The sequence below is a fragment of the Psammomys obesus genome, unplaced genomic scaffold (assembly GCF_907164565.1).
Source record: "Psammomys obesus unplaced genomic scaffold, mPsaObe1.curated_primary_1811, whole genome shotgun sequence".
NCBI lineage: Eukaryota > Metazoa > Chordata > Mammalia > Rodentia > Muridae > Psammomys > Psammomys obesus.
Window position 1 is genome coordinate 9,481,212 of NW_026586816.1, and position 107,859 is coordinate 9,589,070.

The window sequence follows — 107,859 nt, forward strand, 5'->3', positions numbered from 1 at the left end:
AAAGGTCAGCAGTCCTGAAAGTTACTTTGATTCCCCACACAAAGGATATGGCGAGAGCCTGGGTGCGTTCCGCAACTTTCTCCATGAAGTCCCACTTTCTTCCCTACCCTGGCATCTGGAATATGACCTGGTCGGTCTGTCACTCTGCCGAAAGGGAACGCATGGCCAGCAACTTTCAACTCAGCTTCTTGAAAAGCCTTGTAAACCCAATCCGGACTTTCTTTCGCATTAACGGAGCTTAGGCAGCTGAGGGGCAGCTCATGAGGTAAACCTGTAGCTCACCTCTTGGGAGTTGCGGACCACGGTTGGTTGGCTCTGGTGTTTGGGGCTCTATGGTGAGGCAGGTTCTGCCAAAAGCACCTTCCAGGATCATTAACTTGCTTTGGGAAATACAGGCTCAGCACAATGGTGTCAGGTGTAGAGGCAAGTTACATGATTTAAAGCATTCTGGGACATTCAGTCTCCAGCTACAGACTTGATCTGTCTCTCAAGACAGCACCATAGCTAAGACCTGGGTCTTGAGCAAATGATTTGACCTCAGTTTCCTCGTGTACAATCAGGACGGTGACAGTGTTCTCCCAAGAGGATTTGTGAAGATCAAATGAGTGAGCTTGTCTGGTTAGAAGGTGCCTGACCAGTAGTAAGCATGATGGAAAGTTCTAACGATACTTTCAGAAATAAGTTACTGGACTGCTGTTACAATGCCGTTTGCCCTCCATGAAACTGCCTCCTGCTTATGCTATATGCCTGGTTAATAAGCAGGTAATACGTGAACCACTGTCTTACTTATTTTTGAGACATTGTGTCATGTAGCCCAAGCTAGCCACCATCTCTTTGTAGTTAAGGATGGCCTTAAACTCCTGATCCTTCTGCCTCCACTGCTGGGACTGTACCACTATACCTAGATTCACTTTTATATAAAAGTGTGTGCTGGTGTAAACGCTATAGCTCAGCTGTGGAGGTCAGAGGACGACTTGGGGAGGGGGCTTTGTCCAGCCTTATGGATCCAGGAATCAGACACAAGCTGTTGGCCAAGGCCACAAGGCCACCATTGTGCTGAGCCTGTATTTCCCAAAGCAAGTTCATGATCCTAGAAGGTGCTTTTAGTAGACCCTGGAAGAGGCCAGAAGGAAAAAGGCTTCCTCGGGAAACTTACAGAGTTTCACAGGTGATATAGCCACTGAATTTTGCTTAACTCAGCTGTGCTAACCATACTTACCTCTGAGAATTCCTACCCTTTGTCAACCCACGCCTTCTTTTATAATGCCTATTAATATTCTATGTCAAGGCCAGCAGGACATTTAATGAGCTTGGGCATTGCTTTCTAGTCTAGAAACAGTAAGCATGATGTTACTCTCAGCTAAGTTGTACACTGACATTTCTAAAGCTTTTTTTCCGTGTTGTGTAATTTACTAAAGTCAACTAGGTAATGACAGAAAAGAATTCAGTGAGAAGGCTTGATTTCTTAACCTCTAGTCTGCAAGGCCATCTCGGTATATAATGACAACCAGCTTCCGGGACTTGAGATATACGGTATTTCATAGTGTGACGCTCTGTTTGGCTACAAATTCTGTTGTGACCTCACAATTCTACTTGTTCTCTAGAGTGAGTCCCCCTACCTCTAGCATGTCCCCTCCTGTTCCAGAAACTGTGCTGTAGTTGTCCACATTCAACTACTGTCTTCATTGGTACTCAGACTTCTGAGGTCACAGTCTATCCTTATTCCATCTGCTCTTAGAGTCTGCAGTTAAACGTCTGACACTGTCAGGCTCATTTGAATTCCAGCATCTGTATTTGTGCTTTCTCTGTGACACTAGAACTACGCTTTCTCTGTGACACTAGAACTACAGTTAGAGCATTGTCAGAGCAGACAGCAAATATTTAGCTGAGGGCCTGAACTTACTTTATGTACAGGAAACAATGTATAAAGGGCAAAGTAAGACAAGTTCAAGGCAGGCTAGGACAAGTGAAAACTTGGGCTGGATTAAAAAAAAAGGTTGAGCTGAGAGCACTGGGAACCCAGAATGTGGCAGGTAGGCAAATAGGCAGGAACCAAGATTCTGAAAGAGGATGACTGGGCATGTGCTAAGGACATAATCCTTTCCTTAGTTCTCAGCTCACAGCTGGTTAGGGTGCACAGAGTATGCTAGTATGCTAGTTTTTGCCACTAAGAACAAAAGCAAATGAAACCCAGGAAAAAAGAACTTATAAGGACAGGCTTATTTTGCCCTTGGCTTCCAAAGCTTCAGTTCCATGGCTGAATGGTCCCACTGCTTTAGGCAGCCTCACAGAGAAAGGACAAGCAAAAGAGGAAGTTGCTCACCTTGTGCTGTTAGAAACCAAGCCCCAGTGTGCCTTTCAAGAGCACACCTCTAATGACTTTCCGCTCTTTCCGCAAGACCCCACCACCTGCCAACAGAACCATGAACAGTCAAGCCTTCAACATATTTGCCTGTGGGGGTCATTCAAGATCCAAAGTCCAGAAAGTGGGGAGGAAGGTGGGAAGAAACTGGGGCTTTGTGGTCTCTTCCTCCAAAAGGCACAGGTGTGACTTATTTTGTCACCTTGACTGGATTCAGAATCACCTAGGAGACACACTTCTTGGCATGGGTTTCCAAAGAAGTGTAAGACAAGGCCCACCCTTGACACAGGCTGGGTGCAGAGACTGCACATTTAAAAGAAAACAATGGGGTAGAAAGCAGTGTGCAACAGCACTGACCCTGCTTCTCTCTCTCCAGCGCAATGGAAAAAGTAAACCCTTCCTAAGGTTATTTTTGTCAAGTATTTTGTTAGAGCAATGAGAAAAGTAACCAATACAATGAGGTGATTAACACCCCCTCGCCCACTGAATTCAACTCAGGAAACCTCACTCATCCCTAGTGAGTAAATGTTCTACCACTGAGCTATGACCTGAGCACTAAAACTGCTTTGTTCTGCCAAAGAGGTTAAATACTACTGCCTCTGCCACTTATGTGACCTTGCAAAACTCACAACCTTGACACCTGTCTCCTTACCTGAAAAGTGGGCAATGATACTACCATTTCCCCACTAAGGAATTATACAGATATTTAGGTTGTTTATCAATGGATTAACTTACTGCCTGGCAAGAGCGCAATATTCAGAGCTTCATGGCTTCATCAACTGTCTCTGACTCCCTATTCACACAGGGTAGTGAAGCTGCTTTGAGAACCATGTGTTTAGCTGGCGTCTTGAGAAGCCACACAACCCGACTTGGTTATAGACTGCTTTGGTTGGTCCTCCACAGGACGGCCTCTGGCTCGAGAGGCCCATGTGCAATTCGTAGCTATGCCCTATTCATATGGGTAAGGAACTTGGAACTTCTGTAAAACCCAGGACACATTTTTTAGGACTAGAGAAAATGTTATCTTTTTAAGCATGGCCTTATATATAAGACCATCCATCCTGAGAATAAAACTCTACTTTATGGCGGGGGTCTGGAGACTGTTCTGTGAGTGGAGATGTAGGTCAGTTTTTGGAGAGCTTGCACAAAGCCCTGGGTTCAATCTGCAGTATCACAGAAAACCAGGCAGGGTAGTTCTGTCTGTAATCCCAGCATCTGAGAAGTTGAGGCAGGAGATTCAGAAGTTCAAGGGCATTCTCAACTACATAAAAGTTCTGAGGTTAAGGTCAGACTGGAGTACATGGGACACCAACTTCCCCTCAAAATGAGATAAAAAAGAAGGAAAGGTAAAGCAGAAGCACCTAAGGTAAATCACAGTGTATTTCTTTACTTCTTTCCCAAACTTTGTTATCAGATAAAAATCAAACTTAATTGTAAAGGGGAAAGGACTACCCACGTTAGAGAGAAAGATGAGTAAGATGGGGGTGGAGGGTGAGCCAAGTGAGTTATCCCTATCTACAAAAATACCAGAATGCAAACCATTACATGGTACACCACCAACAAACAGTCAAGTAAATAAAGGTTCAAGAAACCAGAAGGGCAGGAAGGCACCCCTGGCCAACATGAGTCTTCTTGGGTCTGGGGTGAGACTGAATGTTCCTCTCATTTCTTCTTTTTCGTTTTTTGAGACCAGGTTTCTTTGTGTAGCCTTGGCTGTTCCTCTCATTTCAACCTGTCCAGTAGCTAATGACCACTTCCCTGCCTCAGTGTCTGGAAAGATCGCTCTGTTGTGGACAACGGCCACCACTATCTTTATCATGGCTGCTGTGCCCAATTGAAAGCTGGAATTCTAGTCACTCCTCCTTCCTCCCAGCTGTAACTCTGCACCAGCCTGGTTCTCCGGGCTGGTCTTAGGAGCTGGAGTACAGTATGGGAGCTGGTACTTTCAGCAGTGTAGCTCATCTGGGTCACCCACTATCCTTTAACCCTGATAAACTCCCTGCTCACCAAGCTGGACTTTGGGGGTGGTCTGTTACTGGTGTTTTATCCAGCTGAGATGTTTTGCATGTCTCCTCAGTAAATGTTCACTCACCACTCAGAAACTCAGAAGGTAAGCTGGGAGCCTCCCCTGAGACTGAGAACCAAACGCGTAGTCTTCTATGAAAATCCTCAGGCCACAGATAGACTTGAGTGTTAGAATGCAGGGCAAGGGCTAACCCCAGGCCACCTGACTCCCTGGCTCCTTTCTCGTATTTCTAGCCTTTAGTTAACAAAGGCCGCCAAGTTCTCCTATGGAATTTCCCTCTTCCCATTCTCCCAGTCACAGGTAGACTAGGTAACTGTCCTTGATTCTTTGCCAGGCTGCTCCTGACAGAGTAATAACAAGCATCCTGAAAGCAATTTCCTTACAACAACAGAAACAGGTGGCTTACACCTGCTGCTCTGAGCGGCACTTAAGGGCCTAAAGAAATGACTTGCTGAGAACCCGCTGTTCCCAGCACCTGTCCGGTAGGGTCACACCTCCTGTGAGTCCGCTCCAGGGAAGCCAGTGGCCTCTCCTGGGCTCCATGGGTACTGCACTCCTGCGCATACACGTACACACTAACACACGACTACAGTGGGTACTTGCAAAGCATGATCAAATCTGGCCTTAAAAGCCCACAGGGCTTTTATTATACTTTATTTTGTTAATTAAAAAAAAAAAAAAAGCCCACACTATTTCCATCCAGTCTGCTTGTGTACCGGCCTGACATGTATACCATCTCGTCACCTTGAGAATGAGCTGTCAGCAACGGAACAGCCAGCCAGAAAGGAAGCAGTTAAGGAATCCATGAATGTGTGTGTAGCTCACTGGATTTTCAGGGTAACTTTTCACAAAAGCTCTGGTTTCACTTTGGAAACAGCCCCAATAACACTTCCAGAAAACTAACCTGAACACTCCTAGGAAATGAAACCTGAATGTCAGTAAGTGTACCCTGGGAGGCTTGTTTCCTGAGATACCATGGAATCAAATCTCCAGGCAAAATTATATCAGGTGGTGTCATCTCTGAGAATAAATGCATTAAGAGTAATTCATATGACCTTAACCTAATTTTAAATAAACCCCATGTTTTACATGTAAAATTACCCTGGGTACCCAACTTTTCCCAAACGAGTGCATTAGTTGCTGGCTTTCTAAGAACTGCTATAAAGCACAGTGCTTAGACGACAAACACTCATCATCCCAGTCCCTGTGGCTCTGCTGGGTGTATCGAACTCAAGAGTCTCATGAGGCTGCAGCCAATGTCAGCCAGGACTGCAGTCTTCTAAGATGTCCCTAGCACCGGAGACTTGCTTACAGCATACTTCCCTAATATAGCAGTTGGCAAGCACCCCTTGCTTATGACCCCTAAATCCTCTCCATGGAACTGCCTGGGTAGCCTCAAAATTCAACAGCTGGCTCACCTCAAATGAGTTGAGGAGACAGAATGAAGCAATGCATCTTAATACCCCCTTATGTCTATATTCTATTTGTTTGATGTCTCTCAGATTTTGGGTACTTAGGAAGAAAACTGAAGCTCCATGTCTTCAAGAGAAACATAACAAAGACCATGTGTAGAAAGTCAGAATCGCTGGAGAGCAAGAGCGCTGGCCTTTCCCTGTTGTGATGCACCAGGGCCCACTGCACACTATCTGCTTCTCCTCCTTCCTTCCCTCTGTCTCTCTCCCACACCAGAGGTGTGATCACACTTCCTTCACTCCCAGACAGAAGCCAACCCAAGGGAAAATAGTACTTAGTATGGTACCCATTCTAAGAACTTCACGGTCAGAAGGCAACTGCCACACATGTCTGCAGGAGTCAGTCCTTATTACCACTGTTCCCACCTAGTGCATAAAAATGCTATGAAAATGTTGACTTCAAAGCAGCAAGACGGCTCAGCAGGAAAAAGTGTCTGCCATGAAGTTGGATACAGGTAGTTGCAATTAATGATCCTAATGAAATTCTTCCTATAAAGCAACTGTCTTTATGTTTTACATCATTCAATTTGCATACATATATACACATACAGCTATTGTATCTGCCTCTGGAATTCTCCAAACCAACAACCCAGAATACTAGTAAGACCCAGGAGATAATCCAATAATCCAGATGTTATAATTTCACACACGGAAGCACTATTAAGCCGGAAACTGAAAGAACAGGGCGTCTCAGCTGTTAAACTTTCTGAGTGAGGTGACCCGAGCCCATGGTATGTCCTCGCTTAGAAGTAGGTGCTAGCTGCAAAGTAAAGGATAATCATGCTACAACCCACAGACACAGAGGTTAAACAAGGAGGGCTGAAGGGAGCCTAAGGCTCTCCCTTGGAAGGGAAAATGGAATAGACTTCATGGATGGACTGGGGGCAGGTGGAGACGGGAACAGAGAGATCAGGGTTGGGGAGTAGGTGGAAGAGACAACTGGAACTGGGGGGCATCGCAGGGGTGAGGTGGAAACTTAGTGTCATAGACACTCCAAGGAATCTCAAGGACAACACCAGCAAAGACTCCTAGAATGGGGACACGGACCATCCTCTGTAACAAGGCAAGGCCTCAAGTGCAGAGATTGGGACACCAACCCAGCCACAAAACTTCCAACCTACAGTTTGTCATGCCTGCAGGATGTGCTGGGACAGGAGCCTAGCATAATCAGAGAGAGCAGAGAGACTTCACCTAGCAACTGAGGGGAACAGATACAGAGTCACAGCCAAATATTCTACAGAGCTGGGGAGGAAGGACTGGAGGAGCCACAGGGGTCAAGGATACCACAGGAATATGACCAACAGAATCAAATGACAGAGACTCAAGCGGGCTCACGGAGATCAGGGGGCCTGTATGGCTCTGACCTAGGTCCTCTGCACATGTTATGGTGTAGCTTGGTGTTCTTGTGGGAGTCCTAACATGGAAGCTGAAGCTGTCCCTTACTGCCTGCCTTTGGGACCCTTTTCCTCCTACTGAGTTGCCTTGTCCAGCCTTGATGTGATGTGATGTGATGTGTAGCTTGTTATGCTGTGTTTCACTGATGTCCCGAGGCAGCCTGAGTTTTTCTGAGGAGAGGTGGAGGGAAAACTGAAGTCAGGATGTAATATATGAGAGAATAAACAACAACAGAACATGGAGTCTGGTGCTTGCACACGAGACTCAATGTGGAGCTGTTAAAATAAAGCTGAATTTTACTCCTGGGTGCTCCCAGGATCTAGTTTCCTCTCCTACCATGAACACAAGTCCTGGAAATCTTCCAATCTTAGTTCCAAGCTTACAGCAGGAGAGCAGAAATGGCAAGAACTGACAATGCGGGGTGTTGCGGCACCCGGCTTTCCTGGCACCTGGGAAGCAGAGGCAGGGTGCGCTAGCTCTTTGAGTTCTCTACCTGACAGGACCACACAATACTGAGCTAAATCAATGTAAAAATAAAGTTGTGATTTTTTTTTAAGAAATTGTTTTCCATATGCCATTTAAGAATTTTAAAAATTTGGAAAAACTTTGGACAGGACAATGTAGTTAGTGCTATTCCCACATTAGCTACATTTCCTGGCACTGTGATAAAACACCTGAGAGGGAAACGAGGGAAGACTGGGGACAGCATCGAGGCAGGGCAAGCTTGGCAGTGAAAGCAGCTGGGAGCTTCTGCAGAGTAGACCTTTCAGATTGGAGCGGGCCAGGAGCAAAGGGACCAGGGTCAGGGTAGGGTCAGGGTAGGGCCAGAAGCATCACAGCTTGCCCCCAGTGGCCGCCTTCCTACAGCCAGGCTCTGTCTCCTAAGATCCTGAAAACTCCCCAGACAGGAGCAGTAGTTCCAACCCAAGCCCGAGTGCAGACATTTCACTGCTTCTGATCCTGAGATGACAAGACAGTGACTTGGATTAGGATAACAGTGCAACAGACCTAAAGTTAACCACTGTACAAAGATTTTTACTTCTGTACAATGTTTTCTTCTCTTAAGATAAAGTAATGCAGGAAACCTACACCCTAGAAGTAAAAACATAAATGGGGTAGAATTCAGACGCTGTTAAAATGAGGCAGGAGGAGCTGGAGAGCCACTCACTGGTCAGAGCACTGGCTGCTCTTGCAGAGGATCCAGACTTGGCTTCCAGCACCGAGACTTCATTATCATCCTTAACATCACTCTGGGGATCCAATGCCCTCTGCTGGTCTCTGCAGATGCCACACATTCACATGGTGCCAACATGCAGGCAAAACACCCATGCACATAAAATAAACCTTAAAATCAAAACAACAAACCCAAGAAAAGGAAGATGGACCTGGTAAAGACAGATGCTCAAGTCTAAAGCTACACAGTAGCTTTGGAGAGTGTACATAAGCTCTGGTCGTCTAGACAAGTCAAAAATAGACAAGCAGCTAGGTATGGTAGTGCATAGGCATGCTTATAACCCCAGCACTAAGGATCTATATGAGTTTGAGTCTAGCCTAGTCTACGTAGTGAGTTCCAGGCTACTCATGCCTCCTGAGACCTGTCTCCAAAACCAAACAAAAAAAGTACACCAAGTAAGTTTGGTTTCCATGTCGACAGCAGTCACTGTCAAAAGTGTTTCCACTGAACTGCACAAGAACTCTTGAGAACCTAGCAAATTGTCCTCCTCTCATCTTCAGGGCTGTGATCCTCCCACAGAGACAGCAGCAGGCCAGAGGAAGAAAGGTACAGAATGCTGGTATGAGCAATGTTTCCTCATCAAATCATGTATTCACAGATGTACACATATTTCTAGGTTCCCCCTCCCCGAAAGAAAACGTTTTCTTTGCTTCCAGGCTGAATCTGCAAAGATACACAAATCACTCTGTAACAGCATCCTTACATGAACAGAAACAATGAGAACTTGGAATACTTACTAAGCATGGATTATTATTATCAGGTTGCCAGTAAACAGTTTAATGGGCTGCTTCAAACTGTGATAATTTAGATGTGAAAGTTACTCATTTCTGATGAAAATTCTGGAACACATTACAATTGGATAAAATATTTATTACTTTTTCCCCTGTGATATGACATCATTTAGTTTTGCTAGCTCTCCAAAAGACACAGTTGCAGAACCTCTTTCAGCCGGCCTTGCCTGAAAACAACAATGAAAGATATTAGATGTAGATGAGGCCAGCCCAAGGTAACGCCAATCATATATATATTATATGATATATACTATTATATATTATACATATATATTCTGCATAATAAAATATACAAGCAACATGGAAAGTTGATCAAAAAGTCAATCAGCAATAGAAAACAAACAGCAACACAACCCTCTAAAGTAAGTGATACCTTAGTACCATTACCTGAGAGTCATGGTATTTCCATCCGATCATGTTGTAGATCTGGTACGTGGCAGGTATGGAGCCGTCCTCATTTCCGTACATTTCTAAAAAGACACATGTGGCTAAACTCTGCAAACAATCAGCTGAGGAAAAGTATTAATCTGCTCAAAATTAAAACCCACCTCAAAGAGAAACGGGTACTAGGATGGCTGCAGGATGGGGAGTGCCTGACACTATGGAAACAAGCTTTTTGGAAACAGATACTATAGAATCTGTGTTTTGAGAGGAAAAACACACACACATACACAAAACCAAAACCCATGAAGTCTGACAGTACCTTATAAGAAGGAACTAGCACTGCAGAATGAATACCACAGCACAAAGGCCTCTGTGACTGCAAGGAGAAAGAGGAGGCGACTCACCTCTGTAAACAGCTGCAGCTGCCAGCATCGTGTCTCGGTGCAGCAGGGCTTTTCTGTTCCAAGAACAGTTGCTCTCACCCATACCTAAAAACAGACACAGGTAGTTTGAGAAAATACTGCAAACCCCTCAGGCAGCTCAGTATCAAGACATGATACATCTTATCCAACACTCATATGCACACACAACATACCTCTCTCTCTCTCTCCCTTTCTCTCCCTCTTTCTCTCTCTTCCACTCTCTCTCGCTCTCTCTCACACACACCCCCACACACACCCCTAGGCCTGGGTTCAATTCCCAGTACTGTAAAAACAAAACCAAATTAATGTAATATCAAATTAATGTTATATATCTCCTTACATATACATTTTAAACTATTTGAAATGGCCATGTTCAAGATCATTCGACAAACTAAAAGAATTTTTAAAATGTTGTAATTATCCTAAATATTAAAATTTACTACATGAGCAAGTGTCTCCTACTTACTTTCACTAATCAAGAAATGATCATCTTCTTCAATAGTTTAAAAATAGTAATCATTTTAAAATTTATTTAGGTAAAATTTTTAAATTTGTTCCATTGGTTTTATTAAAAGCAGTCAACACGAGGCTGGAGAGATGCCTCAGCTAAGTACATCTGCTGCTTTTCTAAGGACCTGAGTTTGGGTCCCAAAACACACCAGGCAGTGCCCAGCACCCTGTAACTCCAGCTCCGTGGCTCTGACACCCTCTTCTGGCTTCTAGGGCACTGCTTCAGGAAATAATGACATTCATTCTACTAATAAACGGTGTATTCTGTGAGTTTGACGGTCCCGATTCATAAAAATTATTAATAGCTATACTCTAGTAAGTTAAAAAAAATGTGAGGAGCTGGAGAGATAGTTCAGTGGTTAACAGCACTGGCTCTTCTTCCAGAGGACCCAGGTTCATTCTCAGCACCCACATGTCAGTTCACAACTGTCTGTAAACCCTGTACGAAAGGATCTGACACCCTCACAGAGATGTACATGCAGGCGAAACACCAATGCAAGAAAATAAGTAAATAGATGAATGAATGAATGAATGAATGAATGAATGAATGAATGAACGAACGAACGAACGTGGCTGGGTACGGTGATGCACGTGTACAATCCCAGCACTCTGGAATGGAGGCAGAAGGACGTGATTTCAGGGTCATCCTTGGCAGCGTGAGACCCCTTTTCAAGTACATGAACGAACAAACAAACCAACCAAAAACCTCCAACCAAACAAACAAAAATATTGGGGCCAGTGAGACGGCTCAGTGCTAAGAGCTCACACTGCCCTTGCAGAGGCCCGGAGTTCAGTTCCCAGCATCCACAGCAGAGGCTCTGCAGTTTTGAGGCTCCACCGCCCTCTTCTGGCCGCTATGCGTATGCACACATGTGCAGCATGTACACTCAGAGACAAACACTGGCACAAAATAAAAGATTAAAAACAAATCTTAAAAACATTGATCCTCCCAAACAGTGACTATCAATCACACAGTGACCAGAAGTAGAGCAGTGTCACACTGCAACACTGTATAGCAATGATAAACACAGCACTTCATCTTCTGCCCAGCTTTCCCCTGCCCTGTCCTTACATGGCTCATGTGGTAAATACACACGCAGCACACCGTGCGCCAGATGGTCTAAAATGTCTTCCAATCGTTACTCGCATATTTGAAGTAAGAGTGTGAGGCATGTGTCATCACTGTGGGTCCGACCCAGTTCGGTTACAGGAAATTCTAGAATTGCGGCACCACCAACAGGAACTCTGCGGCCACAGCAGCCCACTCTTCCTCAGGAACATGCGCTGCTGTACCGAGCTCCCCTTTCCTGTGAAGTGCTGAGGAGAACCGACTCAGACCACAGCTGTGTAACCCAGCGAACGCACGGTTCGACCTTTATTAACCCCAGTTTTTCATCTTGAAAATGGACTACCTTGTACTGCACTGCTGGGGAAGCTTTACTGATAACCATCAAGTAAAGATGTCTGCCATAGCAGACTCCACCTGAGCTTGGGAAAACAGAAAGAGCAGCTTGCTGGTAACTTTAAGATTCTCAGTGTTTTCACATTTAATCTTGGCCAAAAGGCTGAGAAGAGATTTCTCACCCTCGTTTTTGTTTTGTTTTGTTTTTGTTTTACAAGAAAGTGTTTATCTGTAGCCTTGGCTGTCTTGGAACTGCTCTGTAAACCAGGCTGGCCTTGAACTCACAGAGATCCACCCACCTATCTTTGCCTCCCGAGTGCTGGGATTAAAGGCACGAGCCACAACTGCCCGGCTTTCTCACAGTGTTTTTAAGGTTAATTTCAACTGCTCATTAAAAACAAACTTTAATATGGGTTACTGAAACAATGCTGAGTATTGCCGTAAAAAACTGAACTTACCTTAAAACCACTGTGAGAATGTTGAGAATTCCTCATGTATTCATCAGCTGATACAAAATTTGTTTGTAAAATTAGGTCAATATTCTGGACTTTTTTTCTGTGAATTTATAATGATGGCAGCTAAAATGAGCCACACCTCAACCACTCTACAAACAAACACAACAGAGATAGAGAAAAAAGCCCCACAGGGAGGCTCCACCTTCAGGTTGGCACAGCAGCACCCACAAGCACCCAAGGTCCTCCTCCTCCTTCACTCTCAGACTTTCCCACTGGACAAACAGTGGAGACTTTAGTATACAACTTAAGCTCCTTGCCTCCACTACCTACAACTTGGACAAGTCCCTCACCTCTGTGCCTCAGTTTCCTCTATAGCATGACAGACTGAGCATGCTGGTTACTGTCTTACCTTTCTGTAAAGCATGCCTTACAAGAATGCAAACAATGGGCACGCATGCACGCAAACCTCGTCATCTCTGGAGAACTCTTCCAAGACAAAGTACACAGCTCCACCGAGGAAACCTCGATGCTTCCAATGTCAACCACCCTCATCTGCTTTTGTACACACTGAAGCAGCACTACTGCACGGCTCCCTCAACACAGTAGGATCTACACAACCTCCCACATCTTCGCGCCCCACGATCTTAGATACAGCCTTCTCTGCGCCGCAACTCAAAACACTCCCTACCCTTCATCCTCCTCGGCAACTCCCTTTAGCTTAGGTTCAGGCTTTTCTATAGAAGACCCCGACATCCTAAGCAGATTTAAGGCCAAATCCCCTGTGTCTCTCTCACTTTACAGCTGAGGTTTGTCTGTCTATCTTTGGAGTTCTTTCATCTAGAATATTAGCAACTTGAGATCAGACACTGTGTCTACCACTAGCTAATGAGCTGGCACACAGTAGATACTCTATAAATAGTAAGTGAATGAATATAAAGTCCAGCAGTTAATGTTTTTGTCTAGTTTACGGAATAGAAATTTTATAAATTATCTTTACGTAATTCTTCTTAATCCACCTACAGATAAAAGACATTAAAGACTTGATTTCTGTAATAGGCCTCACAGTACAGATAAGAGATCCGTCCAGAGGGTAAGCATTAGAACTATTCCTCAAACTCTAAGACCTATTTACAACTCCAGGGGACAGGCATTACCTACAATTGGAAAGCGGCCTGAGGCACCCTTCTGGCCGCTTTAGAACAAAGGTTCTAAAACTTGGGCTAGAAGATGGTTAAGAACATAGGCAGGGACCTGCCTGAAGACCGCGCGTGGCAGTTTGAAGAAAATGACCCCCAGAGCCACATCTGAATGCCCTGTGCCCTGCAGCAGAACTGTTAGGAAGGACTAGGAGGTGTGACTTTGCTGGAGGAGGTGTGCCACTTGGGCTCACCTGTCAATCAAGGTATGAGAAAACCCGAGCAGATTCAATGGTCTATACCTGCAAGCCCAGCACTCAGGAGGGGAGGAAAGAAGACCTCACTGAGGTTCAGCCTGCAACCAAAGCAAGAACAAGGCTAACCTGAGGTACACAGTCAGACCCTGTCTTGAAAAGTCAGTGGTCAGAGATATAGCTCGGTGATAGAACGCTTGTCTTACATGTGCAAGGCTAAGGGGTTTTATGATCCCTAGAAAACAAACACTTGACACACACACACACACACACACACACACACACACACACGGCGAGCGTTCTAGGGGTGAGGGAAGCACCCACACATGGAAAGAAAAAACAAAAGCCTCAGAGAACTGCACAGAGTAATTACTGTATTTTTAGATGAGTGGGCAGTAACCTTTCCACCTGATAGGTCTAATTGCCTGTCTCTTTCTATTTTCATTCTTGAAATGAATCACGAGTAGAGCATTTAATATAGATGAGAACAAAATAAACACTGTATTCAAAGATTTATCACTGGAGCCTAAATGAGAAAATGAGTTCATCACCATGTCTCAAGGTTTTGGATAAAAGAAATCCATGATTCTATCAGTGTGTTCAGTACTTGGGGAAGTGTTCAAAAAAAAAAAAAAAACGGATGCTGTGGTTTATTATCTTCATCATCTTGTGCATATACCTATAACCTACCAATCCTATTTTTCATGATGAAAAGGGAGCACAGTGAAAAGTTTTGGGCTCTGTATATTTTCCTGTGCTAACATGACGGTGTAAGGCCACACTATGAAGAGTGCTAAGCATGTGACTGTGCCTTGTGAGAAACAGGCAAATAAGAGACGCAAACGGGCCAGACCCAAATCAAGACCACACAACAACAAGCAACAAGGCCAGTTAAGAAGCCAGGCCAGGAGACAAAAGTTTGACACCTAATTCTGCCACTAAGATTCAAGCCTTCTCTTTAGAACCAATATTTCTTCTCAGTTAAAAAAAAAAAAAAAAAAAAAGCAGTTATTAAGAGAGGTACTAAAAAAAGCAAGTATAACAATGTTTGTAAACCATGTATCTATGAATAAAAGAACAGGCAAGAAATTTTATAAATTTCATTATTTCAAAGCCAGATGAAGGCTTCCCTAGCTAAGCATAATTCTGTTTCACAGACCCCAACTTTAACTCCTCCAGCAATCAAAATTGTCTATGCTATTAGAGGGTGTGTGTGTGTGTGTGTGTGTTGGAAGTCTCAATGGCAGGTATTCATTCTTGTATAAATCGTATTATTCACAGTCGAGAGGCAGGATCTGCGCCCCTCTGCTCCCTGGTGTCTTCCTGGCCACTATTCCTCTGCCTGCTGGACACCCTCACTCTGCAGAGGCTTGCTCCGCTTAGCCATAACCTGCTGCTCCTGCTTGCTGGCAGATACCAGCCTAGTCAGTGCCCCTTGGCAAGGTCTGGTTCCTGGCTCAGGTTTCCTGAGCACCTCTGGTCCTGCCACCATTCCTGGAAGAAGGGCTTTCGATGTTCCCTTCTCTCTACCTCATATCCTTGAGTCCCATCACTCCACCTCTGCCTCTGCATGTGAGACAGGCCCCAGGAAGTTATCACCTTAACTGCTGTACTTTGAAATGGGTCACCAAGCACCTGGTTCAGACTGCGTAAGCCCCCACTTTCAGTGTGATTAATCAGAACTGTTTTTTGACTGTTCTGAGAATGCTTACCTACAGCAGCTTTCACCCAACTTCCAAGATCACTACTTCCTGTTTCTTCCAGGTCACTATTTCAATTATATTTGTGGAGTTATCTTTCACTTTTGTATTTGTCATATAAATAACAAAATCCCAACCCAAACTGACCCAACTTCCTCTGTTTGCTGCCAACTACCTTTGCAAGGTCCGACTGACTTTAATGAACCCTTCAAACTTAACTTTTCCCTAGTTATTCACCTTCTTCTCCAGTGAGTATTTCAGTGTTTCTACACAATTCTCAAACTTCATACTTTTACATAGTGTTACTTCCTCTGTAACAAGAAAAATAGACCCTTGAGCTGGGAACTTCCTGCTATCAAACAAAAACACCTAGGGCTACTGGGACTATTCTCCTCCCTTCCATCAATATATCTGCCTCTGCGTTCCCTAGTCATCTCTACTGCAGTGATGTGGGACACTCAAATTACTACAAGGGAGTAAGAGGCTCATCAGCAAACACATACAGGTGATCAAAATCTCTAAGCCTGTGCTCAGCAAATGCTTATTTCACAAAGGCCACTGTATCAGGTTGGGGATACAAAGGAAGAAAGAAATAGCGCATCCTTGAAGACCTTTGTCTGATGCAGATTTTGACCTCAAGCGGGGATGACCATGAGCAGAGACTAATCAAGAGCTCTCTACTGACACCAGGATGACTTTGCAGGTATGGCAAGTTCCAGGGATGCTAAGAATGAACCCTGAAAACAAGAGCAATTGTAGAGACTTTTGAAGGTCTCAGTGACAAACCTGGTACACCTACATGATGCAACTCACAAAGACAAGTTAAAGCTCTGGATCTGAACTAATGATGAAGGCCTGCCCGAATTTTGAGCAGGAGACAGCAAACACATATATTGGAAAAAATGTATTACAACACATTAATTTGGGTAGCTCACGCCTTTAACACAGGCTAAGGCAATTTAGCCTGAGTCCAAGGCCAGCCTGGGCCACTGTAAGAACACAATTTCACAAAAACCAAACCCATCCCAGATTCATCTTATGAATTTGGGAGGTAAAATTATCAATATATTTTTGGTAATGGAGATCAAATAGGGAAGGAAGAACAATGTTAAGAGGGTCTGTTACGATTTAAACATGAAAGCCCACCACCACTACCAAAAAGCCCCCATGTTTGAAATCTCGGTCTCCATCTAGTGGAGCCATTTCAGAAGACTGTGAAAGAGGTAAGGTGTAACTGAGTAACTGGGGTGCTCTATGTCACCTCTGGCTTCCTGCTGTGCTATCTCCAACTGCCTCTTTCTCCTGCCACAGTGCCTTCCATAGTATGACAGACTACACACCTTAAACCCCAAGCCAACAAAAATGTCTCCCTTAAGTTGCTTCTGTTGGGTATTTTGGTCATAAAGACAAAAGTAAGTAATCCAGAGACTTTAGGTTTTGTGCAGAATCCGACTCTCACTTGCCACCAATCCCATCACTCAACTCTACCTCACCATCCTCTGCCAAACTGCCTTCTTCCAGTTCTGGTCATGTTTTTTTGCAAAAGGCTTTTGTGTGTGCTATTCTCTTTGCCTGAGACATGCTTCCTCACCTTTTCATCTGGTTAACTCATCTTCATTTCTTTCGAGCATGGCTCAGATGCCATGTTCTCAAACCAGGCTTCTTTAATCCCCCAGACCAACATCTATTCTCAACTAAACCCTCAATCCTAAAACTCAAGCTGCCTAAGGTTTGTAATTTGTTAGAAATATGTGTGAGTGTGTATGTGTAGACGCGTGTTCGTGCATCATTAGGTCGGATATGACTGTTGCTGCTGGAAGTCATTGAAACGTTTTACCACAATGTACCCTTCAACGAATTCCTCCTATGTTATTCCAGAAGCAGCCACAGTGCTACAGGCTTCAATTCCATAGCACTCAACACAATTCTGATTTAACTCCTCTTTGTGGAATCTGCCAAGTGTCCGCCTCCTCCATTTTATACCATCAGCTCGAAGACATGAGCTGCTCTACCGCCCCTGAGATAGAGTGCACTGTCAAATGCCTCTCGAGTGGAGCCTACAAATTATTTAAAGTGCCTTACCTTTTAAATCTTCCATCAACTCAAACAGTCCAGGGTAGTTAACTTGAATTTCATCAGTGTCCTATTTTTAAAAGAAAAAGGTAATCGTCATATGACAATCACGAACAAGTAAAAATCAAGTTTGGAAGGGAGGGGCTGGAGAGATGGCTCAGTGGTTAACAGCACTGTCTGTTCTTCCAAAGGACCCAGGTTCAGTTCCTAGCACCCATATGGCAGCTCACAACTGTCTATACCTCAATTCTAAGGGCTCTGATACCTTCACACTAATGCACATAAAATAAAATTAAATAAATTATTAAAAAAAATAACAAGTTTGGAAGGGAGCTATAACTATTTTCCAGAACACTCTGTCATGGATAGGGAGGAAATTTCCTCTATCAGAGCCTTACTAGTCATAGGCATGTGCTCACCCCAAGAACTGTCTTGTTTTTTATATTCTTCACAAACGTTATCTTCTAGAAGTCTAACAACAGTTACTACGTACCAAAATGTAGTAAAATAGAATAAAACTGCTGTGATGGCTAATTTTGTCTGTCTGTCTGTCCATCTATCCATCCATCCATTTATTTATTTGAGACAGGGTCTTACTATGTAGCCTAGACTACTCTTGAATTCACTATGTAGATCAAGCTGGCCTCAAACTCGATGATCTGCCTACCTTTGCTAAGATTAAGGCCTTTGCCTGCATTCGTGGCTTCTTCTTGTTTTTGTAAAATATTTCCCCAAAGGAGTGTACCATTCTTGGTATTACAAGACCAAGTAAGGCATGGAGTGGGCAGAGCAAGCTGCTATTCCATCTCCCAACTCTGAATATCCACTTAACACACTGAACTCAGATATAGAACACAGCAGATACTAGCCTGGAAAGAAAAGACACTGTTTCTAACTGTCACGCCAACAGCATGGAGAACTACCTGGAAAGAGTCTCAGTGAGGGGCTGTCTGCATCAGGTGTGCCTGTGGGGGCTGTCTTGTGGGAAGACCTGGACCACTGGACAGCACTACTCCCTGGGAGTCGGGTCTTGGATTGAAGAAGAGGGGGAAAAGTGAACTGAGTAATAAGCATACATGCATTTACTCTCACTCTGCATGACTTTGTTGCTTCAAGTTCCTACCTGGGTAGAGGGATGAAGTATCAGGTGTCAGGAGGAGACTTCTTTCTACTTCATACCCATCACTCTCCCTATATATCCATTTCATTATTCCTTTCTGTTATTTTAAGTATGCATGGGTCAGGTCTGTGTGTACGTGTATGTGAGAGAGAGACAGACAGACAGACAGAAACAGAGAGAGAGGTCATATTTGTTACTGGACTGGGAATTGAACTCAAGAGCCTCACATAGGCTAAGCAAGGGTTCTACCTCGAAGCTGTATTTCCAGTCTGTGTGTCTTCTTAATAAAACTGTTTTTGTGAGTAATGGATATTAAAATAGTGATGATGGCCATTTAATCTTTGCACTTTTTTACATTAACAAACTATTAAAGTGATCCTTACTCAGACACAGTAGTTCAGGTTTAGAATCCATAAATCTGTGAGCAATAGCAAGTTTACAATTTCGAGGTATATTTGAACTACAGCAAGAGTTCAGCCCAGCTTACAGTGAAGGAGACCCTCCCTCGAAATGAAAAGAAAATAATGAAGGGCAGAGTAGCTCGCTACTAATGCCAGAACTCAAGAGAAAGGCAGGTGGATCTCTGAGTTCAAGGACTGGTCTACACAGTGAGCTCCAGAACAGCCGGAATCACAGACTAGAGACCCTCTCTCTCTCTCTCTCTCTCTCTCTCTCACACACACACACACACACACACTCACACACACGGTGAGGAGGGTAGGGGTGTCATCATATGTAGCCCTGATTGAGCTAAAATCCACAGAGATGCACTTGTCCATGCCTTCTTAGTTCTGGAGTAAAGGCGTGTACTGCCACACACTGCCAAATTTGGGCTTTAAGGACCCGACATACCACAGACATCTAAACCACACAGCCTACCTTACAGCTACGGAAACCCATGCGTGCTTCATACGATCCAACTCTCCCTTGGTAAGTGAGGCTAAAATAACAACTTTCTCCTAGTGGTCACCTCTGCAGTTCCCCAAGTTATGACTGAGCTATGTGAACCCTCCAGTTACTCTTCGCTATCAGCACGAGAACACATCACCCTCTCCATGTCACCCTTCCCAGACCCCATCTACAAACTCTGCAGGCTGCACGTTCCCATAACTCTCTTTTCACCCCAGTTACAGGCTTGTAACAACAATGTGGCAGGTAATTCTGGAAATGAGTGGACTTACAATGGTTATCATTACCATACTGTACATAAAGGAATATTAAAATTAAAGCTTTAAACTAGTGGTTTCTTGTCAGTCACATGGATCTCAAGATCTGATGAAAATCACGGACACTTTTCTCTACAAAGCAACAACAACAAAAACAAATAGTCTTGTACACGGGTTCCAGTGTCACTGGACACTCTAAATTCTGTGAGGACTACAGAACTGAAGAACACTATACAGGAATTCACTCTGTTGACTGCTCTACCCAAAGTACCTAGAACAGTGCCACAGCACAGAACTCATCAATAAATGTTTGTTGCAAGACTGAATAAATGACATAGAACAGAAAGATATTTATTGTAGCACTGTTTCTAGTAGCAAAACAAACAAACAAACAAACAAAAAAACTGGAACATAAATGTTCAGAGAGTACACATTAAATGAAACCAGGACATATTCATATTAGTGAATACAACATAGACACTATGATGGAAGGCAATTATCTGCTTTCTTTATCAAGGAATTCCAGTCACTTCTAATTATGTTCAGGTATGTTTTATATCTGAAGTGTTTTGAAATCAAAGTAAGTTTATTCAACTCATCTGAGGAGGGTAATGAGTCCTGTAGCGGAATTGTGGTTGCAGAGAGGAAGAAGAGAGAGGGTTCTTGTAGAAATTTATCCTTGGAAAAGGAGCAGGACGGGGAAAGAGAAAAAGCAGGTATTTCCAACAACAGTCAAGCCACCCGAGATAAAACGCATTTATATATTTTTTTAAGAGTTGCCGAGAGAACTTAATCACCTCTCCTAAATTCCCTTAAGTAACAGAGACAAGGTAAGGGTTCAAGCCATCATTGAAGCCAGGTGTGTATGCCATAATCAAAGCACACTGCAGGGGAAGGCAGAGGAACAGATGAAAGCCACAGTCACTTCCCTAGCAGCCTAAGGTAGGTGAGGCCCAGACCTGAAAACACATTCCCAAAAAAGGGACTTGTAACCAGTGCTGTACCATATCAGTCTACACAAAATCTATGTTTTCTACACTTACTGCTTACAGATCCTCTGTATAAAACTCTCTATCCCGACTGAAATACATGTTCTACCTTGACTAAGCCTAGACGTAGAGAATGTTGTCATTTGTGTCTGCCTGAACTGAGAGGGCCAGTAACACAGATGCCATTATATAGGTACACCTCTTTTCACATCTGTAGTGGTTTATCCCAAATTACGCCTATCTTGGATTTGGAGATTCTGATGGTATAGGATTTTTAAAAAGTCTTCCTCAAATGGGCTGGCAAGATGGCTCAGCAGGTAAAGGCACTGAGTTCAGTCCCTGAAGCCCACACAGAAGGAGAGAACTGACTCCTCAATGCTGTCCTCGGACCGCTACACACAGACCATGGCACACCTTCCTCCCTCATAAATTACAGAATTCAAAGAGATGTCTCTTCATAAACTTTGGAACATTTTCTTGGAGTGACTTATCCTGGAATCTAAAAAGTTTATATTCCTGACCTGTCAGTCAGTTGTGTTAATGCACACTAAAGATAATAAGGCCCCTCCCCCAAGAAAAAGAAGGGAAAAAAAGAGAGGAAAATCACACCAAATATTCCAGAATACCATCAACATATGCTGTTTCATACCTGTAAATTTTTAGAAGTTGTTTTGTTTTTTTTTTTTTTAAACAATGCAATTAGTAGGTTCCTTGATTCTCCTGATACTCACCACAGTCAGCGTATTGAAGCCAGCTCTTCCAAGCAGATGTCCTAGGTCACTGACAGCAGTGAAAGGAGAGACATGTGGGGAAAATCCTCCCTCCCTTTCTGTTTCTGCTAACTGTAATGAACACCGGAGTTCATAGAGCGTGTCGCCTCCAAACATTGCGCCAACAAACACCCCATCTGGTTTTAAGACATAATGAATCTGCAATAAATATAACAAAACTATTCAAATTTTACAAACAGAAACATCGAAAGATAAATGTTTCCAAGTCAATGTTTTAGACTACCAATCTCACTTTGCCAAATTAACCAGAAAGTAAACAGTGTTAAGACAAGACATCCTACAATCACTGCTGCATGCTGTCCAACACATGAGTTTATTCCTACTCCCAGAATCTGCTGGACTTGTGACTTCTTTTGGCTAAAGAAATGCAGTATAAGTGGCAGCTCACGAAGTTTCAGCCTGGGTCAGGCCAGTTCTCACACAGTCCTACCTGCTTCCTTCCAGTTGCTCCAGGAGCTCCATCCCCACTCCTTGGCCACACCATCATCTCCCTACCATTCACTGACAAAGACCAACCTACAAGAACTTATCTCAGGCTTGATGAGAGGAACACAGAGGGCAAACACAAACACACACAAGTTCCTTCCCAGGACAGGCTCACAAGCAACAGAGAAGGAATTGATAGAGAGTGTGCTTTGTGATGTCAATTTGTTTACCCAGTAATGAAATCTTTCAAAAACATATTAGAAGCATCTCTGTGATCACTATTAAAGTTCTCAAGGACTGTCATTCAATGTAATGTCAAAGAATACCAATGCTATAAATACTCAGTTTCACTCCATTCTCTATCAGCTATGAACAATGAAAAGAGAAAGATTTGCTGATCTGAGGTAATAAACTATCAAAGAACAGAAGCGACATAAGTTTTCTCACCTGCTCAAGTGCTCTCGGAAGGTCATTCACCCAGTGCAAACTAAAATAGAAACACATATTTGCTCAACCTTACTTAGTATAATTATCACTATAACAAACCACAAAAAAGTATGAAACTTTGAAGTCTGAAATTATATTGCTTTCTATACTTCCATATCTCTGATCTTTTTTATTGTCTCCATACTTTTGCCTTTTTTAGAATGACAGAGCTGGAACCAGCAAACACTATTTTTTTTAACAATCTTTTATTTGCTAATGTGTCTTAAGTTTCCTATATTCTTTTCATGTTTTGATGGCTCATTTCTTTTCTGTGTATGTAATTCCATTGTCAAGATGTACCACAATTCATCCATTTAGTACAGAAAGACATCTGTGCTGGATAGTTTTATGTCAACTTGACACAAGCTAAAATCATCAGAGAGGAGGAAAGCAATTAAGAAAATGGCTTTGTAAGATCGAGCTGTAGGCAAGCTTGTAGGGCATTTTTAAATTAATGATCAATGCGGGAGGCCCCAGGCCACAGTGGATGGTGCCATCCTTCAGTTCTGTAAGAAAGCAGGGCTGAGTGGCACCCCTCCATGACTTGCCCATCCACTCCTGGCTCTGGATCCTGCCTGACTTCCTGCCCTCACAGCTTCTGAGTGAAAGAACAACCCCCCCACACACACACACCAAGTTGCTTTGGTCATAGTTTTTCATCACAGCTACAGTAACCCTAAGACAATATCCTAGTTGCTTTGAAGTTTTAGCAATTATGAACACAGCTGCATGGTTATGTGCACTTGCTGTTCTTGCCGAAAACTGAGTTCAGTGTTCAGCATCCAAATGGCGGCTCACTACCACCTGTAACTCCAGTTCTAGGGCTCCTACATCAAATTCTGGCCTCCTCGGCCATCAGACATGCAAATAACATACACACAAGCAAAATACTCACATACATAAAAAAAAAAAAAAGTCTAAAATATTCTTTGAAAGAGTAACTTATTATTCATGTGCATGTTTTCGCATGGTTTTTAAGTTTGCCTGTACCATTTTGCATTCCCACCAGCAATGAGCAAGAGTGCCTGCTGCTCTACACCTGGCCAGAATCGGTGCTGTCAGTGTTTGGATTCTGTCTGTTCTAATAGGCAGACAGGACATCCAACATCTCTTAAAGTGGTGGAAAACAAAACAACAAAGCTTTCTAAACTTATGCATAATAAACCTATTAGATCTTGTGTTTTCTGCTGATCCTGTTTATTCTTTCATGTAAGAGCTTTAGCAAACTGTAGAAACTTGGAAATAAAAAGACACGACACTACATCTTATTTCTAGTAGGGTGTTCTGAATTTATAATCATTAAACAGAAGAATCTTACAATTTATAAACTAAGATAACCAGTTTGTAACTAAAAAGAATATACACTATCACACTGAAGAACATAGCTCAGTGACAGAGTGCTTGTCTTTAACAGCCAAGACCTTGGTGTCTTTCCAGGACAGGCTGGGAAGGTATCACTCCACTACCCACTGCTGTGTGCATAAGTTAGCTTTGCTGAAAACCTCTACTCACACAGACGTTTGCACTAGTGCATGCTGCCTGTGTGCGTGCTGTGAAGACCAGAGGTTAGCCTCATGCATTGTTTCTCAGGTTCTGACCATGTTGTTTTTAAGTAGGGTCTCTTCTCTCACTGGTTGGAAGTAAACTTGAGCTTGTTGCTGACCGGGGAGCCCTAGGAATCTACCTGTCACTGCCTCTCTAGAGCTGGAATTACAAGCATGTGCACCAGGCCTGCCTTTGATGTGGGCTTTGTGAATCAAGCTTATGTCTTCACACTTCTGCAGCAAGCCCTTACCCACCAGAGAATCTCCCCAGCCACTGTAACATACTTTTTAAAAGTACAAATAGGTTACTGACCTTAAGCTGCTAACCACCAGGTCAAACGTGTTTTCTTGGAAGGGAAGGAATTCTTCATCAGCTAATACATTCACAATAGGAATATCTGTTTCCAAGGAATTTCTCTAATGATAAAATAAAAGTTCAACATATTTAAATAATGTTTCAATTACCAGCACAGTCATCTTAAACATTGCTAATGTCATATTTACTTAGCAATTTTAATAAAAACACAAAACACAAAATGTGGCACACAAAAAGCATTCAAGAATCTTTGTTAACTTACACTTAGCTGCTTCAAAAATATATATCCACTCACACTAAAACAAATGTCAGGCAACTGAACATTATAATGCAACAAATGAAGCCACAAAGTACTGGATGTAAATATGGGTGAACACTTTCACACTCTTAAGATTTTTTAAAATTTATATAACATGACTAAAAAGTTAAAAACTATAAATGAAAAACTAATTTTAAAATTTCTAAAAAGCAATAAACAATGTAAATGCAAAGTGGGAAAATATTTATTATAATTTTTGAAGGGTTAATGTCTCTAAAATATAAACTTTTAACAATGACCTAGAAAAAATACACGCAAAAGTGCAAATCAATGAAGGTGACAGGATAGGCATGTCATATATTATTTTAAAAATTCAAAGTTGGGAAATAGCAGTGAGCGTCTGGAGAAGCGTCTCAGTAGTTGGGAGCGCTTGCTGCTCTTTGCAGAGCTGCTGGAAGGGCCCAAGAGCATCTGCAACTCCAGGGTCTAGGGATCGACGCCCTCTTCTCCCTCTTCTGATTTCCATAGGCACCGGACCTGCACATGGTGCGCACACAACCCGGCAAAACACTCACTCACGCAGAAAGACACTGATACAATCCAATAGTCAAGTTATCTACCCACAGCTATTTCACTGAACTAGCAATCAAAGAAAAAAAATTAAGGGGCATTATTGGATGTCGCTTATTGGATTAACAAAAACAAAGGCTGGGCCAGGGTTGCCCAAAGAAAAAAAGAAAAGAAAAAAGCACTTTAATGTAAAAGCTTCACTCATCTTTCCAGGGACAATCTGGAGATGCATTCTGAACATGAAACATTAATCAATTCTACCAAGTATTTACTCCCAGGAAAAAACAAATAAATCAAGCACACTTGGCTGCTTTTCATGATGCTAACAGCATGGGTGGCTACCGAGAAAGAAGAAGTGCAGCAGTCCTCTAGAAGCTGCTCAGGTAGATCAACCGTATGATGCTCACATACTGAAAGGCTGAGCGCTCATTTAAAACAAGGCGCACGCGCATAAGAAGTACTCAAACAGAACAGAATGACACTCCATAAAAACATGTTAATGTACTACTGTTCACATGAACCTGGCAATGGAGGCTGCCACATGTTTATAAAGGCAGGAGACTAAATGTCACCAACAGCTAACTGTCTCTGGGTAGTCAGATTAGGAATCTCTTTTCTTACTATATTCCCAGCACTACTTAAGTCTTCTTCATGTACATCTATTTATAATTACGCTTATATTACATTGTGAAAGAATAAAGAACTAAAAATTAAATCAGGAAGTCAGAAATAAACAGAATTAAAAAGACACCTACCAAAGCATGTTCTGCAATGTCTGTTTGGAAGATCTTTCCCACTGTCTCCTGCAATGGGATTATTACAGCATATCAGATAATGCAAAAACATTTATCGCTGCAGTAACAAAGCCCAACAATTACTGAAATTTCCAAAGAAAGAAAGCATACAGTAATTTTTCAGTTTTGTAATATTTTCTGACCAATTCCGGTATGATACACACGTTTCTTTAGAATACATAATAGCACAGATTTAAATACATGCAGCTAATTACGTTTAACATATATAGCAAAACAGAGAATATAGATGTGAACACCAACATTCTACAATACTCCAATACTTGAACTTTTCTTGGTTTAATATGCTGAAAGCTCGTCTCCATACTCCTGTGACAAAAAACTTGAAAACACACATAGTAAATAAGGGGCTTCATTTTACCTGTTTCAATGATCCTTTCTTCTTTCCTAGAGTAAAAGGGTCTGACATCTTACAGGCATATTTTTTATCTATTTTACTTGGGTTCTTACATCTACCACCCTTCTTCACCCCAAACCTCTCAAACCCCCCAAGACTAGGTTAGAAAGGAAAGAGGATGTAGACCTCTTTGACAAATCAGTCTGTCAGATATTCTGGGCCTCAAGGCCAAAGACTGGATGGCCCAAGATTACAGAGGAATCTTGGGTGGCTGACTATCCAGGCAGCCAGCAGTCTCTGTCATTTCAGTAGTTTTAGAAGCTGCTTGCTCCTGTTTACTCAGGTAATAGTTATCCTTCTAAGGTCTCTGAGAGAGTGTAAGACTCGATAGTTATAATCTTACAGTTTTCGTTATTAAGATTAAAGACATACAAGCTTAAGTTGTTTAGGATCTAAGGAAATGTTTTAGGGTCTAAAGAGATGTTTTTAGGTTGATTAATGAAAGTTATAAGAAAGTGATTTAGGTACAGAACTTTGGACTCACCAAGATAGGATAGTGGAATACTTTCTCCAACGTTGCCAAATACAAATGGACTGAACATTATGAATGTAATTCTTACCTGAAAGTTCTCATGATTGTCCTTATTGTGTATAGTTTATTAATGAAACAGTTTTTTGGACTAGAAGGGAGAAATGTTAGAATTCTGGTTTCTTTAAAAACCGAGTTCTGTGGGCATACTGTTTTAATCCCAGGTGTGAGAAATGGGCGACTTCAGATTGCCCACAGCAGCTGACTATAATGTGCCTCGTGCTCTGGCAGGGGTGATTTGTGCCAGGTGCAGATGGTTTCATTCTGGGAACTCTAGAGGGTATAAACCGGAGGGCCCCAGTGGGGCTCTGGCAGCTGCTGCTTCCTGCTTCTGTGTTGTTGGAGTGCTAGAGTGCTGAATATTCTGACAGATTAGACTTGCTCCTAGGAACCGAAAAGTCTGATCAGCAGTAATTAGTTTAAAGAGATCTATGTCACCTTCCCTCTTCAACCTTCTTTCTCGACTACCTAGTGTTGAGGGGTTGGAAGGAATTGGCGTGGAGAAGGCTAGCAGATATAAGAACTCAAATAAAATAGATTAAAAAAAATACACCTACAGAGCTGGGCCTGGTGGCAAACGCCTTTGATCCCAGTACTAAGGAAGGCAGAGGCAGGCGGATCACTGTAACTTCAAGGCTAGCCTGGTCTACAAAGCAAGTCCAGGAAAGCCAAAGCTAAACAAGAAACCCTGTCTTGAAAAAAACAAAACAACAACAAAAACCCTGCCTACAACGTCTGTTTCACATTAAAATTTCCCATGTTGCTCTTTTCCCCAGAACCATGCTCTGGCCATCATTACCTCCTCCAATATTTAATGCACGTTTTCTGGGTTCTTTCTCTCACCCAGCAACAGGAATCCTTTTTGGGTCGGCCTGACCAGTCTATCTCTTCATCCACAACACTACTGAGGTCTTCAGGAAACCTCCTCAGTGAGTCCGCTGTGGCTTCCCTTTTCTGTTAGAGAAAGTGCTACCTTCCAGTTCATTCACACTCACTGTTCTCTGCTCACAGCTTAGTAAGCGCAGAGAAGTAACAATACTTTGCTAGGCAGGGGAGGGCAGGACAAAAGGCTGTTTGTTGATCTCCTTGGTGCAGCCTCTCCAACGTGATAGACTTCACGCTACTAACACAATGCTGCTTGATGCAGGCTTGGTAAGGAAGGGGCAGAGCTGGCTCTCGGACACCAGCTCCAGGACACCACTATGGAGCAAAGAGTTAGGCTAATCAATATGATTATCTATCTGTCTCTCACTTGAGAATCTGAACTAAAAGATGTAAAGACAGGGCAAAGATCTCTGAACTACAAAGCTCATACACTGAAGGTTAAAGAGAGGTATGCTATTGGCAGGGCACTATTTTGTAGCCCTTGACAATTTCCATGGTTTAACTATTTCTGCCATAGTTGGTTTCAAGTTATCAACAACGTGCCACTGAACAGAGCTGGGTAAGAGATAACAATGATCAATCATGAGCTGGAAAAAGCTTGTTAATTAAAAGTAACTTTTATTCACCTGAGTTAATTGTCATCTTGGAGGCTTACTGCCTCTGTCTGCTAACCTAGGCCTAGTCCTGGAAACTTCTAGCCTCCATACAATCTAATCCAGGCCTAGAATGTTTTCAGCCTCTGAGACTTACTGCTGAATAAGCTCATCCTTTCTACTCTGACTGGCTGGTTCAACTCAACTGCTCTGGTTCAAACTCCTCTCCAAACTGAGTCAATCTGGCTTCTTCTCTCAGATTCAGAGTGAAGTGCTCTGCTTGGCTTCAAACAAACTCTGGCAATCTGTCCTAATCTTCTGGCTTCTTCTCATTCTCTGGCTAGTCTTGTTTTCACCTGTGTCCAGCTCTTCAACCTCTTTCAGTAAAACTGCCTCTGAATTCCACAAACTGAACTACAACAAACTTTTAACTCCACTGCCCTGCCTCTCAACTCACTGACTGCCCAGAACTGATAGAACTCAGAGATCCGAATGCCTCCGTCTCCTGATGGGATTAAAGGCATGTTCTTATTCCAGACGGATCATACAAACTTAGAATGTCTTTGGATGTGATCTCTTGCCAGAGCAGGCATGTTCTAAGTTAAAATTCTCTATAGAGCACACATACTGGGGACACCTACATCAAGAATACTAGGGACAATGTGTAAGAAGAAAAAAAGGATAATGATAACATATAGCATCCATGTAGCCCCAGAAAGCATGTAAACAGGGGAGTACTTCATACTTTGGTTTTAATGTTCCAATACCTTGTAAGAGAAATGTCCTTCCAAATCTGAGCTGCAGAACCTCCAACAAACACCTCTGTATTTACATTGGATTTCCACTTGTTACTGGGCCAAAGACTCCGCTCAGCAGGAGAGCCCATGCTGGGCAAGTATTCCATCACTGTTATACCTTAATATTCGTACATTAATAATGTAAAGATTAGGCGTGGTGGCACACACCTGCAATTACAGCATTCAGGGAGGCATAGGCAGGCAGATCTCTGTGAGTTCAAGGCTGTTCTACAAAGCCAGGACAGCCAAGGCTACATAAAGAAAGCCTATCTCAAAAAACAAAACAAACAAGGCATGATTATTCATTGAGGGTAATAAACAAAAACAAGCAAGTCTGCCTCCCAATCCAGATCCAGAACTCTTCTTCTCCAGCACCGTGTCTGCCCATGTACCTCTATGCTTCCTGCCATGGTGATAATGGACTAAACCTCTGAACCTGTAAGCCAGCCCCAATTAAATGTTTTCCTTTATAAGAGTTGCTGTGGCCATGTTGTCACAGCAATAGAAACCATAACTAAGACATGTTTTGAATTAAAAAATGGGAAATAAAATGAGTACTATTAAATGTTATCTATATTTTATACAGTTTTTAATTAATAAAATTAGTATTTTTCTTAACTTTTTTTGTTTCACTAAGAATCAAATGCAGGGCTTCATATATGCTGCTATTCTGCCACTGAGCTATACCTCAGCTTTTGCTGTGAATTATCAAAACTGACCAAACAAAGTGAGAATAAAGAGAAAAATATATAGACTTAAAGAAATTATCAAGAGCATTGAATAAATGTTAAGCAATTTTAACAATCAAAATCTAAATATAATTTAAACTGAACAGGGAAGTTTTTTTCTAAAAATTAATTACGTTGGGAGATGAGGAGATGACTCAGTTATCTTGCCTTCAAAGCACTAGGCTCTGAGTTCAAATCTCTGAACCCACACTGGAAAAAAACAAAACAAAACAAAAACAAAAACAAAAACCTAGGCATGGAGGTGGAAAGACAGGCAGCTCCCAAGGCACCACTGGCCCTTCAGTGTAGACTACTTGGCAAACAGTAGACCTAGAAAACACCAAAAAATAAAAACCAAAACCCCACAAAGATGTATGGCACCTGCAGAAGGGCACGTGAGGACTCTGACTGAAGGACCCAGACAGCTACACCGCAGCAGCTGTGCTGCCATGACAGGCCCCATAAGATACTGGAGGGCTGAGTTTCTGTTTTCTGGTAATGTTCCCAGAGTTGCTCAGATCCTGTTTCTATTTCTCAGAACACGAAATAATAACTCAAAAAACTCCCAGAAAATCAGAAACAATAATCTAGTAGCCACACTGAAAAGTCCCCAAGCACTTGACCAATCAAAGGTTAGCTAGAAAAGCTTTTTCTAGCTGGACAAAATGATGTTGTTACCTGGGCATTTCTGTTAGCACCCATTGTTACCTGGCACACTGTGTGACCTGGACACTCCATGAAGTCCCCCAGATCCCCTAGGTCAGCACCAACCAATCAGATTATGACAAGCTTGTTTCTGCTAAATGTGAACCAATCATGTAACCACCAAGTTAAAAAAAACCCGTTCCTTGCTCCAACCATAATAAAAACCCAGCTTTGCAGCTGCTCAGGGCTCCTCCCCACTCCACTGCATTAGATGGCGGAGAACCCCAGCTGAAGCCCCAAATAAAGGCTCTTTGTTCTTGCACACGTGGTGGGCCTCCTGGTGGTCTCTGGGGTCTTTGCCATCTGGGCAAAACATTGACCTCTATGTGCACCAGCATACAAGTATACATGTATACATGTACATACACACACACACACACACACACACACACACTTAGTCAATTTTATTTTTCAAAATTGTTTAAGCTAGTATATAAAAAAATACCTTATTCAAATGTTGTGCTATGTAGCCTCTTCCACATCCCACATCCAGCGCAAGGGGAAAATCTCTGGAAGAAAAAAAAAGAGACAAAGAAGACAAGCTTTGCAATACAGTCCATAAAATAAGCAAGAGCTGATTTACTTAAGTAATAACATACAGAGAGTCTATGCAGGCCAATAACTAAGCACAGGCCCTGACACTGAACAATGAAGAACCAGCCTTGGGGTGGGGATGTAGCTCAGCAGTGCAGCACCTACCGAGCATATGTGAGACCCTGGGTTCAAGCAAAAAACAAAAAACAAACAAACAACAAAAAAACAACAAAAAAAAAACAACAAACAGGCTTAGATATGGATTTGAAGAACATACTAACGAAGACATCTGAATTCAATCACCCAAAGACTAAAAACAAGCTAAATGTACACTAACATGGAAAAACTGGGATACAGCTCAGTGGTAGCGCCTGCCTGGCACGCACATGGCCCCAGTTCAAGCTCCACATCCAAGGAAAACCCAAGGCACAACATGGCCCTCTAACCACGCCCTCTTAAAGATCCCGGTGCAGGAGAGGCAGAGGCAGAAGGATCTCTAGGACTTGCCAGCATAATCAGCAGGCTACAGGCAGTAGGAGATCCTGTCTCAGAATATACGGTGAAAAGCAACCAAGGAAGTTACCCAATGACAACCTCTGACCTCCACAAGCATAAGTATATATGCACACACACACACACACGTTCACGAATACAAACGAAAATTAATAAGACTGTACGACAAAATTATAAAATATCAATACATAGGCAGAAAACACTTGATTATGACGGAACAGTAAGTATTTCAGCTTTAGAATGAGAAAAACATGAGTTCGAATTTTGGACCTGTAAGTCACTAACATGTTACTGTGAGTGATCCAGCCTTGCTCCCTCATCTATAAAACGAGAGATGGCTCAGTGACAGAGAGCACCTGCTGCTTTTGCAGAAGCCCCAGAGTCAGTTCCCAACACCCATGCTGGCAGTCACAACTGCCTGCAACTCTCGCTCCTGGGGTTCTGAGGCTCTCCTCTAGCTTCCGTGGGTGCCCGCATGTGTACACTCAGGCACACACACACACACATAAAATAAAAACAACAAAGTTCTTTTTAGAAAACAGAAAGATTATCGCTCTACTACATATTTAGCACAGTACAGATGTTTAAGAAAACGAGCTGACTCATTTTAACAGAAGTAAGTGGGCCTGAGCTCTCACAAATTATATGAACATCTACGTAGTCTTTCAAGTTATTAAAGCAGAGCGCTGATAACACAAACTACTGTGTCTGCTTGCTTCTCCTTATGATACAAGGACGCGAAACAGAGCATGCACAAGCGGCTACAGATCCAGGCCTATTAGGTACACTAATAACAGAGAGAACATCAACACAAGGACATTTACTAATACTCTGAATAATTTAATTCCAAACATTTAATGTTTAAATTATCCTTTCACATGAGTCATTGTAGACTTGGCTTTAATATCCTCAGCACTGCAGCACTGAGCTTGTAAACTCCAAACTGAAAAGCAAAATTTATTGTTTCATTCATCAAATCACAAATAAACTATAATTTAGGCAAATGATAATAGTATCCTATCTTTTGTCTTTAAAATAATTCATGACAAAAATGAAACAAGGGGGCCTATTTGCAATTCGGAGGTATTTTTTACCTATAAAATTAAAATAATCCTTTTGATTTATAAAGATATATCTAAAATATTGCTCAAGAGTCTGATTTTATGAAACCTTCCCCACTTTTAACAAATACGATAAATTCATCTCATGTTGGTACAATTCAACAAATGTCACTTAAACAAGTCAACAAAAGGAGCAATTCACTAATGCCCAGCGAGCAGTTCTAAGTTAAAGCCGCTATTTGGCTGCAGTCACTACACAACAGCAAGCTTGAATCAAGAAAGCTCTCATTATGCCCAAAACGACAATGTACCCATCAACATTCTTATCCTACTTCATCAAAGTGCTCTTTCTCAATTCATTCCCTATAAAATTGTCACAAAAATCTTTATTACTATTAACAATGCTTAAGATAAAATGGGCAAGGTCTCACCTATACTAACTGGGAAACAAATCTAGGTAGACTTTCTCCTTCACTCAAATGGCAAAAGGTTCTACTGTTCATTTTAGTAAAACCTAAACTTAGGTTTAATAAATCTTAAAATTTCCCATGTAGTCGATTTTCTAGTTCCACATTTTGAGCAATCTCTCCATTACTAAACTCACTCAGGCTTAAAGAAGGCTATAAGTTTTACATTCATACTTAAAAAAAAAAAAAAGCTAACAATGAAGAAAATGTCATTTGCTTTCCTAAACCAAAAAAAAAAAGGCTAGCCAGTGTGGTAGAACATACCTATAATCTCAGCATTGAGGAGGCTGAGGCAGGAGGAGTGCCATGAGTTGGAAGCCAACCTGGGCTATATAGTGAGACCATATCTTAAAAATCTAAATCACCAAATCGAGTAATAAATTTCTCATATTTAACTATCCCACATATAAAGCTCTCGTCATTTAATTTCAAGTCTCTGCTCAACAGCAGATTTTGTTCCTAATCAGGAGCGAAGGAGCATGTCTGGAGTCTCATATACCAAACAGGCTGAGGAAGGAGGGTTGTGTAAGACCAGTTCAAAGCAAAGCCTAGATGTTACAGCAAGACTGTTTTCATAAGGGGTGGGAATGGATGGGGGAGACACGGGCAGAGACACTAAGAGATAGAAAGACAAGAGGAGGGGAGTGAGGGAGAAAGAAAGAGACTGTATCTTACTATACCATCTCCTACCTGGCTATGTCATACACACGGTCTGCAATCCTACTTCCAACCTGAAAGATTTCAAGAGTCAGTGAGTTAAATACACATAGTATGTTTAACAGAGAAGTAACATTTTTCTCTAAGATTCTATTTATGTTTCGAATCAGCTAAGTACTTCTTTTTATCCCACTTTCTATTTTCCCACAACAACTTTCTTTATAAATACTGAATATGGACATAAGATATCCCTGGAAACAAAACAAAGCAAATTATTTTAGGGACAAATTTAGTGAAATCAAGATTAAACAATCTTCCAGGTGTGGCAGCCTGTGTCTACAGTCCTAACACTCATGAGGCTGAGGCAGGACACTGGTCTGCAATACACAGTGAGTTCCAAACCAGTATATGTTATAGTGACCCTTGTCACAAAAACCCAAGAAACGACATCTGCTGAGGCAGGTGGATCTCTGAATCCAAGGCCAGATTTATATACATTACACAAAGAACTCCAAGACGGCCAGGGCTAAAGTGAGCCTTGCCTCATAACAAACAAAACAAAACCCAGCCCTATGCACACACACTTGGCCTCTGTATTCTATGTGATACAAAACATAAATAAATAAAAAATAACATTGTGTTGGTTGTCACCTTGACACAAGCCCAGACATATCACTGAGAAAATGTCTTGGTAAGATTAGCCTATAGGCCAGTCTGTGGGGCATTTTCTTGATTACTGATTGACGGGGGAAGAACCAGCTCATTAGGGATGGTGCCATCCCTGGGGCAGGCGGCCCTGGATCGTGTGAGAAAGCAGGCTGCGCAAGCCGCGAGGACCAACCAGTACACAGCATATTCCTCTAGGGCTTTAGTTCCAGTTCCTGGCGCTGGGTTCCTGCCCTGGCTCCCTAAGTAACAAAGCAGAATGTGGAGTCCAAGATAAATAAACCCTTTTCCTCCAGAAGCTTTTGATCACAGTTTTATCACAACAACAGAAAACCCAACTGAAATAAATGCCAATTGATACATTAGTGTTCACAGACATTAGCATGAGATTATATTAAAGAACTATCAGATTATATTAAAAGTATCCACTTAACCAAAGATTATTATAAATCAGTACATAAATGATCAAATAGAAACTTAGAGCAAACTTCGTGTAACTCCTAAATGAATTAAGGGTTTTGTTGTTGTTGTTGTTGTTTTGTTGTCTAAGAAAGGATAACCCAGGCTGGCTTTGAACTCATACGACCTTCTAATCCCCCAGCTTCTGCCAACCATTCTCACCCAGTCGACATTAACAGTTTTTGTGTTTTTGTTTTTTTTTTTTTTAAGTAACCTTTGCAAATTAGTAAACACCAAGTCTGGGAAAGTATAGAGCGCAGCTCCCCAAAACAATGTAAAAGAAGTTGTAGGGTAAGTACCACCTTTCACTGGGCAAGCGTCCTCAGCAAAGTCTACTATTCCACACATTCTACCTAGCGTTTTATAAACATCCCAGAGCTGTCATGACTATCTGAAAGTTCATCATATAGTTTTTGTTTTGAGGGGGTGATGGACAAGGGATTACGTATGTCAGTCTTTCCCCTGAGCAGCCCACTTTGTATACCGCCCCAAATGGCAACACCTTTTGCTTACTTTAAAAATAATTCTCATATACTTCACTGAATATATTCTAGTTCTACACACGCACAAGGCTTCTGTCGGGTTGTAATCCAGGTGTTAATATTTAAAAATAATACCAAAACAGATAGTATATGAAAGAGTTTACTCGGAGGAAGGAACGCAGAAGAGAGGGCCTGAGTGAGCCATGAGGGCAGAGACACAAAGGGACAGAGATGGGGGGGGGCAGAGAAAGAGAGAGCAGAGAGGAAGACTGTGAGCGGCGACCAATGATGACATCACAGGTGCCTAAGGAAGCTGGGAATGGGCTAGTGCATCAAGATTTGTGAACTAACACCAGGTGCTTTTTATGAACAGAAAGAAGATACACACTGAAGACTTCTACAGGTCCTTTCGGCCTCAGGAGTTTTGCACTTATATTTTCTTCTTCCCTCGTCCCATCTCCCACCTCAGCTCGACTAATTCCTCACACTCTTTGCCATAGCAGCCATTCTTAACAATCCCAGTCACCAATACCATTTCACTTTTTCTGCACCATATTTTAGCTGCAAACACAATACTTGCGCACGTGTGTCTCGCCGCCCCCTAAGCGCTATCCTGCAAAAGCAGGGATCTTGCTTTGCCCTGGAACTCAAGCAGTATTTGCTGGGTGAAAGAACGACTGCCAGGCACGGCCCAGAAGGGTGACGCTTCTTCTCAAGGTCACACGGCCCCGCAGTCTCACCTCCTCCCTCAGGTAGTCAAATTTCGTGGGCTCGGGCTGCCGGGCGGCCCAGTTCTTCTGCTTCCTCTTCAAATCTCTGTCGAAGATGTTTAGGGCTCCGGGCGAGGCGCCGCCCGAAGGAGGAGCGCCGGAAGCGACCTCCCTGCGACCGCCGCTCCGCGCTGGCCCCACAAGCCGCGAGCATTGGCGCCACGCAACGACCTGCCGCAGCATCTCCAGAACCCGCGCCGCGGCAGGACATGGTTTCCTTCGTGCGCGTGCGCCGCAGGGACTACGGCAATCACACGGATACAAAACTGTTCCCAGGCGGAAGGTTAACGTAGTTTGGCCTAGTTCGCGTGCCGTTGCGGTGAAGCGTCGCGGAGGATTGTGGGTGTGCGCTCCACGTGAACTCCGACCGGGATCCGAAGAGGAGGGAGCAGAGTGGGTCTCCGTCGGCGTCTCCTCTGATTTGTGAGTAGCGCGCCGGTCTTCGGTCCCTTGCTGGCCTCATGTGCCCTTCCGGGCCGCTTCTTGAGAGAGCGCAGCCGGAAGTGTGAGGTGGCCGAGCGTTCGGGCCGGCAAACCTGGCGCTCCCGGGCCAGAGGATGGGGACCGTGAGGGTGGGGAAAGCGCTGGAAGCGAGGCCGGTAGCGTTCGCTCCCCCGAACGACCCGCTTGTCGAGGCTTCGGCTTCCAGCCGTTGTAAGCGCTACCTCTGATGGTCGCGTGAGGCGGTATCTACGTCGAAACGTCGTTCCACGGTTGGGGGTGTGATCTGAAATGGGTGTGCGCCTCGTGGGAAGCTTTAGGCTTTCCTCGTTAGAGTAGAGCTTTGGAGTGTTCGAAACAGCACTGGCCCGAGTGGTGGCGGCGCCATCTGCAGCCCCACAAGTGTAGCAGGTAGCGCGAGACAGTTGGAATCTCGGCAGAAGAGAGGGGCACAATTCTCTCTTACTTGGTCGGTCGGCTTTAATGCTTACAGAGATATTCGACCTTTTGCAAAGTTTAAATTTAGAGAAACCAAACCATCAGAGACTGTTTACAAGGGAACAGTATGCATAACTTTTTTTGTACGTGTTTTCATGTGTTCATAGTGGATCAGCCTATCTAGAATAAAATATAAGAAAATGACATTTGGGACTGGGTAGATGGCACAGTGGTTAAGAGAATTGGCTTCTGCTCTTCCAGAGGTCCTGGGTTCAATTCCCAGCACCCACATGATGGTTGATTACGGTCCAGCCAGTTCTAAGGGACTGGAAGCCCTCTAAAGGCCTCCATGGACACCAGGCACCGAAGTGGCATGCATACATAACACCTATACACATAAAAATAGTTGTTAAGAAAGTGACAGCTGGGCGTCGCGGCGCACGTCTGTGATCCCAGCGCAGGAGGTAGAGGCAGAGGCCAGCCTGGTCTACAAAGTGAGTCCAGGACAGCCAGGGCTTCACAGAGAAACCCTGTCTCGAAAAAACAAAAGGAGGGGGCGGGGGAGAGACATTTGTTAACTGTAGTGAGGCTCCAGTTTGGTTCTTGATACATGGTAGAATTTACAGGAAGAACTCTGAGGTAAATCTGATTTGATCCACACATACCGCCATTAGTTAGGAGACAGTTTCATAGAACTAGAAGCTGTTGCGGATATGAAGTAATTATTAACAAAGAGAATGAAACAAAACTATGGGAAAAAAATGAGACCCACTGAGATTGCAGAATCTCAGTGTGTGTGTGTGTGTGTTGCATATGCAGTTGCTCACACTTGCCCACATGCCCATGCACACATGTGCTCATGTATTAGATGCTTGCATATGAAGCCAGAGTTTGAGGCAGGGTGGCTCCTCAGTTGCTCTTCACCTTATTTTTTAAGGCAGGATCTCTCATTGTAACCTGAAGCCTCTCAGGTAAGCCAGACTGGATGACCATTTTCTCTGCCTACCCTAGCTGCCCAGCGCTGGGATTCCAGATGTGCCGGGTTTTGGTGTGTGTTCTAGAGGAGCAAATCTGTCTTCTGCTGTGCAGCAAGCACATCAATGACTGAGCCTTCTTCCCAGCATTGCTCTTTGTTTTCTTGAAACAGAGTCTCACTATGTAGCCCAGACTGACCACCAATTCCCTATGTAACTATGTAAGTTCTGGCCTCAAACTCATAATAATCATGACTCCACCTTCACAGTCCTGATTTTACATATGTGTAGCTCCATCCACCAAGAGTAATCTTTTAATTGATGGCAAATACAAGCTAGAAATATAAAATTTCTGAGCACAACCAGTTACTAAACATTGCCCTTCACAATGCCAAGGAGTTCTGTTTGGTTTACCTTAAATTTATCTCAAGTGATCTGTAATGGAAGGATTATGGTTTTCTGTGTTTTTCTTTTTTATATTTAACCCAGAATAGGTTGGATAGCTGAAATTAAGTGTAAGTTGCTTTTATTTTATATACATTTAGAGTGTGTGTGCATACATGTATGCAGAGTGAACAAATATGTTTTTTACATTTTAATTGTATTATTAACTATTCATCATTGTAATATTCTTTTCTATAGTATTTAGTTTCTCTGGATATTTCTTCATTAAGACTTTTAAAATGTCATCCAAACAAGAAATAATGGAAGACCAACGGTTCAGGCGGGTTTCAAAGGATCCCAGATTTTGGGAAATGCCAGAAAAGGACCGAAAAGTCAAAATTGACAAGAGGTTTCGAGCCATGTTTCACGACAAGAAGTTTAAATTGAACTATGCTGTTGATAAAAGAGGGCGCCCTATCAGCCACAGCACCACCGAGGACCTGAAACGCTTCTATGACCTGTCAGACTCTGCTTCTGACCTCTCTGATGATGAGAGCGAAGTACTGAGCCAGAAGAAAGTAAAGCAGAAAAAAAGCCAGACTACAGAAGAAGTAAAGTTTGAAAAGAAGAAGAAAGAAACCAAGAAAACTGAACAAAAGGATCCTATAAATAAAAGTGACTTAGATAATTCTGAAAAAAAGAAAGTGAGAAACACATGTAAGTCCCAGAAGATAGATTCAGAAATAAGTCCCAAGAAGGATAGTGAAGAATTTCTACAAAGTACAAAAAAGAAAAGGAACACTGCCAACCTTAGTCCAGACACTTTGCCCAAAGGAAGAGTAAGGACCAAAGATTCCAGTACCTCTGAAATTGTGACATCTCCAACAATCAGTTCTAAGGCAAAAAGAAAAAAGCAGTCAGGTAGGTTGAGAGTACTGATTCTTTTATATTATACTATTTTACTGTCATCTTTTAAAAAGTAGGTAATTATTGGTAGTATGTTGAAAAGGATCAGATGTTTATTTTAAAATATAAAGCTCTGGAAGAAAATGATTCCCTGTTTTGGTATCAAAAGACGAACATGAACACTTGGGTGAACAACTGTGGTTTGTGGTGAGTAATGCTGAGAGCTGCTGTTATATAGGAAGAGATGTTTTTGAAGGTGAGTTGAGGTGGGTACTCACTCATTAATTCATTCAGCTACTGAGTGACAACTGCTGTAAGGCTAGTCCCCTCGCCTAGGGTTATTGCTCGCCTACAGGGTGCCTTTGCAACTGAGAAAGTGCATGTGCTCTGAACACACAGACATAGTGCTCTGGAGTTTATAGCTTGGAAAGAGGATGGCACTTTTTTTAAAGGTTTATTTATCGTTTATACAACATTCTGCCTGCACACCAAACCTTACTGTAGATGGTTATGAGCGGCCATGTGGTTGCTAGGAATTGAACTCAGGACTTTTGGAAGAACAACGAGTGTTGTTAACCTCTGAGCCATCTCTCCAGCTCCAAGGATGGCACTTTTAAGTGAAGCAACATAATGACTTCCCTTGAGCAAGCACACTGGCTGCAGAGTACATGACTAGAATGGAGTTTGATTTGGTTTCAGTTCTTCTTTCCCTTTTTGTAGATTTCGCAGATGACTTTAGTCAGACAACCACCTGCTGAACTTTGTGTGATGACCATGGTCTAGTGGTACTAGCAATACATAGTAATGGACTTTCTAGTAGTGGCTTTAAAAAGTAAAAATAAGCAGACTAAATAATTTGTAGCCAGATTTCATCTCTGTAATTAATGATAACAAATTTATATTTTTATATTCTATTTTATTTAGTATTAATCTCAAGTTGAAAGAGTCATATTTCAAGTGCTAATTGTCTCTTTTGACTGTTAACTACCATATTGGATGGCATAGATCTAAAGTAGAAAAAGTCACACCTGTAATATAAAATATTGTAACAGGAAGGGCCATAAATGAAATTGAAAATATTCAGAAGTGGTCACCCAAAATGTAATAAAAAATTCCTAAGGGATACATAATTTGTATTGGATTGGAAGGGGAGGGAGGATTAGGTTTGAGGACCAAAGAACTTTTTGAGCAAACTTAGGATTGGGTGTGTTTAGAAAGATCAGTAGTCCCACTCTGTTGGATGGTAAAGTCTTGAAGAGGTTTGCAGTTTTAAGCCGAATAATCTGCAAGGTCTTCCTTCTGCATCCTCGTGTGCTAAGAAGTTTGTGTAATGCCTGGACTGAGAAGATGAGTCACAAGGATCAGGAGTTCCAGGTCATCCTCAGCTGCATAGTGATCTCCAGGCCAGTATGAGACCCTGTTTTAAGTTTTAAAAGATGACTTAGCAGGTAAAGGTGCTTGCTGCTCGAGCCCTGCCGCCTGAGTTTGGTCCTTATCCATGCAAATGAGGAAGGAGAGAACCACCTTCACACATGCACTGTGGCATGAGTGCCTCCGCCCTGCCCCTTATACACAAATACATCATGCACAGACAGGCAAACAAAAAAAATTTAGGCTTTTTTTGCATATGTTATGCAAGTCAAAAAAGAGGGCATTGGATCCCCTGGAACTGGAGTTACAGGTGGTTGTAAACCACCATGTGGGTGTTGAGAATCAAACCCAGATCCTCCGCAGCAGTAACAAATGGTCATAACCACTAAGCCATCTTGCCAGCCTCTGTGTAGACAAGTTTTAATGTCTCAGTTTGATCCATTAAATCATAGCTTCATTAATCAATAATTTTTCTTTGTTTATGAGTTCATCAAAGGCATGAAATCTTATAAATTCCCTCTTTTGCTTTCCCTTAGTTCAATGTTTTACACATTGTAGGCAATAAGTATTAGATTAATGAATAGATATAAAAACAGGTTTAAAATAAAAACAAATTACATTCTTCATCTTAAATTTTAAAATTTACTTTTCATTCTCCAAACTAGAGTCTCTTGAGTAAACTGAAACAGGAATACAATCTTAAATATAGTGTATAGTTTATAAGATAATCCACACACAAGGAGGTGATTGCTTTTAGATGTAGTTCGGGTGTCCAGAGCTCATCTAAAACAAAGTCTTTTCATCAAATTAGCTCTTTTCCAGTGTTGCATGTTTACCTGTCTGGCCAGGTAGCTAGCTGTGTCTGTACGTCAGGAAACTGGGGCTCACAGACACTTCTAAACCTGCTGTTCCCCATACCAAATACTCATGTCACTGTACTTAATCCTACTGCCATCAGCTTTGTACTACTTTTCTATTATGTGAGAATACTGCACTGTCCCTCTGCTTTTAGCATCTTACCCATGCTACTGACATCCTTGCTGTGTGAATCTGATAGTGCCCTCTTTTTGGAAACAGAGCAGTGGCAGAGCCCATCCCCTCCATCACACTTCCTTGTTAGCTCCTCACATCTGTTTGTTACTTGACTCCTCTTGGTTACAGCATACATGTGGCTGCTGCTTTTCTATACTTCACAGGTCTTTCGCTTGGAAGAGATTACCTTCATGAGTTATCTCACTTTGATCACTTAACTCCTCTCCATCCTGTAGTCGGCTGCTGAGTAACCACACTCTTGGAAATCTAATGCTTTAGGGTCGTTTCATTATATGCATATTGATTTGATCGTTTATTCCATTATTGTCCCCTGTCCATTCAACTGCAAATTAATTGAAACCATTGACTCATTGATAACTTTTTGCCAACAATTGTGTATTAAACACCTAGCACAAAGTAGATATTACACACATATTAAATGAGTATATAAATGCACTTACATGTTATGATTTCACTTCAGTAACGATTTAGCATGGATTTTACTGAACTAATACTCCTTTTTCTGTTTTACAAAAGTTATATTTTCACTGGCTCTAATGCCAGTAATTTGGATTTGATTTAGTTCAGCATGCATATCTTCTTTCTCTCCCAATATGCTGTAGTGGTTCCAGGCATAATGGCAAAAGACAGTGATGGTACAATGCTTGACAAGAATGCCCTGCAAGAGGAGGCAGACAGTACTAGTGAAATGGGAAGTGATGAGGAATCTGAAGATGAAATCACAAGTGATGGTAGAACTTCAGCTGATGATGATGAAAATGAAGATGAGGAAGAAGAAGATGAAGATAGTGAGGAGGAGGAAGAGGATGAAAGTGACAGTGGTCCTGATCTTGCAAGGGGTAAAGGAAATATAGAAACTAGTTCTGAAGATGAAGATGATTTGGCGGATTTATTTCCAGAAGAACCTGGTTTTGAACATGCTTGGAGAGAATTAGATAAAGATGCTCCTCGAGCTGATGAGGTAACATTTGCAATAATATTGTTTGTGACTAACAGTACAGTTAGCTTTTATGGGTGAAGGCCTGCTGTCATTAAATAAGTAGGAAGGGACTGGAGGGCTAACGCCTCGCTGGAATTCTTGGCCGGCATATATAGGCTAGTGTGGGGCATAGGAGCACACACCTGTAGCATCACGTAGGAAGCAAGAAGATTGCTGTACGTTTAAGGTCAACCTGGAGCGCATAGTGAGTTCTAAGCCAACAAGGATTATAAACCTGCTCAGTAAAACAAGTCTCAGAAAAGAAAACTAAATAGGAAGAAAACATTAAAGATAAATTGAGAAAGGTTTATTGGTAAAATGTTTGTGAGTCTTATTTCTTGTCGATTGAACCCAGGCTATCTGCCAGGTAAGATCTCTACCAGTGAGTCATATTTCTAGACCCTGGCAGTATTCATGATTAAAAGATTAAAAGATCGAGGGGGTGGTGACACACGCTTTTAATCCCACCACTTGGGAGGTAGAAGCAGGCAGATCTCGGTGGGTTCAAAGCCAGCTTTGTCTATAAGTGACAGCCAGGGCTCTTGTTACGCAGAAAAACACTGTCGGGGAATTAAGACGTCCTGAGACCTGGAGATAAACTCAGTGATACAGCGTTGCTTAGCACATGCCCACCCCTAAGTTTAGTCCCAGCACTAGAAGGGTTCTGCTGCTGGAAATGGAGCCAGTGTATATCTAAGCTGATGAAATGGGAAAGAAGTCCTTTTCCTTTTCCTTTTTTCTTTTTTTTTGGGGGGGGGGGGTAAGAGAGGCGTCTCTTTTTTTAATTCTGTTTTTAAATTAATTATAAAGAGAGCATGTAAAATGTAATGTATTTGCTGTAGCATTTTTATACATAACATGCCAGTGTACTTTGTTCCTAACTCTGCCCTCTCCATCTTTCCTGCCCTGCTCTTGCGCATCCTTTTCCTCACCCCACGTGGTTCCTCCTGCTTTTGTATCACATGTATTCTTCATTCTCTTTTCCTCCACTCCCTTCAGATCTTTCCCTCCACTCTCAGACTCTTTCTAATTTCATGATGTATATACATCAGTTTATATCTGGATTTAGCAGGCTGGGGAGAGGCTTCAGTCCATAAAGTGCTTGCTGTGCAAACATAAGGACCTGAGTTTCAGTCAGAAAAAATTATTAGAATCCTTAAGGCTCATTGGCCAGCCAGTCTAACCAACTAGTGAGCTCCACTTTTAGTGAGAGACCTTGTCTTTAAAAAAATAACATGGAGCCAGGGGTAGTAGTACGCATTTGTATCCCCACAATTGGAAGGCAGAGGCAACAGCACCTCTGTGAGTTCACGGCCAGCCTGGTCCACATAGGGAGCTCCAGGACAGCTAGAGTTACATAGTGAGAAACCGTGTCTTTAAAAAGAAAAATAACGTTGAGAGATTGAGGAAGACACATCACTGTCAAACTCTTTGAGCTAGTTATGCAGTAACTTAGAAGTACACATATATACGGAAAATTTAAAAATTTTAAAACCCAGCACAAAAGAAAGCACGAAGTATTATGTCTTTTGAGGCTGCTATATCTCATTTAACACAGTTTCTAATACTCTAAGAGGAAGCTACAGCAAGCTGCTTTGCTAAACGGATATGCTGTACCTGCCGAGTTGCCTCCATGATATTAGGTTTATTCCCATAAATTAGTGCTGCTGTCAGCTTTATCAGAGAAACTTCTTTTTGCACTAAGCAGCACAACGACAAAGATTCAACTGGTCAAATGTTGAGAATAAGTGACTTGATTGCCCAGATATAAAGAGAACATTTCTCACACCTACACTAGCGCATACCTTCCTCTCCAAGTCTTGAAGAACATTCTAGGAGGCAGGATAGAAGGTCTAAGAGTTAGGTAGAGCCTTTAGAAACCTTTAAGTATCTGATCGTGTTGCTGAAGATGGGGATAGTTGGACTTCCTCCTTTCCTGTATATATCTCTTAAGTCAGTGGTTCTCAGCTTCTAGTGCTGCCACCCTTGAATACAGCTCCTCATGTTGTGGGGACCCCAACCATAACATTATGTCATTGCTACTTCAGAACTGTAATTTTGCTACTGTCGTGAGTTATAATGTCGATATCTGATATGCAGCCTCTGCAAAAGTGTCGCTCAGTCCCAAAGAGGTTGTGACCCACAGGTAGAGAACCACTGCCTCAAGTGCTGCTGTGCGTCAGAGCAGAGAAACTGACACCATTATCTTCCTGATTCTAGGTTTTTAGTACTTTCTTTCTCCAGTTCTGAAATCATCTATGTTACTTAACTGATTTAACATGTAAAGAGAGCTTCCCATGGGACAAACAATAGTAAAACCACAACAAATAAGCACTATCTCCAAACTATTTTTTGGAGTTTTTGAACCAGAGTGAGTCATACACTGATGTCTTAAACAAAAAAGTTTAAAGACAGTCTATCTCTGTGGAATGAGGAAATAGGTTATCCAAGAGCATTTCCTTACTGCGGAGTAAGAACATAAATACAAGCTCCAGGAGAAATAAGTATAAAACTTTAATGTATCGTAAATTACTTATGTAAAAATTCTGGCTGGGCATGACAGCTGAAATCCCAGTACTATAGAGGAAGAGGCAGGAGGATTACAGCAAGTTAAGGCCAGCCAAGTCTTCAAAGGTTCTATGACAAAGATAACGTAAATTCATGATCAAATCTCTAAAGAACTAGGAATAGAAGGAAGAATTCTCAACATAATAAAATCTATATACGACAAATGTGCACACAACATTGTACTAACTGGGGAAAAATTAAAAATGATACAGATCCCAGCATTTAGGAGGCAGAAGCAGGTGGATCTCTGTGAGTTGAAGGCCAGTCTGGTTTGCATATTTAATTCTAAGACAGCCCTAGAGCTAGCTATATAGTGAGACCCTGTTGAGAGAGAGAGAAAAAAAAAAATACAGTTTCTGCAATTTTCAATAATACTTTAACTTTCTCAGATTACACACCGACTAGCCGTTTGCAACATGGACTGGGATAGATTAAAGGCAAAAGATTTGCTGGCTCTGTTCAACTCATTTAAGCCCAAAGGAGGAGTTGTATTTTCTGTAAAGGTGAGAACGGATTTCATTTAAAGTAAATATTTCTAGGTGCTTTAACTTAAATCTTAGTTTCTAATTAAACTGACTTTAATTTTCCTCATATAAAAATAATTCATTAATCTAGAAAAATTGTCAAATATAATTGAATATGAAACTGGTGTAACAGGTATTAAAAGGGAGAAGCAAATTTTCTTCTTTGTGTTTTGGTTTTGTGTGTGTCATGGAAGTTAGAGGACCCCTTTCAAGACCCCTTTCATTTTCTTCCACCATGGATTCTGGAGATGGAATACAGGCTGTTGATGATGCTCTGGTTTTGTCCTGATCCCCATTGATTGTGCTCTGACCTAAATTACTTATTTTCAAGGAAATTCTTCAGGATGAATTCTCTTTGTATAGTTAGAAATTAGTTTGCATTCCTGCAGTAAGTTTGAAATGGTTGTTTAGTGAGCTGAGTCATGACTCTTGATGTCTTAGTTTTGATAGGGCTGCATGTTCTGTGAAAAAAATATGAATTATATCTGTCTTATTTTTGCATTCAGATCTATCCTTCGGAGTTTGGAAAGGAGAGGATGAAGGAAGAGCAAGTTCAAGGACCAGTAGAGTTACTGAGTATTCCTGAGGATGCCCCTGAAAAGGACTGGTACTAAGCATCTAGAATATAAAACTAACCCTAGTAAAGTCATGTCTTTAATTCAGAATCCATTACCGTAATAGGACTGAAGCTTGCACTCACATTAACACGTAGGGTTTGGACAGCTTGATCATCGATAATAGTTGGCGGCACATTATGCCAACAGATTTTTTTTATGTGCTGAGAAATAATGATTGCAGTATTTAAAAAAAAGAACAATTCATGATTGTCTTCATTGCTGTAAATTAATTTTGTTTTTATCTTCATAGTATATTTTTTCTTAACTGAGTGTTAAATAGAAAAATAAAGGAATAAAAGTGGTTTTATGTTATAGAAAAGAGCATAGGTACTTGTAAACCACTAGGTGGAGCTATATGTGCACTTATAAAAAGTGGTCATTCACTTGACGGTAACAAGTAGCCGAGAAAGACCTTTAAGGAGCTGATTATAGTTGAGTGAAATTAAGCTTATAAAGTTCAAATCCTAGGCCAGCGAGATGGTTGTCATCTGATTTGACAATCAAAGGACCTGAACTCAATCCCCAGCGCCCACGTGGTAGAAAGAGGAAACTAACTCTTGGGAAAGTTGTTTTCTGACCGCCATCTATACACCATGGCACACATGTGCTTACAGATACACAAACACACACTCACCACAAGTAGATAAATACAAAAATTGTTCATTCTGGAACAAACATTTTTCAGGATGCGGCATTAGAGTTAACTTCTCACGAGCATATTTTAAAGATTTATCTTTATTATTTTTAATTATTTCTGTGTATGTCTGCGTGTGGATTTGTGTACATAGTACAGCTGCCTCTTCAAGCCAGAGGGGATTGTGAGTCCTTCAGTCTGGGTCCAGGAACCAAACTACGGTCTTCTAAAGAGCAGTATGTGCCATCGACCACAGTGCTGTGTTTCCCTCCCAGTGAGAGTGTCTTAAAGACAGTGTCTTATCCAGAAGTTTGCCTGGGATATTTACGTGCGATCGCAAACTACATAAAAACAAACATGGTGAATGTAAAAAGTTAGGGTTATGCATAAGTACATGTAACCTGCACAGCGTTTTCACTTGCCACCTTAACTAGGCGTGGTGCTGCACGCTTTTAATCTCAGCACTTGGGAGGCAGAGGCAGGCAGAGCTCTGAGTTCAAGATCAGCCTGGTCTACAGAGTGAGTTCCAGGACAGCAAGGGTGGTTGTATAGAAAAACCCTGTCTTGAAGAAAAAATAAAACACAAAAAGCTACACCTTTTTAGAATAGTTAACTGAGCTTAAGTAGTCAGTGTTCATAGATATGAAATCAGTAGGGAAAAATGACTTGGAACAAGAGCCAGCTTAGAATTTTTTTGAATTGGTTATGTTTCATTGTTGCCACTATAGGAGTTGAAGGCAACCTTCTGTACATTTATCTTTTGATGGAGAGCTTTCTGTGTTCTTGTATACATTTGTTTGATTTAGTATCTCCCCATTAGGGCCTCTAGAGAGAAGCTTAGAGACTACCAGTTTAAACGGTTGAAGTACTACTATGCGGTAGTAGACTGCGATTCTCCGGAAACAGCAAGCAAGATTTATGACGATTGTGACGGCCTGGAGTTTGAGAGCAGTTGTTCTTTCATAGACTTAAGGTAATTCAGTTTCCATCGTAACACTGACTCTCAGGTTGCAGCAAGGGCATAAGCAGTAAAATATTTCAACGAGCAGTACTCTCTTGCATTCTAGAAAATTAACAAGAAAAAGCTAGTAATAACTGATGAAAAATAATTTATGAGCCATTTTCATTACTTAGAAATCATTCTTTGAAAAAACTTTTTTAAAGGTTTATTTATTTGTATGTGAGAGAGAGAGATCCCCTGGAATTGGACTTGTAGATGGTGGTGAACCACCAGATAGGTGCTAGGAATCAAACCTGGGTCCTGGGCATGAGCCAGCAGGTGCTCTTAACTGCTAAGCCATCTCTCTACCTCCCCTTCCAACAATTCTTGATAAAATATATAGTAGGTATTTTATATGTGTGGGGAAATAGTCTCCCATGCAAATTATAAAACCTGATTATAATAACCATAGGTTTATTTACCTTTACTTTTCATCCCATTTTTCCTGATGCCTAAAAATTGTCAGTCACCATGACTGATTTACATGGAAAGGTTAGTCATTTGTAAAATGGAATTTTTGTCTAAAACTAGTCTATTTTTTGTTTGTTTGTCTTTTGAGACAGGGTTTCTCTGTGTATCCTTGGCTGTCCTGGACTTGACTTTGTAGGCCAGGATGGCCTTGAACTCAGAGATCTGCCTGCCTCTGCCTCCCTGAGTGCGAAGATTAAAGCTCTGCACCACCATGCCCAGCTGGCTAAGACTATTCTTAATCAGCCTTAAACTTTTATTTATTTTCATCGAGCCTTCATGTTTGTGATACTCTGTACTGCAACTACTTATACAGTATTAATTCTGTTTGATTTTAGGGCTCTACAGTAAGCTAATAGCTTTTACTGCATCTGGGTTTTGTAAGCTGGCTTACATTAACTAGTTTCTAATGCAAACTCTGTCTATATAGAATTCTCTCAAATTTAATGAAATTTCAGATATACTTTATAAATTTTAGAAATGTTATGCCAAGGTTGTTTCTAGCCTTTTAGAATTTTTATTACGTTTGTATTGTATAGAAACTTGTATATAGTGTATAAACTATAATTAGCGAAAAAATGATCTCTGGTAATCACTACTTTTTAGGTTTGAATGTATTTTTCTTTTTGTGTTTCTAGGTTTATACCAGATGACATTACTTTTGATGATGAGCCCAAGGATGTGGCATCAGAAGTTGATCTAACAGCATATAAGCCAAAGTATTTCACATCTGCTGCAATGGGAACATCAACGGTATTTCTTAGCTCGGAAAATGTGTAGATGGGCCAAGCATGGTGGCACATGCCTATAATCCCAGCACCTGGGAAGTTGAGCAGGGTACGAGGAGCTCAGGGGCTATGAGGAGCTCAAGCATCACAGCCTGGGCTACATGAAAGCCAGTATTAAAAAAAGAAAAATTAAATGGGTGTTTAGACTCCTGCTTTTAGCAACACTAGAATTAGATAGTATTCTGACTGTTTGTGCATTGGATACTGTACTGTTTGCACATGTTTTTCAGAGTGTCCTCTTGTCTTTAAGCCTCAGTCAGTCTGCTAATGTTTTGTTTTGTTTTTCCTCTACTATTTTACCCACTGTTAGCTAGATTCTTTGGGCCTGAGGTTGTATTTCAGTGTTAACACTCGTCCAGCATGTGTGGAGGTCCTGCGTTTTATCTTAGTTCTTTGATCAGGCAGTGTGTTAGCTATTAAGATTCTAAGGAATAAAAGAAGGACGTAGCTTTACCTCAAATGTTAGCTACACAAAACTATTGACCATTTGAAATAGGACATTTACTGCAGATGTGATTTTTAAAAGTTTTGTCAACAAAGAAGTAGAATAATTCAGGACAACTATAGTTTTCATATTGATAACAAGAAGCCAGATTACTGTGTGTTGCAAAAGTTTGTTACTTAGCTAGATGACTACTTCTTCTCTCATCTTAAGTCTTTGCCTGCAGCAGTACCCTACAGCACCACATTGGCTTCACTGCCTTTCCTGTGCCACAGAGCAAGCCACTGTCCCTGTTCCATGCTGGGCTGTGGTAGGGTGTCCTGGGATTGGTTAGTGACAAAGGATGGCAAGACACCAGAGTAAATGAGTTCTGAAAGATCCAGCCACGTTATGTTGTTTTCAGTCCTTCAGTACTTAAAGTTGGCAGCATGTCTAGCAGCCAGTGTACAGCCTGTGTGTATCGACAGGACCTGCTCCACTTATGGCAACCATTTGGTCATTATCAGAGTAGGGTAACTGAATCCTGACTGAAGCGACTAAGAGAGTGGCAAGGAGTTTTTAGGATCTGGTGGTTAATTGGTGCTTATCTTGTCCTAATACGGAAAATTTGGACTAGACAGAAAAAAAACTTGAACACATTGTGTTATGAACACAAAACCCCTCCCAGGACCCTTTCACAAGGTACTGAATAGAGCAATGGTTCTCCGCCTATGTGTGGTAACCCCATTAGACATCAGAAGACCCTTTCACAGGGGTCACCTAAGACTTTCAGAAAACACATATTTATATTACAATTTCATAACAGTAACAAAATTGTAGTTATGAACTTGCCACAGAAAAAATTGTAATGTTACCACAACGTGAGGAGCTGTATTAAAGGGTCGCAGTACTAGGAAGGTGGAGAACCAGTAGAATACAGGACAGGAGCCAGTCTTCCTCAGTGATATTATCAATGAACTTACTTGGTATAGAGTTTTGCTGTGCTTCTAATCAGGAAAACCTTTGTCATCAGTGACTCTTAGTCTTTTTAGGAAAATGGCACCTGTTGAGATTACTAACAGATTTCATGTAGTCCATGAGTCTACTGTCATTTTGGTGCTTCAGATGAAAATTATGTTCTCACTGGTTCCTAATAGGATTGACCTTTTCTAGCATATTTTCTTATTTTTTTTCCCATGACAGTTAATCTCTTTGTTCATACTCAGTAATGTAGTATCATCCATGTAGCTGAGAACTAGGGGGAGGGTAAAAGTAGATACATGTGATTCTCTGTCTACAAATAGGGTACCATTTATTATTCATGTATTTTTTAACATGCCCATGTATGAATTTTTTATGTACCTTGAAACTTTTTCTTTTGAGGCATGCTCTCATTATGTAACTTTCAGTGTAGACCAGGCTAGCCTCAAACTCAGAGAGATCTATCTACCTGTGCCTTTGCTTGCAAGTGCTAGGATTAAAGGCACATACCACCATCCCAAGCATGCTTTTTAACTTAACACTGAACATAAAAGTTAACATTAAAGTGTGATTTAATAAGTATGAATTTACCTTTGTGCTGTTGTGTGTTGGTTTATGTTCATTCCTGTATTCAAGGTGGAGATCACTTGGGATGAGACTGATCATGAAAGAATCACAACCCTTAACAGGAAATTTAAGAAGGAAGAGCTTTTGGACATGGACTTTCAGGCCTACTTAGCTTCCTCTAGTGAGGATGAAGATGAGGTGGAAGAAGCCCCACAAGGTACTTGCTAGTCCTTTTCTTGAGTGGTTAATAGAACATGTCTTGGGCAAACTTAGAAAGATCCCCAAACTGACTGCATACCATATTCGTGTGCATAGAATTGCGTGCATGAATATGCATAGACACATGTTTGAAGGACTGGCAGAATGCTCATTGGGTGCAAGAGTGTGTGGTACAAACCTGGTGACCTGACTTTGATCCCCAGAACCCGTGATGGAAGAACTGGCTCACCAGCGGTTGTCCTCCGACCACCACATGCATGCTTTAGCCATACACAATAACAGTAGTAGCAGGAGCAACAGCAATAAAGTTTAAAAACATTCTAAATACTTTGATAGTCTACAAAATTTACTTAAAGTCTGTCTAAGTAAAAATGCCTAGCCTGTCAAACTTGTAAATATATGAAGTGCTGTTACACACCCCCAACTTTATTGCTAATTAATTAGTTTTGAGACAGTCTCTCTGTATAGACTTGGCTTACCTTGAAGTCACAGAACACAAGAGGTCTGCCTGCCTCTGCTACCAAGTTCTGTGATTTGATTATAGGCATTGACCACTACACCCATGTTTTGCATTGCTGGCGATTGGGCCCGGGTTTTTGTGAATGCTAGGCAAGGATTCCACTAAGATACATCCTCACCCCCACTGTGGGAATCCTGAGTAACTCTTGTACTTTACTGTGTATTGCTTAGGATGTAACACTGTCTTATTTTCCTTGTTTTACACTCCCCAGACTTCCATAGCTCTTTCTTTCTAAATCTCTTTCCTTCAGCTTTAATTTAAGCCTTGTTAAAATGCCCAGAGTAAGAATGATCTACTATCAAAACTCTCTTAAGGTTGGTTTGTCTGAAAATGCCAGAAAATTTTGTTTTGCTTGCAAATCTAAATTGGATTCTCAAAGGCTTCCCTGGATCCACACTGATAATAACACTCCGTTTACTTTCTTACTTGATTGGTGGAAGCTCTCTCGGATTTAATTCATAAAGTGTTAATCTTTTTTTAGTATTGGTGTTCTCAGTAATTTGATTTTTCACTAGTCATTTGATTTTTCTCCTGTCCTTCTAGAACCCTGTTTAAATATGCATTAGCGCTTCCAATGTATCTTCTCATTTTAGACATTTTTGTTTGTTTTATTTTTGTTTTTCAAAACAGGGTTTCTCTGTGTAGTCCAAGCTGTCCTGGAACTCACAGAGATCCACTTTCCTTTGCCTCGAGTGCAAAGGTGTACTCCACCATGCCAACTCTCTCTAGATGTTTTGATTTGGAGCTTTGTATGTACAAGGCAAGCACTCTGCCTCTAACGTACATCCTCAGCACATTTCAGTTCTCTTTTATCTTTATTATTTTCCCATGTACTTCATTCTGGATATTTTCTTCTGTTGACACATCTTCTAGTTTCAAAGTGTCATTTCAGTAGTATGCATTCTGCTAATATCTGTTATCTAGTGAATTCTTTATCTTGGTGGTTATTTCACTTTTAGAAGTCCTGTGTATCTATTTTTCACATCAACAATATCCCTTTTTGTAGTTTACTCTCTTGAGTTTGAGATTTGTCTGGCACTCCCTCTGGACCTCTGCTTAATTCCAGAGACTAGTTGAACTTCCTCTGTGGACTTGAACTTGTGTCCTGGTCCTTGATAGTTCTGGTCCTTCAGTTCACAGCTGCGGATCAGGAGCTAAGTGCTCAGAAACAATACAGACTTTAAACACTGGGGATCATCCTTGTGATAGTATACTGTATTATATTATATTATATTATATTATATTATATTATATTATATTATATTATTATTTAAACATTTGTTTATTTGTGGATTTGACATATTTGAGTGTTTTGTCTTCATGCATGCCTGAAGAGGGAATCAAATCCCATTACAGATGGGTTGGGAGCTACCATGTGGTTGCTGGGAATTGAGCTCAGGACCTTTGGAAGAGCACTCAGGTGCTCTTAACTGCTGAGCCATCTCTCCAGCCCCATGATATTACATTTTCCATTCTTGATTTTGACATGATAATTCTTCACTAACTTGTCAGTTCTTTCAAACTTTAATTTCATTTTCTAATCCCTTTGAAACTTTTATAAGAACTTTAAAAATAGTATATCCAACTTAATCTTCTCAATAAAAAGTTTGATATAGTAGAAGCAATAATTGCCAGCTATATCTTTATTTTAGAAATTTTGATGAGGACTGAAGAGATGGCTCAGAGGTTAAGAGCATCGGCTACTCTTCCAGAGGTCCCAAGTTCAATTCCCAGCAACCACATGATGGTTCATAACCATCTATAATGAGATCTGGTGCCCTCTTCTGGAATGCAGACAAAACACTGAATAATTAATTAATTGATTGATTGATTGATTGATTGATTGATTAATTAATGATGGCTGTGTACTTGTTAAATTGATCATTCTATTTGTTTAAAAATAACTAATTTTGTAAACTATACTACCAATTTTTCTTCCTCATTTAGTTACTTGGTTTTGATTTCTTATGAGTCTGTCACTCTGCTTGTGTGAGTGTGTGGTGTAGATGTGTGCGTGCAGTTATGTGCACATGAGCTGTGGAGGTCACCATTAAGTATCTTCAGTTATTTTGTTGAGACAGGGTCTCTTCCGCTCTCACGGAACGTGGAGCTCCCTAATTGGCTAAGCCGGCTGGCCACCGAACTTCAAATCTGTTTTGTCTCTGTTTCTCAAGTGCTGGGATTGGAGGCTTGCCCAGCTTTTATTTAAACGTTAAGGCCGTATGTTTGCATGACAGACACTCTGAGACCAACTGAGCTGTGCTCAGCCCTATAAAGTATTGTCAGTGCAATGTGAGATTATTTTTCCATTTGTTTGCTTGTTTGTTTGCTTTGGCTGTTCAAGGGATTCAACTGGTCTACAGCTATAGCCCTTCAGCTTTTGTGTGATATTATCTGCCTTCACATCTTTGTTGTTTTTATCTAATAGAATTAGCAAACATTAACAACTGTGAGTTCAGTGAGAAAAAGTGAAAAACCAGAAATGTTAAACATAGATATAAGTACTTTAAATCAGCAAGAAAGAACATCTTTATTTATAGTTTAACTTTTTTCTTAGTGTTTGCCCTTTACATGATGTATTATTTCTATAACCTAGTAGCATATGAAATAATACATAAGTACTTTTCTACTTTTAACATGGGCCTAATATTTTAACATAAAGCCTTGACTTTCTTAGATTCTGAATGGTGTGTTTGTTTGTTTGTTTGTTTGTTTGTTTTTATATCACTGAAAGTAGTGCCTTACCGTTTTAAGTTTGCCATAAAATACTATTTTACAGTTACCAGTTTAGGGAAAGGAAAATTGTGTTTCATAGCTGCTGTTTATTTGTATATCTTACATACTGATAAAGCCATGTAATTACATAAGTGTTTTATACTCTGAAAAAGTGTAGTTTGCAGGCTGGTGAGATGGCTTAGTGGGTAAAGGCTCTTGCTGTCAGGCCTGATGGTCTGAATTTGGTCCCTAGGTCCCACCCACACAGGGAAGGAGAGAAGCAACTTCTCAGAGTTTTTATGGCACATGTATACATACAATAAATAAATGTAATGAAGCTTTAATAAAAAGCATATGTAATTTGCAGTGGTGCTTGTATTGGATATGAAAGACTATACATTTTTAAGGCTATGGTGGCTGGTGCTTGTTAATCCATCTGATGAATCTGAAGGTTTTTTTTTTTTCTTAATGTACATAGTATAGCCTCTCACAGACCTTTATAGCCTTTCCCTTGTAAATCAAAAGGATGGATTTGTCTTCATCTACTGTAGGTATAGGAAAGAAATTTATATGTCTGCATGGACATTATGTACTTTTCTGAAATTCTCAATAGCTTTTTGTTCGTTTTTGTTTTTTTTACTAGGTCCATGTTTTTCAGATGGGCTTTGTTTGTTTTTGAAAAATGGAACTAAATTTTATTCTTTTTTATTACACTTATAGGGTGAGTGTGTGTGTATACATATATTGAGTATGAGTATGGAAATTAGAGAAGAGCTTGAAGGAGTCAGTTGTTTCTTCCTACCATGTGGGTTCTGGGGATCAGAGTCAGTCACCATGCTTGACAGCAGGTATCTGTCCTCTCTGAGCCATTTCACTCATCCTGGAATTATTTTACTTTATTTCATTTTATTTTATATATATGGGTGTTTTGCCTGCTTGTCTGTGTGCTGTTTGAGCAACCCTAGTGCCTATAACAGCCAGAAAAGGGCATCTCTTCAAGATCCCTTGGATCTTGAATTATGGATGGCTTCTGAGCTGTCATATGAGCACAGGGAATTGAACCCAGGTCCTCTGGAAGAGGAGCCAGTGCTGTTATCCATTGAGCCATTTCTTTACCCACCCAGCCCCCATTTAAAATTTAAAACAGTTAACAGTAGGGCACTTTATATCAGGAAATAAGTATTAATATCAGAAAGTAAGCCGTAATTTTTCATTATATTTAATATCTTGTACTAAATGGACTTACTCTCTTGGCTATGGCTCAGTGGTAGAGTTTTTGCCAAGCTTCATAAAGCACTATGGTTAGACTTCAGTATTGTAAAATAGGAAGAAAAATCTTTAGACTCTGCTGGTTCCAAATCTTGACTTTACCACATAGTGAAATAGCAGAGGTCAAGTTTTCTTAGCTCTCTGTTCCTTCCTTTGTGTAGTTGGAAGTAAGAATTATAATAGTAGCTGGCTCATGGAATGATTGAAATGATGTCTATAAAGTATTTAACATAGTATCTGGTATTGTATATTTTAATTCCTAAAACTAAAGATTAATGTCTTTCAGTCTGAAATATGCCAATTATGTTCTCTTTCAAAAGCATGCCTTTTTCTTCTGTATTTTAATTGATTACAAACTTGCCTTAATCTGTAACTTAGTGGCTGTGATAGCTACATTAGTATTTTTTAGTACTAAATGTTCCTGATTGTTGTTTATAAGAATAGCTTACTGTTTGAATTTATTTTTAAAAAATCTTAAGTACTATTAGGACATTCATAAAATAATGTCCTTGAATTAGAAAAACAGACCTACATGAGTTATCCCACATTTTAGAGCTTCAGAAAGTACAATTTTAGTACTGGAAAAAATCAATTTAAAGTAAGCCATCAGAGACTTACCACTAAAATTTCAACCTGGAAGGAGCTTGCTTCTAATTATGTTTTCAGAAGTAAGCTTTTAATAGAATGAAATACATTGCCATTTTGTTAATGTGTTCCTCATGTTTTATCCATTGAATTATGGGACATAGAACAGAATTCCATCTAACATTATTATTGTGGCACAAAGCACAAACAAAACAAAACAAAAAAATGAGTTTCGGCTGTGTGGGTGAAAATGTAAAAGTGTGATAGGATGATGGAAAGAATGCCCACAGCCATTTTGTATTCATTAGAAAGAAAAATAATTGTTAAATATTTACTTACCCGATGTCTTCCCTCACATGTCACCTTTTTTGAAGAACAAGGTGTGAACACTGACGTTCTGTAGCTCCATGCTTATACTACAGTTCAGTGGCCCACAGGTTACAGAGACAGGAACTTGAGCCTTGCTGCCTCACTTTCAGCCTTCCCTCTACTGGAGATGTTTAATGAATTTGACAAGTTTGTATGTTTTACGTTAAAACCCAGTTTTCTATTTTATGTTACTGACTTGAAGAATTTACATTGAAACTATAGAACAAACTTCCTTTATGGGTTGATTTTCTCTGATACATGTTGCCGATGAGTTTTATACTGTTTCTTCACATTTTAATTTTTATGAAACTAGAATATTAGAAATAATCAGTTACCTTTCCACACAGCAAAATTAATTGAATTGATGAACAACACTCTAGGAGTAAATGTGCCTATTCACAATCCAGTGGAAAGGACTTCATAGTGTCAGATTTATATTCTAAACAGCTTCCTTCGCCTCTTCTCTGTGGCCTGAGAGGCCAATCCCATGTGCCGAATCCAGCAAAGTTCAGCCTCCTTTTGTTGAACAGAATATTTTCAAAGCCGCTGTGCTGGTGACGGAGGACAGAGAAGGGACTAAAGTGTACCCTAGTGCTCTTGCAGTTTCACAGAAGGGAATTTTATGTTGTGTCTGACAATGGCTTTGTTGTGTCTGGGTCTTACTGAATACAGGACCAAAGTCTTTGCTTTTATTTTTACAAGTTGAGGTTGTGTTCCGTGGTTGCAGTATTTTTTTAACACGACATTGTAGCCGTGTCCTGAAGAGAGCATGAGAGCTAAACAGTAAAGTGGGAAAATAATTGTTTCTCTCTATTAAATGAGATTGATTAATTTGCTTGTTTGTTTTAGGTGAGGATGGAGTCAGTGTAGGAGAAGATGGCAAAACAAAGAAAAGCCAGAAGGATGATGAAGAACAAATTGCTAAGTATAGACAGCTCTTGCAGGTTATTCAAGAAAAAGAAAAGAAAGGAAAAGAAAATGATATGGAAATGGAGATCAAGTGGGTTCCAGGTAAGAATTAGATATTAAAGGTCAAGTTTGCTTCTGAATGCATTTAGCTGTAATAATAAAGCAAACTTTTAAAAAAGTTATTGTCCAGAAATAAAATTTCTAGTAAGGAAATGGTATTTAATTCACCTCAGAATTAACATTTATGCTATTTTTCCTTTTTTTTTTTTTATTTTTTTTTATACAGTACACTTTGATCATATTCTTTCCCCTCTCCCTACCCCCCAGATCCTCCCACCTCATACCCACTCAAACCTCATGTTCTCTCTCAAAAAAAAGAAAAATGTTTAAAAAGATGAAAAAAAACAAACTCAAAAGAAAATAAAGAACACGCGCATACACACACATAATAAAACTAAGTACACAGAAAACCAGTGGCCTCTCTTATGTAATGGCTACTCCTGGGCATAGGGCCTGCCCCAGCTTCTGGCTGACGTACCCAGTGCCATTCTCTTAGAGAAAACTGATTTTTCCTCTCCCAGTAGGTATCAATTGCAAATATCTTCTTGATTAGGGATAGGGCTGTGTCTACTTCCTCTTCTCAGTGCCGAGGTTTTGTCTGATGTGAACCTGCTGCTCTTGTTCGTTCTGTTGCAGTCTCTGTGAGCTCTTACATGTGTCAGTCCTATTTCTGGGAATGCTGTTTCTCTGGAGCCTTCTGGCTGTTAAAATCTTTCTACCTCTTTTTACCTATATATTCCCTGAGCCTTGGGGTGGGGCGTGGGGGGCCATCATTTTATACTCTTTCCAGCTTATATTTTATTAGTTTTTTGGTTGTACTAACTACAGGTTATTCCTGTCCAGTTATAAGCATAGCCCTTTCCTAGGTCTGATTCCTCTATTTAGAATATTGAAAGTTGAAACCAAGTATTAATTATTACAATTCTTTTCCAAAGCTATAGTTCTCAAGTGATCCCTTTTCCTGTCACCTTTATTGTTTCTTCATTTATAAGGTTTCACTAATATAAAATGTGTTATTGAGTGTTCCATGTCAATCTTGCTTGAGTTAAAAAATGTGGCCTAGTAGAATAGTACCATGCAAATTTTAAAAGGTCAAACCTAGGAGCTGGAGAAATGGCTCAGTGATTAAGAGCCTTGTCTGCTCTTCCAAAGGACCCAGATTCAATTCCCAGCATCCACATGGCAGCTCACAACTGTGTGTAATGACAATTCCAAGGGATCTGGCACCTTCACACTAATGCTTCACACTAATAAAATAAAATTAAATAATTTTTTTAAAATAAAAGTCAAGCCTAAAGATAGGTTAAAGCTAGCATAAACAAGGATTGTCCCATACAATATACATTTACACACGCACACACCAATAGTTATAGACATATCTGCATGTACTTTTGGAAGTAGAAATGCTTACAGACTACTGCTATTTACATATAATTCATCACCTCACTGTTTCTACTGTTCATTCCAATATCTCCTACATATACAAATACATGAGCTGTCATTTGCAGATAACTTGTATACATCATCTTGTATACTTAAAATCATATCTAAATGACAAAGGCCATGTAAACAGTTGTCATAGTAAATACATATTTTTGATAGTGACAAACAATATAGGTGTTCAGTGCAGGTACAGTTTCAGGATTTTTTTTTTAATAGTTTTTATTGAAGTTGGTGGATATAGAATCCATGGATACAAAATTTTGCCCCTGTTTTAGTGATGAATTTTGATCTGTGATTTTCTTGAAATACCCTTGCTAATAGAGTAGGAGACCTCATGAAGTTAATTAGGAGCTATACCTCTTAGTGTGTTTTTATCTTGACTTTTGCTTTGTGGAAGGAATGCTAATATTAGCTAAAGTTTTGGTTTTGTTTTGTTTTTAATATAAAATGAAGGGGTTGGGGATTTAGCTCAGTGATAGAGCTTCAAGCACAAGGCCCTGGGTTTGGTCATCAGCTCTGGAAAAAAAAAAAGAAAGAAAGAAAATAATATAAAATGAAAAATTATCACTCATAATTCTACCACCCTGACTCAGCTATGGCTTGGGTAAGTTCTAGTTCCATTTGTCATTCCTCTGCTGTCAAATGTTTAACCATATTTCTAATCTTTCAGTGCAGTGGATTGTGGCATTAAGAGAAGCAGGACAGTTTCCAAAGCCACAAATATTGGTCCTTTCTAAGGCCTCTTGGCTTTCATCACTAGCCAATACCTGGCTTGTGTTTTTTAGGTTTTCTTAATTTTAAAAAACAACAGTCTGTTTTTAAACAACAGCCTTCCCATTCCCCGTCCCCTTTAGAAGGCCGGTGAAGAGCATCCATGCCAGAGCGAGAGTTAGATGCTGGCAGTCAAGCTCACACTAGTCAGCTGTGCGCCTTCCTCTTCACACATGCTGGGGCCAGCCTGTGGTTGTCTCAAACCTACGTCAGAAGGATCAGTACTAAACCCAGGTGCCAGGCGTCACAACCTTCCTAATGCTGCACCGCTTTAATACGGTTCCTCGTATTGGAGTGACCCCAACCATAAAATTATCACATTGCTACTTCATAGCTGTAATTTTGATATTGCTGTGAACTGTAACATAAATATGTGATATGCAGGATATCTAATAGGCGAAAAGATTATAAACCACTGGGCTAAGATGTTATACAGAATCTATATCTTTTTCACAGCTTGAGCTATTTTTTGTAGAGTAGCTTCCCAAAATAGAAGTACCAGCAAGGGACATGGGCACTTTCTGTGTGTTTCTTGAGGTTGCTGTCAGATTTCTTCTCCAAAATGTCACATCAATTTATAGTTTCTTCAACAGTCAGGACGTTTCACGTTTTTCTGAATGGAGTGATGTTGATTTTCTTAGAGAATTGAATACATCAACTTAAAATGTTTTTAAAACTATACTGACATTTATAAATATTCAAACTGTGTGTGTGTACATACATGTGTGTGCTTCTGTGTAAAGGTAGGTGGTTTGTGAAGGTCACAGAACAACTTTCAAGAGTCATTTTTCTTCTTTCCAGCATGAGGCTTCTTAGAATCAAACTCAGGTTGTCATGTCTGGGGACAAGTACCTTTACCTACTTAGCCGTCTTGCCAGCCCAATCTGTATTTTTGAAGGCTTCTGATAGGGTGTTTTTACTGTGAATGCTTGTTGTATACATGTATATGTGAGTGTGATTGTGAAAGGGGTTTTTTACATATATGTGCTATGTGAGGTAATAGAGCTACTTTTTCTCAACATCGGTTTACAAATTTGAAGAGTAGGATTAATAATATTTAGTTTTGAGGCATTTGTGAAGGTATATTTCATGTCATATGTATTTTGATAGATTTATCTTAAGAAAATACAGGTTTTCGGTAACAATTATTATGAACCTGTGTGCTTCTGTGATATACTTGAGTAAACAAGAAAGGCCTGGGAGAGTATTAATATTAAACTCTTGAGAAGAATAAGTAATCTTACTTATACTTGTTTGAGTTGAAGGAAACTTTATGCTACGTAAACTTCTGCCTCTTTACATTGAATATAGTCACTAAAGTGTAAGGACCAAGTGAAATAGACAGCAGGCTCCAGTCATAGAAACCCAGTATCTGTGGACTTGACTAAGGTAAACTACTCTTTCTATTGATACTTACTTACTATGAAAATGTAGTAATTCAATCTTACTAATTAAGACTATGTAGGAACATTAATTAGAAGACTCTTGAAAAATCTGTAATTCCTTAGTTTTGTCTTTGTGACATAGCATCTTCTACTGGATACTGTGTAAAGTTCCTGTCTGACTCTCCAAAGAGTTAAATCAGTGAGTGTGCCTCCTGCTATCTCACCCTGAGAGAGCAGTTCCCCTTTCTTCCTGCCTTGGGCCATAGAGTGGGGTTACAACTCATTTTCACCACTTTGTCTTGCCTCCACTTTTCTTTTGTTTGTTTGTTTGTTTGTTTTGTTTTGGGGGTTGGGAGTTTGTGTGTTTTGTTTTTGGTGGTGGTGGTGGTTTTTCAAGACAGGGTTTCTCTGTGTGGCCTTAGCTATCCTGGAACACATTGTGCAGACCAGACTGGCCTTGAACCCAGAGATTGACCTGCCTCTGCAGGGGTTAAAGGAGCGTACCACCACTGCCCATCCACTTGTCGAAGCAGCGAGCCCATTTTATGTCTGCTTTTTATTCTTTGTGGCCCTGCTCCCGTCTTTCATTGCTCTGCTCTTTTGCTGTTTTCCATCGGGAAGCTTACACAGACATCAGAGACAACACACATGGCTGTTGAATTATTCATTGTTTATTCAGAAACAGTGTGTTGAACCAGTTGTATATTCCTTTTGTTAGGTAGCCTTGATCCAAACATTTAATTTTCTGGCATCTTAAAACCTGTTCACTATTTATTTTTGGCTATATCTCTATTTCCATTTATTGCCAATGTACTCATTATTTGAAATACATTCACAAAATGTTTTTTGTTTAAAGCTTTTTAAAAAGCCAGATGTTTTAAATTTTGAGTTGAAGGCCATGGATGTCACTCAGTGATAGAACATTTGACTGGTAGACCCTGGCTAAGTCTTTAGTGACACCAGGTGGCGGGGGGGGGGTTAGGGAAGGAGTTAGAAGGTGGGATGGAACTCAGGGGCTGAGCACTTGTCTAAATGAATTCCCAAGTTTATCCTCAGAACCACAACACTAAAAAAAAATCTCCAAATGCCATGCTGAAAACAAGTAGCCTTAGGCAGATAAAAGAAAGAAGAGTTGAGTTGAGGAGAGCATCAAACGGAAGGCCTGCGCTTAAAAATGAGCTAAAGTACTTTGCAATTTGCCTCCTCGTCTGGTGATAGAAAAGAAAGTCTATGTAATAACTGCAGAGTCACGCAGCTATTAGGTGATTAGACTTTCAGCCTGATCATCCAGTTAGTAGGTTAGCTTTGTAAAGTAATAAACTGAAACTTCATCCTATGTGAAGACTATCGGGATTGTTTGTGGACTGTACAATAAAAATGAAACGCAGAAGCTACAGTGATGACTCAGCAGTTAAGAGTGTTGACTGGTCTTGCAGGGGACCTAGGCTTGGTTCCCAGCACCCAGACTGGCTCACAACTGTCTAACTCCAGTTCCTGTGGATCTGCCATCTCTCCTGGGGCTCCTGCCCAAATGTGATGCACACCCACACAAGCACACACATATCTAAAGTAAACAGTTTTTAAAATGAGAAGCAGATAGGATTATCTAAAAGTGTTTCTAACACACTTTCTCTATAGAGTTGCTAGTCACTTTTTCAGTTTTCTAGATTATTGAAAGACTGTTTTCTTCCTTAATGTTATTAAAGTGAAAACTGAGGATACTTTTCATGCTAGTTATATTACATTTTGGTTTTTGTTTCTTTTATATTTTTCTAGTATTTATCATAAGATTTGGGGTTGAGGTTTTTGTTTTTTTGTTTTTTTTTTTAAGAGTCTTAATTTCTTTAGACTCTAATGCAATTACTTTACTTTCCCCTTGTCTTTCCAAACCCTCCCATATGCCCTGCCTTTCTCTCTTTCAAAATCATGGCCTCCTTTTTCAGTGATTGTTGTGTGTGTGTGTGTGTGTGTGTGTGTGTGTGTGTGTGTGTTATAGTGACAAATGGGTATAATGACAAATATTCAGAATGTAGTTAGTAGCTGGCTTAGTAAAGTGTGGTTGTAGGTTCTCAAAAATACATGAGCTCACTAGCCCTGGATAGTTGGCTAGGTTTCCAATATCAGATTTGATTTCTCTCTAGTTGAGTTAGGTTTTTGGTGGTGGTGGTGGTGTTAAGATCTTTATTTATTTGTATTTTTATGTGTATTGGTGGGGTTTGTGGTAACAAAAATGAATAGTGATGAAAGATGCTGCTCCTGACAGAACTGTTCTTTGAGCTCACTCTGCTGGTGAGGCTGTGAGTGTTGCAGGTTTGGGCGGGGGGGGGGGGGGGGTAGCAGCCCCTGCTATTTTGGATATCCTAGGCCAGTCCACCTCGTAACCCTGCTCCTGGAAGAAGGAAACTTACTGTCAGTGTATGTTAGGATGCAGTTCAGAAGGTGCTGCATTATTGGGTGCCTGGCTTTTAAGATGTGTTTACTGCCTGTGCCAAATTAGATGGCTGTGACACAGGTGATGTGGTTGTTTTGCTTATTTTTAACTCTTTTTGGAATTCCTTGAATACTGTAGTCCCGAATAGTATCTTTCATCAGCTGAAAATCCCTCTGCCATCTTTCTCTTAAAGTCCTGGGTTCTCTTTATCTTTTCTGGTTTCTCTTCTAAAACTCGTGTTTGATATGTGTTACTTTCTTACTTTGCATCTGATAACTAACTTCCATGCTTCTGAATCTGCACAGCTTGCTGGGTAGTTTCTTCAGTTCTGCTTTTATTTCTTAATTCTTTCTGGTGTATGCATTTTAACTTGGACACTGACTGGATGTTTTATCTCCAGGAGTTGCTTTTTCTTTTTTCCTCCAAACTTGTCTCATTCTTCTGATAATCTAATCTTTCCATTTCCTCTTTTGCCTTTTTATGTGCTGATTTTATATTTTGTATCTCAATTTCCAAGTCCATGGTCTATGATTCTGTCTTACTGGGTTTTGTTTCTACTTACTCTAGGGACTTGAATTGGGATCTTCTTGTCTTGGATCTTTCATTTCTTACAGGAACTTAGGATCAGAGAACCTTCCTTCAGAGAGTATTTGTCACGTGCCTGGGGGCATTCTAATCCAAGACCTATCAATTTTTTGAATTGCTGTATTTGGGACCACACAAGTAGTGTGAATTCTAGCCACAAGTGCATGGGTTTGTGGGCTTGTGGTTACAAAGCCTCAGAGGAGGACTATATTTTTACTCCCCCTGATCCATGTGCTCCCCCTGAACTGTAGGAGGAGGGTCATCATCCCTGGGGCCACATTTGAGGATCCTGGGACCTCCCACCATGATCAGACTACAAACTCTGTCTCCCGCCTCCTTGGCTGGCAGCATATAACAACCCAAAATCCAAACTAGACCATATTAGCTTAGTGTATGCCCAAGGAAAACTCCCTGCTTCTGAACTAGTTTAATACTTCTATTTGAGCTTTCTTGTTGAGACTTGACTCAAGAGTTCTCTTTATTTCCGTATATCTTAGGCACTTGTGTAAAAGATTTCATTTATTTTCTACCTTGCCTATAAGTACATAAAAGTAACACTAGAACAAATAATTTCTAAGTTAGCAGAATGGCCTTCCTAGACTTGGCCAGAAGTTAGTCTGCTAATATGAGGACAGCTTGGTAGTCTGTTAGTGTGATGACAAACTGCTTAAACGGCAAGGAAAACATACAAATAAACTTGAGACAAATATGAGAAACAGTATTGCCCTAATGAGGCCCACATGTCTTGTATTTGCGGTCATTGTGAGAACATTGAACTCTAAGAAGCAGGCGTAGGGGACAGTTGGATGTGTGGTAAGTTAGTACCCGGGAGGTGGAATCCATCTCTTTAAGGGAGACTGAAGGGGATAATAACTTAGAGAAAGATAACTCGAGGTCTAGACAAATGTAAAGCTTTTCTAACAGTAAAATAAGTTTAGGTAATAACAGCAAAAAGTAATGTTTATTCAATGGGTACTTTGAACATACCTTTCATGGATATTTATTAAATGTTTGGAGAGATACAAAGTTATGTGAATAGAAATTTCCAGTCTGCGCATCTTTCTTAGACTAATCCTTACTGTCCTCATTTTAGCTCTGTTTTCATATTGTAGATAACTGGATTCTAACAATATTGAGTACAACCAGAGAACATTTGTTGACTCTGGCTGATTGACAGATTTAGCCATCTGTTCCTGAAACTAGTTTTTACTTTACTTCAGTTCAGTGTGTTATTCCTAATCGGTGGGGTGGGACAGACTGGAATCGCTTTCCTTTCACTTGCTTTCTCATTCTATAGACATTTATAGACACGCTGGATGCCAGGTCTCTCACTAGCTACTAATTTGGCCCCTTATTATATAAGTGACTGTGTCCCTCCGTGTCCTCACACCTTCAGGAGTAATGTGTTAGTTGGACATGGAGCCTTGACGGCAGTGTTACTCAGGACGTGGATGGTGATTTTCCTCTATAAAGCCCAGGACTCAGAATGAGTTCCACATTTGGAATTTGGTGTTAGTGATGGTGGTTAGTAACATTTTAAAGCTTTTGGAATTGAGTGCTATATAGTCTGATTTACGAGATTGATCTGTAAGTGTTCATAAGTATTCCCCATGAGTCCTAAGCCATACTGAAGTGAAAAGTGCCAGCTTCGACCTATATGAGAACTCTTAAAACACAAATTTGTTTAAATAAACAAACGCTGTAATAGGACATACTTGAGTTGTTTAAAATCGTTGTATCCTGTCCCTTGAATACTTTCAAATATTACATGTGGGTAAGGTCAGGAGGAATGTGTATTCTTCTTGAAGATTTTGTAAAAATATTTATGAGTCTTTTTATATGCACAGAAACTGCCAAAATAATTCAGAATAGATTGTGCTTATTAAATAATTATTGTTATATTGAGTCATCTGCAGTTGTGGTTAGCTTTAGAAGGGGCTTTACCCTTATTTGTGGAATTACTGATATCTTTAATTTGGCAATCTATGAGTATATGCTTAAAGTTGGGTTTTTTTATTTAAAAAAATTGTACAAAACTAAAAGCAGTTATAGTGAAGTTGTTTTTCAAATCACATCATGGCTTCTCTTAAGTGAGGCTAAACTGACTCTGAAGAATGTTCTTGTGCGTTTGCCAAGAGACTTCTGGGATGGGCATATTTTTAAGGACTTAGAACATAAACAACTGTGATCTGTGGCAAGAGGATTTAAATGACCTCATGATGACAATGAGAACAAAGCATTTTTAAGTTATCGTGGTGGTGTGTTAACTCATTGCAATGTGTTTGTCATTCTTCTATTTTGGTATATTAAGTGAGAGCCAGGCACAAAAAAAAACTACAGAAAGACTGAGCTTAAGATATTATTTCTTTATTACTAGAAACAAACTAAGTTCCAGAGAAGTATTATTTCCCAAGGATAATTTTGCATGAATTGTTTTAGAACTAGTGTCCACACAAACCACTTTGAGACAGAAGCCATTGAGACCTTAAAGTTTTAATTCACTTTCTGTTGGAAATAATATGTTCTAAATACTAAAGATCAAACACTTGGCAGGTAATACGAATCTTTCCTTCAAAACAGATCAAGACAGACGTGTTTATCAAGTACTTACTGTGTATTGGGTACTATGCTAAATGTAATGAATGTGAGAGAACGTGACTTTATGCTGTTTTTTGTGTACAGAGCTGCCACATGCAGGTGAAGCTGAAAAAGCAGGACTGTATAATAAATAATAAGCGTTATTTATTTACATGTTAAAGTGCCAGATGAAATGAGACCTCAGTTACATGATGCAAATAACCACGTAATACCCTTTCGTGCACCCGGCCGGTCATGTGGCTCTTGCCTTTATTCCCAGCTCTTGGGAGGCAGAGGCCAGTGGGTCTTTATGAGTCCACATGATTTCCAGGTCAGACCTTGTCTCATGACAATAAGTAGAAAAGTTTTAAAGCTTTCACTATCATCTAATAATACGCTTTGAGATTTGAAATTAAACTGATTGTATGCTGACCTGCATGCATTGTATGTGTTATGCTGTCTTGTTAAATGAAAACTTGTTATCAGAATTTTCTGCCTTCTCCATATGATGCTCTCACCTTACATTCCCTAGGTATATTACCATTTCATTTGAAGATCTGTATGTGACTTTGTATCACTCACATTTCTCCTGAAAACTGTTTATTAATGTGAAGTGGTTTTCTCATAAGAATGTATCTTGTCGGGCACTGTGGCATGTGCCCAGAATCCCAGCACCCAGGGAGGCAGAGGCAGGCAGATTTCTGTGAGTTTGAGGCCAGCCTGGTCTACAAAGCGAGGACAGGACAGCCAGAGATACACAGTGAAATCCCGTCTTGAAAAACTAAACAAACAAAAGAATGTGTCTTAAAGACACATTTGTTTTATTTTTATGTGTACGAGTGTTTTGTTTGCTTGTATATTTATGCATCCAGGCCATCCCTGGTGCCTAAGGAAAACAGAAGAGGGCATTGGGTCACCTGGAACTGGAGTTTCAGGTCGTTTTGAGCCACCATGTGGGTGCTGGGAATCAAACCTGAGTCCTGAACGAACAACCAGTGTTCTTAACTGCTGAGCCATTTCTCCAACCCCAGATACATTTTTTAATGAAAGATTGTATTGCTGGCATCTAACAAATTGTTTGGCATCTAACAAATCAGAGCTCCTACTGTCAGTATGTCATAAAAAGAAACTTGACAGTACACGTAATTTAACTTGGCACTTTTCTAAGGCCTAGAAATGTGGAGATTAAGTCTGCCTGACAGCCAGGAAATGGACCTAAGAGCTCACCTGTTTCAAACTGGCCCTTAGGGCCTAAAAGCACTGTTGTGGTAGTTCTGTATTTTTGGATGTCTACCAGGTATTCTGAAAGGGGAAAATACATTGGGGGGGGGGGGTGCATACATCTAGTCCCTACCAGATCATATTGCATACTGGGACCAAATGTGAGGAGTTGAGTGAGTAGATAGAGGAGAGGGTAACGCCTAAAGATGGCCAAGGTTCTCACTGCTACCCGAGTAGAGAATATGTAACTACTTCTTTGTCGTCTTTGAAGATAATAGTATTTATTTATTCGTCTGTTTTTGTTAGAAATTTTTGGAGGACACAGTTGGAGATGGAGCTTTAAATATTTATATGACACAAAATCCATCTTTTAAAAATAGCAAATGGCTGGGCATGGTGGCACACACTTTAATCCAGTTTGTCAGGGCCAGGAGGATCACAGGTTCAAGGCTTGTCTGGCCTACTTAGTAAGTTGGGATCCAGCCCTGTCTCCTTACAAACAAAATAAAATGTAACAGTGAATGGAATGATTCAAAATGGTCATTTTAATAAAAAGGTGATAAATCTAGTTCATTTTCCGAAATACATTCAAAATGCTGTAAATGCAAAAACAGCCCTGGCAATGATTCTGACAATGATTCTGACTTAGTGCCAACTACATTTTTAAAGTGCTAGTTTAATGATTGTAAAGGACATATGAGTCAAGAACAGAAATAAGCTCTTAACAAAAAGCTTTAGAGGTGAACCATGAAAACACAGCATTGGAAGAACCAAGCTATGTAAAGTGGAGCTGGTGGCCCTTCAGAGCTTAACTCCAAAGCCTTGTAGAAGGCTTGAGCAGTGACTCAAGGATTTGTTCTTCAGGTTTTGTTAGTCACTTACAGTGCCCAGGGAACACAGGCTTTCATGTGAGTGACAGGGAAAACTAGAGGTGATTTTGCTTAATGAGTTTGTAGTTGTAGCCTGAAATTTTGTTCTAGAATTTTCTTCATTCAAGTCTTCACCAAAAGGCAGAGAAGCGAGAATTCTTTTTTGTTGTTGTTGTTTTGTTTTTTTTCTAATGGTCTTTTTTTTATTTTAATTTTTTTTTAATTACACTTTATTCACTTTGTATCCCCCCATAAATGCCTCCGTCCTCCTCTCCTAATCTCATCATCCCTCCCCCTTCTCCACTGATAGGGGAGGTCCTCCTCTCCTTCCTTCTGATCCTAGCCTATCAGGCCTCATCAGGACTGGCTCCATTGTCTTCCTCTGTGGCCTGGTGAGGCTGCTCCCCCCTCAGGGGGAGGTGATCAAAGAGCAGGCCAATCATTTCATGTCAGAGGCAGTCCCTGTTCCCATTACTATGGAACCCATTTGGATACTGAACTGCCATGGGCTACATCTGTGCAGGGGTTCTAGGTTATCTCCATGCATGGTACTTGATTGGAGTATGAGTCTCTGGAAAGACCCCTGTGCATGGAATCGAAGCGAGAATTTTTAAGAGGCTTGAAACAAGTTTAGAGAGAGGAAGGTTAGACCTAAGTTAAAATTTGGGTTTCTTTTTCCTTTTTTTAAATTTTATTTTGTTTACTTGTTGTGATTTGTTTGTTGTATAGCCCATTTGGACTTAAACTCAACAGTCTCCCCTAACCTTGAATACTGAGACTATAAGTGTGTAACTCCCATGTCTGACTAATAATCGTTTTTCATTAATAACGATATAGCAAATGGCTAAATTTGTGGCTGTGTTTTGATTTCCTTTGGCTAGATGTCTCTCTGTCTCTCTCGTAGGATTTATCAAAGTTAGTTACCCAGCATTTGTGGTCGTGGGTGTTGCAGGTATTTTCTGTTGCGTAGACCTACTTACATGAGTTATGTTTGTTCTCTTGCTTTTTTAAGCTTTCAGCTGATGGGAGATACACCATTGTAAACTAAACTGTTTGGATTTTGTTTCTTCTCTAGGTCTTAAGGAGAGTGCAGAAGAGATGGTCAAAAACAAATTGGAAGGGAAGGATAAACTGACTCCTTGGGAACAATTTTTAGAAAAAAAGAAAGAGAAGAAAAGACTGAAAAAGAAACAGAAGGTATCCATGCTAGTTGACAGGTGCTTACTGCATAGCAGCTTCCTGTTGGAAGGTGCTTCACACCCACTGTTACCTCAGAGAATTTTTAAGAGGCTTGAAACAAGTTTAGAGAGAGGAAGGTTAGACCTAAGTTAAAATTTGGGTTTCTTTTTCCTTTTTTAAAATTTTATTTTGTTTACTTGTTGTGATTTGTTTGTTGTATAGCCCATTTGGATTTAAACTCAACAGTCTCCCCTAACCTTGAATACTGAGACTATAAGTGTGTAACTACCATGTCTGACTAATAATCGTTTTTCATTAATAACGATACAGCAAATGGCTAAATTTGTTGCTTCACCAAAAGGCAGAGAGCGAGAATTCTTTTTTGTTGTTGTTGTTTTGTTTTTTTTTCTAATGGTCTTTTTTTTATTTTAATTTTTTTTTAATTACACTTTATTCACTTTGTATCCCCCCATAAATGCCTCCGTCCTCCCCTCCTAATCTCATCATCCCTCCCCCTTCTCCACTGATAGGGGAGGTCTCCTATCAGTGTCAGAGTCTCACCACAGAGCCCACGCTCCTCTCCCCGGGGCTGGGATTGGAGGTTTGAACCAACACACCCATCTGCTATGAAATAATTATTGGACTTTTATTGTAATAAAGTGGGAAAGAAGTAGGATTTAAAAAAACCCTATCCCCTTGATATGTTACCTCTTTCAACAGCTTTCTTCAAAACTTAGGTAGACAGATAAATATATTAATAGAATAATTCCACACATGATGAAGCTAGCAATTTCTGGGAAGGTTTCCTAAGTGAGTCTGTATGGGAATGGGAAAGTAGTCATTCTGAGACTCTAAACAGCACTCTGTAAGCTTTGGACTTCCCTTAGCTTTCACTTTTCTTTTTTTCTGGTTTTTGTTTTTATTTGTTCAAGACAGGGTTTCTCTCTGGCTGTCCTGGAACTCTGTAGATGAGGCTGACTCTTAACTGAAGGATCCTCCACCTCTGCCTCCTGACTGCTGGGATTAAAGGTGTGCACTGCCACCTGGGATACTTTTTTTTTTTTTTTTTTTTTTTTTTTTTTTTTTTTTCCTTTTGGACAGTCTGGACTTTTTTAATTACAGTTTTTATTCTCCCCTTCCTCTTCTTCCTCCATGTCATCCCCTTCCCGTTCAAATTCATGGCCTCTTATTCACTATTGTTCTTACAAATATATGTGAATAATACATACATACAACATGCTGAGCCTGTTTAATGTTGCAAATACATGTTTTCAGAGCAAACCACATATTTGGTAACCATTTGAGGTGTTCCTCTCTAGGAAGGACTAAATCTTCCTCTGTGAGAAATTTTTGATTGCTTGTGGCTCTTCGTCTCCACATTGTGCCCTGTGGGCTTTCAAAATCTGTTTGGAATGTCAGCACAGTGGCCTGTCATTGTTCAGGTGCCCACACTGCTGAGATTTCATGGGTGCAGCTTCCCTGTGGTACCTAGAAGACAGTCTTCTGCTTACCTCATTCAGTATCGTAGTTTTTAGTTCTGTTTATCTGTGACGTTCACGATGGTTTTTCTTCACAGCTGAAGAGTATTCCCTAGTCTATATGTCACTACGTCTTTCTTATTCATTCATCAGGTAAAAGGTATTTAGGTTGCTTCCGTTTCATTGCTGTCGAGACTAGAGCAGCAGTGAACTTTGCCAAGCAAGTATCTGGGGAGTAGGATGTCGGGCATGTACCAAGGACAGGAGTGTAGCTGAGTCATGTCGTAGATTAGTTTTAACTTTTCAAGACTTCTCCACACTTATTACCAAAGTGGCTACGCCAGATTGCAATCCCACCAACAGTAAATGAGGACCCACTGTTCCCCACGTCCTCTCTCCAGAATCTGTTGTCACTTTTTTTGTTGATCTTCATCATCCTGGCTGGTGGAAGATTTAAAACTCAGTTGTTTTGATTTGCATTTCCCTAACTGCTAAGGATGATTGGTATGGGGGGGGGGTATTTTGCTTTGTTAGCTACTTTTATTTCTTTTGACTCTGTTCTTTTGACTATTCTGAATGGAAATCATCTCTCATATGTTTACTTGCAAGGATTCCTTCCCATCCTGTGGGCTTCCTCTTTACTCGACTGATTATTTCTTTAGCTGTGGAGACGCTTTTTAGTTTTATGAAGTCCTGTTTGTCAGTTGTTGGCCTTAATTGCTAAGCAAATGGAGTCCTCTTCAGAAAGTCCTTTCCTACACATGTATCATGTAGGATACTGCCCATGTTTTCCTCCATCCATTTCACTTGGGAATGGAGTGTGTCCATGATCTCTGTCTCTTTGTGTTTGTTCGCAGTATATAGAACAGCTATTGATTTATGTACGTTGATTCTGGTTCCTGCCACTTTCCTAATTTTTTTTTATATGAAAGAGGTTTATTGGATGGCGATGAAGAGAGAGAGAGAGACATGATAGAGGGAAGAGGGGTGGGTACCCTGACAGAGAAAGGGTAGAGAGCAGGAATGAGAGAATAAGAGGGGAAGAGGGCCCCTAATTTTTTTTTTATCATTTCTAGATGTTTTGGAGTAGAATTTTGGGGATGCCATCTAAAATTGGGGTATTTTGACTTCTTTTTTCTTATTTGTGATCCTTTAATTTCATTCTTGCCTTGTTGCTCCAGCTAGTGCCTCAAGCACAATAATGGAAATGAGTGAAAATAGTGGATGGCCCTGTCTTCTTCCTTGCTTCAAGTTGTTCATTTAGGAAGGTGTTGGTTGTGGGTTTAACACTTACGGCTTTTATTATGCTAAGGTTTATTCCCTCCAGTACTACTCTCTCTTGAACTTTTATTATGATGGCTGGATTTTTTTTAACTTTTTTTAAATTTTTTATTAATTACATTTTATTCATTTTCTATCCCCCCATAAGCCTCTCCCTCCTCCCCTCCCGATCCCACCCTCCCTCCCGGTTCTGCATGCATGCCCCTCCCCAAGTCCACTGATAGGGGAGGTTCTCCTCTCCTTTCCGATCCTAGTCTGTCAGTTCTCGTCAAAAGTGGCTGCATTGTCCTCTTCTGTGGCCTGGTAGGGCTGCTCCCCCCTCAGGGGGAGGTGATCAAAGAGCAGGCCAATCAGATTGTGTCAGAGGCAGTCCCTCTTCCCATTACTAGGTAACCCACTTGGACACTGACCTGCCATGGGCTACATCTGTGCAGGGGTTCTAGGTTATCTCCATGAATAGTCCTTGGTTGGAGTATGAGTCTCTGGGAAGTTCCCTGTGTTCAAATTTTCTTGTTCTGTTGCTCTCCTTGTGGAGTTCCTGTCCTCTCCAGCTCTTACTATTTCCCACTTCTCACATAAAATTCCATTCACTCTGCCCGACAGTTGGCCATCAGGCTCAGCATCTGCTTTGATAGTCTGCAGGGCAGAGGCTTTCAGAGGCCCTCTGTGGTAGGTTCCTAGTTTGTTTCCTGTTTTCTTCTTCTGGCTTTCAGAGGCCCTCTGTAGCAAGTTTCTAGGTTGTTTCCTGTTTTCTTCTTCTTCTGATGTCCATCCTCTTTGCCTTTCAGGTGGGGATTGAACATTTTAGTTAGGGCCCTCTCTCTTGCTTGGTTTCTTTAGATGCATAGATTTTAGTGGGTTTATCCTATGTTGTATGTCTATATGAGTGAGTATATACTGTGTGTATCTTTTTGCTTCTGGGACAACTCACTCAGGATGATCCTTTCCAGGTCTCACCATTTACCTGCAAATTTCATGATTTCCTTATTTTTCATTGCTGAGTAATGTTCCATTGTATAGATGTACCACAATTTCTGCATCCATTCTTCAGTTGAGGGGCATCTGGGTTGTTTCCAGCTTCTGGCTATTACAAATAAAGCTGCTACAAACATGGTTGAGCAAATGTCCTTTTTGTGTACTTGAGCCTCTTTTGGATATATGCCTAGGAGTGGTATGGCTGGATCTTGAGGAAGCGCTATTCCTAGTTGTCTGAGAAAGCGCCAGATTGATTTCCAGAGTGGTTGTACCAGTTTACATTCCAACCAGCAGTGGAGAAGGGTTCCCCTTTCTCCACAGCCTCTCCAGCATGTGTTGTCACTTGAGTTTTTCATCTTGGCCATTCTGATGGGTGTAAGGTGAAATCTCAGGGTTGTTTTGATTTGCATTTCCCTAATGGCTAATGAGGTTGAGCATTTCTTTAAGTGCTTCTCTGCCATTCGATATTGCTCTATTGAGAATTCTCTGTTTAGCTCTGTTCCCCATTTTTTAAGTGGATTACTTGGTTTGCTGCTTTTCAGCTTGTTTAGTTCTTTATATATACTGGATATGAGTCCTCTATCAGATAGAGGGTTGGTGAAGATTCTTTCCCAATCTGTAGGCAGTCGCTTGGATTTGATGACGGTGTCCTTTGATTTACAGAAGCTTTTCAGTTTCATGAGGTCCCATTTATTGATTGTTGCTCTTAGAGCCTGTGCTGTTGGTGTTCTGTTCAGGACTTCAGTTTTGTGCAGGGTGATAAGTATGGATCTATTTTCATTTTTCTACATGTAGACATCCAGTTGGACCTGATGGCTGGATTTTTGTTAAGGGTTTTTCGGCATGTACTGATCATGTCATTTTTCTCTATGTGATTTGTTATATGTATTAGCTTGCATATGTTGCGCCATCCTTACATCTGTAGGATAAAGCCAACTTGGTCATGGGGAGTGATCTCTCTGTGTCTCTCTCTCTCTGTCTCTCTCTCTTTTAAGATTTAATTATTTTATGTGTGTGAGTGCTCTGTCTGCATGTGCACCCTGCATGCCAGAAGAGGGTATCAGATCCCATTATAGATGGCTGTGCGCTACCATGTGGTTGCTGGGAATTGAAGAGCAGACAGTGCTCCTAACCGCTGAGCCATCTCTCCAACCCCTGAGTTGATATCTTTTTGATATGTCTATCTTCAGCTTGCAAGTATTTTATTGAGAATTTCTTTTTAGTCCATGTTCATCAAAGATCTTGGCCTTTTTCTGTTGTGTCTTTACCTGATTTGATATTAGAATGATGTTGTCATGCATCGTAGTAGAGTTTGAGAGTACTTCTGTTTCTAAAATTCTTCAAAAATATAAGAAAATTGGCTTAAATCTTTGAAAGTGTGAATTCATCTGGGCCTGGGCTCTTTTTTAAAAAACAGCTCTTATTATTACTTTTTCAAACTCATTTGTTATGAGTCTGTTTAGATTGTTGTAACTTTGGTAGTTTGGATAACTAGAAGTTCATTCATTTCTTTTTAGATTTTCCAACTTAATGGCATATGGGTTTTTTAATTATTCTTTTATAATATTCTGAATTTCTTTTATCTCTGTTGTAATATTTTCCTGTTTATTTTTTATTTTGTTAACTTAGATCCTCTTCATTCTTTTGGTCTTTTGGTTAGTTAGTCCAAGGTGCTGTCAACCTTGTTTATCTTCTCATAGAACTAGCTCTTAGATATGTTGATTCTTGCATTGTTTTCATTGTTTAGATTTCGTTGGTTTCTGCTCTGATTTTTATTATGTCTTGCCATCTACTGGATTTGTTACAATTTTTCCAGAATTTTTAGTTGCATCATTAAGTCATTTATTTGTGCTTTTTATAATTTTGTAATGTAGGCACTTAGGGCTATAAATCTCCCTTGCAGGACTGCTTTCAATGTCTCCCAGAGATTTTGTTGCGTTGTGGCTTTACTTTCTTTTAGTTCCAGGAAACTTTTTTCTTTCTTGTTTTCTTCTTTGAATCCATTCATTTTCCAGTAATGAGCTGTTTAATCCCCCGAGTGTGTGTACTTTCTGGAGATTTGTTTGGTATTGATTTTAGCATTTATTTCACTATGGTCAGGTAGAATACATGGAATTATTTGGTTTTTCTGATTTTGTTAAGAATTGTTATGATATGAATTGAATGATATGGTCTCTTATAGAGAAGCTTTCATGGGCTGCTGAATAGAATGCTTTTTTGGGGGGTCTTTGGGTAGATATCTGTTAAGTCCATTGGATTATTTATTTTTCATGTCTATGTTCATTTTTTGTCCAGATGACCTGTGTTTTGGAGGAAATGGGGTATTTAAGTCACCTACTATTAGTGGATTGATATTAATCTGCTTTTAATTATAGTACACATGAAATTGAGTGCACCAATTACATAGTTGTTAAGATAGTGTCTTCTTGCTTAACTCTTCCCGTGATTAAAATGAGGTGTCCTTCATCTCTCCTCAACTATGGCAGATGGCTTTGCTGAGTATAGTAGTCTAGGCGGGTGCTCGTGTAGACGTCGGAGTTCATTGCTCCTCTGGCTTTCAGAATTACCCCTGGGAAATCAGCTCTTATTCTGATGGGTTTTCCTTTTTATGTGACTTGAGAGTTTCGTCTTGGATTTTCAGTGCTCTGCTCTGTCTAAATGTTTAAGTATGGTATGCTGTGGGAGGTTTACTTATGGTCTTATCTACTTGGTAACAGCTGTTCTTCTTAGATCACCTGAGTATGTCTTTCCTTAGGTTGAACATTTCGTTCTATGATCCTTTTGAATATCTTGTCTGTGCCATTACCGGGGATCATGCCTATAATCCAAAGAATTGGTCTTTTCATGAGTCCAACTCCTTTTCTGTGTTTTCTTTTGTGTTTCTAATTTTGTATGTGTGTGTGTGTCTGTCTGTCTGTTTAAGTGTATGTGCATCTTTGCGTATGTGCAGGTGCACAAATAGGCCGTTAGAAGCCCGAATTGTGTGTTAGTTCCTTTGGGACTGGAGTTAAAGCTGGTTGTGAGCCACTTGACATGGGTCCTGGTATCAGAACTTTGGTTTTTATGACAAAGTAGTGATTGTATTAACCACTGGGTCATCTCCCCAGTCCAAGATCATTTTTTAAACAGAATATGTAAACAGAGCATTAATCTATATATTTTAAAATGTTATGATAGAAAAGTCGTTTCCCTTAACAAGCAAATAGATTGTTGTAAATATCTGAAGTACCCTCTGTGCGACTTTTAGTTATTGGTACTCATTGCTGTCTCTCACCTTTAAGGCTCTTGCTGAAGAAGCAAGTGAAGCAAGTGAAGATGAGCTTCCTTCTGATGTTGATTTGAATGATCCCTACTTTGCTGAAGAAGTTAAGAAAATAGGTAAGCCAGCCTGTATTTGTGATTTTCAGCTGGAATCCACAGAAAAAAAGTTATGATATTGGTTGAAATAATACAGACTAGCAATTCTCTTAAAATTGCTAGAATTTGGATAGCTCCATTGATGGTTTATAACCAACCGTCCTGTAGATTCAATCATAAATCATATTGAGGAGTAAACGTGCCCCTGTACATAGAAGCTGCAAAGGGATTTCATCATAAAATACTTTTTTAAGAGTTAACCTTACTTTTACCTATGTGTATGACTGCTCTGCTTCTGCATGCAGTGTCTGAGGAAGCCAGAGAGCAAGGCAGAACACCTGGAACTAGAGTGACAGATGTTTGTGAGCTGCCATATAAGTGCTGGGAGCCTAACCTGGGTCCTGTACAAGAGCAATAAATACTTTTGACTGCTTAGCCATCTCTACAGGTCACTCATTAGGAGGCTTTTTAATAGCAATTTAATGGAGCTTTTTTTTTTTTTCTGGAAATTACCTTTATAGCTAACCAAATGGGCTCTAAAAGAATAATAGAATTTAGAAGAAAGAATAGTCTCTTTACATGATAATACTTCTAATCCATGTCTCTCTCTCTGTAAAGGCAATGAAAATTAAAAGTGAAATGTATTTGTCGTGGCATGTATATAATTTTCAAATGTATACATGGAATATAGTATAGCCATTTCTGTTCAAATATACAAAAGCATCTATGCTTAATGTTTAATTCCTTCTGCACTTAGCCTTGTTAAATGCAGTTAAAAATCAGCTTTTCTCATGGCTCCCTTCTCTTCAGATCCCTAAAGTAACATGTCTTACTTCCCGTATCCATGTTGTTCATACCACATCTGCTTTCCAGATGCCTTCATTCTTACCTTTGGGTGTATGTGAGTGTTTGGAAAGGTAGACGCCATAGTTGGGCAGGTCAGTGCAGAAACCACTGTAACTGTTTCCAGTTGCTGTTGTGAGCTTTGCCTGCCCCTTCTTTTTTGCCACACACATGAGCTTCCAAAGGCTTGCTCTTGAAACAACTCCAAGCTGGCATTGTAAAGAGAAGTACTTTATGAAGTTTCCCTGCTTCTTCTCCCTCCCGACCGGTGGGCCAGACAGTTTTCAACAGGAAAATCAGAATTACTTAAAATTATTTCCTGGTTGCTATAGCCTCTTAGCACTGATGTGTTATTGATGAAAAGGAGATTAAGTCGAATAAATTCTATTATAGGATATGAGATTCATAGGAGTTGGAAAGGGAAATGGAAACCTAGCATATTTGCTTTCTGTTATACCTGTGTGATCATTTCTAACAGATGATGAATTTTAGCCTTATCCTCTGGCTAAAACAAAGTTTATAATGAAGAGATGTGAAACATTAAAGTTTCCTTGTTCTGTGTCCAAAGTGTTGCATTTGACAAATGTAATCTGGTCAGCCTGCAGAACTCGGAGCAGGATTCAAAGAATAACCAAGCTAGTTCATTGGCATGGGGTAGCTGATTCCTGTACATAAGTAAAAAAAGGTTGTATCTTTTAAAGTATGTGCCTTCAGATGTAAGGGTTAGCAGTGGGTTCTTTTTTCCTCCCAGTACTGGTTAGACAAATAAAAAGTTATTTTTAAGGGGAACTGGATGTTAGCTCAATTTTATTGTCTTGTTTGGTTGGGTTTTTTTTTTTCTTTGACTGTGATATAAAGTAATTTAGGTGGCCTAAATTGATATATGAACATATCACTATAAAATTGCCCTTATTGTTAATTTCAAGATATATCTCCTAGAAGTAAAATACAGTTGTTACTTAAGAATATATATCTGGTTTCCAAAAATAGTCAAAACATAATGATTAGAAATATATGTGAACAGGACAGTGGGGTACGAAGGTGAACATAAGTGTATTACAACATGCTTGGGCATCCTGAAGTGCTAAACTCACACACCACGAAATTGCATCAACCTTTCAATATATGAAAGAATTGACTTCACTGACTGATGCCAGATGTGGTGTTTGGGTTGGGTTAGGAGCCAGTATAAGCACCAGAGATTTGTTACAGTTTTTCTTCCCTAAAATGCAAACTTGTTATCAAGAAAGTTATAAGAGTTTGAAAATATACTTAATTTCTTTTAGAAATGAAATAACTGAAAAAAGTCTCCTTATTGCTAATTTCTACCTTTTTTGGTGCTGTGGGTGGAAAGAAAGCCCCGTGCATACTAGGCAAGACTTGACTGCTGACCTATACACCAGCCCTAATTCTGTAAACTCTAGAGGATTTTGCTGTTGAAAAAGTAGGACTAAAGTACATCCCTGTTTTAAAAACAGAAAATGTGTTCTTCATCTTGCTATCTTTTTAAGTATTTTATAAACCACAATGAAAGTCAACTATATTATTTATACCCATTTGACTCATTCAGCCAGTGTGTTATCTCCTACAGCACATTGGGTTTATGCTAATTTACAAGTGACTTTGCACCCTGTCCTCAAATCCATTTTCAAGTCACTTTATAGTTGAATATATTGAAGATAATAGACTGCCCAGGGACAGTTGGTAGCTGATAGAATCTGAATCCTAATGTGCTTCTACAAGGATGTTGTAAAGAAGAGAGGCAGAGCCAGTACTCCCAGGAATAAAAGCTAGGTATGAAAACAGTGCTGGTTTTGTTGTCATTTTGTTTTTAAGCAAACCCACAACCTATCACCCTAAAGAAAGAACAAGTGATCTTGGACCAAAAAAGGGAGTGGGGGACTTAGCATTCCCCATCTGCTCTGTACCAAGACCTCACCTAGGCCCCAGGGAAGGCCCTTTCTGTCTGTCCCCTAAAAAGTGCTCGACTAAACTAGAAGAAGCTTTCTGTGCCACAAGTCTCAGACACTAGAAGTGATGTAAAATAGAACTTCCATGCAGATAGTTCTTTTATAGACTTTGTTTTATAGCACATCTTTTTCCACAGATATATCATTAAGCTTTTTGCTTAATATAACCAAAACAGGTACATTTTGGTCAGTGAAAAGGCACAAGCAAAAGTAGCCAAGAAATGAAGGAGTGAGGAGAGATTTATTACCTGTAGCATGTTACTGCTGCCCAGAAGCTTTCCCAAGGCAGTGCTCCCTGCAATATGAGGGTGTCACTCAGGGAGCCTACACATCCGTAGAGGCAGGCATGTTCCTTTGCATGCTCGGTTACGGAGTACACCACTGAGCATGCCCAGTTTAAAGTCCTGCTTAGTTCAAGATTATAGAGCTTGTTTAAGTGGGAGCTGACAGAATGGCTCTGCAGGTAGAAGTGCTGTCACCTGTGAACCTGGGTCTCACCTGAAGAAAACCCACAGCAGTTGGAGGACCTCAATTCTCAAAAGATGTCTTCTGACTACACAGACTGAACTGTGACAGTCTTGCACGTGTGTCCCTGCACGAGTGCACAAAAGGACGTTTGAGAAGGGTTGAAATCAGGGATATTTTCGCAAGTTCAGCCTGAATCAGGAAGTTTGTAGATAGGAATATCTCTGGGCATGATCAGTTTTCTCCATGATGTTTTATTTTTTTAATTAAATTTTTATTTTTTTATATTAGTTACAGTTTATTTACTTTGTACCCCAGCTGTAACCCCCTCCCTCATCTCCTCCTTGCCCCGCTCTAAGTCCACTGACAGGGGAGGTCCTCCTCCCTTCCATCTGACCCTAGCTTATCAGGTATCTTCAGGACTGGCTGCAATGTCCTCCTCTGTGGCCTAGCAAGGCTGCTCCTCCCTCGGGGAGGGGGGTGGATCAAAGAGCCAGCCATTGAGTTCATGTCAGAGACAGTCCCTGTCCATGCTGTTTTAAATGACCAAAAAAAAAAAAAAAAAGATAATTTGAAAGCCCATTAATATAGGTATAACACTTACTTCAATTTGTTTTTCTAACTATAAAACTCTAACATTTGGGACTGGAGAAATGGCTCAGCAAATAAGAGTACTGCCTGCTCTTCTAAAGGCTGAAGCCACATGGTGGCTCACAGCCACCTATACTGGGAACTGATGCCCTCTTCTGGCATGCAAGTGTACATGCAGCTAGAGCACTCATGTCTGTAAAATAAATCTTAAAAATATATTTTGCTTTGTTCAGTTTTTGAAACAGGATCTCACTGTGTACCCAGACTTGTCCTGATGCTGACATTTCAGGCATGTGTGACCAGGACTGTCTTAAGAGACATTGGTTCCTACTTGCTGGGAGATTCGTGACACCCACCTTTAATCACAGGCAGAGGCAGGCAGATCTCAGTGAGTTCAAAGCCACCCTGGTCTACAAAGTGAATCCAGGATAGTCAAGGCTACACAGAGAAATGCTGTCTCAAAAAAAAAAAAAAAAAATTAAGTGTGTCCTTTAATGGATCCCCCAGAAATGGAGTTATGGCTACCATGTGGGTGCTGTGAACTGAATTCAGGGTCTTCTTCAAAAACAAGTTTTCTCAAACACTGATCCATCCTTCCAGCATCTTAATTGTTGTTACCATAGAGGACTTTGGGGGATGTTAGTTACATAGCTGCTGTAATAAAACATCATGTCCAAGGCAACTCATAGAAGAAAAGAGTTGATTTTGGTTTATGGTTCCAGACGGTGAGAACCCATACCGTAATGGCCCATAATGGTGGAGGCAGCAGGCACTATGTCAGAAGCTGAGGGCTCACACCACACTAGCCAGCCTACCACAGCTCCGCCAGCCAAGAACCCCAGCACCTAGGCCTGTGGAGGGCATCTCTCATTCAACTGCTGCAGGGGGCATGCTTGTTTTTCTGTTTGGAGACACAGTCTCGGAGCTCTGGTTAGCTTCTAACTCCCTGAGTAGCTAAGGATGACTTTTTACTTCCACTTCCTGAGTGCTTCCGTTGCAGGCGTGCATTGAACCGCCATGCCTGGTTTTAGGTTGTGTTGAGGATCCAGTCCAGAGCTCCATGCATGCGACAAGCACTTCACCATTGGGCTGTATTCCCAGCCCAAGCTTGTTGGTTTCTATTCAGTGGAACAAAAGCAGCTTTTCAAAAGATGGTGGGTGTGTCACAGTTCACAGAGAGCCAGTGTTGCAGTAGCATTCTGAGCTAACAGAACATTAAAACTGATCTTTCACACTTCATCACCCCGAATCCATATACCCTTGAAGTTCTCTCACTCATACACAAGAAAGAAGATTCAGAGCATCAGCATACTTACTAAGGAACTGAGGACATATAAGTGTCAGACAATAGTGGAATTAATTTCAGGCATCCACAGCACTGTGTGTGAAGCAGTAGCTGTGTTCTTGCAGTCCACTAATACACCGAGCCCCTAAAATAACCCTATAGGTAGCTGCCACTGTTCACTTCCCTGTTTGGGGCTGGAGAGATGGCTCAGTGCTTTTAGCACTCTTTTTGCAGAGAATTCTTACAGTTCTCAGCACACACGTGGCAGCTCAACTGTAATGGTAGTTCCAGAGACTCTGCTGCCCTCTTCTGGCCTCCATAGTACCAGGCGTGCACTTGGCATACACACTTATGTGCAGTCTCTGGCTCAGAGGGTAAAAGTGCTTACCGTCACACCCAAGACCTGAGTTTGATCCTCGGGGCCTCATGATGGAAGGAGAGGACCACAAGTTTTTTGACCTTCATACTTGATGTGGCATGTACACACACTCATACCAAGACACCAAAATAGCCTGGTGCGGTGGCACACACCTGTCATCCCAGCACTCAGGGAGGCAGAGGCAGGTGATCTCTGTGAGTTCAAGGCCAGCCTGGTCTACAAAGAGAGTTACAGGACAGCCAGGGCTACACAAACCCTGTCTCAAAAACCCAAAGCAAAAACCAAAAAAACTGTTTTACAGACAAGGGTATAACCCAATTCTCTTTTTCTAGGATGAAGCAAATTGTTCATTCTTCTGAATAATCTATGGGTTTTATGTTTTTGGTTTTGGTTTGGGGTTTTTTTGTTGGTTTTGTTTTTGTTTTTCTTCACTGCAAAAGGACTAAGCTGATTTCAGAACATAGTTTAGTGATTCTCTTTAGCTACAGGTTTTGCTTTGCTTCTGAGATGATCCCACTATATATCGTACCTAGAACTCATAACTCTTTTTCCTCTGCCATCTGAGTGCTAGAATGACAAAAATACCCATCTTAGCAACAGAAATACTGAGTTGCTTCCCAGAAGGCTTGTGTATCTTATACCCATGGCCACCTTTCCGTGTTGTGCTTTTCCTTGTAGTTTTGACATTTATTGTTAAGACTATTCCTAGATATTTGTATATTATTGTGTTTTGTTTATAGTATAAACAAAGTTTTGTTGTTGCTCTTGTCATCTTAACCCTCCTTTGTTGGTTTGTTATATCAGGTACAAAGAAAAAATCAATGAAATCAGCAAAAGACAGTGCATCTTCAGAGGAAGAAACTGAACTAGAAAAGCAAAAGGTAGAGCATGGTCATTGTTCCGTGTTTATCAGTGATTGATATGTGCAAGTGAAATTGTGTGGTTCACGTGAGTTTTCAGTGTCTCTAATTTTTAAACTGATTCTTCAAGTGGATTTTGTAAATCCATTATAAGATACATATTTTAGCCACATAGTCTTTAAGTGTTATCTTTACCAAACACTGTTTCTGCAGCTATTTACAAAGTTAGAGTTTCTCAAGCCCAGAGGATAGCCCTTTTTGACAGGAGATTTTTTCATTCGTGCCCTATAGTTTAACCAAAAAAGAAAATATGTTATTTGATTCTGTTTGAATCTAACTTGTACTACACTTTCTGTTTTAGCTTGTTAGATGCTAATTTCTCTCTTCCTATTAGTGAGTATAAATTTAATGTACAATGTTAAGTCTGGATTAGAGGTGTAATGATGGTTATGCGTAACCCAGTCATCCCAGAGATCCAAAGTCGCATGTGCTCCCCATGTGGCTCTGCACCTAAACACTGGCTTAATGTGTTTGACTGTTCCCCACCCGTTACAGATAGACTGTACACTTCTAGCTACTTAGAGATCTATTCATGGAACAGGGCTCTGTAAGGAAGGCATGTATCAGTATCCGTGATGGAAGGAAAGGAGTTTAAAGCATCTTGTGTGTAATAGAGGAGGGTGTGCAAAGGTCAGGAGCATGCCTGTATGTTTTCTCTAGAGCTTGTGGTTGTATGTGTGTGTGTGTGTGTTTTGTTTTGTTTTTTGTTTTTTTTTTGAGCTTGTGGTTGTTTAGCTGATTCTGGAGGGGTGTCTTTAATCTCTTGGTCAGTAGAAACAGAATGCTTGGTCTCAGAAGTGAAAGCTGAGTCTGCCTCATGAAAGAACATTAGTATTGAAAATGCAAGGAAAAAGCGAGCAGAAGATTTTCCTAATTGCTAAAGTATGCATCTGGAAACTGTAATTTGTATCAAAAAGTAAATTTCATATTATTACTTAAAAAGAACAGTGTGAAAATGAAATGTATTTGACAGACCTGGGGCCCTTGTTCCTTCTGCCTGCTAATCAGGATACTCTACAGGAATGGAAGTCTGTCTTTTGAATAAAGGCTATTTCCTCCTTCCCTGTAGCTAAAGCTCATACCACAGCCTGGAATGAACCTAAGCTGTGTGTCTTGGGCCTCTTCCTATTCTCCATTCATGAGGATGAGCAAGTCTCAGAATAGCAATTAGGAAAACTCAGCTGTACATTTGCGTTTTTGTTTGTTTTTCTCTCCATAGGCTGAAATGGCTTTGCTTGTAATGGATGAGGAAGAGGATAGTAAGAAGCATTTCAATTATGACAAGATTGTGGAGCACCAGAATCTGAGCAAAAAGAAGAAGAAACGGCTTATGAAAAAGAAGGAGTTACTTGAGGATGACTTTGAGGTAACCGTCAGCACAAGTATTATTACCTTCTTGAAGGGGAGCTAAATCTAAAGTCAGCTGTTGACGTAGAAAGGCATGAAGCTATCGTAAAAAGCCCTTCTCAAGGCCATACAGTGCCAGCTCATCCAGAGTGGATCCCACCACTGTTCTCTGGGGAGCGCTAGATGAGATAGTTACCTTAAATCAGGTAGTCATGTTACAAGAGACCTCTGTAGCCTTTAAGAGGGACAGCCAGAAGCGGGGATGCTCATGGTGTGCGGGCTCAGCTGAGCATAAAGGGCTGGCATGTCCTTGGGCTCACTCTTGCTGAGGACAGTAGCCACCGTGGTGGGCCAGGCTTTTCTAATTTCTGTGTATATTGTTGCTGTCAGTCATCAGCTTTCTTCTGATGCTGAGTGTGTGGTCCTGATGGCCATATGCGTGAGTTTGGAGCCTGCCACAGAAAACTTTCAAATAGCCACTAAGATTACTTAACAGTTTGCATTAGTGATTTGGAATAGAAGATGGGTGAGTTCTGAATTTGGTCAAAGTGGAGGGAAGGACATAAACTCCTTTATAGCTTGTAGATGGATTGCAAGGTCACTATTGCTCCACTTTTTCATATACACTTCTGCCCCCATGAAGTCTCTGATAAATTGGTTTTCTCATGAAGAAAGTAAAGAGCGATTTCCTATTATGAGCTTTACCTTCACATATAAGTAATCATGCACAAAATAGTTTTCGGAGCTGGCGCCGCGGCTCAGCGGGAGCAGCGTTTGCCGCCGACCCTGACAGCCTAACTCAGTGGAAGAAGAGAACCAGCCCTCGCGTGTCTTCTAACCTCTCCGTACCACGCAAATTAATGATCTTTCTAATTTTTTTTTTCATGAGGTCTGTGGAGACAACTCAGTGGTAGGGAACTTGCTGAGCCGTGGTGGGACCCGAGTATGCATCCCAGCTCTCTGTAAAAGCTAGGAGCAGGGTACATCTGTGACCCCAGTGCTGCAGGAGGGCACAGGAGGAGCCCCGGGCGGACAGGCCGGTCCAGGAGCTCCAGCTCCAGCTCCAGCTCCAGCTCCAGCTCCAGCTCCAGCTCGAGAAACTCTCAAAAGGCAAATAGAGAGCATTAGGGAGGACACCTGACGCCAGCCTCTGGCACCTGCAGGCCCCGTACATGCACCTGCACACTCAGAGGCCTCAAGTCTGTTGACGTCACTGTAGCTAAGGAGACTCAGGGTGTTCTTTGTTGCTCACCGCTCAGCCCGGCTGGACGGAAGGGTACGCTCTTCAGGGGAGAACCATACAGCTTTTTGTAAAAACAAAGGATAAACTTAGGCCTTAAATCTTACCAAGTCTTGGACTCAAGTGGATTTCTTTTATTTTTGTTTTTTCCCCTGTGGTTCCAGAGTGATTGAACCTGGAGTTTCAGGCAGGTTTAGGCAAGCGCCCTAGCACTGAGCAGCATCTGCAGCTTCCATTTTGCATTCTATTTTGAAACAGGATTTTGCCAAGGTGGCCTCGACAGCCTTCAGAGCAGCTGGGATTACTGCCCCATGCCACCAACCTAGCTGTTGGCTACTTTTTCTTGACACCATGTTTTAAATTTCTTAAAATGTACTCAGAATGCAGTGACTTAAACTCCAGGCAGTTAGACAGTGTCCTAATTGACGTATGCCTGATGGACAGAAGTCAGTATTATGCTAAGCAAGAAGTGGAAGCCCTGCCTCAGATACCACTCCTCTCTCTAGTCAAAGTCATTACCCAGGCTGGAGACCACAGTACACACGGGGCTGTGCCTGCAGGTGCCAGAGGCTGGCGTCAGGTGTCCTCCCTAATGCTCTCTATTTGCCTTTTGAGAGTACACACGTGGGCCACCATTCTTCCCTTTCAAATACATGCGTACCCTGCATGTTGTCATTAAAGGGCAGACCTTAAAATTCCAGGGAGTCTGCCGGGGACATGGTGGCACATGCCTATAATCCCAGTTCTCAGGAGGCCAAGGCCAAGAGGATCCTGTGTTCAAAAGCAGCAAGTTCCTGTGCAGTCTAGACTTAAAAGACAGACTTTATCTCAAGTAACAAACCAACTGGACCTTTGAGATTGTAGAGGATGGCCCCGAGGCCTCTGTGCACTGCGTGCGCTTGTGTTCTGATAGCCAGCAGCGCCTTTCTTTACGTGTCTGTTGTCTTTGAATTTGCAGGTGAATGTTAGTGACGCACGGTTTCAGGCAATGTATACTTCACACCTGTTCAACTTGGATCCCTCTGATCCGAATTTCAAGAAAACAAAAGCTATGGAAAAAATCCTTGAGGAGAAAGCCCGGCAGCGGGAGCAGAAAGAAGACCTGCTTCCTCAGGCAGTAGAGAGAGCGCAGCCGGACACAGGAAAGCCAGCACAGAAGCAGCAGCAGCAGCAGCAGCAGCAGCAGCAGCAGCGGCGGCGCATGGATCCCGCCTTGTCCATGCTGATTAAATCTGTGAAAAACAAAACAGAGCAGTTCCAAGCCAGGAAAAGGCAGAAGGTCAAATGACTGGGCATGGCCTCTGTCACCTCCTTAAGGACACAGAAATAGTAGAAGGGACACTGGGAATAAAGCCACTTTTCTAGAATATGAAAGGTATCTTTCTCTGACCATTGTAAAGCTGCTCTTCGCGGCTGGAGCGGTGGCTCCACAATAGAGTCTGTCTGGCTTTGGTTCTCAGCACCCGCGTGGCAGCTCACAGCCATATGTAATTCCAGTTCTGTGCGATCCAGTGCCCTCTCCTGGCCTCCATGGGCATGGTGTGCCCATATAGTGCATACACAGACATAATTGCAGGCAAAATATTCACACACATCAAATTTAAAAATAAAATTAGAAAAAAATGTTCCCCTTACATAATTGTTCTGCCGAATTGTAAATAGTTCATATTTTATACCAATATCAATTATATTGATAATTCTTTTATTTATAAAAGTGACTTATTTTTATTAAATTCTTTTATTTATAAAATAATTATCAATATAATTACAAACATTATAGAATTTTTAAAATGTATATTGTATGAAGTTCATTTCCTACAAGGACAAAGTTACTCTTAATTTAGCTTCCTACAAGACTGCTTAGATTCTTGTAAAATACTGTCAACTTTTCTCTGTACAGATTAAAAACAAATTGAAAATATATATATATGTAGTGCCTTAAATCTCTCTGAAGGCAGGGGACAAATCTAAGTAGTTATAAAATAACTTATTTTCACCAGGTCTGGTGGCACACACCTTTAATCCGAGACAGAGGCAGGTGGATCTCTGTGAGTTCAAGGCCAGCCAGGGCTACACAGAGAAGCCCGGTGTTGAAAAACCAAATAATAATAATTTATTTTTCTAGTGTAAAGGATGGAAGCTGTGAACTTTTTTGTGTGTTTAGTAATTCGCATGTCGAACTAATTTATGAATAAATGTGCAAGATGTTTTTACTAGTTTGTATAGCATTGGTTTGTTTCATTGTATGCACTTCAAGCAGACAACTCTGGAAAAAAATATCTGAAAGTATGGCTTCAAGTCTTACAGAAGACAGTTCTGTGGAAAAGCAGCTTCATTTTTACATTGCCCACAATTACATTTGAAATGTTCATGGACTCTGCAGTTTTCCTATTTCCTCCTGTCCTGTAGGTTTTTAGAATGTTTTAGAAGGGTGGGTATGCTGGTATAAAGTTTAAGAACCTCTAGTTCTTTCTGAAGTTAAAGGACATCTTCAAGACTAGTACCTTCAGACTTGCCCCTGATCTAGCTCTTATGAACTGTTATCTGATCCCTCACATAGGACTGGATGTGCTGTGTATAAAGAAAGAGAGAAAAGAAAAGTAGGCTGGAGCAATTAAACACACAGCCCCTTCTAAAAGGAGAGTACAAATTTTCCAGGTTTTTGTTTAATAAAAATTTGCCATCTCTAATATAAAAACCAAAGCTTACCAAGAAAAAAAAAATTTTAGAATCAAAGCTCAGAGCAATATCAAGATCATGGCACTTTAAACAGTTTCTGAAATAGGAAGGAAAAAATGGCACCTGTTAGATAAATTTCTGGTTATGATGGAGAGCAATAGCGGCTTCAAGCAGGATTGCCTTTGTGAGAGAACACCCAGCTGGTCTCTCCCCAGATAGTGCTCAACCTGTGAACTTCCCAGTGCGGACAAACAGGAGGACAGTTCTAACCTACTTCATGCTTCTCCAGGAAACTGGTTACTTTTTGTTTGTTTTGTTTTTGAGATGGGGTTTCTCTGTGTAGCCTTGGCTGGCCTGGACTCTGTAGACAGGATGGCCTGGACCTCAGAGATCTGCCTGTGTCTGCCTCCCCATGTGCAGTGTACCGCTGTGACCGGCTAACTTGTTACTTCTAATTCAGGTCAAGTACAGGCTCTGGTTGGTTTGGTTTTTCTTCAGGGGCAGGTAATGAACCGCAGCCCGTATGCGCTAGGCCAGTGCTCTCCCTCCAAGCTACATTACAATGCTTGGTTTGCTGAGCCAGGGTCTTGCTGTGTAGCTCAGGCTGGCTTTCAACTCAGATCTTCCTCTGTCTCTTCCAGTTAGCTTACAGGGCAGAGCCACCCTTCTGTGGATTTGATGCAGGAAAAGTGAAGTCTTTGTGTTCAAAGAACTTTCCTCTTGTCTCGGGACCTTTCACTCAAGGGCGGAAGCCAGGCACTCTAGGTCACAAAGAACTTCCCCTAAGGCAGTGCCTTCCAGAGTTCTCATGTGGTGAATTCAAAGAATGAAGCTGATGGAACACAGAGGGCGAGTTACAAGTTGTAGATCCACAGGCGGGACCTCTGGAGAATGCAGAGCTCTTGGCCAGCTAGAGTTCCATGCGCTATCGCTGAGCTAGCCTGGGGTGTTGAGAGGGCGGACAGTGGGGCGAGGCATGAGGAGGTGGTCCATCTCTCAGGTTGGCCCACGCACGAGGCGTCCAGGCATCTCCTGAGTTGGCACATCCTCCCCTTTAGCATCCAGGCACGATTAGGAGATAACACGGAACCAAGGACAGGAACTTTAGGCAGTCCTGGCCTTCACAGACGAAAGAACTGCTCCTTGGGGTCCCTGTTCTGCCTACCACCAGTCTCCACCCCAAGTTCTCAGCCGTTTCATTGGTATGTTTGTTTGTTTGTTTGTTTGTTTGTTTGTTTGTTTTTCTTTCTTTCTTTTCTTTGAGAACCCTTTGTCTCCAAGTTACTGCTTACACTGCAAAAGCTCCTTTTACTAGTGAAGTGAAAAGTTGAATGAGCACATAGGCCTGCCTCCTTTTCTAATCTCTTTTATTTTGTTTTTGTTGTTTGAGACAATGTTTTTCTCTAGCCCTGCTGTCCTGGAACTCAATTTGTAGACCAGGCTGGCCTCCAACTCAGAGATCCACCTACCTCTGCCTCCTGAGTGCTAGGATTAAAGACACAACACCCAGCTTCTGGTTTCTCTTATCAAAAAGTGAAACAGAAGACAAAGGTGTGGCACACAAAGCCTGGGGAGGTGGTGGCTCACACCTTTAATCCCAGCAGAGGCAGAGACCTGCCAGTCTCTGGAGTTCAAGGTCAGCCTAGTGTACAGAGAGTTCCAGGACAGCCCAGGGCTACACAGGGAAACCCTGTCTGGGGGAGGAGGAGAGGAGTTACATCTACCATCACACTTGACAGTAAAATACTTCCTAAAACAAACAAGCCAAAGATAGCCACGCCCACCACCCTTCAGGGCACTACAAGAAGTTCTCGCCTCTGAAATCAGAGAAGCACACAGATTGGGAAGAAAACTCCCATTAGAGATGACCTGGTGTTATCTACATAGAGAGCACCAAAGAACCCACAAGAAGCAGTTCCATTTGTGTAAACTAATAGTGTCTATATTATAACATAATACATGTGATACATAATTACAGTATAATGATATAACAAAGTAGAGACTCCACAAAATGGTTTGGTAATTTCTTAATAAACATACATGCAATTACCATGCAACTAGTCAGTTGCACTCCTGAGTATTTGTGAAAAGTGGAAATGTTTTGATGCAAAAAGTCTCATAAGAGCTGGGAATGTCCCTCAGTTGGTACAGCTGGTTACAGGAATGCTTGAATCCTGGCTTCAGTATGCAGCACTTAACGCTGGGAGTGAGGGCACCAGCCTAGTCTCCGCACTGGAGGATCCTCGGTTACACTGCAGAGGAAGAGAGCTCAAGATCATCCTCAGCCATCCCGGTTGCACGGCCTCTCTGCGTCTTGTTGCTGTGATGAAACAGGGACCAAATGCATCAAGGGGGAAGGGATTGCTTCACCTCCACTTCCACATCTCGGTCCATTGCAGAGGAAGTCAGGGCAGGAATTAAGGCAGGGCCTGTGGAGGGGTGCTGCTCACTGGCTTGCTCTCCTCCACTTGTTCAGCTTGCTTTTTATTCAACCCATCTATCCAGGGATGGCGCCACTCATAGCGGGCTAGAATAACTTATTAATGGAGAAAATGCTGCACGGATTTGCCTACAGGCCGATCTGGTGGAAACATTTTCCCAGCTGAGGCCCCTTCTTCCCGGATAACCCTACCTTGCTGACACGCATTAACAAAAACCCGCGAGTGCAGTCCCCAAAGACTAGGTGTGGGAGGGGGGGGGGCATCTTCCATGGAATATTTATTCTCTCCATAATCCACAGTTAATAGAATCACTTAGTTAAGCATAGTGCTCTGCACCTTTCTCCTGATCCCTGTTCCATCACACCCTCTTTTTAAACAAGCCCTTAGTGGGCAGGCTGACCTCCATGCGGACATGCTCCAGCCTCCGGCTTAATACAGAGTTTCCCCTAGATGAGTACTCATTTACCCAACTTTGTCCTCCAGTTGTGGAAGCAAAGGAAAGCTTCTCTGGGATCTTTCAGCCTGCACACTGGTTAATCTTGCCTCTGGCCTCCTTCCTTCCTTGCATCCCATTGTGTGGAATGCAAGTATAGTAGCTACAGCTTCTGAAGCCATCTTGGATCCTAAAGACAACACCTGTTTTTGCTGTCTAAGGGTAAGAAAGTAGCAGGCTGGAAGTGACTGGGAATGTAGAGGGCATTGCAGAGCCAGCCACCTGTCATCCATGGGCTCGATGGGGAGTAAAGGTCAAAGTTTAGCACTAAAAGCAAGCGCCTGGACGTGGTGGCACATACCTTGAATCCAGCACTCAGGAGGCACTGTCGGCAGCTCTTGGAGGGTGAGGCCAGCCGGGGCAAGAGTACCATCGTGTTCCTCAGGTCACAACTGCTTCTCTTTCATCTTTATCCCGTTTAGTACAAAGACCAGCACAGCAGCTTTAGAACCTTTGTGGCCCGTATTGCCCGGTTATTGTTTTTTTCTGAAGCAGGGTTTCACATAGGCTACTGCACCCTGAGCCTCTGAGCCTCCTGCCTCTGCCTCCCAACTCCTGGAGGCACACTCCTGATCCACCATGCCCAGGACCTGCGGCACCGGTAAAGCACACACTAGGCAATGTGTGCTGACTTAGCTATGTCCCAACCCCACTGCTCCATATTCTTAAAGCAACCTTTTCTATTTCACGGTGCTCAAACTGTCTGCAACCTGCACTTGCTGGAACAGAATGCTTAGAAACTGAGGTTTCCAGATGTCTGGATGTGGACATGAGTCAGGGGAGGTGAGACAAACTCCCCTAGAAAGCAGCTGGGAAGCTGGTGTGCCGGTGTGCCCGGCGTTCTGGCTCCAAACTTTCTCAGTCCCTCTGTTCACATCATCACCTTCCTCCAAGCATCTGTGAAGGCACACGGGAAACTAAGAAGTATGTGACTCCACGCCGAGCTGTAAGTGTGGGTTCTACGTCACCCCAAACTTGCCAAGCGGTGGAGGCAAAATCTCTTCCCGCTGTGACAGTGCCAGCACACACAGACCAGCTCCAGTGTGCGGGGAAGACTGGGAAGCAGCTGCGTGGGGCTTGGGAAGTGCTTCCATTAGTCTTCAAAAGTAATAAAAATTCCTCGCTGCTGTGTGTCCTTTTGTCTTGCATAGATGTCATATTTTTCTTGAAAAAAAAAATGTGAACTTAATTATCAGAATCTTTTCTCTTGCACCAGTAAGAAAGAATGAAACTTGTCACACTGCAAAGAGTTCATCTGAGGGCTTTGTTGGTGACTCGTGACTGTAATCCCAAATCCCAAAAGGCTCAGGCAGGAGGATTGCCATGAGCTCCTTGGTTACAGACGAACACCTTGTCTAAAAAAAATAGTACATTACATTTTGTGGGAAATTATCAAATTAAGAAGAAAAGATACTTTATTTATCAGTGGCTTTTAAGTTTCTCTATGTTACCTAGGCTGAAATTGAATTTTTGGTCTCACACCATCTTCCTGCCTCAGCTCCCTTAATATCTGTGACCACAGGCATGTGGGACTATGCCTAGCTGAAAACAGGTCAAAAGCAGCAACTCGTTAAGTATAAACTCTGAAAATAATTACTGATTCCGTGTGTTCCTCCGTGTGAATAGATAAGCCAGCCTTTACATTCTGCAACAATTGCAGGGTCCTATTGGAGAACAAAAAATATCAGGGCACACAGGAAATGCCCTCCAGATTTCTTTGTATGCCAATGAATCTCGGCCTCCCTATCCATTGCCTTAGGAATGTAGCACATTAAACAAACCAACAATATTAGTCTCTTTCCTATTGTTAAGAGAATACCTGAAGCCAAATACTTTTTTTAAAAAAGTGTATTAATCACATATTTGGAGGCTGAAAGTTTAAGATCAGAGGAGGGCAGCTCAGGTCTGTAATCTTAGTACTTGGAGGTGATGGCAAGACAATCAGGAGTTCAAAGTCAGTCTCAGTTATATAGCAAATTCAAGGCCAGACTGAGCTACAATTTTTTTTAAAGGAAGTCCAAGGTCAAGTGGCTTTGTCCACTCAGCCTCTGGGAGCCCCTTTGCCTGGGCGAGAAAAAGAAAAGCAGAGGACTGAAAGCTTGTAAAATCGGTGGAAGACATGACATGGCCTTACTTCCAGGAGAGCAACGGAAACTCTGGCTGAAGACCAGAACTAACCTCTTCAGCTGGTAGTGCCCACACTGACTTCATTACCTCCATCTTTGATTTTCTCTCTTTACGGTCAGCAGCGTCACACTTAGAAACAGCTTCCAGGATGTGAACCAACACAGGACTCACACTAACCATGTACAAACCACAGAACCAACTCAAACTAGCTTAAGAAAAAGTCACAAGAACCAAGCATGACTTTAGTCCCAGCATTTGGGTGTCAGAGGCAGGTGGATCTCTCTGAGTTTCAAGGGCAGGCTGGTCTACATAGTGAGTTCCAGCCAGAGCTGAGACCCTGTCTGAAAAGAAAAAAAGAGGAAGTCACAAGATGTGAGAATGATGGAGTCTCGTAGCCAGCAGTGCAAAGGCCAGAATAAACGAGTAACTTGTTGTGAGGAAAGGCCATCGGCCACCCTGATGTCATTCAGATGCTCTGCTCAGAGCATGCTCTCTTTAGCCCAATGGGTTCAAGATGATGAGAAAACCAACCATGGTTTTCACTGATCTAGGGCCAGATTTTCTGTTATTAAAGAATTGTTTCCTTCCATTTAAGATTCAAAATGACTTTTTTGTTGGTTTTTTTGAAACAGGGTTTCAAGAAACCCTGGTGTAGCCCTGGCTGTCCTGCAACTAGCTCTGTAGACCAAGCTGGCCTCAAATTCACCGAAATCCACCTGCCTCTGCCTCCCAAGTGCAGGGATTAAAGATGTGTGCCACCACTGCCTGGCTCAAGACAGTTTTTGAGGGCTAGAGACGTGGCTCAGCAGTTAGGAGAACTTCCTGTTCTCACAGGGGACCTAAGCTCAGCTCCCGGTGCCCATGGGCTGACTCATGGCCTTCCACGGCACATAGGTGCTGCAAACTCAGACACGCAGGCCCAGAACCCGTGCACATGAAATAAATGAATCTGAAGTGTTGAAAGAATAAATTTTGAATTTTCACCTTGATGTCATTAAGATAAAACAATGCTACACAAGCAAGTTAATATTGCCCACAATATCTTAAGAACTGAATTAGTTTACTTGCATTACCTATCAGTCAGTAGCAGTTATTTTACTTCTTTTTTTTCTGAGACAGAGGTTCTGTGTGGCCTTTGCTGTCCTGGAGCTGCTTTGTAGATGGCTGGCCTCAAACTCACAGAGATCCCCCTGCCTCTGCCTCCCAAGTGCTAAGATTACAGCGTAAGGCCATTTCACACTATTATTTAATGATTTAGGAATAGCAATCTGGAAGCATTTAAAACAACTAAGTGTCTAATATCTTTAATGTCTTAAAAAAAGAAGTATAATGTTAAATCCATTGACAGAGAAGCATTTCTATCATCTCTGTCTAGACAATGCTTTTCTGTTCAAGATCTTGGAAGACCTATTTGCTTGGAAACCTGTTTTAAAGCTTTGTCTTGAGGACAGGCAGCTGAATTCTACCACACAGATTTCCAGAGAGGAATTCTGGCTCTGCCTTCACTTTCCCCCACCGGCTGCATTCAGCAGCGAGCTCGTTCATGTGCTTGCACCTAGCAGCCCATGTGAGTCATGGGTGAGAGGTTCTGCCACTGTGCCCAAGGAGACAGGATAATCCATTTCCTGTACCTGCCTCCGTGACTTTTGTCTTCGTTTGGATACTAGCGAAAGTCTTTAAATAGACCAAGATCACAGTGAGGAGTGTAAGAAATAATTGTGAACAAGCCCCTTTTTTCTCAGGCGGCGCGGCAGTACAGCGGCGCAGAGGGGTGCGTAAGCATGTGGTGGCGTGACGTCGGAGAGAAAGAAGCGAGCAAACAGGTGGCGGAGAAATGAAGAGGAAGAGAAGCCAAGGGATTTATTCCCTGTAAAGTGGGGCAGAAGCGGAGACAAAAGGGGTTCGTGCAGGGAAGGTTGTCCAGCAGGAGGAGAGCTGGCCCCAGGGTCAGGAGGGCGGGAGAGCTGGTCCTGTGGGATGGCACAGGGCTGCTGGTGGGCTGACTAAGGCAGCTACACTCAGGCCCAGATCCAGGGCTTAGGGATGGCCCTCCCCAACATCTACCCCATCCATGAACTGCTGGAGCTCATGAAAGAGCTGGTCCTACAGATCCAAAGCTGCAGGGTCTCCATGACACAGGACAACAGCAGGATATCTTAAAGGACTCCCCATGAGGATCCAGTATTGATGGTGTAGCCGAACCCAGAGGCCTTGAACCAGATCAATGACTCATTGCATTGAACATTTGCAAGTAAAGATGTGTAGACAAAAGGATTTACTGTGGGACACGCTGTGACACACTACAGCCTCCAAGATGAGATGTTTTCGGGGGCCAAGGAATGTTGCCAGGGCAAAGGGCAGATACAAAAGGAGATGTGGTGTGAGATTGTGATACATGATTCGAAATTCACAAAGAATCAATAAAAAGGTAAAACAAAAACAAACAATAACAACAAAGCGATGACTTAGTTTAATCTTCCAGACTCACAGAACTAGAATCATGCTTCACCCAACTCATGGCGTTTCTCTTTTTGTGTATGTAGAGAGCAGGGCTAAGAATGCCGCTTCTTTACTAAAGGTCCTAGTCTACTCAAATCCCACCCATTCTAGGATGGGGAAAGGAAATTAGTATTTATTAACTGTCTACTAAGTGAGCCTTGGAAATTTTGTTTTGTTTTGTTTTGTTTTTTGAGACAGACTATCTCTGTGTAGTCTTGACTGTCCTGGACTCACTTTGTAGACCAGGCTGGCCTTGAACTCACAGAGATCCTCCTGCCTCTGCCTCCCTGAGTGCTGGAATGACATGCGTGGGCCCCCGTGCCCGGCTGGGAATTTGTTTTTATTTATTGAGTATCTGCCCAGTGGCTCCTGAGATGAAGAAGCCATCAGTGAGCCAGGCTGGGAAGTCATTGAGGAAGCTTTGGTCTGTAACGTCCCCCTAAAGCCTTCCGTCGAAGGTTGATTGCCGCTGGAGGTAATAAACCTTTATAAGGTGAGAACTGAGAAGGTTACGTCATCGGAGGAGTTCCTGTGAAGGAGATATTGGACACAAGTGCTGCGTTATCATAGGCCCAAAGTAATGAGGCAAGAGAGCGTAGACCAAACCTTTGACACCATGAGCCGAAAGTAAAGCTTTGCTCCCTCTAACTCTGTCATCTCTGGAACATTGTGATGGCAATGGACAGCTATGTGCAGGGTCACACAGGAACTCAGGCCAAGGCCGCTGCTGATGTGCTCGAAGACAGACATTCAGAAAATCAAGCATCAAAGAGAAGCAAGATGGGCAGCGTGATGGCTCGGTGGAAGGTGAGCTTAGTCCCGTGTACCGCCTGGTGGAGGCAGAAAACCACCTCTGACACACTGTCCTCCAGCCTCGCACTCGGGCTGTGACACCCACACCCACACAAAAATAAAAATGGAGGTAAGTTTGTTCAGTTGTTTGTGACAGGGTCTCACTGAGTTCAGCTGACAGGGATTTGTCTGCCTCTGTCTCCAAAGTGCTGAGATTGAAGGCGTGCACCACCGTGCCCAGCCTAACACACATAATTTGAGAAGGGTCAGGCAGAGGGAGAAAGCATGAAGGAGATGCCTTCATTGCCTATAATCCCAGCTCGTGGAAAATGCAGGCACAATGTGGTAAGACTTTGAGGCCACCTGTAGCTACACAGTGAGTTCAACGTTAGCCTGGGCTACATGAGACCCTGTCCAACAAACAAACAAACAAACAAACAAACAAACAAACACCAACTGAAGCAAGAGGTGAGGCCAGTGTGGCTGAATGAGAACGGCTCCCACAGGTTCTGCGTCAGTTACGGTTTTACTGCTGTGACCAGACACCATGACCAAGGCAACTCTTTCTCTGTTTTTTGTTTTTCTTTTTGCTGCTGGGGATCGGACTCCGGACCTCACACATGCTAAGCACCCCCTGTGTCACTGCCAAACCCAAATCCCACATTTCAGTCACACGAGCCTCGATGACATAGTCCTTACAGCATGAGAGGTGGAGACATCAGAGCCAGCCGAGTGCCTCAGAAAGACCTGCGCTTCCTCTCTTGGCCCACACAGCAACTTTCATGAAGCGAAGCATTTAGCAGGTGCTGGCTTACAGTGTCAGGGGGGTAGCCCATTACTGTCATGGCCAGAAACATGGTAGCACACAGGCAGACGTGGTGCTGGAGAGGTAACTGAGAGTCCTACATCTGGATCCAGAGGCAGCAGGAAGAGACTGAGAAACACTAGGTCTGGCTTGCACTTCTGAGACCTCAAAGCCCAACCCCAGTGCTTCCTCCAACAAGGCCCACCTATGCTAACAAGGCCACACCTCCCAATAGCGCCAGTTCCTATGGGTTTATGGGGTTATTTTTATTCAAATCATCACATTCCACTCTCTGGCCCACCCTGGCTTATAGCTACTTCATAATGCAAACTGCATTTAGTCCAACTTCAAAAGACCCCATAGTCTATAATCATCTCAGTACTGTTTAAAAGTCTAAAGTCCAAAGTCTCTTCTGTGATTCATAATCCTTGTAAAATCAAAATGAAATATCGAGGGGCTGGAGAGATGGCTCAGAGGTTAAGAGCACTGACTGCTCTTCCAAAGGTCTTGAGTTCAATTCCCAGCAACCACATGATGGTTCACAACCATCCATAATGAGATCTGGTGTCCTCTTCTGGCATGCAGGTGTACATGCAGGCAGAACTCTGCATACATAATAAATAAATAAATCTTAAAAAAAAAAAGAAAGAAAAATCGGATCGCCTACTTCCAAAGTACAATGACTGTTAGAGAAGGGAGGCAGGGGAGCATAGGGAAGAGATACTGGACCAATGCAAGACTGAAAACCAGCTGGGCAAACTCCAAACTCGACATCTCTATGTCTGATGTCAAAGTGCTCTTCACACTTCCAACTCCTCTCAACTTGGCTGACTGCAAAGCGTTTCTTTCTCTGGTTCTACTCCCTGTTAGCAGCTTTTCTTGGCAAAGCCCAACTGCTCTGTCATCTCCAATATTTTGGGTTCTCCAAGACAATCCAGGCTTCACCTTTACAGCTTTGCATAATGACCTCTCTAGGCCTCCATGTAGGGACATCCCTGACACATGCCTGGCCTCAGTGGCTTTCTTTAGCTACCCAAGGGAGATTCCATACCCCCTTCCCATAACCGGACCCCAGGGGCATACTTCCTCCAATAACCCTATACTGACTCCAACAAGGCCAGTCCCTGTGGGCCTGTAGGGCCATTTTTATTCAAATTACCATAGTAATTTGAATAATACCATAGAATAATACCAAATTATTCATACATTTGAATGCTTGGTCCCCATTTGATGGAACTCCTTGAGAACAACCAGGAGGTGTGGCCTTGTTGGAGATGTGTACTGGAGTGGGCTTCGAGGTATCAAGATCCTCCTGCTTGTGGGTCCCATGCCATCTCTCAGCTACTGCTCCAGCGCCTGCCTGCCTGCCTGGCTCCAGCTGTGGCCTCTGAGATGATACAGGCTGTTCAGACTGACTCACAATGTGATGGCTTTGCCCTAGGTAACGGCCTTTGAGGGAGGATTAAGGGAGATTCCTGAGAAACAGAAACACTCCTTTGCAAGATCTGCTCTTCTGGTAAACTGAAACCCACGTTTAGGCTTCTGCTTGTTTGCCCAGCAAAAGTCCTCTGTATAGGACATTGCCATCAGCACTGCTATTTCTTGGGTGGCCACTTTGGACCTAACAAAGAGCACCTCAGTTGCTTGCATTCTGGAATTACAGGCACAAACTTCCACACCTCAGGCTGCTGAGCTCATAAGAAAAGCATGCAGGACTGAAAACAGGATTTAGGCTGATGCAGAACAAACCCATCTTTAAAATGAGAAACAATTTGACCAGAAGACAGGTGTGGGTCCATAAAGCAGAGTTGAAGCCTGCCTAGGAAAATGAAACCTCCCTCTGCTTTTCTGGACCTAATTATTATTCTAATCTGTCATTAGCTTATCTCATTAGGTATGCTTTCTCTGCTTGGAAAGTGCAGGTGCCTGGCTCCCAATGTCTCATTGTTTGGCTTAGCACTAGGTCTCGCTTTAGAAAACAAAACTTGTTTTTCACAGTGTGGAACTCTGGAGCTGTTTGGGTAAAGATCATAGTTGAAAATTGTCAACACAAAGGTAGGAAGTGTTACTATCTGTTACCACTGCCCTGGGGCACTGGGGAATCTAAACTTCCTGTTGGGTTGGATTTTTGCACTTGATGTACAAAATGCACACTGCACAAGGAAACATTATGCAGGATAAACTATTTACTAAATTTCTCTGGAGGCACTGGCATTTATTTTCCACAGGAACATTTTTTATTCTGCCTTAAAAAACATCAAACTGCTTTAAAATAAAATAAACAAAACCTATTATTGTAGAGTTGGCGATGTTACTGTGAATCATTGCTTATTTACTTTTGATTTTGGTTGGGAATTATCTTTAACCTATGTTTTCTTGGGTGTAATTGTGTTCATTGGATTGGAATTTTCCTTCTAGTATCTTCTGTAGCGCTGGGTTGCTGTTCAAATATTGCTCAAATTTAGTTTTGTCGTGGAATATTTTGTTTTCTCCATCTATGTTGATTGAAAGCTTTGCTGGGTATAGTAGTCTAGGTTGGCATCTGTGGTCCCTTAGTGCCTGCATAATATCTCCCCAGGCCCTTCTAGCTTTCATAGTTTCTGATGAGAAGTCCCGTGTGATTCTGATAGGTCTGCCTTTATATGTTACTTGGCCTTTTTCCCTTGCTGCTTTTAGTATCTTTTCTTTGTTCTGTAGATTAAGTGTTTTGACTATGATGTGGCGTGAGGAGTTTCTTCTCTGGTCTAGTCTATTTGGTGTTCTGTAGGCTTCTTGTATGTTTGTGGACATCTCTTTCTTTAGGTTGGGAAAATTTTCTTCTATGATTTGGAACCCTCCTCCATTGCTGGTGGGAATGTAAACAACCACTTTGGAAGTCAATCTGGTGCTTTCTCAGACAATTAGGAATAGTGCTTCTGCAAGACCCAGCTATACCACTGCTAGGTATATACCCAAAATTTGCTCAAGTACACAACAAGGACATTTGCTCAACCATGCTTGTAGCAGCTTTATTTGTAATAGCCAGAACCTGGAAACAACCCAGATGTCCATCAATGGAGGAATGGGTACAGAAATTGTGGTATTTTTACACAATGGAATACTACTCAGCAATCAAAAAAGAGGAAATCATGAAATTTGCAGGCAAATGGTGGGATCTAGAAAAGATCATTCTGAGTGAGATATCCCATAAGGAGAAAGACAAACATGGAATATACTTGCTTATATAGACCTACAAGATATGATAAACATAATGAAATCTACACACCTAAAGAAGATAATCAAGAAAGCGGACACAGGGTATGATGATCAATCCTCATTTAGAAAGACAAATGGGATATGCATTGAACATATGACAGGAGTCTACCGCAGAAGGCATCTGAAAGACTCTACCTAGTAGTGTTTCAAAGTAGATACTAAGGCTCATAACCAAACCTTTGGCAGAATACAGGGAATCATATGAAAGAAGGGGAGTTTGATGTGGAAAGGATAGGAGCTCCACAAGGACCAAACATATCTGGGAACAGGGTCTTTTCTGAGATGGACACTCAACCAAAGACCATGAGTGGATATAACCTAGAACCTCTGCTCGGATACGACCCGTGATACCAATTGGTTTCCCATAGTGAGGGGAACAAGGACTATTTCTAACAGGAACTCAATGACTGGCTCTTTGACCTCCTCACCTCCCAAGGGAGGAGCAATACTGTTAGGTCACAGAGGAGGACTTTGCAGGTAGTCCTGAAGATACCTGACAAAACAGAGTCATATGAAAGGGGAGGAGGTCCTCCCCTAACAGTGGACTTGGAAAGGGGCAGAGAGGAGATGAGGGAGGGAGGGTGGGATTGGGAGGGAATGAGGGAGCGGGATACAGCTGGGATACAGAGTTAACAAAATGTAATTAATAAGAAAAAAAAAAGAACGAAGCCATGTATTTGTAATAACTTTGAAAAATAAGTAAGGTAAGCACTTTTCCTCCCATTTTACCAGTGTGGAAACCTGATACTCAGAGAAATTATGTAACTTTTTCAGACTGAACAAATAGTTCACGGATTAAAAGCTCTGAGATGACCTGACACTCCCCATTATCCGCCAAACCACGGTGAGGTCTTCCAAACGACATTCAAGCAAGCAGGGTCCAGACTATTCCAGCCCTCATGGCTGCTACATCTCAATCAACCGTGTTCATTTCACAGCACGGTGTGATTCAACAACGTAACATGACCCAAATCTAACATCAGTCAGTACAAACGTGTCTGAGCCGATGGTGATACTGATCATCCAGCCATTGGCTTTCCTAGTTCCACATTAATCATACGTATATGTCTGATGAATCAAATCTTATCAAGCAACAAAATGTCTATCAAATGCATTTTAAAAAATATTGCTGAGACATTATCTTGAATGCTTCCAGAAACATACAGGGCTATAGAACAGCTACTCGCTGAGATCCCTTTGGATTATTCCTGTTGTTCTTGTTGCATTATAGTTAAAGCTCTGGCTGCTGGTTGCGCCGTCTTTTATGACATGTAAACTAAAATCATATTCTCGTTGGCAAATTGCTCACACCATCAGAACAAAGACTTGGCTGGGGAAGAGAAACTGACACCTACTCTCTCTACTGGAGGGCAGAACAATGGGGCAAGGCCATGTTAGCAGCTTAAACTGTCATTGTCGCCTCATACAAGCTGAGCATTCGTGAAACGGATCCCACTGTGTTCCACCGTTGACTTAAGCTACTGATGGTTTTGCTTCTCTTGTTCCTCTTGCTCCGCTTAGTAACTCTTTGGCTCTAAACAGCAGAATCCAACCATCCTAATTAGTGCTAATTGTCTACGCAACACAACCTGTAGCCACCTGAGGAAGGGTCTTCATTTGGGATGGCCAGAAAGAGCTCAGATCTGGTCTGTGTTCTCACTGACTAGGAAAGCCATGGACTTCAAGATCAAAACAAGCCAGAGGCCTGCTGCTCTTTAAAAATGAGTTGTTGGCAGCTGCGTTCAGGTTTTCTCCAGCAGAAATGAGACACGGTGTCCTTTTGAAGAAGTGTGTGTGGTAGAGGATTTAACCAAGCAAACCAGAGGCAGTTCCTAGAAGCCCTTTGAAAAGAGAACACTGACATTCCTCTAACCACAAGAGATGAAAGAGGGATGACAGGAAGGGGATGGTGAGAGTGAAGAGCATGAGTGGCCAGAGACTTCTGAGCTGATGGGGTGCTAAAATGATTACCTGTTGATTTAGGGAAGACCTGCTCGTCAGACTTCTAATTCAGAGTACCTTGCACCTCTCTTCACTCTGGCTTGCACTAAAGCTTCTGGGTCCAGACCCTGCTATGATTTTCCTGTTGTGGTGGTAAGACACAGTTCAGGAATGTTCTCTGTTTAGCTGAGCTCATTCCAGTAGTCTAAAAATGTTTCAATTTATTATTCAAGTTTCCTTGGGGATAGTGGAGCTTTGAACATCAGAGAATTTTACTTGATCTTGTTTCAAAAAGTATTCTTAATGAAGAAGGTTTTCTATAGATTCAAAAGACCACACTTTCAAAGATGTTTAAAAGTTGCATAGTCAATATTCTTTCAAGTTGACAAAAATCCAATCTAAACTAGCAGGAGCACAGAGGAATTTACTCTTGGATGTGAGAAGTCTAAGACTGAGTGTGCTTCAGCTGAGAGTTTATTTTAAGCCGTCAAAGGACATTAAGATTTCATTCAGAAAGGCAAACAGGATGGACATCGGAAGAGGGAGAAAACAGGGAACAAGACAGGAGCCTACAACAGAGGGCCTCTGAAAGACTCTGTCCAGCAGAGTAATCAAAGTAGATGCTGAGACTCACAGCCAAACTTTGGGCAGAGTCAGGGAATCTTATGAAAGAAGGGGAGATGAAAGACCTGGAGTGGACAGGAGTTCCACAAGGAGAACAACAGAACCAAACAATCTGGCCACAGGTGTCTTTTCTGAGACTGATACTCCAACCAAGGACCATGCATGGAGATAACTTAGAACCCCTGCAAGGATGTAGCCAATGGCAGCTCAGTCTCCAAGTGGGCTCCCTAGTAAGGGGAACAGGGTCTGTCAATGACATGAACTCAGTGGCTGGCTCTTTGATCACCTCCCACTGAAGGGGAAGCAGCCTTCCCAGGCCACAGAGGAAGACAATGCAGCCAGTCCTGATGAGACCTGATAGGCTACGGTCAGATGGAAGGGGAGGAGGACCTCCCCTATCAGTGGACTGGGGAAGGGGCATGGGAGGAGAAGAGGGAGGGAGGGAGGGAAGGAGGGAGGGAGGGAGGGCAGCATTTGGAGGGGATGAGGAAGGGGGCTACAGCTAGGATACAAAGTGAATAAATTGTAATAAATAAATAAATAAATAAATAGATAAAATGTAAAAAATAAAAAAGATTTCATGAGCTTGGGCTTGCAAAATGGCTCAGCAGATAAAAGGTCATGTCACACCGACGATCCAAGTTGGATCACCAGAACCCAGGTAAAAATCTGGATGTGTGGTACACATCTGGGATTCCTGCATTCCTAAGGCCAGATGGAAGTGGGAGGCAGGAGAGTCACTCCGGAGTCTGGTTCGGCTAGCCTGCAGTTAGAAATAAGGGAGACCCTGCCACAGTGAGGTGGAAAGAATCAGCTTCTGAAAAGTTGTCCTCTCACCTTAACACATATTTTATGGCAAACACACACATGCTCACAGAAAACAAACAATAAATATTTCACAAGCCCTGATACATGTATATTCACACCTATTGCAACGATGCTCACAATAGACAAAAGCTGAAAACACCGGCAGATACATCAACACATGAATGACTAAACAAGCTAAACAGTGAAATAGTATATGGCCATAGAAGAAAAGAATCACAAATTCATGGCACAAAATGAATAAACATTGTGCCAAATTAAGTAAACCACATTCAACAGGAGAATCTTTTTACACGTGTGTGTGTGTGTGTGTGTGTGTGTGATTTTCTTTGTTCATTAGTTCACTCTCTCATCTAGTACACCCTGACAGTTTCCCTCCCTCCCTCATCCCCCACAGCCTCCTTTCCCCCTCCACCTACTCCCTTCCCATTCACTCCTTCTCTGTTTCCCTTTAGAAAAAGGCAAGCCTCCCAGGGACTTCATGTTAAGGCTGAAGGAGGCAACCTTCAAGGGTCCCCAAAGCAGGCAAAGGTGTCAGAAACAGCCCCAGCCCTCTCTGTTAGGAGTCCACAAACACCAAGCTGCACAGCTATAACATACATGCGAAGAGCCGAGGTTAGACCCACGCAGGCTTGCTAGTTGTCAGTTCAGCCTCAGTGAGCCCCCGGGGGTCCAGGTCTGCTGATTCTGTGGATTTTCCTGTGGTTTCCTTGACCCCTCTAGTCCTACAGTCCTTCCACCCTCTTTTCTGCAGGATTCCCCAGACTCTGCCTAACATTTGGCTGTGGGTTTCTTTTAATTTTGAGAAACCAGGTAAGTGTTGGGATTAAGAAAACAATATCCCCCAAATACGATACCTTAATGTGTTTGTTGTAGATTGCTTTCTATTGCTGTGACATACATCACGATCCAACACAGCACAACTTGGGTGGGAAAGAGTTTATTTCCGCTTACAGTTCCATGCCACACTCTACAGGAGCGCAGGAGGCATCTGGAGGGAGGAGCTGGAGCACAGACAGCGGAGGATCACTGGTTCCCGGCAGGCTTCCGCTCTCTCTCAAGCACATTTGTGTGTGCGCACACACACAAATCTAAAATAAGCAAATAAAATAATCTTTTAAAACCCCCAAAATTATTGAGTAAGTTATCTACAAGGTAATTTTTTTGACTCTTAGATATATTCATCTTTTTTAACCCATAAATGTAACCTCCACCCACTTACCTCCCTCTGCTGGACAAAGAAACACTATCAAGATATAGACTTCATGGGGTTTCCGAATAACACACTCTAGGGATTTCCCAGTTCTTGTTAAATGTGTGTGTCATTTCTTATTAAACTGTTGTCGAGAAAGGGCTACTAAGCAGGAAGTCAGAGGTCTAGGGCCCACTGCTCTCAAACTGCCTGGTGTCTGCCTCTTTCTGCGTTGCAGATGAGGATCTTAAGTCCATTTCTTGGTTTGAGTCATCCAAAGTTCTTGGGCCTGATTTTAATGTATCCATGTGCTTCTACACTCCCATTTTACTCCAATAAATTTACAGAACAGAACTCTTTTTCCCCAAATCAGTCACTTATCAGTCTATGCAGCGAGTGGTACTGGATCCCCAAAGGATGCCCTTTGACCTCCACATTCACACTATGGCAATATGTGACCTTACCCCCAACACATGTTATGTATGCACACATATGCCACCTATACCCAAATAAATTTTTTAAAAATAAAGAAAAGAAAGAAAGAACTTGAATAAAAGAGGAACTGACTTCTTGGATCAACCCATCCTACAGGACTGTTATTTAGCCTAGTTGATCCTGGGGAGAGAGAGGGAGCATTCCTTTGAATCCGAATCTGCAGCTTTGGTCTTCTATGCCTCTGTGAATAATGTTGGAAACTGAGGCGAAGCAGCAGACACAATGTGAGTTATGCTGTGGCTGGGATGTGCCCGCTCTGAATTGTAGTCCATGTGATAACATAAGATCAACAGTCTGAATGCGACTTTCAAGTGGGAAGAGGCCGGGAGGTATTTGGCACCCTTCTGACAAATTTCACTCAGTTTTCAGCTGGTTTGTCATCATCTTCAATAGTGGAGGCAGCAGTGAAACCATAACTATCCCAAGTGCTAGGACTTTGAATTTGGACTTTTAGACACATGAGAAGTAAATTTCTAAACTTTAGAGGTCACTCCGTTGCAAGTGTTTAGTTACAGTAAAAGAACTAGACAAATAAATCACAACAAGCCAGGCAATGGTGGCACATGCATTTTATCCCAGCACTCAGGAGGCAGAGGGAGACAGCTCTCTGAGTCTGAGGCTAGCCTGGTCTGCAGAATGAGTTCCAAGACAACCAAGGCTACACAGAAAAATAAAAACAACAGCAGAAGAGGAAGGAAGGAAGTGTAAGACCTGGGGTCTCACAGCTCAGGAGTTCAAGATCTCACGCGCCCTTCCCAGAAACTCCCCCAGACCAAGACTCGTTGCAAAAGCAAGAGGTTTATTAACCATTGCATAATGGGGTCACCCCTGCCGGTCAGCAAAGAGTGGCACCGGGAGACAAAGGCCTTTAGGTTTTTAAAAGAAAATTGCGGGAAATTTGAAGTTGCAGTTTTGGCAATTTAGGATTGGATGAGGAAGCTATAAAGTAAGATAATTGGTTAGTCTTAGGTGCTCAAGCTTGGCCAGTCCTGCCATGTGTG

The 107,859-nt window shown here is 41.5% G+C and overlaps 2 protein-coding genes across 4 annotated transcripts; one reads left to right on the forward strand and one right to left on the reverse strand.

The window, feature by feature from the left end:
- Positions 1-9,338: 9,338 nt before the first annotated feature.
- On the reverse strand, positions 9,339-36,528 carry Ndufaf5 (NADH:ubiquinone oxidoreductase complex assembly factor 5). 2 transcript variants are annotated; one of them, XM_055602584.1, is made up of 11 exons: positions 36,309-36,528; positions 33,995-34,035; positions 31,175-31,238; positions 26,039-26,086; positions 24,452-24,555; positions 22,556-22,595; positions 21,623-21,820; positions 17,626-17,686; positions 10,069-10,152; positions 9,668-9,750; positions 9,339-9,447 (listed from the first exon to the last, which is right to left on the reverse strand). In XM_055602584.1, the coding sequence occupies exons 1-11, from the start codon at positions 36,519-36,521 to the stop codon at positions 9,361-9,363; spliced, it is 1,023 nt and encodes a 340-aa protein (XP_055458559.1). In that variant the 5' UTR covers positions 36,522-36,528; the 3' UTR covers positions 9,339-9,360. The 2 variants fall into 2 exon arrangements, with proteins under 2 accessions (XP_055458559.1, XP_055458560.1); XM_055602585.1 differs by lacking the exons at positions 26,039-26,086; positions 31,175-31,238; positions 33,995-34,035; positions 36,309-36,528 and having other exon boundaries at positions 21,623-21,798; positions 24,452-24,489.
- A 168-nt stretch (positions 36,529-36,696) lies between these two features.
- On the forward strand, positions 36,697-88,381 carry Esf1 (ESF1 nucleolar pre-rRNA processing protein homolog). 2 transcript variants are annotated; one of them, XM_055602583.1, is made up of 14 exons: positions 36,697-36,761; positions 38,834-39,496; positions 42,508-42,866; positions 45,842-45,955; positions 46,483-46,583; positions 48,048-48,200; positions 49,334-49,448; positions 51,522-51,669; positions 57,979-58,140; positions 70,456-70,577; positions 77,575-77,671; positions 83,988-84,064; positions 85,323-85,469; positions 87,649-88,381. In XM_055602583.1, exons 2-14 carry the CDS (start codon positions 38,875-38,877, stop codon positions 87,976-87,978), a joined length of 2,547 nt encoding a protein of 848 aa, XP_055458558.1. In that variant the 5' UTR covers positions 36,697-36,761; positions 38,834-38,874; the 3' UTR covers positions 87,979-88,381. The 2 variants fall into 2 exon arrangements, with proteins under 2 accessions (XP_055458558.1, XP_055458557.1); XM_055602582.1 differs by lacking the exon at positions 36,697-36,761 and adding an exon at positions 37,192-37,360.
- The last annotated feature ends 19,478 nt before the right edge of the window (positions 88,382-107,859 follow it).

Bases quoted from the DNA above. Each gene is read 5' to 3' on its own strand.
- Ndufaf5 (XM_055602584.1), bottom strand. From the start codon at position 36,521: ATGCTGCGGCAGGTCGTTGCGTGGCGCCAATGCTCGCGGCTTGTGGGG. The intron at 24,556-26,038 runs GTAGGTGTCTTT...TTTTATCATTAG, and splicing joins ACATTGCAGAACATGCTTTG to AGAAATTCCTTGGAAACAGA. The intron at 22,596-24,451 runs GTCAGTAACCTA...TTTCTATTTTAG, and splicing joins CTGGTGGTTAGCAGCTTAAG to TTTGCACTGGGTGAATGACC.
- Esf1 (XM_055602582.1), top strand. The intron at 46,584-48,047 runs GTACTAAGCATC...TCTCCCCATTAG, and splicing joins GATGCCCCTGAAAAGGACTG to GGCCTCTAGAGAGAAGCTTA. The intron at 49,449-51,521 runs GTATTTCTTAGC...CCTGTATTCAAG, and splicing joins CTGCAATGGGAACATCAACG to GTGGAGATCACTTGGGATGA.